General features: G+C 44.5%; 1 protein-coding gene across 1 annotated transcript; it reads left to right on the top strand.

Moving 5' to 3' along the window:
- Positions 1–22,152: 22,152 nt before the first annotated feature.
- SLC39A5 (solute carrier family 39 member 5) lies at positions 22,153–102,283 on the top strand. The gene is made up of 12 exons (XM_044287979.1): positions 22,153–22,263; positions 46,193–46,489; positions 53,744–53,895; positions 54,058–54,256; positions 58,461–58,641; positions 63,615–63,784; positions 79,149–79,301; positions 79,373–79,448; positions 87,271–87,477; positions 94,661–94,741; positions 96,530–96,720; positions 101,914–102,283. Exons 2-12 carry the CDS (start codon positions 46,193–46,195, stop codon positions 102,055–102,057), a joined length of 1,851 nt encoding a protein of 616 aa, XP_044143914.1. The 5' UTR covers positions 22,153–22,263; the 3' UTR covers positions 102,058–102,283.
- Positions 102,284–130,180: the final 27,897 nt, after the last annotated feature.

The following is a 130,180-nucleotide window of genomic DNA, read 5'->3' on the forward strand; positions in this document are numbered from 1 at the left end:
TATTAAAGAAATAACTTTACTTTTGGAAAAGCATGTTTCTTCTTGTGTGTAGCCATGGGGGAAAGCATGAAGCATGGTTTGTCTTGTGTGCAGCCATGGTGGAAAGCATGTGGTCAGTTGATTGACAGGAACACATGATAACATTTGTGTTGTCTAAGAAAAGGTTAATGGTATGGAAATGCCAAAATTCTAGACATTCAAGGTTCTTAAGTTTATGCAAAATATTAAATTGATTGTTTATTTGTGGTCCACAAATGAAGTATTTCAGGTTTATAACTGAAATTTCTTTTATAATGCGCATTACAAAATATACATACGTATGGGTTCTATTACATCATTTTATTAATTGAAGTTAATTGGCTATATGATCATGTTATGATGTAAGAGTGATGTGAGCAGCTGCTGTGTTATGAGAGTACGTATGAATGCTATTCTAAGACTGAGCATACAATACGAGTTAGAAATTAATAAACAATTATTAGCTAAAAGATGGTCATATTATTTATAATGATTTGTCAGATATATTGTAGGATTATACAACATATTCCATTATTTGTGTTGACAATTATATATCTAACATTTATACTAATAAATCAAGGAATGTGGGCAGCACCACTATCAGAATAGTACTGGCGGAGTGCCAGCGGCTGAGTCGGCGATCCACCTCCAAACGGTATAAAAAAATGAACTCCGCGGCACATCCAAGTCGTGAAAAAGTAAAAGAAATTTTAATCACCAAACATGCGACGTTTCAATCCTCTCAATGGGATTTTTCTCAAGCAATGCTTGAGAAAAATCCCATTGAGAGGATTGAAACGTCGCATGTTTGGTGATTAAAATTTCTTTTACTTTTTCACGACTTGGATGTGCCGCGGAGTTCATTTTTTTATAACATTTATACTAGAAATGAGATAAAGGAAATTTGTCTAAATTGTGTTAAGAATAAGGATAATTTTGAGGCCTTTTAATAGCAATGTGACACATACGTCCAAGAAAACGGACCTGAACCCAATCGAGATGGTTTGGGGTGAGCTGGACCGCAGAGTGAAGGCAAAAGTGCCGACAAGTGCTAAGCATCTCTGGAAACTCCTTCAAGACTGTTGGAAGACCATTTCAGGGGACTACCTCTTGAAGCTCATCAAGAGAATGCCAAGAGTGTGCAAAGCAGTAATCAAAGCAAAAGGTGGCTACTTTGAAGAACCTAGAATATGACATATTATCAGTTGTTTCACACTTGTTTGTTATGTAAATAATTCCACATGTGTTAATTCATAGTTTTGATGCCTTCATAGTCATGAAAATAAAGAAAACTCTTTGAATGAGAAGGTGTGTCCAAACTTTTGGTCTGTACTGTATCTATATATATATATATATATATATATATATCCTCAAACTGAACATTTGTAAGGTTTTCAAGATTCGTACTTTATGGTAAAGCACTCATGTTTTGTTTATACAGGAGTGATGGTCACAGATGGTTAAGGCAGACTCATGTCTCTCAAGAGTTAAAGTCTAAGGATAATAGTCAAATTGAGTTAATTTGAGTCAATAAGTATTGGTATATGGAAGAAAGTATGCAAATACAAGGGTATAATGAGATATTATGTAGATATCTATTGCGCAATTGTATGAATCATCTAATCAGGATATGAGTGTATGACAGATGAACTACATGGTGATCATGGAGTTACTGTAATTGCTATTAGGGATATTGTATTCTAGAGAGGTTACAAATATAAAAGGAGTTAATCCTGGATCAGTGATAGGAATTGAAACTCATTAATGGTCATTTTAATATAAGGGTCAACTATATTGGAAAGCATTCCAGCTATAAGAATTATGTTAATACATATTTGTTGCTTTTCTAAACAAATGTATAATGTGGAGAGAGAATCTGAATCGCACCTCCTCATTCCTATACTAATGACTACTGTACATATTTTGCAGCATTTCTATTGATAAACATGGCTATACAGCACAAGTATCAAACGTTTGCTGTGCCCTAAAAGAGGCATTAGTATACAGTTTGATCAAAGAGCATAGGCTTTTCTAAACAAAGGTTTATATTTAGTTATATTTTAATGAAGAAGAAGAATACAATGATATTTAATAGAGTAATATATCATATCTCATGCAGAATATTACTTTATTAAAAAAGGTAAAGATTTGGTTTGAAAGAAATATTTTGTGTGATCAATTAAATTAATCAATCAATGTAATTTTTATTTATAGAAATTCCACAAACATACACAAAGATATATGACTGTAGGAATAAAGATAAGGCTACACTTACATAAAAGGGTTTTGTATTATGATAATATTCTCAATAATATATAAACATCCATATTATGTTGAAATATAATATAATAATAATACAATGTATTTATATAACACCACCATATTCTGCAGCGCTTTACAAATTCATAGGGTTCATGTATGAAACAAAACTAACTGGCTAATATACAACTGAAACACTAGGAGTCAGGGCCCTGCTCGCAAGACCTCACAATCTATGAGGAATTGGGGGTGACACATAAGGTAGTTGATTGTAATAAGTAGGATTTGAGCGATTATTGAACTGACAGGAGTGGTGCCAGACGATCTGCTTCGGGTTTGGGACTACTAGAGGATCGAGTTCAGGCCATAGGAGTTGGTGGGGGAGGTTTAGTCAGGGAATAGTCAGTTTAGGTAGCTTGATAAGCCTGCCTGAAAATATGTGTTTTTAAGGCACGTTTGAAGGTGGAGAAGTTGTGAATTGACCTAGTATTCTGGGGGGAGAGTATTCCAGAGAGTAGGTGCAGCTCGAGAAAAGTCATGAATACAGGAGTGAGAGGTACGAATCATGGAGGATGTTAATCTTATGTCGCTAACAGAACGGAGAGCACCAGTAGGGTGGTAGATGGAGATGAGGGAGGAGATGTATGGAGGTGAAGCACTGTGGAGAGCTTTGTGGGTGAGGGTGAGAAGTTTGAACTGTATTCTGTGGTGGATGGGCAACCAGTGAAGTGACTGGCGCAGGCTAGTAGCATCAATGTAGCGGTTGGATGGATAGATGAGCCTGGCTGCAGCATTTAGGACAGACTGAAGGGGGGAGAGTTTAGTGAGAGGGAGACCGATTAGTAATGCGTAGCAGTAGTCAAGACAAGAATAAATCAAGGCAACAACAAGACTTTTTGCCGTTTCCAGGGCGGATTCTGGTGATATTCTTGAGGTGCTGATGACAAAAGCATGTAAGTGATTGAATATGGGGAGCAAAGGAAAGGTCAGAGTCAAATGTGGCCCCAAGACAGCGGGCATGTTGCACAGGAGTTATGATAGTCCTGCAGACCGAAATTGAAATATCAAGTTTAGGTGAGTTAGTAGATGGGGGAAAGACAAGAAGTTCAGTTTTGGATACAGAGAGGACATGATGTTAGAGACAGCTGACAGACAATTACTGGTGTTTTGGAGTAAAGCAGGGGTGATGTCAGGGGATGAAGTGTATAGTTGGGTGTCGTCAGCATAGAGGTGGTATCGAAAGCCAAATCTACTGATAGTCTGTCCGATGGGGGCTGTATAGAGGGAGAAGAGTAGAGGACCTAGTACTGAGCCCTGAGGAACGCCGACATCAAGAGGAAGAGGAGAAGAAGAAGAGCTTGCTACGATTTTCACTCAACGCACAAGTAATGCGTGAAAATCACTAATTATGTACACAGCCCCATTGAAGTGAATGGGTCCGGATTCAGTGTGGTTGCAATGCGTTCACCTCACGCATGGCACCCGCGTGGAATTCTCGCCCGTGTGAAAGGGCCCTTAGGCTTGTGGAAAGCTGGGTGGTGCAATATTGTCCAAATGCAAAGCAAACATACCAGGAAAGATGAAAGCTGCACTATTAGGCTTGTGGCAAGCTGGGTGAAGCAATATTGTCCAAATGCAAAGCAGACATACCAGGGGAGATAAAAGCTGCACTAAATAGGCTTGTGGAAAGCTGGGTGAAGCAATATTGTCCAAATGCAAAGCAGACACCTGTGTGAAGAGAGTAGAGAAGCATGTTATATAACTGCCATGCGCTTAGGCTAAATGGCGCTTTGGCAAAGATGGTGCTTTTGGCTCGTGCTGACCCCTGCGAGATATGGTAATAAATGAATGGTATGGTACACTGTGATAATATAGGTTAGCTATAATCACCAACTTTGGTGTAGTAAGATATCTTCAATCAAGAATAAAGTCAACAGGAAATGTAATGTTTTCTAGAGACTGTGATATTCATTAAGTCTATCAAAATAAAGACTGATGTGCACAGAGTCCCAGGAAAAGACTTGGAGGTAAACAAATCTGTGTTATATTTTGGGAAAGGTGTGAAGATAAGGGGCACTGGAAAGTGACCCAAGACAAGGGTGAAGAGCATCTGAAGCACACCTGTCCATAGACAACTCCAGAGGTAAAGTTCATAGAAAGAAAGTTCTGTCCACACAGAAAGGAGGTCTGTGACAGAAGGACTGGCATCCAAGATGGAGAATTGAGGTCAAGAAGAGCGAGTGCTAAAGAGCTTCAGTAAGTGATTTAGATTGATAATAGTTAGGGTTTCCAGAAGTGAGATATTTAGTGCCTATGTATGGCCTAGGGTGTTTGTTTTTTTCTGAAAAAGCTATTCCATTGGATTGCCATTAACACCTCTGTGACGTTCAGGAATCTGCTACTTGTGATACTAAAGTTAAAAGCTTTTTTAAAGGACTACATTAATTTTACTTGATTGTCAACAATCATGCTGAGAGCGTGAAATTCTTCATATGGGGCTTATTGGACAGTTACTTAAAATTCCTTATAATGTTCTACCAAATTATAACTGGTAAAAAAGAAAGGGGAATGACAAAGAAGTCACAGCTGTTCACAGATGCTTCTGAAGAAGAACAAGGAATTCCTGATATAAGTTAAAATCTGTGTCCAGGAAAGCTGTGTCACCACAAATAGTAAAAGGTGATAAATCTTGTACATGAACATCATTGAACAATATGATACAATTCAATTTAAGGACTGCACATCATCCATATACAGTTCTATCAATCTTATCATAGACTTTATGTAATTCAAATTTAAGATGAATAACTGAAATTACAGTATCAAAATCATGACGAAACCGTAGGAAAATGGAGAAAAAGATGCCTAATAGATATTAGATTAGTTCCTAAATTTATTTCATTGGTAGTCAATCACAGTTTGCCATATGTTTAGCAAATATTATTATTTTGTCAAATAAATAATTGATGGACAGTTAATTAATTTATAAAGAAGAAAGAAGAATGAAGAGTCCAAGATAATTGTAAAATTTGATGTTGTGGGTTCGAAAAGATTCTCACCCTCAAGAGGGGGAAATGTTAAATATGTGATATAATATTAATTGATATTTAATATAAAGTATTTATTACATTACACACCATTTATAGTAATACACTTGGCAATGGGAGGTCTGTATAGGAACGTCAAGACCCATATTTGAAGTCTACCACATATGACAATGTATAAGCCCATACATTAGTAAAGACTTGCCTGTATCTATGGTATAAATGACTGACAGGGACAGACAAGGGGGAAGGGGGGTCTTCTTACACTCACTCAAGTCTGTTTGGGGTTGGTATTACTGGAGAAGATGAAGAAAAGACACATGGAGCCTTAAGAGGATTCCTGACCTTCAACAATGATACTTCAAGGACTACCAACATTTACTCATGGACAATAGATTAAGACTTTTCCTAAACTATTACTGTAAGTAATAAACTCTTAATACTGTAAGTAATCGACTCAAAATAAATCGCATTATTCATTTTTTATATAACTCTTGTTGAACCCTGGTGATGAGTCCTCCGGGTGTTCTTTACTCCAAATAAGCATACACTAGATTTGGAGAGGATTACCAAATCAGGTTGATATATGTTTCATACATAAATATTTTACACTTGGAGACATATTACAGACATATAGGGCCAGATTTATCATGGCTCTGACAGCTCACTCCACTTTCACATATGGCTAAAGTCAGTTTTAGCTAAGTCAGATTTATGATCGGCCCTTTAAGACTGTAATAAATGTGGTTTGACGGTAGCAGTTTATCCGTCAGTAAGCAGCTTTACAAAAGTCGCACATCTTCACGAAAAAGTCGCACGTTATATTAAAAAGTCTCATAAGATAAGCATGGTCCTCACAGAGTGAAATTGCGACTTTTTAAATAGTCACAATAGTAAATCTGTCTAGAGATTTATTTACATAAGAAAACATGCCCACTTTCAGAAAACTGGCGAGCATAGTGCAGCGCATAAAAAAGTCGCAGATTTGTGCGCAGTTTTAGCGTTTGGGACTTTTTCACTCCATTATTCTGACCTGAGCTAATGATAAATCTGGCCCATAGTGTACTTTTTACGTAGACGCTTTGGACAGTGACATTACCGGTGGCACCTCTACTATATAAGGTTTCCTCATCCCAAATACCTATCACGACCGGCGTGCCGATCACATACGTGACGCAAAGGGAGGGAAAAGGAAGGCCCTGTCCAAGGGAGAGGGAAAGATGGTGACCCCTAACTCACCTAGAGGCTGGCATCTGACTGCCCTGACGTCCCTAGACGGGTTTCTCACCCGTACGCCGATCACGTTCCTAAAACCCTGGCTTTCCCTAAAATGAGCCCTACGTAGTGAATAGGGCTGTGGGAACACTAGTCCGCGCCACTAACACTAAAGGCAAAAACACTAGGGAGAAGACAGACAATACTGACAAAACAGAAGTCCAGGCAGGAAGCTCTATATCTGGCAACCAGAGAAGTGGGAGAGGGGAATATAAGGAGGTTGGGAGTGCTGGACAAGAAACAGGTGAGGAGAAGAAGCTACGGATCCCTGAGTGAGACAAAAAGGATTACAAGGCAAACCCAAAAAAGCTACCATTAAGAAACAGCACTATTTTTAGACATAGAACGCGGAGCCACCCGCTTCGACTTCCTGACCCCAGGTATCACGGAGTCAGACGTGGCTCTTGACACCCTCGTGACAGTACCCCCCTTTCCACGAGGGGCCTCTGGACACTCAGGACTAGGTCTCTCAGGATGAGAGGCATGAAAAGCCCGAACTAACCTGTCGGCGTTTACCTCAGACGCTGGAACCCACATTCTTTCCTCGGGACCGTAACCCCTCCAATGCACCAGATATTGAAGAGAGAGTGGCGGACCCGACGCAAATCAATAATTTTGGATATTTGAAACTCTAGATTACCATCCACAACAACAGGAGGGGGTGGCAGCGGTGACGGGTCTAGAGGTGAAACATACTTTTTGAGTAACGACTTATGGAAGACGTTATGGATTTTAAAAGTTTGAGGTAGCTCCAGGCGAAAAGCCACGGGGTTAATGATGGCTACCATTTTGTAACGACTAATGAACCTAGGACCCAGTTTCCAAGAGGGAACCTTTAACTTAATATTCCTAGTAGATAACCACACAGTCATTCACTCCTAGGTCCGGACCTGGCGACCGTTTCTTATCAGCCATGCATTTATATTTACCTCCCATATTTTTCAAGTTAGCTTGCACTTTCTGCCATACAGATGAAAGAGATGACGAAAACCGTTCCTCTTCGGGAACCCCAGAAGACTCTTTGAAAGTACAGAATTGGGGATGAAAACCATATGCACCAAGAAATGGTGACTTGCCAGTGGATTCCTGACGGCGATTATTTATAGCAAACTCTGCTAACGGTAAATATGATGACCACACCTCTTGGTTTTCAGACACAAAACACCTTAGATATGTCTCAAGGTTTTGGTTGGTACGCTCAGTCTGTCCATTCGACTGAGGATGGAAAGCTGAGGAAAAGGACAAGTGTACCCCCAAATGGGAACAAAAAGCTTTCCAAAACTTAGAAATAAACTGGGTTCCTCAATCCGAAACATCGGAAGGGACCCTGTGAAGCTTCACGATTTCACTGATGAATACCTGAGCAAGAGTCTTCGCATTAGGTAGTGCAGGTAACGCAATGAAGTGTACCATTTTGCTAAACCTGTCTACTACTACCAAAATAACTGTTTTACCCGCAGACAAAGGTAAGTCAGTGATGAAATCCATTGACAGATGTGTCCATGGCCTATTGGGAATGACAAGTGGCAATAAAGACCCTGCAGGACGTGTATGAGAGACTTTAGCGCGTGCACAAGTAGAACAAGTAGACACAAAATCCATTACATCCCGATGCAACCTTGGCCACCAAAAACGACGAAACAATAGCTCCAAGGTTGCTTTACAACCCGGGTGCCCAGCAAGTGCCGAATTATGATGTTCCTTTAATAATTCGAGATGCAGGTTTAACAGTACAAACAATTTCTCTGAGGGACAAGAGACCGGGGCGTCCCCCTGGGCCTCTAACACTTTCCCCTCCGGAACATAGTGTACAGCGGAGACAACCACTTCTCTTTGTAGAATGGGTACCGGATCACCCACATTACCCCCTCCAGGGAAACTACGAGATAATGCGTCTGCCTTGGCATTTTTTGCCCCAGGACGATAGGTGATGAAAAAGTTAAACCTGGTAAAAAATAGAGACCACCTAGCTTGTCTAGGGGTGAGACGCTTAGCCGATTCGAGGTACAGAAGGTTTTTGTGGTCTGTAATCACTGTGACGGGGTGGATTGCCCCCTCTAAAAAGTGACGCCATTCTTCAAATGCAAGTTTAATAGCTAATAGTTCCCTATTGCCAATATCATAGTTCTTCTCCGCTTCAGATAGTTTTTTAGAAAAGAAAGCACAAGGATGCCATTTGCCAGGAGACGGACCCTGAGACAGTACAGCCCCCACTCCAACCTCTGACGCATCTACTTCAACAATAAAAGGCTGGGAGGCATCGGGTTGGATCAGTACCGGTGCCGAGATAAACCTCTCTTTTAGAGAGGAAAATGCAATTTTGGCAGCGTCAGACCATTTAGAAAAATCAGTCCCCTTCCTAGTCATGTCAGTAAGGGGTTTGACAATCACAGAATAGTTTTTTATGAATTTTCTATAGAAATTTGCGAAACCTAAAAACCGTTGCAGTGCTTTTAGGTTCTCAGGAAGATCCCAATCTAGAATTGCCTGGACTTTCCTAGGATCCATACAGAAACCTGAAGCAGATAATAGATATCCCAGGAACTGTATCTCCTGAACGGCAAAAACACAATTCTCAATTTTCGCGTATAATTTATTCGTCCGTAGGACCTGCAGTACCTGTCTAACATGTACCTCGTGTGTCTTCAGATCAGACGAGCAAATTAAAATATCATCTAAGTTTATCACCACAAACCTGCCGATAAGATGACTAAAAATTTCATTAACGAAATGTTGGAAGACAGCAGGAGCATTGGTCAGACTGAAAGGCATGACTAGATTTTCATAATGCCCCTCCGGGGTGTTAAAGGCTGTCTTCCACTCATCCCCTTCCTTGATACTAATCAGATTGTAGGCCCCCCTAAGATCAAGTTTGGAGAACCACTTAGCACCCGCAATCTGATTAAACAGGTCAGGAATGAGAGGAAGAGGGTATGGGTCTCGGATGGTTATCTGGTTTAGTTCGCGGAAATCTAGGCAAGGACGCAGGCCCCCATCTTTCTTTTTAACAAAGAAAAACCCTGCAGCCACGGGTGATGAAGAGGGTCTGATGTGTCCCTTAGCCAGACTCTCAGAGATATAATCTTTCATGGCTTGTCTCTCGGGACCCGAAAGATTATATAACCTGGTCTTGGGTAATTTCGCACCGGGAATCAGGTTAACCGGGCAATCATAAGGACGGTGAGGTAGTAACTCCTGACACCCCTTTTCAGAGAACACGTCCTCAAAGTCTGAAACAAAAGTAGGTAGAGTAAGCAATTGCTATTTAAGCAATTTTCTCTGTAATGCTCACTCCACTCCAATATCTCCCTGGCCTGCCAATCCACCACCGGATTGTGCGCTACCAACCAGGGAAGACCCAATACCACAGGAGAGGGAAGGCCCTCCAGAACATAACATGATAGACACTCCTTATGGTGGTCCCCTACCCGAAGGTGTAAGTTATGAACAATGTGAGTAAGATTTCTCTGAGACAGAGGAGCAGAATCAATAGCGAATATGGGAATAGGTCTCTGTAGCGTACAGAGAGACAAACACATAGTGCGGGCAAAATGGGCATCTATCAAAATTTACCCCTGCTCCACTGTCTAGAAAGAAAGAAATTGTCTCCGTCTTAACACCAAAAACAACAACCGCTGGCAACACAAATTGAGATGTTCGTATGGAGGAAATGTATACGCCCCGGCTGACATCCTCCACACAGCCTGGGGTTAGTAGTTTTCTGACGGTCTTTTTGAGTAAGGAAGGACAGACATTAATGAAATGACCCCTCCCCCCACAGAAAAAACAAACCCCACCCCTACGGCGAGCCTCAGGAGGACGGACCTGACGAGTAGTTCCTCCTAGCTGCATAGGTTCTTCTAGGTCCGTACAGACTAAGGCCCCATGCACACGGCCGTGTTTCACAGCCGTGTGCGGGCCGTGGAACCGCGGCCTGGATCCCTCCTGAGAGCAGGTGCGCACGGCGTCACTGGTTGCTATGACGCCGTGCGCTCATATAGATCATACCAGTGTATTACTGTACTGTGCCGGCAGCAGGGAGCGCACGGCGTCATAGCAACCAGCGACGCCGTGCGCTCATGCTCTCAGGAGGGATCCAGGCCGCGGTTCCACGGCCCGCACACGGCTGTGAAACACGGCCGTGTGCATGGGGCCTAACTGCTGCTTTGGAGGGGTTACCAATTGCTCAGGATCTTTCAATCTGTCCCTAAGACGTCTATCTATTCTGATAGAAAGGGTCATAACCGCATCAAGGGAAAAGGGGATCTCATACAGCGCAAGCCCATCCTTAACCCTTTCGGATAACCCAGAGCAAAACTGACTCCTGAGAGCCGGATTGTTCCACTGGGTATCCGTAGCCCACCTACGAAACTCTGAGCAATACTCCTCTGCTGGCCGCTCTCCCTGTAGGAGTCTGCGTAATTTCGACTCAGCCAGGGCCATCATATATGAGACCCAAAGCCCCCAAAAATTCCTCCACAGACCGGAGAGCCGGAGAATCAGTGGGTAAAGAGAACGCCCAGGATTGCGGGTCCCCCTGAAGCAGGGAAATAACAATCCCCACCCGCTGTTCTTCATTACCAGAGGAGTAGGGGCGCAGCCTAAAATATAACTTTCCCCCAGAAAATATGTCAGGAAGAACAACCTTGGGTTCCGGAGCAACCTGGTTACCCATAGAAACTGCAGGACTTGCGGTCCTGCTGCAATTGCTGCTGTTGCTGGAGGACCGACGCCTTCAATCCTGCCACCTCCAAAGACAGGCCTTGGAGTTGCCCTGTTAAAGCAGCAATAGGATCCATGCTAGATTCTAAATAGGCAGAAGAGAAAAGAAAAAAAAAAAAATTGTTTAAAAAAAAAAGAAATTAAGGGCCAGATATAATATCACGAACGGCGTGCCGATCACATACGTGATGCAAAGGGAGGGAAAAGGAAGGCCCTGTCCAAGGGAGAGGGAAAGATGGTGACCCCCTAACTCACCTAGAGGCTCGAACCTGACTGCCCTGACGTCCCTAGACGGGTTTCTCACCCGTACACTGATCACGTTCCTAAAATCCTGGCTTTCCCTAAAATGAGCCCTACGTAGTGAATAGGGCGGTGGGAACACTAGTCCGCACCACTAACACTAAAGGGAAACACTAGGGAGAAGACAGACAATACTGACAAAACACATAATCCCAGGTGGGCGACAACAAACAACCAACAGGGATCCGGCGGGTAACGCTCTGGTACGACAACCAGGGATAACAGCAACTCAGCTCCAGTGGGTCAGTATAGAAGTCCAGGCAGGAAGCTCTATATCTGGCAACCAGAGAAGTGGGAGAGGGGAATATAAGGAGGTTGGGAGTGGCGGACAAGGAACAGCTGAGGAGAAGGAGCTACGGATCCCTGAGTGAGACAAAAAGGATTACAAGGCAAACCCAAAAAGCTACCATTAAGAAACAGCACTATTTTTAGACATTGAGCGTGCAGCCACCCGCTGCGTCTTCCTGACCCCGGGTATAACGGAGTCAGACGTGGCTCTTGACACCCTCGTGACAATACCTGTGACATTCCCTGTAATTTTTTATTAGCCGCTGGTGACAGCATTGACATTATCTGCGGGATATCACCTGTGTGACATTTCCACATCCCAAATAAATTTAATTTGTTTGCGCATACACTTCCAAATCCTACGCTACTGTACATGTGACAGACTTTCAAGCATATATAACATTTAATATGAAGAAGGCGATCAGTAAGGGACGGGAAAGTGGCCGTGATGCTGATGGGGCACGCTGAGGCCGTGGCCCTGGGTGCTTTGAAACTGTGCCTGCTGCCAGACCACAAGAAAGACAATCATCCACGATACTTAGCTTCATGTCCCAGTTTGCAGGGCGGCGCAGGACACCACTCTTGAGACCAGTGCAACCAGGTGGTCGGTTGGATTGCGGCAGATAATGCTACCAGTCGCTTAAGCACCACCCTGTCTTACACTAAGTGCAGTCTCGGTAGCCAAGAGTCTGCGCAACACAATCCTCACCCTGATCCTCCTTCCTCCAACGATGGAGAGTCTGGGCAAACAAGTGATCCCACACTCGGATATTCCGAGGAGCTATTTTCTGCGCCATTCCTTGATTTGACCCTCTCACCAAGCACGCTTGAAGAGGGACAGATCTTGTGCCCCGATTACCAAACTCTTGAGCATACCCAGTCACAAGAAGATGATGGTGGGGAACGGCAATTACTGTTTAGTCAGGTGGATGATGATGAGACACAGTTGCCAATAAGTCAACGGCAATTACTGTCTCAAGAGGTTGATGAAGAGGATGAGACACAGTTGTCAATCACTGAGGTTGTGGTTAGGTCAACAAGTCAGGAGGATGAGCAGAGTGAGGAAGTAGAAGAGGAGGTGGTGGACGATAAAGTCACTGACCCAACCTGGGAAGGTTGAAAGCCGAGCGATGACAGCAGTACAGAGGGGGAGGGATCTGCTGCACCGCAACAGGCTGTAAGAGGCAGTGGGGTGGCAAAAGGGAGAAGGCAGGCCACACCAAACAGGCCCGCAACTGTTCCACGGAGCACCGCATTGCGGAAATCTCCCTTGCCAAGGGGTAGGTGTTCCGCAGTATGGCGCTTTTTTTAAGGAAAGTGCGTACAACAAAAGAATAGCAGTTTGAAACCTGTGCCGTACCAAAAAGAGCCAGGGCGTGAACACTAGCAACCTCACCAGCATGATCCGCCACATGGCATCCAAGCACCGTAATAGGTGGGCCGAACGCCTGGGTCCACAGTCTGTGTCTGCGAGTCACACACTGCCTCCTCTTCCCCTGTGTTACGTGCTGGTCAATCCCCTGTCGAAAGCGCAGACGGATACCTCCAGCCCTGCACCTGGACCTTCGCAAGCACCATCAGCGACCACATCCACCTCCGTGTCCCAGCGCAGCATACAAATGTCCTTACCCCAGGCATTTGAAACCAGTTTGTCACAGTGTTTTTGCATTACCGTAACCCTAAAATTGCCAAACCTCTTTTCAATTATTGCCATAATACACCAGATTGTCACTAGCATGATCCTAAAAGAGCGTATCCATTCCTTGTAATCCATTTATAGTTTCACTCATCCCATTTATCTAGTTCCAACAGGAACCAAAGGGTCCTCACTAAATGTCGTATGATGTCATAAGCAACCATTAAACCATAAAAAAGACCAATACACATAATCAAAGTAAATCAATTTGAACTTTATTCATTTTTGGTACTTAAATGGCCGCGATGCTTATTACGTTTTCAAAATAAATATTAAAGTATTAACAAACAGAATACGAAAAACCTTTAACCAACCAAATCAATCAAATAAAACCGTCAGTCCACTCAGAGAGTGACTTAACCCCCCGTCAATAAGCAAGCGACTAAATAAAAAGAGGGAGGGATCTGAAAAATAAACTTACGTGAATGCGTCAGTGATGACGATTTCTTCTTTTATAGGTTCAAAGAGACCGTTGAGAGATTCTCCAATCAGCAGTCAGACGACCCCGAGATAAGCTGGTGCCTGGGATCAATCCAAACTCTTGTCAACAGGTAAGAATAATATAATGCCATAACTTGTAGGTTGCCATGACATCAAGGCTCCCCCCAAGTTATACACATGTGGTTCGCTCCATTCTAAGTGTCACGTGACACGATAACTATATAGACCCTAGTTCATACCTGTATGTACCTTTTCTCCCCTATTTAATGTCTATAAACACCCATGATCATATGTACCATCCCCCCATCTATTTTCCATGCATCTACACCTACTAAAATACCCCTGATATCATTATGATATCTACTGATATCTACTGTACATATATGTTATCCTGCTACTTATATTTTAGTTTTGTCCTCTCTATATGTACCTTTCAGGTATTTACAGTCCTGCTATGGTCTCCAGGGAATTTATCATTAGATGGTTGAATCTATAATACCCCCTTTAAGCCACCGGGTCACCAGGATATTTCAGCCAGGAACATAACCGCGTTCCTTGTTTCTTGGCAACCAGGTTACGTGATCGCATAACCAGCTACCACGTGACCGGGAGCCCTGTTCCGATCGTACCTCCTCCTGACTGAGCGTCCCTCGCTCTCTAGCAACTGCAGCCACCATGTGACCAGAAACCATGCTTTCATCCGGTGTTCTATCAGAAAACCTTACCTCATCAGATTCCCTTACCCCATGTGACTTACAGGGGTGTGCGCCTCTGCGCAAGCGCAGTACCACGGCACGGTGCCTCCGCGCAAGCGCAGTACCAGGGCATGGGTAAGGTAAAATTACAGTCAGCGTTGACTCATGCATGCACGGACACCCTTACACTGCGCACGCGCGGATTGTAAAATCTCCTTACCCTGTGTAGTGAGGGTAAGGAGATTTTACAATCCACGCATGTGCAGTGTGAGGGTAAGGAGATTTAACAAGACAAAAGACCATCAGATCTCCTTACCCCTGAGAGCACACACGCTGTGTCTATGCGCGCGTCCATGTCAACGCTCACTGGTACTGTGCTTGCGCGGAGGTGCCGTGCCATGGTACTGCACTTGCGCAGAGGCGTACAGCCCCGGCACACCCCCGGAAGTCACGTGGGGTAAGGGAATCTGACGATTTAAGGTTTTCTGACAGAACACCGGCCTCCAGCTGTGGCCAGAATGAGTGTCCCATGCTCCCTGGCAATAGGGTCACGTAGTCTCATTATCAATGACCACATGACTGGAAGAACTTCTCCCGTCCGGCCCTTCGGCGTTCGTGCTCCCATAACTATGAATATAGTGGCGTCAGCCGCTCCCTAGCGACAGGGGTCACATGACCACCCTATACTGGAACTGTACAATTCATTTTCTGTCATTGAATATTGTAAGGGATCGTCTCTTTTTAGGGGGTCACACTCACAGATATCTAACCAGACAATGGATTTTCATGTCCAAACTGTGCATTTATTTTGAGTCTTCTTATAAATGATAGTCCAGTTATAGATCACTGAGTGGGGTGAGGTTCCCGCACCGCCAACACTTAAAACACAAATAAACTCCTGCCCGTCTAGGCGCTACCTAAACACAATACGTCCCTACCTCACTCATAGAGCTCAGTTCACACATGGACATTATATGCGGCTTTCCTCAGCCAACATCAATACTGCTGCCTCAAGGCTGTGGCAACTCCAGTACCTTTTGTGGGAGTGTGGCCCAGTAGTCCTCCAAACCTCAGGCTATTCAAAGCCTTGTGGCCCCTCAGTCCTCCTGACTGAGACAACACACAGAGCCTCTGCTTCACTAAACAGTCTCGCTCTCCCTCCCCAGACTGAGCTACTCTGAGGCACTTTATGCCAGCATGATTACAGCAGGCCTCACCTGCGATCACCTCAGGTAGAAAGAAAACCCCATACTGGAAGGGTGTGGACTGGGAACTCCCTTTACCAAGCTTAGCCAGCAGTCCAAGTAAAATCCAGCCCAGAAAATGTATACAAAAGTGTCTCAGCAAACTATGCTTTGCTGAGACTACTGCCACTCTCTGGATTTTATCTGTCTCACATATCTGAGATACCTGAAGAGGGACAACACACCTTCCAGCACTGTTCACATTACCACAATATATAAATAAAAAGAGAAACTCTGTATTTATACCATATTTTAGCATTATGCATCTTAAACTACATATATATGTAGGTGATTATTTCTGATATCATATTTTTAATTATATGCAAATGAGAAAACACGCAGGGACAGCACCACTCCCACTGGACTGCCCAGGAATGCTCCTTTTGGCGTTTTTTTGGGTTTAAATACCTGTTGCAGTGGCGCAGCTATCAGGGAAGCAGGGGAAGCAAGTGCTTCAGGGCCCGAGCTCAGAAGGGGCCCGGGAGCAGTCACTGTACTTTGTGAAACCCGGGCCCCTGTCAGAGCAGCTGACTTCTCTTGTACCGGGTCCAGAGTCTTGCACCTACACCTCTGTCACTGACCTGACATCAGTGACATTGCTCCGCCTCTCACCCTCCTCAGTTCTGATGATGGACAGTGACCAACATCAGGACTGTCAAATGTGGGCGGAGCTAGCATATCCCCACCCCCTTTCCTACCCGCAAGTCCTGCTGCCTGAACCTTCCATGCCCAGCATGCTGAACATCATTTGGATTGCCACAACTGTACCAGTGATGTCAGTGGCAGTGGAACTGGGGTTATAGTCAGCTTTCCCAGACTGTGCACATGTGACCTGCAGTACAGTAGAGAAGCTGGGTGAATTATATCATGAGATGTCATCCAGCTTCCCTGCTATCCTGCATGGCACAAGTGCAGAGGCATTAGAGTATGGGGGAGAGGCACAGCAAGAAAGCTGGGTGTCTATATATGTGTTTTGTATATTTGTGCGTCTATGTATGTGGTGACTGTGTGTATGAATGCATCCATGGATGTGGAGAGTGTGTGTATGAGTGCATCTATGTATATGTTGAGTCCCTGTATCAGTGTGTCCATGTATGTGGAGAATGCATGAATGAGTGCATCCATGTGTGTGGTGAGTGCGTGTATGACTGCGTCCATGTATGTGGAGAGTGCATCTATGTATATGTTGAGTGCCTGTATGAGTGTGTCCATGTATGTGGAGAATGCATGAATGAGTGCATCCATGTGTGTGGTGAGTGCATGTATGAATGTGTCCATGTATGTGGGGAGTGCGTTCATATATGTGGAGAGTGTGTGTATGACTGCGTCCATGTATGTGGAGAGTGCGTCCATGTATGTGGAGAGTGCGTGTATGACTGCATACATGTATGTGGAGAGTGCGTCCATGTATGTGGAGAGTGAGTGCATGACTGCGTCCATGTATGTGGAGAGTGTGTCCATGTACGTGGAGAGTGCATGTATGACTGCGTCCATGTATGTGGAGAGTGCGTGTATGACTGCATCCATGTATGTGGAGAGTGCGTGTATGACTGCGTCCATGTATGTGGAGAGTGTGTGTATGACTGCGTCCATGTATGTGGAGAGTGTGTGTATGATTGCATCCATGTATGTCGAGAGTGCGTGTATGAGTGCGTCTATGTATGTGGAGAGTGCGTGTATGACTGCATACATGTATGTGGAGAGTGCGTCCATGTATGTGGAGAGTGAGTGCATGACTGCGTCCATGTATGTGGAGAGTGTGTCCATGTATGTAGAGAGTGCGTGTATGACTGCGTCCATGTATGTGGAGAGTGCGCCCATGTACTGTATGTGGAGAGTGCGTGTATGACTGCGTCCATGTATGTGGAGAGTGTGTGTATGACTGCGTCCATGTATGTGGAGAGTGTATGTATGAGTGCGTCTATGTATGTGCAGAGTGCGTGTATGACTGCGTCCATGTACGTGGAGAGTGCGTGTATGACTGCGTCCATGTATGTGGAGAGTGCATGTATGAGTGCGTCTATGTATGTGGAGAGTGCGTGTATGACTGCATCCATGTATGTGGAGAGTGCATGTATGAGTGCGTCTATGTATGTGGAGAGTGCATCCATGTATGTGGAGAGAGCGTGTATGACTGTGTCCATGGCTGCAGTATGAATGGTACAGAGTCTAAAATACTTGTGGATATGTAGAGGTACATCAGACATGTCTATTACTATTGCAGCGCAGGTTTTAAAGGGGTGAGCTGAATATAAACTCTGTCAGCAACTGTAAATGTTAAAAAAACAATAAAGTTGTGCTAAAAATTAGAGGCAAATAAATAAATACAGTAAATAAAAAGTCACAAAATAGCCATATGAGAGGGGTTTGCACAGGAGGAGGGGGTTTGTGAAGAAGTGTGTAAGTTTGTGTGGGGGGCCCCCACTGACTGGCAGTTCTAGCTATGCCTCTGACATGTTGTACATATTCTATTGTTTATTAAGCCTTTTAACCTGATGAAGGGGGCTCTAGACACCCGAAATGCGTTGTTTTTACCTGGCAAAAAGAATATGCAATAAAGAAGAAGATTTTCCATTCTTCATACAAGTGTCCTGGTAAGGTGTGTTTTGCACCAACCTGAGATCCAGTCATCTGTAAATTGGGACAGTTTCATAACACCCCGCCAGCACCCTCACCCTGATGCGTGGCCTACTGTGACACGGAGGGAAAAATTTTGGAAGATGGTGAAGGAGTACATAGCAGACAGTGTCAGCGTCCTCCTCAATGATCCCTCAGTGCCATACAACTACTGGGTGTCCAAGCTGGACACGTGGCACGAACTGGCGCTCTACGCCTTGGAGGTGCTGGCCTGCCCTGCCGCCAGCGTTTTGTCTGAGCAGGTATTTAGTGCTCCTGGTGGAATTATAACAGATAAGCGCATCCGCCTGAAAATGCTGACTGGTTGACCCTTATAAAAATGAACAAGGCCTGGATTGACCATGACTTCTCGACGACACCAGAGGAAAGCGGCTAAACGTAAAGGCACTTTAAATATGTTGTTTATAAAGTACTGAATACACTGTATTCCCATGCACCCCTTCCACCACAAACAAGGGTACATGATTGAATCTTCCTTTTCTTATCCTTCTCCTCCTCTTCCATCATATCAACATGCTTATTTGTCGCATATAATGCCTTCGCATATAATGTTTTACAGGGTCAGCTCACCTACAGGCCCTCGCATATAATTTTTTAGAGGGTCAGCTCATCTGCAGGCCCTCACATATAATTTTTTAGAGGGTCAGCTCACCAGCAGGCCCTCACATCTAATTTTTTTAGAGGGTCAGCTCACCAGCAGGCCTGCAACTAAAATCTTTTACAGGGTCAGCTCACCAGCAACTCGCACCTAAAATCTTTTACAGGGTCAGCTCACCTACAGGCCCTCGCATATAGTTTTTTTGAGGGTCAGCTCACCAGCAGACCTTCACCTACAATCTTTTACAGGGTCAGCTCAGCTGCAGGCCCTCGCATATAATTTTTTAGAGTGTCAGCTCACCAGCAGGCCTTCACCTACAATATTTAACAGGGTCAGCCCAGCTACAGGCCCTCGCATATAATTTTTTAGAGTGTCAGCTCACCAGCAGGCCTTCACCTACAATATTTAACAGGGTCAGCCCAGCTACAGGCCCTCGCATATAATTTTTTAGAGGGTCAGCTCACCAGCAGCCCTCACCTACAATCTTTTACAGGGTTAGCTCACCTGCAGGCCCTTGCATATAATGTTTTACAGGGTCAGCTCACCAGCATGCCCTCGCATATCATTTTTTAGAGGGTCAGATCACCAGCAGGCCTTCACCTACAATCTTTTACAGGGTCAGCCCAGCTGCAGACCCTTGCATATAATGTTTTAGAGGGTCAACTCACCAGCAGGCCTTCACCTACAATCTTTTACAGGGTAAGGCCAGCTGCAGGTCCTCACATATAATTTTTTAGAGGGTCAGCTCACCAGCAGGCCCTCGCATATAATTATTTAGAGGGTCAGCTCACCAGCAGGCCATCAATCATAATTTTTCAAGGGTGTATGATGCCCCCCTTTATGTGCAATAAAGGATGTTTTGGAGTGCCGGTTCCTTGTAATTTTTGGCAGCCCTTTCACTTAGTGCATAGGCTTTATGAGTGTAAGAGTCCCACTACCTGAACAATTGTACCACAATGTTAATGAGGCCCTTCTTTATGTGATATACAGTTTGTATCGGAGTGCCTATTCCTTGTTATTTTTGGCAGCACTTGCACTTTATATACAAGTAAATATACAGGAAAGAATGTTTGCTAACAATTTTTCCTCTAAAATCGATTTTATCTTCGGTTTGGCACGTATTATTGTCAGTATGTAAAAGTGGCGTACTACTCGGACAACATCGTTCCCAGCAGCGACCTGGAAGTCCAAGATGCATCCAGGCATCCTCCCCATGCTGTTCCGGAACCATTTCAGTGGTGTTTCCATCTATTTAGAAACTTTTTGTATGAACCAGACACCCTCCCCTCTTCAGAGCAGGGGGTGCCTGGTTTAATACTCGGGTTCTCCCATTGACTTCTATTGTGCTCGGGTGCTCGGTAGTTCAGCCCCAGCACCCAAGCACTATGGTGCTCGATCAACACTAATGTATAGTTTTCCTTGCATTGTGATAGTGATAAAAAAAAAAAAAAAAAAACTGGGGGGGAAAAAAACATTTTTATTTTTTTGTCGCCATATTTTTACCCCTATAACTTTTTTGTAATTATGTGTACGGAGCTGTATGGAGGCTCATTTTTTTGCAGGGAGATCTGAACTTTTCATTGATACCATTCTGGGGTGTATATAACTTTTTATTTAATTTTTTTGTAGAAAATGAAGAGACCAAAAATGGCGAATCGGCCATACAGCTTTATTAGGGTGAATTGGACAAGGGATGAAAAGATCCCATAGATATTAAAGGGACACTGACAGGCCCAATAACCATAATTAGCTGTACATATCCATGCACAGGTCTTCTAATGTGCATTTAAAACATATAAGTATCCCCCCTGTCCACATTATGAATACTGCAAACTCGTGTTTTATAACCTGAAGTAATCCCTGTTCTTTCTGCCCAAGGGGCGGGGTTTCAGCTTCTCTGGGCACAAGAGAAGCTGAAACCCCGCCCCTTGGGCAGAAAGAACAGGGATTAGTTCAGGTTATAAAACACGAGTTTGCAGTATTCATAATGTGGACAGGGGGGATACTTATATGTTTTAAATGCACATTAGAAGACCTGTGCATGGATATGTACAGCTAATTATGGTTATTGGGCCTGTCAGTGTCCCTTTAAATAAAAAGTAAAAAAAAAAAAAAAAACAATCACCAAAATATTAAATTTTAATCACCCCCTTTCCCAATTTTATATATAAAATATATAAACAATAAATAAATAAACATATTACATATCGCCACAGCCAAAAAAGTGTGAACTATTAAAATATAAAAAAAATCTCCTATGCAGTGAACGCTGTAACAGAAAAAAAAAAACGCGCGATTCAACATTTTTTTTTTCACCTCGTCCCCCCAAAAAATAGGATCGGATTGTTCTATTATGGTCCGGATGTTCAATAAAATGCTAAATGCATGCAGCTTTTTTGGTTTTTTATTTTTTTCGCGTGGTATCGAATGGTATCGAGTATCACAATACTTTTTTATGGTATCGAAATCAAATCAAAATTTTGGTATCGCAACAACCCTACTCCCACCGCCCTACTCACTACCTAGGGCTTAGTTCAGGTTAAGCCAGGGACGAGGAATGTGATCGGCGTACGGGTTAGCAGCTCGTCTAGGGACGTCAGGGCAGCAAGGTGCCAGTGCCAGGTGAGTTAGGGGTCACCACTCCTCCCTCTCCCTAGTGAAAGGGTACTCTCCTTCCCTCCCCTCTGCGCCACACATCTGTTGCCTGCCATATCAGACTGAAGACCTTTGTACCCAATAACCCTTGTACTCTTACCTAGAGAGTCCATGAGGTTTTATAAAGCTGGAAGGACTCTCATCCTCCTGCATGTGGCAGCAGTGGGTCACTGCTCTCCCTACTTACTGGCTGTGTCATTTCCTGGCTAGGAGACTGACCCTTTGAAATGTTGACGTTTCTTAACACCTGCACATGAGAAGGTTCTACGTAAAACCAGGTGGATGATGTCCTGCAACTCTCCATAATTCTAATTTGATGGGATTTGCCTGTGTAGGAAGCCAATGCAGCACAAGTGAAGAGGATTAGAGCAGATTCCTGCAATAACCAGAGGTAATTCACAGACTTTGCTCTTAATGTACAGTATGGAATTGGGGTTTCCTGGGCCCACTGGAGGAAACAATCTTTAGGGTATGGCCACATGGTCAGGTTTCTGCATGCGTCTTAGAAGCCAAAATCAGGAGTGGATCATTAAAGGAGAGAGAGTATAAGGAACAGATACGACTTCTGCTCTTTTGTTAATTCACTCCTGGTTTTGGCATCCAGAACTGCATTTGGAAACCTGACCGCATGGCCGTACCCTTATAGCCCACCCTTAATCTATTCAGAACATGTGCATGGTCTTAACTGTATAGCCAATATCTTATTCATGATTCAACCCATAGTGGCAAGTAATGTGTTTCTAAGAACTAATGCCTACGAACGTAAGGGCTCCGTGCCCGTATTGTGGACGGCACTGACTTGAATGGGTCTGCGATCCGCAAGATATGGCCAAAGATAGGACATGTATATATATCCAGCATGGTATTAATTAGACCCCTAAAATAATCTTTTATTTGGTATACGTTAAAAAAAATCCCTAAAGGATCCACTTATTTAAACTATAAGACATACATACAAAAAGTGACCATAAACCACATCCAAAGAAGATTGTTAAATGGGGTATGGGGAGACCACTGTCCCTAAATCTACCCCTGTCCTAGAGCCCTTTGCCCAGGGAGGGCTCCTGATGGTGGAGACCCCCTGTCCGCGTGCCTATGCTGCTAGCCCTTCCTGCTCCCTGTAAGAGGTAAAAAGAGGCATGTGGACTGGTTTTAAAGGTAAGGGATTAGGATATTATATTTGTCAGCTATATGAATAGACTGGATGGGAATTAAACGGATAGAGACACAACAGTGATACAGACAAACACAAAAAATACAAAAATACACAAACATACACTTATTCAGTGTTGGTATTATAACCATACACTGTCTAGGGTTGACGTTATAGTCAAACACCTCAATTGCCTCGACGCGTTTCACCCACGTGTAGATTGTGGGATCATCAGGAGGTGTAATTATATATTGCATGTGCAAGCCATTATATGTGACTAAAAAGTTGCCAGTATAGGGCTGGGTCACATGGAATCGGTGCTCAGAGATATATGCCGGCTTAGAAGCCTGAATGCACCAGTGAAAAGAAAACGCTCTACCAGGGGTGAGGACACAAAGATATATTCATATCGATAATAATACTTATGCCTGTTTAGGACTCCATCACGTGTAGATACTGATATCCACATCTATATCCACATCCTATATGGGACAGGAAACAGATGTATACCTCAGTCAATTTCAATGTATACACATCTAGATATAAACGCATTTACTGGTAAGTGTAAACTCACGGTTTGGTGGGTATAATTGACTTCTGTTGGTCCCCTGTCATGGTAGCTTGACAAGGCACACACTATAGATAAAGTGCATCATTAGTGGTAGGCATTGTTGCTAGTACTCACAGAATATATATAGAGTTCGTGAGTCCTCTAGTTACAGGTATATCCTACTTACATGGTGGAGTCTCTGCTGTGATCCATGTCCCCCCTGGTAGGCGAGTTACCACTGGTGCGTCGGCTGTATTTAAAAGAGCCGCCGCATCACGTCACTGGTAGCTAATTGGACGCAGGCTCTGCTCCATTTCCTGCTCATGGAACGCACATGCGTTCCAACTACCGGAAGTGCTCGCTCCTGTGGGCTGGTTTACTCGATCTCAGCCAGCATCTCCTTCCTGGATGCTGGAACGCACGTGCGTTCCAAGGGGCTACTTCCGGTCCTGCAATCTTGCGACCTAACTCCCTACAGTTTCTTTATATATAGATGGGTATGTGATCATACAAGATGCAGTACGTATCATATGATATTCACTCCCCGATAGCTCAGTCCCACCTAGTCCTTAATCCTGTTCAGGTATATGACTATTTAGCCTATCATGGCTCTGATGGGACTTGGCAGGTATAAACTGCTGTTTCATGCTGTCATTCACACATGCATGGCCATCATATATATATAATCATGGCCATGGTGTATGACCCCACAGCATATAGAAATTGTCAACAGTATCGGAGTAGGTGCATATATTGGGCACCCAAATCATATGATGCCTCATATTAACAGTATAGAGCTCGTGATGTAAACACTTAAAAATATGTATTCCGGCATATGGCACAGTAGATTTTAATATGTGCATCCTATAGAGAGGTAACCAGAGTGCGTGGCTAACCTATGGACAGTGACCCGATGTTGCGTCACTTATGTCCAATCTGATATGTTATTTTCATGCTTCACGCATGTGGTCTAATCTTCGGTACATTTCTTATCTTCACATGAAGCCAGGCTTTTTGGAACAGAAATAGGGATATTACGGGCACTGTCATATCTCATAGAAAACAGGAAAATGTCAACCTTTCATTAATGCCAGTGGGTGCCTGAGAGTGAAATCTGTGTATCCACACACATTCCTTCTGCAGGATTTTCTTATCCCAATTTCCACCTCTGGGTGAAGGTGGTATAAGCTCCAGAACGGAGAATTTTAGACAGAGAGGGTCCCCTCCATGTATATCATTAATGTGGGAAGCCACTGGAGTGACTTTTTTATTAATGACATCATTTATATGTTCACAGACCCTCCTGCGTAATTCCCGTATCGTTTTCCCTATGTAATCTTTCGGGCAGGGGCATTGGCAGATATAAATAGCCCCTTTGCTGCGACAGCTACAGAAGTCCCTGATGTCAATTGTCTGTCCTGTGGCACTGCAAGTTATGGCCTTAGCCGTGGATATGTACTGGCAGGCTTTACATGCGCCGCATCTGAACATCCCGAGGGGTTTACGTTCTAACCAAGTGCCCTCCCTGACAGGCGGAACGTAGTGGCTATGCACCAGGCGGTCTTTAAGGCTTTTGCCCCGTCTGTAACAGACACCCGGTTTTTGAGTTAGGACATCCGACAGGTCCTGGTCCATCCGTAAAATGGGCCAGTATCTGTCGAGTATCCTCCTCACCTCCTGATTCGCAGAGTGATAGGTGGAAACAATACGGGGTGGTTGCACTGTATCTCCATCTCTTAATTTTGGGACCAATAATTTACTACGATCCTGTGATACTGCATGTTTAAATGCCAGGTTCAAGGGTTGCTGTGGGTAACCTCTTTCTCTGAACCTGGATTGTAATTTCCTTGCTTCATTAAAGAAGGCTTGATTATCCGAACAATTCCTCCTTGCACGGAGATATTGTCCCCTCGGTATCCCTCGTTTGAGGGGAACCGGGTGGTGACTATCCCAGTGCAAGAGGGAATTGGTTGCGGTCGTCTTCCTAAACATGTTTGCAGTTAGCCTATCACCTTCGATCGTAATACGCACATCCAGGAAGGCAATTGACTTAGAGTCAATTTCTGACGTAAAATGGAGGCCCACATTATTAACATTAATGTCAGTGATGAACCTGCTGAATTCATCCGATCCACCTCTCCAGACCAGGAACACGTCATCGATATACCGTGTCCAGACCAATATCTTGTCTGTCCACCACATGTCCTGGTCTGGAAAGATATGGGTGTCCTCCCACCAGCCCAGGAAGAGATTGGCATATGAGGGGGCACAGGGACTCCCCATTGCCGTCCCCCTGAGCTGGTGGAAGAACCGCCCATTAAATAGAAAATAATTGTGGGTCAAGACGAACTCCAGGAGCTTGAGTACAAAGGCATTATGCTCCCTACAGAATATCCCCCTGGTCGCTAGGAAGTATTCCACGGCGTGGAGCCCTCTATCATGAGGTATTGAGCTATAGAGGGACTCCACGTCGATACTGGCGAGTAGGCATCCCTGGTCCAGGGTGATGGTGTCAATTTTATTGAGAAAGTCCATCGTGTCCCTAGTGTATGCCGGTAGGGACACGACGAACTGACTCAGGACACGATCAATGTAGATTCCACTATTTTGAGTGAGTGAGTCCACCCCTGAGATAATTGGTCTACCTTTTAATGGATTCGTGCCTTTATGGACCTTGGGGAGGCTATAGAAAGTCGCTGTACTTGGGAACATTGGGAGGAGAAAATCATATTCCGTAGGTGATATTACTTTATTACATATACCCTCATCCAGTATATTTTTTAATTCCATCCTAAAGCGTATAGTGGGATTAGATGTTAAGGTTCCGTATCCCCCTCTATCTTTAAGCAAATCCATGCACATCTGCACATATAGGGGCTGGTCCAGGATCACCAAATTTCCCCCTTTGTCAGAGGGCTTTATGATGATAGATTTATCCCGTTCCAGCGACTGTAATGCAGACATTTCCACCCGTGATAGATTGTATTCCCTGGGTCGTATCTTCTCGATTTTCTCTAGATCTGATATTACCATCTGTAAGAAGATATCTATGCATTCGTAGTTATGAGGGGGCGGCATCTTTTTACTTTTTGGCTTAAGGTCCGTATATGGTCCTTGTCCCGGGTTTCTTCTACTCTCCTCCCCAAGGTCCATCAATGTCTGGAAGTCCGCATAATCGGATATATCCAGACCCAGACTGTCGCACGTTTGTTTATTGGATTGTTTGAAGAACTTCTGCCACTTGAGTCGCCTGGCAAACAGATGTAGGTCCTTGGTCCAACTGAAGAGGCAGAAGTTCGTGGTTGGAACAAATGACAAACCCTTTTTCAATACCTGAGTTTCAACAACCGATAAATCACGAGAAGTGAGATTGATGATTTGTAGACCATCCACTATATTTTGTCTGTTAGCACCCGCCCCCGTAGATTGTAGGGAGCCTGGGCCTGTTCTAAAAAAGAGGGTCCAGGTTGAGAGGAGGATGGCGAACGAGAAGAGGGAGATAAATGTTGAGGCGGAGGCCCAGTTGGGTATTGAGACCCTCGTGATGCCCCTCGTCTCCCACCCCCTCCCCGTGGCCATCTCTTTCCACGTCTCCTGTTGCCAGAGAATCTTCCTCTGCCGTAGTTCTGATATTGGAGTTCGGTGTCAGATGATTCGACCTCAGAGGAAGAGATGTCTGACACAATAGGGGGATCTATGGGAGTGGGTTGTTTATACGCCCTATTTTCCCTGAATTCTGTGAGATCGCGTACAAATTGCCTATGTTTCCTGTCCTTCAATAGGCGCTGAAATCTCTCCACTAGAGTCTGTAGAGATGATTCGCGTCTATCGAAGTCCGGGTCCCATGTCCTATCTTTTGCGGAGGCACAGATCGGAAGCCCACAGGGGGTTTCTTTGATTCTATTGTATTTTATGTTGTGGGTGTGTCATATACTTGGATGTACTTTGTACCGCTGACCAGTATCTGTGTCATTTGGGCTGTATACGATGTCCATCCATCTACCCTAAGTTCGTAGGGGTGCATATGTGTAATGTATTGTGTATCTTTTGTCATCTACCATTAGGTGATTGTTCTACCCTTTATCATTATCCCGGTCATAGGGTGATATTAGGAATTTTTAGTCCAGGTTCGAGGACAGGGAGTCCCCACCATTAGGGGCCGTCCCTGGGCTGAGCATGAGATTAGGGTGAGGTTATAGGGACAGTTTCCCCACCCAATAGTAATTAGCTACGCCCTTGGTAGATGTACTTTAGTAATATGTGTTCCTGTTTGTCATGTATTTAAGTATAACATTAAAGTATATCATTTTAGAAGCCTATAGATAGACTGCACTTCCGTGGGCTTTCGGGTCTGTGCTGCCACACTGCAAAAGATACAACCTGTCCTAACTTTGGTCCTCTCTTGAAGATTGTTGACCCCTTCAAGTTAATGGGTCCACATCCTCAGCACAGTTTGCACACGGCCGATGCCCATGTACTGTGGACAGTTATTTGAGGTCCGCAGCATGGGCATGGACCCCTTACGTTCATCTGCAAGGGCCAAAATAAGAATGTTTTCTGCTGGACCTTTGGGACCATAATTAATCATATCAGAGTCTGGGCTTCTCTGTTGTTGTAGTTGGACTGTCTGTTACACTGAAGGACTTAGCTATGATCTGTTCTCTGTTAACGCCATTAATTAAAGCGTTAGTGTGCATGCTTGACCACCACTCCATTCAGCCTCCTCCAAAATGGGGCTTGGGACCCCCACTCTAGTGATTGGCGGGGGTCGCAGCAAAAAGTTTTCTTAATCCAGTACAAAGTAGAGGCCGAAGTGTATGTTCTCAAGACTATGGCCTCTTGCACATGAACGTTGTGTGGCCGCATGCGGCGGGTCTGCAATACACGGGCACCGGCCCGTGTGCACTTTGCATCACGGATGTGAACCCATTCACTTGAATGGGTCCGCAAACACGGAGATGCGGAACAGAAGCACAGATCGGAACCTCATTAAAGCACTACGGAGTGCCTCCGCACCGCCAAAAAATAGAACTTGTTCTATTTTTTTGCGGTGCGGACGGATCACGGAATCATTCAAATCGCGGTCCCCAATGCACGGAAAAGATGCACAACGTTCGTGTGCAAGAGAAGAGGACTATATAAAATGGACACATTGGGATTTACTTTGGTATAACGAACATCATGATAGATAACTGATCATCAGATGACCGTTTCCTAGGAGAAAATGTATTTTATAATGCTTGTAGTTTTAAGGGTGTATTCACATATTGCAGATTTTTGTGGCAAATTATACAATGCAATACAAGTAGATGGGGTTTTCAAAGATCTACATCTGCTCGAAGAAGAAAAGAAATCTGTGTGGAATTCAGGGCATGGGGGCACATTTCTCAAGCTCGCCTGTATTTAGGTCTAAAATTAGACAGTTGTATGCGTATTTCATTAGTCTGTCTTTCTTTTGCCAAATATTTATTAAAAGTTGCACAACAGTTCATGAATTAGAATTAGTGTATTTTATTAGTCTGACCTCTAGTGGTTAGTTTTCAGTTAGACAGGTTAATATGCACTTAGACTGGTCTAATTTATTTGCGCATGAAAAATAAATGTGAAACATATGGCCGGGATCTGTGTTGTGCGGACCGCAAAAACTGCTACGGATGTGTGCATGAGCCCTAAGGGCAATTCGCACATCATGTTTTTGGATTTGTGTAGATGCTGTTATCCACATTTGCTGATGAGAATAGCCATTTCAGTTGGTGGAAGTGATACAATTATGAATTGCACATAGAAGCTATCTATATTTAGATTTTTTATTTTATTTAGTTTTTTGTAGACCGAAGTATGGACAGCTGTTTGCATGGGGCCTAATATTCTAGAATCCAGATTCATTGATATAAAGCCATGTATATTCAAGGGGTTTCCCGGGCTCCTAAATACTGATGACTTATGCTCAGGGTAGGTCATCAATATCTGATCAGTGGGGGACTGACACCCGGCACCCCATCAATATAATGTTTCCTGGAGGTGCTGGAACAAGCACTTTGAATGGAGTCAGAAGCACAACTCTGTTGTCGATGTACTGGCTGTGCTGGGTTACTGCAGCTCAGCTCCTGTTCACTTGAATGGGATCCACATGAAGATTATCTGTTTGTCATTAACCCTTTGATGCATAATGCTGTACATGTACAGAATTATGTGCTCGCATTTGTATGGAGCGGGGTGCAGCTGTGAGCCCGCTCCATATGCAGTGGATGCCAGCTGTATCATATAGCAGACACCGAGCTGCAATGACGGGGAACGGCAACCCCGCCGAACGCCATCATTTAACCCTTCAGATGCTGCAATCACGGCATCTTTGGAGTTAGGCAGAGGCATGCGGCTCTTTCTGCCTTCCGATTGTAGCCCCTGCAGTAAAATCACGGGGCTCTGATCGGTTACCATGGCAGCCTGGACACAGCTGAAGCCTTACAGGCCAGCCATGGTAAGCAGTGATGGCCAGTTCGCAGTGTTCGCCCGCAAACACATGCGGGCTGCCATCTTAAGGCCCCTTTCACACGGGCGAGTATTCCGCGCGGGTGCAATGCGCACACGAGCAGTGATTTTCACGCATCACTTGTGCGTTGCGTAAAAACAGCAGCATGCTCTATATTGTGCGCTTTCCACGCAACGCAGGCCCCATAGAAGTGAATGGGGCTGCGTGAAAATCGCAAGCATCCGCAAGCAAGTGCGGGTGCGGTGCGATTTTCACTCACGGTTGCTAGGAGACGATCGGGATGGAGACCCGATCATTATTATTTTCCCTTATAACATGGTTATAAGGGCAAATAATAGCATTCTGAACACAGAATGCATAGTACAATAGCTCTGGAGGGGTTAAAAAAAATAAAAAAATAATTTAACTCACCTTAATCCACTTGATCCCGCAGCCCGGCTTCTCTTCTGTCTTCTTCTTTGCTGTGTGCAGGAAAAAGACCTGTGGTGACATCACTCCGGTCATCACATGATCCATCACCATGGTAAAAGATCATGTGACGGACCATGTGATGACCGGAGTGACGTCACAACAGGTCCTTTTCCTGCACATAGCAAAGAGGAAGACAGAAGAGAAGCCGGGCTGCGCGATCAAGTGGATTAAGGTGATTATTATTTTTTAACCCCTCCAGCGCTATTGTACTATGCATTCTGTATTCAGAATGCTATTAAGGGAAAATAATACAATCTACAGAACACCGATCCCAAGCCTGAACTTCTGTGAAGAAGTTCGGTTTTGGGTACCAAACATGCCGATTTTTCACACTCGCGTGCAAAACGCATTACAATGTTTTGCACTTGCACGGAAAAATCGCGCATGTTCCCGCAACGCACCCGCACCTTTTCCCGCACGCCCGTGTGAAAGAGGCCTAACTCACAAGTCCGGCGATGCACAGGTAAGCCATTACCTGTGCCTTTGCCGCGAGCCGATCTGAAACAAATGCAGTCACCGGGAGCAGGCAGTTCTAAAAACAGCCCGATGAAGGCCCCGTGGTAGCGGAATCCATAACGCGATTCTTCGATAACCCGAACCCAAACTTTAGACACCGAACTTAAAACACAAGTTCGCTCAACACTAATGGTAAGCTCCCTGCTGCTCTGTGCATGAGGCGTGGACAGTGTAAAAATCCTATTCACTCTAATAGATCTCTAGAGGCTCCACTTCCTTTTGCAGTTTTAGAGAAGTCATTGCCCGACATGATAACATTTACAAAGTCTGGCCAAAAGTTTAGAGGGCGCAGCAGTTGCAGAGAGAGCTATGCCTTTAGGAGTAAAGGCAACGCCCCCATTGCTCCTAGATGCTCATTTGCATATAGTAAAACTGCCTTTTTCTCAGCAATGCGGACACGTATGAACATGGGACCTAGTTAGGCATTATTAGGACCAAATATATTTAGATTATTGTGAATGAGAATAGCCAGTTGTTCAGGGCTACAGGACGTTACATGTCAAGTGTTTTACAACAGTACACAACCAAGTGCTGTATGTCAAGCACTGTATATGATATTCCATAACGGCCCTTTTCTAACAACCTTTCACTGAGGCCTCCCATTTTTTGTATGCAGGGCGAGCAGCTATCTGCCAGTCATCCTTCCAAACACCAAAATGTCATCCTTTGTTCCCCCTGCTCTGCTGGAGGATTAGCCTAGTTTATGACAAGGTGTGCGTCTCATCATATACTAGACGCACCTCCAGCAGTCCATGTGCCTGGCGTAAAAACCAATCCAGCACCTGACTGGAGTAGTTTTATGCCAACATCTACACCTGTTTAGAGGCGTAAATGTTAGTAAATTTGCCGGGACCAATGGCCCTGGCCCGGCCCCTGCCACTCCTATGGCACAAAATCACCCCTGCAACAGAATTTTGTCACATGAGCATAAAGTTGCAAAAAGGGTGTCTTGCAACTATTTTTGCACCAAAAACTGGCATAAAAATGTTCATAAATGACCCCCACTGTGTACAATTTAGATTGTCTCCAGTAACGGATTGGGCTAAAACTGGAAAACCTTTTAAATGCAATCATTAAATATTAACTTTTCCTAGGTAAGTAAGAGTGAGGATACTTGCCCCTTCCCCCATCCAAGGCTAAATCTGTATTCTATGGCCGTGTGTAGGAGTGGAAAAACAAACAGGACGGGCCCACACGGCTTTTCTGTGGGCTAAATTGGGATGTGTAGAAGCATTTGTCTGCGACCAAGAAGAGAGTCAGCACCAAGTACAGGACTCCTAACTGGTAAGTGGCACACAGCATTCTGGTGCACCTACATGCTTGGATTGCTTGTTGCCTACCACGGATCCAGGTACATGGTCACACTACTGCAGGACAAGGGGACGGTAATTCCTGATCTAGCTCGTAGTTCCATAAAATGCCTTCTGAGGGGACTTTTAGATATTTATTGTTCAGCAATTGTGTAAGGCTTATCCATACTTTGCATTACATATCTGGAGTAAAAAACATTTATATCTGGATACATTTTAAAAACTACAAAAAACACAGGATGTTGTAAAACCAAACCCACAAAATAATAAAAAATTTAAAGTATATGCCTTTTTTAATGGAAGTCATTAGACGTAGGCAAATAATTGCATACATCTGCATCCAAATAAAAGCCAAAACATGATTTGGCAAAATGCAATTTTTTCTTTTTTAGAATACTACGCTATTATCTATTTTTTAGGGTGAATTTTTTTTATGTGTGAACAGTCAATTTTGAAAGTTAGATTAAAGTATGTGTCATGTCATATATTTGTTTCCACTGTGTGCTGGAAGCTGGGAAAGGACTGATTGGAGTCTATGGGCCTGGCTGCCAGGAGGTTGGCTCATCCTCTCCACAAACATAAAGCCATGGCATATTGTTCTGATATGCTATCAGTACACAAGATTGGAATACCCATTTAACCCCTTCGTAACCAGCTTACTTTGAGTCTTAATGATTAAGCTTTTATTTATTTTTTGCCAAATACCATAAGCCACAGCTTTTTATTTTATCGACATATCCATGTAACAAGGTTTTGGGGTTTATTTGTGGGACATATTTTTTATGCCACCATTTGTGTGGAGAAATGAAAAAAAAACCTGCAATTCTAACTTTTTATGGATTTCAAATGTACACCGTTTACTGTGAAGTATAGATAACATGATAACTTTTTTCTTTGGGTCAGTACAATTACAGTAGTACCAAATTTATATATATATATATATACATATATATATATATATATATACTTTTTCCTTTACTACTTTTGCATGTTTTTTGTTTGTTTTTTCAGGACAACTTTTAGCTTTCATTAGTACATTTTTACATGCACACACAATTACTTTTTATTAAATTTTTTTGAGTTAAGAAGAACAAAAAAAAGCAATTCTGTCATAGGTCTGTTTCCCCCCCCCCCCACCTTGCAGGATAAAGAACATGAGGTTACATGCACACAAATGTATTTTGTTTCCGTGTCCGTTTATTTTTTTATGCGGATAGAATGTGGACCCATTCATTTCAATAACCCATTCATTTTAAAAACCCACGCATCCGTAGCCCTGCAAAAAAAAAAAAACTAGAGCGTGTCCTATTCTAGTCAGTTTAGCAGACAAGTATAGGCATTGTTAAAATGGATCCGCCAAAAAAAAACGGATGCAATATGGATGCCAAAAGGTTGTCATCTGTATTTTTTGCTGATCAGTGTTTTGCAGACTGCAAAGCACATATGGTCATGTGAATGTAGCCTAAGGGCTCATGGACACGAACGTATTTTCTTTCTGTGTCCATTCTGTTTTTTTTTGCGGACCGTATGTGGAACCATTCATTTCAATGGGTCCGCAAAAAAAGCAAGTTAGTCCGTGTGCTTTCCGTTTCCGTATTTCCATTCCGCGAAAAAATAGAACATGTCCTATTATTGTCCGCATCACTGACAAGGACAGTACTCTTCTATTAGGGGCCAGCTGTTCCGTTCCGCAAAATATGGAATGCACACGGACGACATCCGTATTTTTTGCGGATCCGTTTTTGGGGACTGCAAAATACATACAGTCATGTTCATGAGTCCTAAGGCTACGTTCACATCACCATGTGGCTTTCCATTCTTCTGATTCAGAAGAACAGAAAAAAAAACTAAATGATCCATTAGTTTGAGCCTCAGTTATGCTCAGTAAGTACTTAAAATAACTGATCCAACTTTTTTTGAGAATTAGTTTGCGTCACTTCCGTCAGAGATCAGTTATTTTTGACGGTGGAGAAAAAGTGCTGCATGCAAATTGATCATAACTGAGCTTATAATAATGGATCCGTTTTTTTCTTTTTTTGTGTTCTTCTGACGGATCAGAAGAACGGAAAGCTAAACGGTGATGTGATTCATTTGGATTGTTACTGATGCAACTATGTGTGTGTGGGGGGGGGGTCCCCATAATAAAGCATTGTGTAAGGGAATTTTTATTTATATATTACTGTTGCAAATATTGACATTAATTGGGTCCAGCTCCCACCCTCCCCCTCCTATGGTGAGTCCTGTATACATGTGTGTTTGTGTTGTGTGTATTTCATGTCTGCTAGGGTCTTTGAAGTTGCTAGTCACACCTCAAGCAACCAGATAAGACAGGGCCAGTGACATCTGTAGACATTCCCCTCCCCACAATGGCTTCAGAGGGGGGAGGGGAAGTACAGAAAGAAATAGTTGAAAAGGTATGAAGAACCAGGGCTGGGTGTCATTTCTTGGTGCTCACATAACTAGTAAAGATTTGTCCTGGTTTTCCACCTGCCTCGGCACCAAATCCTATGCCTATAGGTTTCTTTTATTTTAAGAAATTGTTGTACATTTTATTACTGTCTTTTGGTTCTACCTTTTTTTTTTTTTTTGTGTGTGACGTGGATTCTTTGATGCTTTTCAAGGTTGTATACACTGTCACACATTTATAATAATATAATATATATATATATATATATATGTATGTGACTCTTTAAACTCCCTTTCAGGCCTCTTTCAGACAAGCAAGCTTTCCTTCTGGATGCAATGCATGAAGTGAACGCACAGCATCCGGACTGAATCCTGCCCCATTCATTTCAATGGGTCTGTGCACGGGCGGCATTTTTCACGCCTCATTAAAATCACAGAATGTTCTATATTGTGTGTTTTTCACGCATCTCTGGCTTCATAGAAGTGAGTGGGGCTTCTATGTAAAACAGGATGCTATTCATTTTTTACTGGTGGTTGCTAGGAGATGATGAGTGTTATCCTTCAGTTTTTCTTCACACTCTAGAAAAACTCATGCAATCTGGATTTTTAAACCTGCTGAAAGACTGTGATTACCCAATAAGCGAGCATTTGCTTGTTCATCAGGTAATAGGCGGCAGTTTTATACAAGCAGATCATCGCTAACGGGCGTTTCGGCGAATGCAATCACCTGGTGTAACAGAGGCTTAACTAAAGACTACTTGTAAGAGTGTGAGCTCTTGAAACAAACCTTAGTGGTGCCAGTGTCGAGGTATTAGGGGAATATTAATAATTTAGACCCAGCTACACCCACTCATCACGTGACAACTACTTGAAATTGTTTTGTATACATTTTTTATAATTATACAAAGATAGGGATATAAAATGATAGCTCTGAAGCCTTCTTCAGGATCCTAGCTGTAATGCCAATACATAGGTATCACGTGATCACCTTACACTGTACACACATATACGGTAAGTCTTTGCATGCAGTTCATCTGGTCTATAGAGGACGGGGCCATACCCTATCTCATCCTAGAGCTATGCATCAGCTTTTTAAGGTATGGTAGAAGTAGCTATTCTGTAGAAAACAATTGAGTTTCTTATTTCGGATGGTCAACATTAAAATTTTTGATGTGAATGTAGTCTGCTATGTTGAGCATTGTCCAACTATGCATATATGGCATCAACAGCCAATTACAGCCACATGGTGACTTCTTTATCATTGGTTATTTATATTTTTTATTTATTTTATTTATTTACTTTAGATTTTTAGTTTTCCAACTGTTTATATTTCTGTGCAGCTATTTATTACCTTTGAAGTCTCACTTTTCTACTTACTGCCTTTTTTGTTATGTATCTTGTATCTGAGGTTCATTGGTGTAGTTGAAGAGTATTGTATTGGGGTGGGGGTTGTGGAGATGTTGGTTTATAATGGCCTCCTGTTGGTGTGATTATTTTATGTACTTTTTTCATTGTTTTTAGATTGTGCTTCTTATGTATCATAAAACCTTTGCATTTTTCAAACATATTTTGGAGTGCTCGCATCCTATTCCACCCTTATGTTTTGGTTATAATCACATGAAGTTCCCAGATGACAATGCTGAATACTGGGACATCTTGTTGCCAGGGACATTGGGTTGTGAGGATTTAGGAATGCAGGACAGCAGGGGGAGGGGAATCTTAATTCAGTTATTAATTGCTGCTCTTACTCCTGTAAACAGAATGAGTAATAGCAATGGCTGAGTATCCCAATCACTATTCATTCTACATGGACCAGAGAAGTGGCATGTAGTCATGATATCCACTCTTTATATGCGGGTCTAATAAAGGTGATCATCTCTAAAGATTTTGTTGTGTCCAATCCAATTCTATTACAGCAGTTTTCGGATGTCATGGTTCTAGTAGACAGTACTATTAGTGCCTAAATAATTGTCATATATATAATAAAGCTTGAGCAAACTCTACACACTTTTTACAATATCTGTAGATTTGCAGTAACTTTTGCAGAATAATACAAATTTATTTTTTCGCTCAATAACCTCAGCATCTGCAGAAACTTTTTGTTGTCTGCTCAATTATTGCAATATGTATTAGACTTACAGTTTTGTCATGAATAACCTGGCATAAATGTTAGGAAAAGGCCATACATGGTAGAATTTTTCAGACTCGGATATCACAGTGGATCCAAAAAGTTAGAGGGTCTTTATAAAGAGTACTCATGGATTCTGGATTGTCCAAGAAATTCATTGGATGTAGCAGCACGGGCATGACTTTTATGTTTCAATGGGGTATTTATTGATGAAAGCATAAAAAAATATATCAATTCAATACAGAATAAGTCAGGTATTATACTTGAATATACTTCATATGAAATAAAAGTACATGTTGACATTTCTATTGCAGTACACAATTTTAGCGTAGTCAGTGCAATATCTGTAGCTAATAGTGTAAAGACAGAGTACAAGCACAGAAGGTGAACTAGTGATATACAATTCATCATGCCACCATCAATCACAAAGTAATACAGTAACGTATGTCTGAGGAGTGAGAGGAGGACAGCCAAGGTTCCCAGAATACGGGCATGACTTTTAATAGTATGATGTGTGTAACATATCATAAATGTTTCACTTGAGACTTTAAAGAGGACCTGTCACCACCCCTGACACGTCTTGCATCCCCGTTACAAAATCTATTGTGGAGCATGTATTCTTATGACTATTTTGTGCCATTCTTTTACTTTCCTGTTATGAATGAATTACAAGCAGTTTGCAGTGAAGGTCCAATCAGTGCTGCAACTGTCACATTGTGCAGGTACATATGTCAAACTAGTAACACCCATCTGGGCCTTTGTTGCTAGTAATTAATACATAACTTCTAACAGCAAAATAGACACAAAATAAAGTCGTAAGAATACATGCTCCAGAATAGTTTTACAAGTGGAGGAGGGGGGGGGGGGTGCAAGTAATTGTTAAAACAAACTAGTCAGGAGAGGTTAAGTGCACAGTGATTGTTAGCAAAACTGCCACCGCAGAAACCGCCTGCAATGGGATAGTTTTAGCAGCAGCCTCGCTGTCGGGATCACATGCAGGCGGCATTGCAAAGGTTGCAAGCTGCAGGTAAATTGGCATGCTGTAGAAACTCGTAACAGTTATAAGTGGGGTACCCCAAGATTTATTGCTGGATCCGCTATTACTTAAGTTATTTATTAATAATACAGGATGGGATTAATAGCATGTTTCTATGTTTGCAGATGACACTAAGCTATGTAGTACAGAATATAGGATGGGATTAATAGCATGTTTCTATGTTTGCAGATGACACTAAGCTATGTAGTACAGTGCAGTCTATGGAAGATATCCATAAACTATACGCAGACTTGGACTCTTTGAGTGTTTCGGCATCCACTTGGCAAATGAGGTTCAATGTCAATGAGTGTAAAGTTACACATCAAGGTAGTAATAATTAGTGATGAGCAGCATAGGCAATATTCGTTTACACGATATTTCAAAAATTTTTTGACTAATATTCGCTATAAATTAGCAAATTCTAGAATTCATGATCTCCAGTTATTATTTTCTTGATTGCGCAAATCGGCAATGTAATATGTGCGTATTGCTGTGCACAATACAGGCGTGGCTCACTTTTGCTACATTTTTTAGCACAGTAATCCTTATCACAGCACAGAAAAACAGACAGCAAATTACATATTTTTTTCAAAGACGAAAGACAAAGACACTAATAACTATTACAGCACAGTAATTCCTATCACACTACCTAACACCCTGCACTGCAACCTATCAGCTACACTATATAATTATCTAACCTACACTACCTATCTCCCACTACTATCTGCATTATATATAAATATGAGCTAACTATCTAATGTCATTGAATAAGGATCCAGATGACTCAGCAAAGCACAGTGCACAACAATGTCACTGCTTTCTCTCTCAGAACTGCAAAAAACAGCAGAAAATGGCTGCTAGGAAGTTTCCTATATAGTAAGGGGTAGGCAACTTTCCTATTGGTTGCTAGGGATGTTGCTAAGCTCAGACAAAGATATTGCAGCCTTCTCATTGGCCCACAAGCAAGAAGCAGTGAGGGTACTGATGAAAAAATATATAGAATATTTCCGAAGATATAGCACTATATTCTAGATCTTCGTGAATTCTTGAAGTGCCGATATTCGAGGTAAAAATTCACGATTAGAATATTCGTGAACACTAGTAATATACAATGCAACATGCAACATATGTCCTGGGGGGTAATACTGGGAGAGTCACTTATAGAGAAGGATTTGGGTGTCCTTGTAGATCATTAACATTGTATGCTGTTATTTAATCAATCAGTTGCGTTTAAGACTAGCAGAATATTGTCATGTGTTAAGAGGGGCATAGACCCATAGCATAGGGATGTAATATTACCATTATTAAGCTTTGGTGCAGCTTCATCTGGAATATGCAGTACAGTTTTGGGCACCAGTAAGAATGCCCTGGAGCTGGGAAAAGTGCAAAGAAGAGCTACTAAACTGATAAGGGGCATGGAGGGTGTTAAGTCTGTACTAGACTGGCAGATTATCTTCCAGATCATCGTTAACAAGCGTTTGTATGAATGCTCATTAGACTTGATATGGCAGTGTAATACTGCCACCGATTACCTCATGCTCGTTCATCGAGCAATTGGAATCTTTCAACAGGTTTGAAATTCCGTTGCCGGTGGCAGATCGTGCTGTCTAATCACAGTCTGTTACCGGCAAACAACTAGTCAGTATGGGGGCGAGCGATTGTATAACGATCGCTCCTCCGCATACTCTGGAGGAGATCGCTGCATGTAATATCTGTGTTCCCCTCCTCTAAGGGGCTAGCGATTGTCACGAGGGAAGTGTTCCTTCCCGGCAATCGCCTGCAGGACAGCCTTTAGTTATGAGGGAAGATTAAAAGAATAACATTTATTTAGTCTTGAGAAGAGACGTCTAAGGGGGGAAATGATTAAATGTGGTAAACTGTTCCAGGGCACTTATGCCCTGGAGAATAAAAAGTTGAGTCTCAAGACGTGACAAGGCTTCTTCATCATAAGAGCTATGAATCCTTGGAATAGCCTACCTCAGGACCTCAGCAGGAACAGTGGCCAGTGAAAAAAAAAGGCTTAGATGAATTCTTAAAATTAACATTAATGCTTATGAAAATGGGTAGAATTATGGCTTCTCACTCCCCTTCCTTTAATTCACATCCCATCCCCTGGGTGAACTTCGTCCTTTTTCAACCGTACTATGTAACTGTATGCAAATCAGTTAACACTGCAGGATTTCTCCGCAGCATGTGGATGAGATTTCTAAAATTCCATCCACTTTACTTGTACTGCAAATGCTGCAGATTTTTTGCACAACATTTTGCAGCAGAGAATCCGCAGCAATTGTCATGTATGAACTTAGAGGACCTGTCACCAAAAATGCAATTAAATCTGACAGCACCATGTTATTCAGCAGGAGGAGCTGAGCAGATATATATATATATATATATATATATACAGTACAGACCAAAAGTTTGGACACACCTTCTCATTCAAAGAGTTTTCTTTATTTTCATGAATATGAAAATTGTAGATTCACACTGAAGGCATCAAAACTATGAATTAACACGTGGAATTATATACATAACAAAAAAGTGTGAAACAACTGAAAATATGTCGGATTCTAGGTTCTTCAAAGTAGCCACCTTTGATTACTGCGTTGCACACTCTTGGCATTCTCTTAATGAGCTTCAAGAGGTAGTCACCTGAAATGGTCTTCCAACAGTCTTGAAGGAGTTCCCAGAGATGCTAAGCACTTGTTGGCCCTTTTGCCTTCACTCTGCGGTCCAGCTCACCCCAAACCATCTCCATTGGGTTCAGGTCCGGTGACTGTGGAGGCCAGGTCATCTGGCGCAGCACCCCATCACTCTCCTTCATGGTCAAATAGCCCTTACACAGCCTGGAGGTGTGTTTGGGGTCATTGTCCTGTTGAAAAATAAATGATGGTCCAACTGAACGCAAACCGGATGGAATAGCATGCCGCTGCAAGATGCTGTGGTAGCCATGCTGGTTCCGTATGCCTTCAATTTTGAATAAATCCCCAACAATGTCACCAGCAAAGCACCCCCACACCATCACACCTCCTCCTCCATGCTTCACGGTGGGAACCAGGCATGTAGAGTCCATCCGTTCATCTTTTCTGCGTCGCACAAAGACACTGTGGTTGGAACCAAAGATCTCAAATTTGGACTCATCAGACCAAAGCACAGATTTCCACTGGTCTAATGTCCATTCCTTGTGTTCTTTAGCCCAAACAAGTCTCTTCTGCTTGTTGCCTGTCCTTAGCAGTGGTTTCCTAGCAGATATTCTACCATGAAGGCCTGATTCACACAGTCTTCTCTTAACAGTTGTTCTAGAGATGTGTCTGCTGCTAGAACTCTGTGTGGCATTGACCTGGTCTCTAATCTGAGCTGCTGTTAACCTGCGATTTCTGAGGCTGGTGACTCGGATGAACTTATCCTCCACAGCAGAGGTGACTCTTGGTCTTCCTTTCCTGGGTCGGTCCGCATGTGAACCAGTTTCTTTGTAGCGCTTGATGGTTTTTGTGACTGCACTTGGGGACACTTTCAAAGTTTTCCCAATTTTTCGGACTGACTGACCTTCATTTCTTAAAGTAATGATGGCCACTCGTTTTCTTTACTTAGCTGCTTTTTTCCTGCCATAATACAAATTCTAACAGTCTATTCAGTAGGACTATCAGCTGTGTATCCACCTGACTTCTCCACAACGCAACTGATGGTCCCAACCCCATTTATAAGGCAAGAAATCCCACTTATTAAACCTGACAGGGCACACCTGTGAAGTGAAAACCATTTCAGGTGACTACCTCTTGAAGCTCATCAAGAGAATGCCAAGAGTGTGCAAAGCAGTAATCAAAGCAAAAGGTGGCTACTTTGAAGAACCTAGAATATGACATATTTTCAGTTGTTTCACATTTTTTTGTTATGTATATAATACCACATGTGTTAATTCATAGTTTTGATGCCTTCAGTGTGAATCTACAATTTTCATAGTCATGAAAATAAAGAAAACTCTTTAAATGAGAAGGTGTGTCCAAACTTTTGGTCTGTGCTGTATATATATTTTGTAGGAAAAGAATCAGCAAAACCTGTAATTTATATGTTTAGATCTTTTTTTACTGCATGTGAATACCTGTCGGTACAAGAGGGAGGGGTTATCAGTGATTGATAGCATTGTGTGTGTATATGATGTGCATACAAAGGTAGCTGTCAGTCACTCATTACCCCTCCCTCCTGTACTGTTAGGTATTCACAGGGCTGCAGATATAATTTTAAAATAAAAAGTTTTACTGAATCTTAGCTATATATCAATCTGCTCAGCTATATATCAATCTGCAGAACTCTCCCTAATCTATAACATGGTGCTGTCTGATAGCGTAGCATGTTTTGGTGTCAGGTCCTAAATACTATTTGGTTTTGGTCCGGCATTGTGCTCCTTTAAGTTTAGTCATATGGTAATATGTTCTCTTTATGTACCCATAAACTCAAGGATCGTTTATAAAAATAGAGAACTTTTATCCTGTGTCTGTAATAAAAATAGATGGTAGAAGATACAGTTGCAAGAAAAAGTATGTGAACCCTTTGGAATGATAAGGATTTCTGCACAAATTGGTCATAAAATGTGATCTGATCTTCATCAAAGTCACAACAACAGACAACCACAGTCTGCTTATACTAATAACACACAAAGAATTAAATGTTACCATGTTTTTATTGAACACATCATGTAAACGCCTCACAGTGCAGGTGAAAAAAGTATGTGAACCCTTGGATTTAATAACTGCTTGAACCTCCTTTGGCAGCAATAACTTCAACCAAACGTTTCCTGTAGTTGCAGATCAGTCGTACACAACGGTCAGGAGTAATTCTTGACCATTCCTCTTAACAGAACTGTTTCAGTTCAGCAATATTCTTGAGATGTCTGCTGTGAATCGCTTTCTTGAGGTCATGCCACAGAATGTCAATCGGGTTGAGGTCAGGACTCTGACTGGGTCACTCCAGAAGGCGTATTTTCTTTTGTTTAAGCCATTCTGTTGTTGATTTACTTCTATGCTTTGGGTCGTTGTCCTGTTGCAATACCCATCTTCTGTTGAGCTTCAGCTGGTGGACAGATGGCCTTAAGTTCTCTTGCAAAATGTCTTGTAAACTTGGGAATTCATTTTTCCTTTGATGATAGCAATCCGTCCAGGCCCTGACGCACCAAATCAGCCCCAAACCATGATGCCCCCACCACCATACTTCACAGTTGGGATGAGGATTTGATGTTGGTGTGCTGTGCCTCTTTTTCTCCACGCATAGTATTGTGTGTTTCTTCCAGACAACTCAACTTTGGTTTCATCTGTCCACAGAATATTTTGCTGTGGAACATCCAGGTGCTCTTGTGCAAACTGTAAACGTGCAGCAATGTTTTTTTTTGACAGCAGTGGCTTCCTCTGTGGTATCCTCCCATGAAATCCATTCTTGTTTAGTGTTTTACGTATCGTAGATTCGCTAACAGGGATGTTAGCATATGCCAGAGACTTTTGGAAGTCTTTAGCTGACACTCTAGGATTCTTCTTCACCTCATTGAGCAATCTGCGCTGTGCTCTTGCAGTCATCATTACAGGATGGCCACTCCTAGGGAGAGTAGCAGCAGTGCTGAATTTTCTCCATTTATAGACAATTTGTCTTACAGTGGACTGATGAACAGCAAGGCTTTTGGGGATACTTTTATAACCCTTTCCAGCTTTATGCAAGTCAACAATTCTCAATCGTAGGTCTTCTGAGAGCTCGTTTGTGCGAGGCATCATTACCATCAGGCAATGCTTCTTGTGAAAAGCAAACCCAGAACTGGTGTGTGTTTTTTATAGGGCAGAACAGCTGTAACCAACACCTCCAGTCTCATCTCATTGATTGGACTCTAGTTGGCTGACACCTCACTCCAATTAGCTCTTGTAGATCTCATTAGTCTAGGGGTTCACATACTTTTTATACCTGCACTGTGAATGTTTACATGGTGTGTTCAATAAAAACATGGTAACATTAAATTATTTGTGTGTTATTAGTTTAAGCAGACTGTGATTGTCTATTGTTGTGACTTACATGAAGATCAGATCACATTTTATGACCAATTTGTGCAGAAATCCATATCATTCCAAAGGGTTCACATACTTTTTCTTGCAACTGTAAATGTGATGTCTTTGAAGCTGATCATTTTGTGCATGTTATTCTTTTAGTAATTATCATTTTTATGCACTTCGTAGTAAATTCTACTAATGCCTTTTCATATTACTATTATGAACTATAGACATATATATTACTTATACGTTATCAATTTTGGCATTCATTTTTGGCTAACCAGTCTATCCATAAAATTTTGGCACTGATTTTATACAAACCGGATTCCAAAAAAGTTGGGACACTATACAAATCGTGAATAAAAACTGAATGAAATGATGCGGAGGTGCCAACTTCTAATATTTTATTCAGAATAGAACATAAATCACGGAACAAAAGTTTTAACTGAGAAAATGTACCATTTTAAGGGAAAAATATGTTGAATCAGAATTTCATGGTGTCAACAAATCCCCAAAAAGTTGGGACAAGGCCATTTTCACCACTGTGTGGCATCTCCCCTTCTTCTTACAACACTCAACAGACGTCTGGGGACCGAGCAGACCAGTTTCTCAAGTTTAAAAATAGGAATGCTCTCCCATTCTTGTCTAATACAGGCCTCTAACTGTTCAATCGTCTTGGGCCTTCTTTGTTGCACCTTCCTCTTTATGATGCGCCAAATGTTCTCTATAGGTGAAAGATCTGGACTGCAGACTGGCCATTTCAGTACCCGGATCCTTCTCCTACGCAGCCATGATGTTGTGGTTGATGCAGAATGTGGTCTGGCATTATCTTGTTGAAAAATGCAGGGTCTTCCCTGAAAGAGATGACGTAGCATTCCTGTTTGTGGTGCAGTGTCGTTTAAGGGCCTGGAGATCACGGGCATCCAGTATGGTTTTATGGCCTTGACCCTTACGCACAGAGATTGTTCCAGATTCTCTGAATCTTCGGATGATGTTATGCACAGTTGATGATGATAGATGCAAAGTCTTTGCAATTTTTCGCTGGGTAACACCTTTCTGATATTGCTCCACTATCTTTCTGCGCAACATTGTGGGAATTGGTGATCCTCTACCCATCTTGGCTTCTGAGAGACACTGCCACTCTGAGAAGCTCTTTTTATACCCAATCGTGTTGCCAATTGACCTAATTAGTGTTAATTGGTCTTCCAGCTCTTCGTTATGCTCAAATTTACTTTTTCCAGCCACTTATTGCTACTTGTCCCAACTTTTTTGGTATTTGTTGACACCGTGAAAATTTGAATCAACGTATTTTTCCTTTAAAATGATACATTTACTCGGATTAAACGTTTGATCTGTCATCTACGTTCTATTACAAATAAAATATTGACATTTGCCATCTCCACATCATTGCATTCAGTTTTTATTCACAATTTGTTTAGTGTCCCAACTTTTGGGGAATCCGGTTTGTGTATATATATATATATATATATATATATATATGTAAATATATATAAACAATATTAAATATAGAAAAACATAAATACATAATCAATCAAGCAAACTGAACTTGGCATCCTTGGTGAGTGCCTAGACCCCACGAATCATAGCTTTTCTGTCTATAATTGGAATTACTGCAGTTTCTCCAAGACACACATTATGTTTGTGAGTCTGATGTTTTATATACAGGTAAAACTCGAAAAATTTGAATATTGTGCAAAGTTCATTAATTTCAGTAATGCAACGTAAAAGGTGAAACTAACATATGAGAGACTCGTTACATGCAAAGCGAGATATTTCAAGCCTTTATTTGCTATAATTTGGATGAGTATGGCTTACAGCTTATGAAACCCCAAAGTCACAATTTTGAGGTCCCCTTTGCTCAGGGGGTATGGATTAATTAGCTGACTAAAGTGTGACACTTTGAGCCTAGAATATTGAACCTTTTCACAAGATTCTAATTTTAAGCTGCATTAATGCAATTCCTTTTAAGTTGCATTACTGAAATAAATGGAGTTTTCAACGATATTCTAATTTTTCGAGTTTCACCTGTATTCTTAAAAAGGAAGAGGGTTGGGAGTTTAAACAAATAAGGCAATTAAGTAATTCCTGGACATATTAAGATAGGAAACATCTGCCCCAAAGTCCCCCTCCATTTGGTCAACACGTTATAGTAATAGTGATGTTTAGAGCGGAGCCTTGTCTGTATTTTCTTCCAGATTAACATGTTTGTATCGTAACAGATGCTGCTCCCTAAAGCCTGGCTCCTGCTATTCAGCCTGGGCGTTTCGTGTCCTGTATTTGCACGCCTAGAGAAAGAGAATATTGAAAATGTCACTTTAAGTGGAAACCAAACGAGAGACAAGACTGCACGGGTCAGAAGAACTGAATTCAAGCAGAATGTGTCTTATTTGGAAGAGGCTGAGGAAGAACAAGAATATTATCTTCAGCAGCTGTTTCATCTGTATGGCGAGAATGATACCTTATCTTATGAAGGACTCACTTTACTGCTGAAAAACCTGGGGCTTGGTGAAGTGCAGGTGAATGGTTAAATGATGGTTTAGGCCAGATTCACACAGGGTGTATATGATGTTAATTTGCTGTGATGCGTTCAAGGATAGGGGTAACAATTTGTGTCTTACTGCAGACATGGATGAGAGGGGAGGGTTCTGCTGCAGTTACCTTACAGCCACACATAAGACAGTAAGGAGGAGGGGGTGCTTGATCTACTGGAAAACAGAATATTTATTTATATATTTCTCAGGCCTCCTGTACACAAACGTTCTTTTTTGTTGTTGTTCTGTATACGGACTGTATATGGAACCATTCATTTTAATGGATCCGCAAAAAAACGTATGCCGTTCAAACATAGAACTTGTCCTATTATTGCCTGCAAATAACGATCCGTGGCTCCATTCAAGTCAATGGGTCCGCAAAAAAATAACAGAATAAATATGGAATGCGTCCGTATGTCTTCCGTATCCGTTCTGTTTTTGTGGAACTATCTATTGAAAATGTTATGCCCAGCCCAATTTTTTATTGGGATCACAATCACAAATCACGGATCGCAAACTAAAACCAAATGAAAAAACGGAACAGAAGCGGAAACACTACTGAAACAAAAAGTGGAAAAACGGATCTCAAAATACTGAAAAAGCCATACGGTCGTGTGCAGGAGGCCTAAGGCTACTTTCACACTTGCGTTCAGAGCGGACCCGTCTGGGGTCTGCCCAGACGGATCCGCTCATATAATGCAGACGATGGGATCCGTTCAGAATGGATCCGTCTGCATTATATTGTAGAAAAAATTCTAAGTGTGAAAGTAGCTTCAGACGGATTTGTCCAGACTTTACATTGAAAGTCAATGGGGGACGGATCCGTTTGAAAATTGAGCCATATAGTGTCAAATTCAAACGGATCCGTCCCCATTGACTTACATTGTAACTCTGGACGGATCCGTTTGCCTCCGCACGGCCAGGCGGACATCCGAACGCTGCAAGCAGCGTTCAGGTGTCCGCCTGCTGAGCGGAGCGGAGGACAAACGCTGCCAGACTGATGCATTCTGAGCGGATCCGCATCCACTCAGAATGCATTAGGGCTGGACGGATGCGTTCGGGGTAGCTTGTGAGAGCCTTTAAACGGAACTCACAAGCGGAGCCCCGAACGCTAATGTGAAAGTAGCCTTAAGTGCAACATATGACACAGGAATTGCTGAAATATATTTTCATTTGTGTGTGATTTGTCTGTGTTTAGTGTTCTTTGAAAGTACCACACCAGTAAGATGTTACATGTGAATGTATTAGAATTTTTGGATACCCAATTAAATACTAAACTTGGCAAATGGCAAGTTTTTGGGGGCTTATAGACAAAGCCAAGAGTGTACCCTAAGTAGAATAATATAAAATAAGCTTTCTGCATCTCATATGATCTTGATCCTTTGGCTTAGAGGGGTTGTCCCATCTGAATATTTTGTGGCATATCAATTGATATAATATTGAAAAAAAAAATTTTTTTTTTCACAATGCTTATCACTCCACATCACCTTTCGGCCCTCATCTATCACCGGCAGCGCTGTCAGACCAGGTACAGTGTTCCCCGCCCACTTTGCCCTGAACGCTGCTGGATTGGGGTTTTGCCAAGGGGAGATCATTTAAACTGATCAGAGCGGTGCACGTGTCACAGCCAAACCAGAGCCGGACGCGCAATGTCACAACACCATGTGAGACCGCTCTGCTGTATCTTATCTGATCGTTTTTACTGTTATTCCCCCTGGCGGTCACACACCATCAGTTGTGACCGCACCAGGCTTTTAGGCTGGGTTCACACCGGATTTCTTTGGGGTTGTGTCTTAACATATAGGGCAAGCACCCTTCTTTTTTTTCCAGTATTTTACAAATATCTTGAATAAAGGTGTTATTATTTTGTTTTAGTAACCTTTCCAGGCAGTGAATTGCATATCAATTGATATGCCACAAATGTGACATAGACGTGGGTCCCACCTCTGAGGCCGGCTCCTAATACCCCCCCCCCCTCCCATCCCAAGTGAAAAAGAGTGCACTGTCCATATGCTGGGTCCTCTACATTTTTGGGACTTCTAAAAATAGTCAAGCGAGTGTGCTTAGATATCTTGGGAAGTCCCAAAGCAGTGAATGGAAAGCAAGCTGTGCAAGTGCAGCCACCTCTCCATTCCCCACTACGGAACTGCTGAAAATGGCTGAGCGCTTGGCTATGTTTGGAGTTCCCATAATGGTGAATGGAGGGTGGCTACACATCTGCGGCTGCTCTCTTCACTTTGGGGGGCCCATTTCTGGAGATACAGTACAGACCAAAAGTTTGGACACACCTTCTCATTCAAAGAGTTTTCTTTATTTTCATGGCTATGAAAATTGTAGATTCACACTGAAGGCATCAAAACTATGAATCAACCCATGTGGAATTATATACATAACAAAAAAGTGTGAAACAACTGAAAATATGTCATATTCTAGGTTCTTCAAAGTAGCCACCTTTTACTGCTTTGCACACTCTTGGCATTCTCTTGATGAGCTTCAAGAGGTAGTCACCTGAAATGGTCTTCCAACAGTCTTGAAGGAGTTTCCAGAGATGCTTAGCACTTGTTGGCCCTTTTGCCTTCACTCTGCGGTCCAGCTCACCCCAAACCATCTCCATTGGGTTCAGGTCCGGTGACTGTGGAGGGCAGGTCATCTGGTGCAGCACCCCATCACCCTCCTTCATGGTCAAATAGCCCTTACACAGCCTGGAGGTGTGTTTGGGGTCATTGTCCTGTTGAAAAATAAATGATGGTCCAACTAAACGCAAACCGGATGGAATAGCATGCCGCTGCAAGATGCTGTGGTAGCCATGCTGGTTCAGTATGCCTTTAATTTTGAATAAATCCCCAACAGTGTCACCAGCAAAGCACCCCCACACCATCACACCTCCTCCTCCATGCTTCACTGTGGGAACCAGGCATGTAGAGTCCATCCGTTCACCTTTTATGCGTCGCACAAAGACACGGTGGTTGGAACCAAAGATCTCAAATTTGGACTCATCAGACCAAAGCACAGATTTCCACTGGTCTAATGTCCATTCCTTGTGTTCTTTAGCCCAAACAAGTCTCTTCTGCTTGTTGCCTGTCCTTAGCAGTGGTTTCCTAGCAGATATTCTACCATGAAGGCCTGATTCACACAGTCTCCTCTTAACAGTTGTTCTAGAGATGTGTCTGCTGCTGGAACTCTGTGTGGCATTGACCTGGTCTCTAATCTGAGCTGCTGTTAACCTGCGATTTCTGAGGCTGGTGACTCAGATGAACTTCCGCATGTGAGCCAGTTTCTTTGTAGCGCTTGATGATTTTTGTGACTGCACTTGGGGACACTTTCAAAGTTTTCCCAATTTTTCGGACTGACTGACCTTAATTTCTTAAAGTAATGATGGCCACTCGTTTTTCTTTACTTAGCTCCTTTTTTCTTGCCATAATACAAATTCTAACAGTCTATTCAGTAGGACTATCAGCTGTGTATCCACCTGACTTCTCCACAACGCAACTAATAGTCCCAACCCCATTTATAAGGCAAGAAATCCCACTTATTAAACCTGATAGGGCACACCTATGAAGTAAAAACCATTTCAGGTGACTACCTCTTGAAGCTCGTCAAGAGAATGCCAAGAGTGTGCAAAGCAGTAATCAAAGCAAAAGGTGGCTACTTTGAAGAACCTAGAATATTACATATTTTCAGTTGTTTCACGCTTTTTTGTTATGTATATAATTCCACATGTGTTCATTCATAGTTTTGATGCCTTCAGTGTGAATCTACAATTTTCATAGTCATGAAAATAAAGAAAACTCTTTGAATGAGAAGGTGTGTCCAAACTTTTGGTCTGTACTGTAGGTGACTGCAACTTTTAGGGCATATCCTATTGATATGCCATAAATGTTGAGATTGGACAACCCCTTTCACTACTTCTCATTGCAACTGACAAGTCATGCCCTAATAGACTGACACTTTTTTGCAATAACTTGACCATGTTTCTCCTCTCACAGCATTGCAGCTCCTCTATTTATCAGTCTAGCATGTAATGGTATATACTTGTGCAACAATTGTCAATCATTTTTTTGTCCTTGTGTATGTTTTAAGTGTATTTTTTGAGTTTTTATTAGATTGAAGTAACGCTTAAAGGGGTTGTCTGACAGTTTTGAAATTTCTCATGGGAGCAGATGGAAGAAAGAAAGCAAAAGCTTAACTCGCCTGCTAAACTTCTTTCCTTCCATCACTGCGGGTTTGGTTCTTGGGGCATCTAGTTCCCATCAGACCAGAAGTGAACATTAAAGCACTGGACTCAGCAGTCATGTGCCACTCATGCACATGTGATCTCTGAGGCCAATGATGGGCTGAGCGTCCATGTGAATGTTAGTCATAAAATGGCAAAATACGCATTTGAGCAGTAATAAGTCAGAATAACTGGACTTGTATTTTATCTTGAAGACATTTCGTTAGTCAGCAGACTGGCTTTCTCAGTTAAAATGGCTTCTATGAAAATGTGGCTGTATTAAATGCCGGTGACTCGTGCTTCAGTCATGAAGGTAATGGAATGCATTTGCATGCTTGAAGCTATTAAGTATGGTTAAACTGTCTCAGGAGAGGTGTTAGAGTCCCATTGTAAGTAGCAGACAAAGTCAATCGGATGACTAGAGAAACACCTTCAACAGTCCAGTTGCTCTGACTTATTACTACTGATATACCGTGACCTGGATGAATGAAAACGTTCAGATATATAGCAAAAGAAGCAATACTTAGGATTTTTCTCCCCTGATACTCCCAGGACAGTGACACCACATTCATCGGTCACACGGCCTAGCTGGCACAGATCAGTGCTAGACAATGGGGCTGAGCTGCAATACCAGGCACAGCTGCTATCCGATGGACGGCACTGTGCTTGTTAAGCTATGAGCACTGCGGCCTCCTCAAACAACTGAAGGGTGAGGGTTCCAGGTGTTGGACTCCCGCCGATCTGATATTGATGACCTGTCCTGAGAATAGGCAGTCAAAATCGAAGGCCACAGCAGTATGTCCAACCAAATCTTCTTTATTGTACAAAACTCCAAAGCACAGTGTACAAAGGTAGCAACGTTTCGGCTCAGTGTAGCCTTTGTCAAGCAAACGTTGCTACCTTTGTACACTGTGCTTTGGAGTTTTGTACAATAAAGAAGATTTGGTTGGACATGCTGCTGTGGCCTTAGATTTTTACTGCCTATTTTTGGACCGCCTTGGATCTGGGGTCCCTTGCCCAGCTGCTGCATTACACCACCACAGCTCTGCACAAGCCGAATGTAGTGCTGCTCCTGACTCCCTTTTTTTCTACTATCCTGAGAATAGGTCAGTATCAGAATCTCAGAAAAATGCCTTTTTTTTCTTTCTTTTATAAGTACAGTGGATATAAAAAGTCTACAGACCCCTGTTAAAATGTCAGGTTTCTGTGATGTAAAAAAATGATACAAAGATAAATCATTTCAGAACTTTTTCCACCTATAATGTGACCTATAAACTGTACAACTCAATTGAAAAACAAACTGAAATATTTTAGGTAGAGGAAAGAAAAAATATAAAAATAATATGGTTGCATAAGTGTGCACACCCTTAAACTAATTTTTTTGTTGAATCACCTTTTGATTTTATTACAGCACTCAGTCTTTTTGGGTATGAGTCTATCAGAATGGCACATTTTGACTTGGCAAGATTTGCCCACTCTTCTTTGCAAAAACACTCCAAATCTGTCAGATTGCAAGGGCATCTCCTGTGCACAGCCCTCTTCAGATCACCCCACAGATTTTCAATCAGATTCAGGTCTGGGCTCTGGTTGGGCCATTCCATTCTTATTCTGGTGAAGCCATTCCTTTGTAGATATGGATGTATGCTTTGGGTCGTTGTCATGCTCAAAGATGAAGTCTGAAGGTTTTGTGCCAATATTGACTGGTATTTGGAACTGTTCATATTTCCCTCTAGCTTAAGTAAGGCCCCAGTTCCAGCTGAAGAAAAACAGCCCCAAAGCATGATGCTGCCACCATGCTTCACTGTGGGTATGGTGTTCTTTTGGTGATGTGCAGTGTTGTTTTTGCGCCAAACATATCTTTTGGAATTATGGCCAAAAAGTTCATCAGACCATAGCACCTTTTCCCACATGCTTTTGGGAGACTTCAGATGTGTTTTTGCAAAATGTAGCCTGGCTTGGATGTTTTTCTTCGTAAGAAAAGGCTTTTGTCTTGCCACTCTACCCCATAGCCCAGACATATGAAGAATGTGGGAGATTGTTGTCACATGTACCACACAGCCAGTACTTGCCAGATATTCCTGCAGCTCCTTTAATGTTGCTGTAGGCCTCTTGGTAGCCTCGCAGACCAGTTTTCTTCTCATCTTTTCATCAATTTTGGAGGTACGTCCAGTTCTTGGTAATGTCACTGTTGTGCCATATTTTCTCCACTTCACGATGACCGTTTTCACTGTGTTCCATGGTATATCTGATGCCTTGGAAATTCTTTTGTACCCTTCTCCTGACTGATACCTTTTAACAATGAGATCCCTCTGATGCTTTGGAAGCTCTCTGTGGACCATGGCTTTTGCTGTGGGATGCAACTAAGAACATTTCAGGAAAGACCAACTAGAGCAGCTGAACTTTATTTGGGGTTAATCAGAAGCACTTTAAATGATGGCAGGTGTGTGCTGACTCCTATTTAACATGGTTTTAAATGTGATTGCTTAATTCTGAACACAGCTACAGCCTCAGTTATAATATATATTTTTTTCTTCCATCCACCTAAAAGAGTTCAGTTTATTTTTCAATTGAGTGGTACAGTTTATAGGTCACATTAAAGGTGGAAAAAGTTCTGAAATGATTTATCTTTGTCTCATTTTTATATCCACTGTATATCTGTTCCCCTGAGAATTTAAAGAAGAATGATAATCCCTCTAAGTTTTATTAGAGGTACTATCTCTAAGCTTAGTTTCCTTGTGCTTTCATTTCTCCCTATTTGCCCGCAGCCTGGCTTGTTTGACAGCATAATATTTATATGTTGTGTACACCTGGCTTTAAGCCTTTCCGTTTATTAAAATACAGGGAAATCTTGTTTTTCTTGCGGTGTGTTAAAATGACAAGAATGAGGCCATACAGGTTTTTGATCTTTTCCTTCAGAGAGAATAAAAAAGGTAAACTCGTGTTTTACTGACTGAGACTAAAATGAAGTGTGAAGATAAACTAATAGAAACCAATGAACCATTTCTGCTTTCATTCCATACCCCTAGGTTATACAGATACAGCACGGGGAACTGGGACATGATCCAGTCTCTCATCTGGATATCATTGATGTTCAAGAAAACAAACACAGCCATGTGCACTCCACCAGGGAACATCTCTCTGTCCTCTCAAGCCCTGAGGAAACCAAGCTTAATAACAGGTTTGTCTTACATCACTCAGTAACACTTATTCATCAAGGAAATCCAAAAACTGGAACAGCCAGCACAGTTGAATGAGATAATCGTATTTTAGGGAATTTCCTGTGGACTGTTATAATAAACACAATTATTTTTTATTTGTTTGCGCTTCTCTCGGAGGATAGTCCAAATAACAGCTTAGATAGATCACCAAAGACCAGAGGACCACATCCAGTCACAAGAGAGCCAGAATCTAGAAAAAGCACAGTGCATAACGGGAAAAAAGTAAATGTGAACCACCTGCAAACGAAATGGCAACCCACGGACATCCTGCAACACTTGCTAAAACTCCACCATACCGAGAACGCCCATCAGCATGAAGACGTAAGTCTGTTGTCTGTTTTGCAAGAATCTTGTAACACTTCTAAAATACCACAGCTCCTAAAATTTGTGTTTATAGGTACCAAGCTAAAAAAAAAGAAAAGGGAATTTTCAGGGACAGGTTAAGGTAGTACTTTTTGGTAGGGGTCTCCAGCCCACGACTTAGACGACTTATGATCTCTTATCACAACCTCATGTAGAAGAGATGGCAGCACATGCATGTGGTCCTCTTCCATGAAGTTTATGGTAGTTATAGAGACAGCCAGGCGACCCTTCAATGGGGAGAGTGACATGCATGTCTACCAACCTGTACACCTCTTCTTTGCTCAATGGGACAACCAGCTTATACAGAAAGAGGACACATGGTAGCCTGCAGCTAGAATTGGCCTGCAACCTACAACATGGCAGGGAGCCCAAGGATTCACTGCAACCACTAAACAATCGTTTCTCCTGATCCGCATGCAGCCTACGAGGCCATTTTGTGTGGCCCCCAGCCATCTAGTCAGACATGCTTGTCTATGTCTCGTGACGGCTCACATGTATTTTCTCTTCATCGTAGTTTATTGGAGTAGTGAAAACCAGGCTGTTTCAGCCAATTGTAGATAGGACAAAGTCCAGCTCTCAAGTAGTAAAGTTGCTCTGACCTGCTCTGCACGGACCCGGGCTGTGTTCACACCCAACGTAGATGCAGACAAAAAGTCCAAATGCATCCAGCGAGTGAAATCAATGATTCTTTATTTCTTCATTTAATAAAAGGTACAAACAAGTAATCCTCCTGCATAAAATCAACGCGTTTCCGTCTTCTTCATGGATTCATAGTATAAAGTATTCAGATACAGGCATGTAACTGCTTTTTAAGCAAAAAGGGAGGAATGAAATCAATTGAAAATGTTAAGGAACGCCACAGTGCAGGTGTAGGGTAAAATGTAGATATTATTAACTCTTGATGTACATGCTTGTGGCTGAAGACTGACTTGCACTTTTTGCTTAAAAAGCAGTTACATGCCTGTATCTGAATACTTTATACTATGAATCCATGAAGAAGACCTGTCTTATGGTTAAAACGCGTTGATTTTATGCAGCAGGATTACTTGTTTGTACATTTTTTAAATGAAGAAGTAAATCATCATTGATTTCACTCGTTGGATCCATTTGGACCTTTTTGCTGTTTCAGTAACCAATCCCATCTAAATTACAATGGAGAGAGAGAGCATAGCCTGCATGGTCTCTTCTTTTCTTCTATTTTCCTGATAGGTGCAAGTCCAGGAAGTGGAGCTCACACCTATTAGACAATTATATCACATATGTTTGATATGCCATAAATGTTTCAAATGGTAATTTCCCTTTAAGTTTTATTGCCACTCATTTGATTGGTTCAGCGTGACACTGTGGCCCCTGGAAGAGAAGAGTTTGTGCATTTATGGCACAGTGAACCGTAAGTGTCTTTGATCATTGGAGTTACTTGTGTGATTTCTTATCAGAACTTAGAACTCTTTTCTATTGGCTTTCTGCATAGTACAATTGTGCATGTATCCGGTGACAACAGTTCTCCATTATCCTATATCCTGCATGAGCATAATTTTCACAGAAAAATACTTAGAGGGGATATCGGGCCATAGATCATTATGACCTGTACTCAGGATAAGTAATCAATATCAGATCTCGAGGGTCCAGCACCCAACACCTCCACTTATCAGCTGTATGGAGTGTACAGTTTACGGAGCTGGAAACTGATAGCTTTGTACACTATGCAGAGGCTGTGAACGGGAGCTGAGCGGCAGTACCGGTGCCAGAATCTACACAGTACACAGAGTCTTTTGCTTCTGTCCTGTCCACTTTATAGTTTTTGGCATTCCGGTTGCCCGAAAACAGCTGATCATGGGGGTGTCATGTGTAAGACCACCACCAACCTGATATTTATTACCTATCATGAGGATAGATCATCAATATCTGTAGCCAGGGCAACCCCTTTAAGGATTTCTCTGTGACAATTATGATCACGCTGGATAATGGAGAACTGCTGTCACCGGATAATACATGCACAATCTAACTATGGAGAAAACCAATAGATAAGAGCTCAGTGCTAACACTTAATTGAACAAGTAACATACAAAACATAACCAACACCTACTGCACATGTCTCTAGCTCGTGTGCGGCTGGTAATCATGCCATAGCTACAATTAAGAACTATTCGTAGGCTCAGTAGTAAGGATTAATAAAGCATTTAGGTTTCATCCAACCAATGCTGGAATTGTCCACTTATTTCTAACATATTGCCATACAGTCATGTGTCAAGTCCCGAGTAGGCAATATGGTGGATAGAAACTTGCTTATAATAATCAAATATATAGGGTCAATTTAATTTTGGGGGGATGGGGTCTTTTCCATTATGGAGAATACCCCACAAGTTGGTTGCTAGAATTTTAAGGGGTTGGCCAGTTTCTGGCTACTGTTACTCAATATGTATATAAGATGATTATATGGCACTTACTAAGGCTTTCACACTGGCGCTAGACTTATCCGGCAGGCTGTTCCGGCCGCACACCTGTGCGGATGTTAGTATGGATATGGCAGGCTGTTCCCCTGCTGGAACAGCCTACTGGACAAGCCTAACACCAATGTGAAAGAAGCCTAATATAGTTTTTGTTGATATTATGTACTGCTTGCAGGACTTTTTAGGCTACTTTTACACTAGTGTTTTTACTGGATCCGGCAGGGTTCAGCAAAAACACTTCCGTTACTGATGATACAACCATCTGCATCCTTTATGAACGAATACGGTTGTATTATCTTTAACATAGCCAAGGAGGATCTATCATGAACTCCATTGAAAGTCAATGGGGGACGGATCCGTTTTCTATTGTCATAGAAAACAGATCCGTCCACATCGACTTGCCTTGCGGGTCATGACGGATTTGTCTTGCGCCGTATCCCAGGACGGAAAGAAAACTGCAGCATGCTGCAGTTTGCTCTCCAGTATGAGAACGGAATGCATTTTGGAGCATTCCGTTCAGTTCAGTTACGTTTTATCCCCATTGACAATGAATGGGGACAAAACTGAAGCGTTTTTTTTTTTCTGGTAGTGAGACTACGGATGAGCGAATCAACTTCGGATGAAACATCCGAAGAAGATTCTCATAAAACTTTATTCGAATATTGTACAGAGCAGGAACTTCATACAGTATTACAATGTATTGGCTCTGATGAGCCGAAGTTATTGCTTCGTGAAGTTGTACCTTGGGACCGAACCCGAGTTCGGGAAATGGTTTTTACAGTCATAAGAAAAGACGCTCCAGAATTGTTATTACATGGGGAATGGCTGTCATTATTAATGGAGTAAGTTGTGTAATAGATGTGCTTACATGGCAATCATATGAAGGCCTAATCAATATCTGTACAGCAAATTAGTAAAGATTAATAGCCGAGCTGTAATAAATCTTAAACTTTTACTGTAGTTATAAAACTATGACTTTGAGTTTCAATAAATGACTTTATGACTTTATAGCACTAATCCCTGTGCAGTGGATTACTTAATATACCGCCAGCATTAGACTTATTTCTGTTACACCTGCTCGATTATTATGGGCAGTATTTCAATGTCCATGGGTTCAATGTAACCACACAGGTCACAGAAATGATTCAAATTGCTTTGAACTTGACGATATGAGATATTTGATTTGTAGAAATCCACTGGATGACTGCAATGACTGGTTCTTGTGATCTGTATACATTCTGGTGGGGCCTCTTTTAGGGGTGCTATGTAGTATTGTAGTGCTATGTAGTATTGTTATTTAGGTAAATATATGTAGTGTTATTTGGTCAATGTATTACTTCTGCATAAAATAAGTGCATTTTATGTCCCGCAGTGGTATGAGTGTATTATCTTAAAGGGATATTTCTGTCAGGGTTATTTTTTTTAACTCCATATTCATACAAAAAGTTTTTGAAGAATTTTTGACTCCCCCCCTCGGCAGTACTTTGTCCTTGAACTGTAGTAGTACTAGTCAGCACAGAGAGATCTGCTAAACTGCTAAACAGGATAAGTAATCCATTTTCTGTAATGACTCTATAGAATGAGTTTCACTTTTTGAATTGAACTACTGAAATGAATTAACTTTAGAGCCAAATTAATGGAACTGAAGCAGAAAGGAGTCTGTTAATCTCTGCCGATCCCCTTACATCTCTCGTCTTGTTTCTACTCTGCAGTGCCTCAACGTGACACAGTTGCTCCTGAACTATGGGCTTTCCTGGGTCTCAGAGATCACCCCTCAGCAATTCACCTTACTGTGCCCAGCGCTGCTCTACCAGATTGACAGCCGTGTGTGCATTCATCACAGTGATCAGCTGTCCTCTGAATCCGCAAACTCCCAGCAGTCATTGCTAAAAGGTTTGTATGCAAAGAGTACAATGTTTCCGGCATAACTGCTGACCGTTCTTCCTTTACCACTGTTGGTTCATGAAAAGTGACTGTAACTCAGGAGATTTAAAATCTTTATATAATTTATTAATGTAAATATACAGTAATTTATAATCCTGTCCTTCATATGAAACTGCTGCAGTAATACCAGGATCTTGCTTCCTCCAGGATAACATCAACAGGCTCTTCTGCAGGACTTCCTGTCATTTGACCTCCACTAATAGATGTTCTAAAGGCCACCATATATTTTAGTATATTGTCAGCCCAACCTGCCAAAACCAGGGAGTTCGACAGACAGTCTAATGTGTGTGGGGAGCTCCAAACTCTTCCTCGACAGATGATGTTGGGGAGGAGAACAATCCTCATGACCCAGAGACAATGTCAGAAATGTCTTACCTGGGCTAAGGAGAAAAAGGACTGTTCCTCAGTGGTCCAAAGTCCTGTTTTTAGATGAAAGTAGATTTAGCATTTCATTTGGAAATCAAGGTCCCAGAGTCTGGAGGAAAAGTGGAGAGACAACAATCCACACTGCTTGAGGTCCAGTGTGAAGTTTCCACAGTCAGTGCTAGTTAGAGAATCTATACGGTATTGTCAAGAGAAAGATGGATCGGGCAAACTGAATATTTTTGCCTGATCCTTTTGTTCTCTTAGGAGATAAGCCAGAAGTGTCTGACAGCTCGTTCTCCTCTCTCCCTATTGAGGGCACATACACTCTCAGTCAAAATGAAAGTGTACGTCTGTGGGGGAGGCGGGAGAGATAACTTTCAGAACGATTGTTCAGCCCATAGCTATTGAATACGTACGGCCAGCTTTAGCTTTGCTGACCAGCAGGAAGAGGATGGTAGACAGGACTGTTGTCACAATGCCCCCCAAATGTCTTTAATGCAACACAGTTTACAACCTCTCATGACAGTGGCTCCTTAAAGGAACATCCAGTCAAAGTAGACCAGCCTTGTGGCTTTTGGAAAATGTGGCCAGGAGGTAAGCATGATTTTTCCTCATGTACCTGCCACTTAATATAGTAATTGCAATTACATACCCCCACTAGTGATGCCATGGAAAAATATTAAGCTGGCTATACACATTAAATTAATGTCAGTTAAATCTGCCAATATCTGCTTGACTGTCCGATCATCTAATGTGTGTGTGTGTGTGGGGGGGGGGGGGGTTGTCCTGATTTTTCCCCAATTGCAGATATTGAAGGCAAGATTGAGCTATTGGATTTGAACATGCCCCATCTTATTGTTTTCAGGAACAATAGGCTGCCTTCAGAGGTGTCAGCGGTTTATTTCTCTCTCTCTATACAGAACACAAGCCCGCATGAGTATGAGGGAAGATGGGTCGGGAGGGATGGCTGTCAGCCAAACAAGTGTTTGTCCCACTTCTGTCTAAGGTGTATGATCAGTGGTAGTGGTCCAGTAACTAGGTTGTCACCAGTCTTGAGATTCTGTGCCCCATTTCTAGCACCAAGAAATGTCTGTGAATGCAGAGCTAGTCTAAATGTAACTCAAGTTATTGAAATCCCTGCATGGAAACGCTGCACCAGGGCCAACTCAGTATTGACATTGGTAGGGATCACAACAGTTAGAGCTCTACTACTGTAATCTGACTTTTGTGATATGTCTGATGGCCTGCATCAACACTCACTGTATGCATCATAAAATGTAATAATGCATTTATGTGAACAGAGTGACAGTGCCCGAACTCTAACTCTAAGGCTGAAATTAAAAATGTCCCGTGTTAATGAAAATTTACATTTATTGGCTGCCTTCCCAGAATTTGGGGGGGGAACCTTCATTCTGGAGATAGGTATGGGTCCCAGAGGTGGCACCCACAACTATCCTGTGGATATGCCATAAGTGTCTAATTTGGGAATGCCTAAACAGACATTTCTACATTGTCAAATGTAACATATATTATCAATCATTTCTGTGTCGTTATAATGGGTCTGAGAGCAGTGGCGCTCATAGAAGAGAGAGAGGGCCCCACATCAAAGATTGACCCGCTCTCATTATGGGGCTGGTTTTACCACCTAGGAAGAACCTGGTGTTTGTCCCCATGCCCCCCCCCCCCCCCCTGGTGTTCTCTCCTTGATCCTTGGGATATTTAACCACCCCTTTGTTTGCTAACACTTAAGTTCCTCAGGAGAAGGGAATTCCTGCACAGGGATAGGAAAGAGATAATTGCATTAACCACAGTTGCCCCCACTTCAAGAGTTGGGTGGTCTACTTTGATGGTACATATAACATACCTCCTTGACTGAAAAAATTGCTATCCTATGCAACACATCTTCTGCAATAGACAGCTGGTGTACTAGTAGAGCAAGCATGTTGTATTCTGTTTAGTAGATGGCAAGAACAAAGGGGGAAATTTATCATGAGGTTAATATTTGAAGTCCGTCACACTTGAGTCTGCTTTGGCACATTGCATGTTGTGTGTTAAACTTTTAAAACTAAATTTAAACCTTTTGTCTAGGAATGCCAGTCCCATTTTTCTAAACTTCTTTTGTGACTTTAAAAAAAGTTGCAGTGGTAAAACTTATTACTGTAACTAACCACACCTATTTTCCCACCAATGTTTCAAAACTGGAGTGTGTTTTTTTTTTTTTTTTTTTTTACATAAGCCTTAATTTGCATCTTTTTAAAGTCAGAATTCTGGAGTGCAGGGTTTGATAAATTCACCCCAAAGTCTGTATTTTTATGTTCCTCTTGTTACGTACAACAATGGCTTCCTGTCATATACTGGACAATCATATACAATATTAGATGACATAGCCCAAACGTATCTTATTTCAAAGCAGTCATGCTTCATAAATAAATAAATAAAAAAAAATTAAAGAAACACTCCGGGATTTGTGAACTCATGAGGGATAGGGTACAGCAGTCATTTTATTGCAAAATAACAAGCTCCCCTAAGGTCCGTGGCTGTTTCATGTGACCATAGTCCAAGTGTCAGAGTCCTACAGTATAAGTATGCAAGTCTCTATTCAAATGTATTTTGAAGGCTCCTATACACTTTATTGTCGGCTGAACCTGGCGAGAACGGTGTGTTGGGAGTTCCTCATTCTCCTCCAACAGATGTCGGAGAAAGAAGGATCAGCTGAAATTAAAGGGGTTGTTTCATCATGAACAATGGGGGCATATCGCTAGGATATTCCACCATTATCTTATAGGTGCAGGTCCCACCGCAGGGACCCGCACCTATATCGAGAACTGAGCCCCGCAAGGTGGTGGCTGTAGGACTCCGGCCCGGGCACCACAAAGCCGGTCCGCAGAAAAGTGAATGGGAGGGTACTGCGCATGCGCAACCTCCGCTTCCATTAATTTCAATGGGGCTGACCAATATAGCTGGGCCAGTGCTCGGCTATTTTCGCCGGCTCTTTAGAAAATGAATAGAGGGCGGCTGCGCATGCGCCGTGCGCCTCCTTCACTTGCGGGGCTCCGTTCTCGATGTAGGTGTGGGTCCCAGCGGTGGAACTAGCACGTATAAGACAATGAGGGCATATCCTAGCGATATGCCCCCATTGTTCATGATGAGACAACAACTTTAATGTTTTCACCTAATCCTTTTCTTCTCTTGGGAGATAAGCTACTGCCAGAGGTGTCCGGCAGAGTCTTTTTGTAATGTAATACACTTATGCAGTGCCTCAGCACAGAAGGTATCTGCAAATTGTTTATTATACTGTTATGTAATGTGCATTGTAATGTTATGTTTTTTAACCAGTATAGCTATGTATGATGACACAACCAGGGTTAATAATCCTGGCTCAGCCCTTGTAGGAAGCTAGGTGGTGGCTGGCTCCACTCCTAGTTGGAGTCAGTCTAGACAGGAGTTCAGTGAGAGAGGAAGCTGTTGCCTCATGGGTCTTCTCCTTGGGCCCAGAAAGCTTCAGAGACCAACAGATCTCTAAAAGATCTACAGAAAGAGAAACACAAAAAGATAAAGGAGAGCTTAGAATATGCATGGTAAAGCAACCTGCTACTGCAGTCAGTCTGACTTTGTTGCTGTGAGGGATACTGTTAAGACACCCTTCACACTTGTACACTGTCCTGGTCAGACATGCCTTCAAGACCCTGTATCCTGCAGTGGACACTACAGCCATTATTGAAAAGTTATGGTTTCCAGCCATAGATTCTACTGAGATAGACTTTAGCAAGAAGGTGTACAAAGAGGGCCATAACTCCTACCCTTGCCTAAATGCACACACCGCTATCTGGGAGAGAATTGTACTGTGTACAGTGGGAACTGTGTCTGTCTGATTTACGGGAGATGTACTATAACTCCCGTTTTGCACTACATTACAGAGACATTTATTTTTGTGTTACTAGCCTGGTTACTGACTCCTATACCATATGCTGGCCTTTGCACTCCACACGCCCTGCTTTGCTCCTTTACAGACACTTAACATCACGGGCATCCCAACTACTATCAGGCTGGAACCCTATAACCAGTGTGTGCTCCGAGGGAAGAAAGAGTGCGCCCTCGTTTCACTGTATGGCCCTAGGGAGCAACAATGTGAGAAATGCTACAATGATTGACTGTGACAGCCGGAGCCACTACTACTCCCAGTCCTCAACTCCGGCAACTCCCGGGCTGCTGCACTTACAAGTTCAGCCGAGCCGAACATGTATGTGTATGGAGGAATTGTTAGGGAGTCGGGAGAGATAGCTGTTGGATGAACAATCATTCGGCAGTCAGCTATTGAATGTATAGGCCTGCATTACTTCCAGCTTGTTATTCTGCAACACAGTGGCCGGTATGAGGACCGACTATTGCCCTATCCCACATGCAGTGTACAAAAGTGAACAACCATAAAAACTAATAGCAGAGTGCTTTTAAGTATAATTGATTATTTTTATGTGTGCAATAACGATATTGCAATATTTGCATGCAGTTTAACAACTTTGTAATTTTTTGCTTATCCTTTTTGTTCTGTTCTGCAGTGCTTGGTTGGGGGGCCCTTGCCGTCACTGTGATCAGTGCCCCTTCACTCCTGGCCGTAGCATTTGTTCCACTTCTCAGACGTCCTTTGTTCCGCTACCTACTCAGGTTCCTGGTGGCCTTAGCTGTGGGGACTCTCTGCGGTGATGCTTTACTGCATCTGCTACCACACGTATGTCACAAACTTCATTACTGTGTGAATATCTCTATAACATTTTGCTTTGAATAGGATAAAATTAAAACTAATATTGGTCATTTACAAGCTGAGAGGGTTGCAAATGAGCTGTTATCAAGCTCTGCCTCTAATATCACTAGATGTAAGGCAGCTATCCTATAAATCATCCCTTTCTTCCCAGAATTTCAGAGGAGCATGTATGGCCTATAAGTGTCCTCACGCCGACTTAGGCTACATTCACATCTGCGCTTTCCCTTTCCGGTATTGAGATGTGTCATAGGATCTCAATAGCGGGAGAAAAACGCTTCTGTTTTGCCCCCATTCATTGCCAATAGGGACAAAACTGAACGAAATGGAGTGCACCAGAATGCATTCTGCTCCATTCTCATGACGCACACAAAAGCACTGCAAGCAGAGTTTTTGAGTGCGTCCTGGGATGTGGAGCAAGAGGGATCCGTCATGACTCACAATGTAAGTGAATCGTGACGGATCCGTTTTCTGTGACTCAAAAGAAACAGATCCGTCCCCCGTTGACTTTCAACGGAGTTCATGACAGATCCGTATTGGCTATATTAAAGATAATACAACCGGAATCGTTCATAACGGAGGAAGATGGTTGTATTATCATGACGGAAGCGTTATTGCTGATCCATGACGGAAGCTGGTGAAAAAGTAGCCTTAGGCCTTAGTCCCACATCTACATCTTTTACAAGCAGGAAATAATAATGATTTTTATGAGCTATTTGTGTAAGGCCTCATGCACACAACCGTTTTTTTTAAAACAGGGACTGTAGGTCCGTGATCCGTGACCCGTGACCATTTTTTTTGTCCGTGGGTCTTCCTTGATTTTTTGAAGGATCCACGGACATGAAAAAAAAAGTCGTTTTGGTGTCCGCCTGGCCGTGCGGGGCCAAACGGATCCATCCTGAATTACAATGCAAGTCAATGGGGACGGATCCGTTTGATGTTGACACAATATGGTGCAATTGCAAACGGATCCGTCCCCCATTGACTTTCAATGTAAAGTCAGGAGTCCCTTTTATACCATCGGATCGGAGTTTTCTCCAATCCGATGGTATATTTTAACTTGAAGCGTCCCCATCACCATGGGAATGCCTCTATGTTAGAATATACCATCGGATTTGAGTTAGATCGTGAAACTCAGATCCGACAGTATATTCTAACACAGAGGCGTTCCCATGGTGATGGGGACGCTTCAGGTTAGAATATACTCAAAGAACTGTGTACATAACTGCCCCCTGCTGCCTGGCAGGTGCTGCCAGGCAGCAGGGGGCAGACCCCCCTCCCCCCCCCTGTATTTAACACATTGGTGGCCAGTGCGGCCGGCCCCCCCTCCCTCCCCTGTAGTTAACACATTGGTGGCCAGTGCGGCCGCCCCCCCTCCCTCCCCTGTAGTACTGTAGATTCATTGGTGGCCAGTGGGCCCCCCTCCCACCCCTGTAGTACTGTAGATTCATTGGTGGCCAGTGGGCCCTCCCCCTCCCTCCCCTGTAGTACTGTAGATTCATTGGTGGCCAGTGGGCCCTCCCCCCTCCCTCCCCTGTAGTACTGTAGATTCATTGGTGGCCAGTGGGCCCCCCCTCCCTCCCCTGTAGTACTGTAGATTAATTGGTGGCCAGTGGGCCCTCCCCCCTCCCTCCCCTGTAGTACTGTAGATTCATTGGTGGCCAGTGGGCCCTCCCCCCTCCCTCCCCTGTAGTACTGTAGATTCATTGGTGGCCAGTGGGCCCTCCCCCCTCCCTCCCCTGTAGTACTGTAGATTCATTGGTGGCCAGTGGGCCCTCCCCCCTCCCTCCCCTGTAGTACTGTAGATTCATTGGTGGCCAGTGGGCCCCCCTCCCACCCCTGTAGTACTGTAGATTCATTGGTGGCCAGTGCCCCCCCCTCCCTCCCCCTCCTAATTAAATCTCCCCCCTATCATTGGTGGCAGCGGAGAGTACCGATCGGAGTCCCAGTTTAATCACTGGGGCTCCGATCGGTAACCATGGCAACCAGGATGCTACTGCAGTCGTGGTTGCCATGGTTACTTAGCAATTTGTAGAAGCATTATACTTACCTGCGAGCTGCGATGTCTGTGACTGGCCGGGAGCTCCTTCTACTGGTAAGTGACAGATCATTAAGCAATGCGCCGCACAGACCTGTCACTTACCAGTAGGAGGAGCGCCCGGCCGGACACAGACATCGCAGTACTACAGGGGAGGGAGGGCCCACTGGCCACCAATGAATCTACAGTACTACAGGGGAGGGAGAGGGGAGCCCACGGGCCACCAATGAATCTACAGTACTACAGGGGAGGGAGAGGGGGGCCCACTGGCCACCAATGAATCTACAGTACTACAGGGGAGGGAGAGGGGGGCCCACTGGCCACCAATGAATCTACAGTACTACAGGGGTGGGAGGGGGGCCCACTGGCCATCAATGAATCTACAGTACTACAGGGGAGGGAGGGGGGGGGCCGGCCGCACTGGCCACCAATGTGTTAACTACAGGGGAGGGAGGGGGGGCCGGATATTCTAACCTGAAGCGTCCCCATCACCACGGGAACGCCTCTGTGTTAGAATATACTGTCGGATCTGAGTTTTCACGAAGTGAAAACCCAGCTCTGAAAAAGCTTTTATGCAGACGGATCTGCGGATCCGTCTGTGTAAAAGTAGCCTACGGCCACGGACCACGGATGCCAATCTTGTGTGCATCCGTGTTTTTTTCACGGACCCATTGACTTGAATGGGTCCGTAAACTGTTGTCCGTCAAAAAAATAGGACAGGTCCTATTTTTTTGACGGACAGGAAACACGGATCACGGATGCGGCTGCAAAACGGTGCATTTTCAGATGTTTCCAAGGACCCATTGCAAGTCAATGGGTCCACGAAAAAAACGCAAAACGGCTGCACACAACGGTCGTGTGCATGAGGCCTAAGCCTTTTTCCATACAATACCCAGTTTCAAAGATTGGGGCAAGAGATGTGCGAGAGGAGTTATGTCCAGTTTAAAGGAAACCTGTCATCACTTTCTAAGCCTATTTATCCACTCATTTTTCTATAAATACTTTTTAATGCGTTAATAATGATATTAAAATCAATTCTGAACGAACAATCAGTTCAGAGAAAAACCTAAAATAAATGTTCCCGACATGTATGTAAATGAGCCTTAGATGAGTCCTCTCTCCTCCATGCTTCAGAGATGAGTCCAGGGTTCTCTGACTCTTGGAGTGCAGCCACGCCCACTGTGAAGGAGCCCAGCACCGCCCCACATCCTCCGAATCTCCTCCTTGCTCCCCGACGTCACAAAGCTAGAGCGCCGTAATCTCGCGATGCGCGAGCTAGCGCATGCGCAGTGTCGGCATAGTGTTCCTTCCCTGTGCTGGCACTAGCCTCAGGGAACGAACTGCGCATGCGCTAGCTCGCGCATCGCGAGATTACGGCGCTCTAGCTTTGTGACGTTGGGGAGCAAGGAGGAGGTTTGGAGGATGTGGGGCAGTGCTGGGCTCCGGAAACGTTAGTAACAGCTCCTTGGGCTTCTTACATGCCTCATTTACATATATATATCAAATCGTTTTTTTGACACAATAAAAGCACAGAGAGCTATGGGGAATAGATATTGCGGATGTGCTAGCGGCCATCTAGCAGCCAATGGCCTCAGCTCTATACCCAAAATCCAGGTGACAGGTTCCCTTTAAGCAAAGTAAAGGTTTTCCAGACTAGAGAGTGTTGAGGAGCCCTGTGCCTTTAAGGGGTTGTCTGCTTTGGACAAACCATTTTTGTTAAAAAAAAATCCCCTCACATAAGCTGATAACAGGGTTTGCTGTTGCTAGGATGGAGGAATCAGGCAGCGTGTAAGAGGGTCAGGAATGTTTGGTAGAGAATAGTGCTGTGACTATGGATATGACAAGGTTAAATGTGTATTCTGGGGCATAGTTTAAATAAAAAAATGGGATCTGAGTGGAAAAAAATAACAAACCGGTACTTTACTGTCACGTGTAGAGTCACGGGAATCAAGATAGAGCGGAGGTGCACCCCCTGAGCTGCCACCCGGTCCCCTGTCCCTGCCTACTTGCACCACCCGCCCTAGGTGACAGAGCGCAACTGGGCGACAGTCCCTAACCAACTAAGTGCAAGCAGAGAGAAAGAGACAGCAGGGAAGAGGACAGCCACTGAGAAGTTACAATAAGCGGAAAAGAGGTAGAACAAAAACGGAAGGCAAGGCGGGTAAACTAGCTGAGGTCACTCCAGGAGGTCACGTCAGAACAAGTGAAGAGGCAAAGACAAATCCGTAAACAAGCCGAGGTCAAAATCCGAGGATAGCGTCAAGGTACAGGGAGCAGGCAGAAGACGTGTCAAGAGGTGGATCGAGGTTCAATTCCAGAGGTAGCTTAATAACAATAAAGTACACAGCCTATAGGACGAAAATCACAGGCAACCTGTAGCCAGCAGGCCGCCTGTATTTATAGTGGGGAGCAGGGGCGTAGCTAGAAATGCATGGGCCCCATAGCAAAAAAAAATTATGGGCCCCCCCAGCCCTCACATATCTATCGTGCCTCCCACCACCCCTTCCAGAGCTCCCACCCAAACACCCATCCTAGATCTCCCACCGCTCAATGGGGACGGAGCAGCGGTCCAGCGAAATAGCGGCAGGACGGATCCGACAGGCTGAATAGCCTGCCGGATCCGTCCTGCCACAAGTGTAAAAGTACCCTTAGTCTGTCATATAAGGGGGGGGGGGGGGGAAGAAACCCCAGAACTAGAGATTGCCACCCAAAAGAAGGAAGGGGCCCCCTCCTTATCACTGCTGGCATCTCTTTTTAACTTCAGATCATCAGACTCTCACTTACTAATTACAGCACACACCCCTGTAGTGTCCACCATGTGGGCACACTCTAGTTCTAGGGTTTCTTCCCTCCCCTGTCTGATGGTGTACAGTCGTGGCCAAAAGTTTTGAGAAAGACACAAATATTAGTTTTCGCAAAGTTTGCTGCTAAACTGCTTTTAGATCTTTGTTTCAGTTGTTTCTGTGATGTAGTGAAATATAATTACACGCACTTCATAAGTTTCAAAGGCTTTTATCGACAATTACATGAAATGTATGCAAAGAGTCAGTATTTGCAGTGTTGGTCCTTCTTTTTCAGGACCTCTGCAATTCGACTGGGCATGCTCTCAATCAACTTCTGGGCCAATTCCTGACTGATAGCAACCCATTCTTTCATAATCACTTCTTGGAGTTTGTCAGAATTAGTGGGTTTTTGTTTGTCCACCCGCCTCTTGAGGATTGACCACAAGTTCTCAATGGGATTAAGATCTGGGGAGTTTCCAGGCCATGGACCCAAAATGTCAACGTTTTGGTCCCCGAGCCACTTAGTTATCACTTTTGCCTTATGGCACGGTGCTCCATCGTGCTGGAAAATGCATTGTTCTTCACCAAACTGTTGTTGGATTGTTGGAAGAAGTTGCTGTTGGAGGGTGTTTTGGTACCATTCTTTATTCATGGCTGTGTTTTTGGGCAAAATTGTGAGTGAGCCCACTCCCTTGGATGAGAAGCAACCCCACACATGAATGGTCTCAGGATGCTTTACTGTTGGCATGACACAGGACTGATGGTAGCGCTCACCTTTTCTTCTCTGGACAAGCCTTTTTCCTGATGCCCCAAACAATCGGAAAGAGGCTTCATCGGAGAATATGACTTTGCCCCAGTCCTCAGCAGTCCATTCACCATGTTTTCTGCAGAAGATCGATCTGTCCCTGATGTTTTTTTTGGAGAGAAATGGCTTATTTGCTGCCCTTCTTGACACCAGGCCATCTTCCAAAAGTATTCGCCTCACTGTGCGTGCAGATGCGCTCACACCTGCCTGCTGCCATTCCTGAGCAAGCTCTGCACTGGTGGCACTCCGATCCCCCAGCAGAATCCTCTTTCTTGGACGCCCTGAAGCCTTCTTAACAAGAATTGAACCTCTTTCCTTAAAGTTCTGGATGATCCTATAAATTGTTGATTGAGGTGCAATCTTAGTAGCCACAATATCCTTGCCTGTAAAGCCATTTTTATGCAACACGCCTTTCTTTGCAGGTCACCATGGTTAACAATGGAAGAACAATGATTTCAAGCATCACCCTCCTTTTAACAGGTCAAGTCTGCCATTTTAACCCAATCAGCCTGACATAATGATCTCCAGCCTTGTGCTCGTCAACATTCTCATCTGAGTTAACAAGATGATTACTGAAATGATCTCAGCAGGTCCTTTAATGACAGCAATGAAATGCAGTGGAAATTTTTTTGGGGGATTAAGTTAATTTTAATGGCAAAGAAGGACTATGCAATTCATCTGATCACTCTTCATAACATTCTGGAGTATATGCAAATTGCTATTATAAAAACTTAAGCAGCAACTTTTCCAATTGCCAATATTTATGTAATTCTCTAAATTTTTGGCCACGACTGTACACTAGAGGGTGCGTGTGCTGTAAATTTGTAATTAGTGAGAGTCTTATGATCTGAATTCTGAAGTTAAAAAGAGCTGCCTGCAATGATGAGGAGGGAGCCTCTTGCTTCTCTTGGGGGCCCCACTGCAGGCAGCTCTTTTTAACTTCAGAATTCAGATCAAGTATCTCATAAATTATAAGTTCTCACTTTCTTTCACTTACTTTTATTAAGAGCACACTAGTCACAGCAGGCACAGACTGGCAGGACTGGAGACTGGAGTGGAGACCAGTTGAGGAGGAGGCAGGAGCACCAAGCAGAGAGAGGAGGACCGGTCCAGTACAGCGCAGGCAGGCACAGGCTGGCAGCAGTAGCAGTGCGAGACTGTGACACTCTCACTCAGTCAATCTCAGTCAGACACTGCTGAGCTGCTCAGACTGGTTTCCGGCAGTCAGAGAGCGGGAATCTGACTGGCGCCAGTGTGGCCGGAGGGACCACTCCCTCCCTAGTCCCTCCACTCCAGGTACACCCCCGGCCCGGCCCCCTCCACCGCCTTAGTCCGCCTCCCTCTGCTGCTTCTCTAACCTGGTGGCTGGCTGGCTGGCTCCAGTCCCTCCTCCCTCCATCCACTCAGGTACGCCCCCGGTCCGGCCCCCTCCACTGCCTACCTCTATCTGTGCTGCTCGCCTGCTCTGACTGCTCCTGACTCCTCCCCAGCCAGGCCGGAGCCAGCCTGGGCCACGGACGGACCGCCCACAAATTGTGCCTGCCCTCGGCCCTCCCCTAGCCTGCCTTGCAGCTCACAATGGCGCTGCAAGTCGCCAGCAGCGGCGGGTGTGTGTAGGGGGGTGGGGCCTGCGACCGCCGCTGCTGGCGACTTGCAGCGCCATTGTGAGCTGCAAGGCAGGCTAGGGGAGGGCCGAGGGCAGGCACAATTTGTGGGCGGTCCGTCCGTGGCCCAGGCTGGCTCCGGCCTGGCTGGGGAGGAGTCAGGAGCAGTCAGAGCAGGCGAGCATCACAGATAGCGGCTTTAACTGAAGATCCGGAACTTAGGAATCCTGCACTGCGGGCATGCAGAGCTGATGGCTGGCTCCGTCCCTCAGGTACGCCCCCGTCCTGGCCCCCTCCACCGCCTACCTCATCTGCTGCGTGTGCGCCCTGCTCCAGTCCTGACTTCTTCTCCCCAGCCAGGCCCGAGTCGCGGCTAGTCTAGTGTAGTGGGCGGGCGGTCTGCGGCTCGGGCCTGGCTGCCTGTGTGTGTGTAAATAAATCAACACAATGCGGCCCTAACGGGCCCCCAGGGGCGTAGGGCCCCATAGCCACTGCTATGGTTGCTATGGCGATCCCTACGCCACTGGTGGGGAGTGAGGGTCATGTGACGTGGCCAGCGTCACATGACCGACAGACAAACAAGTTGAGCACCGAGTGATCAGCTCGGCGCTCAAGGCAGACCTAGGAGCAGGGAGCCTCCCAGCTAGCAAGGCCACCCTGGGAACGAGGCCAAACACAGATCCTCGCTCCCGAAGCTAAGTAGCAGGTCTGTGGCTGATGGGAGACCGAGTGCGCCTTCGGCACCCGTTACATTTACCTTACTGATCCCCCACCACTGTGTCGGCTGTTGCTCCAGTTCTAACTTCTCTCCACGTCCTGTTCTCGGGCTCAACACAGCCAAAATGTGTCAGCTGTAGCTCCAGTGATTGGCTGAGCAGGTAGTCCAAGCTGTTTCCAAGATGAGGGGAGATGAAAGCAGCAGCTGAACAGCAGTGCTAACAGGTGATGTTAACAGACACAACTCCAATTTTAATTAAATTATGCCCCTGGAACACCCCTCAGCCTGAGTAAAACACTATTTGAGGCAAAGAGCATATGGTTTCAGTCTCTAGGAGAGAACTCAAGCTTGTTGGTTACACACACGTACTGTCACTGTGAGGCACAAGGACTTGACAGTTATTCATAGCAACAGAGCAGTCTCAATGCGCGGTTTGTTAAGTTTATCCACTGACGGTTGCCACTGGTATCAGGACAACCTCTATGCTCCACACACACGGTTCTTGCACCAGGCAGTTCCCCCTAGCAACAGGAAAAAACTCTTTCCACATTCACATGGGGAGATTTATCAAAAGTGGTTTAAAGGAAAATTGGCTTTACTGCGCATGACAACCAATCAGCTTCCCCCGTTCATTTCTCAAAGCTCCTTTGGAAAATGAAAGGTGAAATCTGATTGGTTGTTAGGTGCAACTAAGCCAATTTTCCTTTACACCAGTTTTGATAAATCTCCCCCACAGTGTACTGTCACTCCTAGCCAGTCTTAGACCACAGTGTCTCTCACAGTACACATTCAATGGGCAATTATGAAAATACTTAAATATTACTTTATTATAAATATATTCTTAAACACCTTTCATTATTTATAATGGCTCTTTTTGTCTGGGGAGAAATCATCAGGGGAAACAAAATGGTCGCTGTCCCATTAGTTCACACAAAACCTGTCCTAATCACACATGAGGACAAGTTACTTTACAACACTGAGGTAAAGAGCTGCCTCATCCTCCTCCTCTCTACTTGTCAGGGATTATGATCCTGAATACAGATAATTAGCTGAATCTCTGGGGAATTTAGTTCATGAGAAGATATGAAGTACAGAGAGGACGGGCAGGACAGACTGTGGTAATGTGTTGCTGTAGTAATGGAGACTGTAAACAAGTGCGACTGCTCATTAGCCACACTTCACCCTCCTCTCATATGTCCTCATCATTTCCATTCCCACAGAGATTCACCTGTATTCAGGATCATGATTCCTGACAAGCAGAGCAGAGAGGAGGATGATGCAGCACTATATGGCTCATTGTGGTGAAGTAACTTGTCCTCCTGTGTGATTAGGACAGGTTTTGTATGTACTGATAGAACGGTGGCCATTTTATTTCTCCTAATGATTGCTCCCTAGACAAAACGAGCCATTATAAATAAAGGTATTTGTTAATATATTTATTATAAAATAATTTAAGTATTTTAATTTTTTTAATTCCTGAAGAACCCCTTTAACCACTTCAGCCCCGCTAGCTGAAACCCCCTTCATGACCAGAGCACTTTTTACACTTCGGCACTACACTACTTTCACCGTTTATCGCTCGGTCATGCAACTTACCACCCACATGAATTTTACCTCCTTTTCTTCTCACTAATAGAGCTTTCATTTGCTGGTATTTTATTGCTGCTGACATTTTTACTTTTTTTGTTATTAATCGAAATGTAACGATTTTTTTGCAAAAAAATGAAATTTTTCACTTTCAGCTGTAAAATTTTGCAAAAAAAACGACATCCATATATAAATTTTTCGCTAAATTTATAGTTCTACATGTCTTTGATTTAAAAAAAATGTTTGGGCAAAAAAAAATGGTTTGGGTAAAAGTTATAGCGTTTACAAACTATGGTACAAAAATGTGAATTTCCGCTTTTTGAAGGAGCTCTGACTTTCTGAGCACCTGTCATGATTCCTGAGGTTCTACAATGCCCAGACAGTAGAAAAACCCCACAAATGACCCCATTTCGGAAAGTAGACACCCTAAGGTATTCGCTGATGGGCATAGTGAGTTCATAGAACTTTTTATTTTTGTGTCACAAGTTAGCGGAAAATGATGATGATTTTATATTTTTATTTTTTTCTTACAAAGTCTCATATTCCACTAACTTGCGACAAAAAATAAAAAATTCTAGGAACTCGCCATGCCCCTCACGGAATACCTTGGGGTGTCTTCTTTCCAAAATGGGGTCACTTGTGGGGTAGTTATACTGCCCTGGCAATTTAGGGGCCCAAATGTGTGAGAAATATCTTGGCAAAAGACAACTTTTCCAATTTTTTTATACAAAGTTGGCATTTGACCAAGATATTTTTCTCACCCAGCATGGGTATATGTAAAATGACACCCCAAAACACATTCCCTAACTTCTCCTGAGTACGGCGATACCAGATGTGTGACACTTTTTTGCAGCCAAGGTGGGCAAAGGGGCACATATTCCAAAGTGCACCTTTCGGATTTCGCAGGCCATTTTTTACACATTTTGATTGCAAGGTACTTCTTACACATTTGGGCCCCTAAATTGCCAGGGCAGTATAACTACGCCACAAGTGACCCCATTTTGGAAAGAAGACACCCCAAGGTATTCCGTGAGGGGCACGGCGAGTTCCTAGAATTTTTTATTTTTTGTCGCAAGTTAGTGGAATATGAGACTTTGTAAGGAAAAAAGAAAAAAAAAGAAAAATCATCATTTTCCGCTAACTTGTGACAAAAAATAAAAAATTCTAGGAATCCAAATGCGTAAATGCGTAAACATTTTTAGACATTTATATTCCAGACTTCTTCTCACGCTTTAGGGCCCCTAAAAAGCCAGGGCAGTATAAATACCCCACATGTAACCCCACTTTGGAAAGAAGACACCCCAAGGTATTCAATGAGGGGCCTGGCGAGTTCCTAGAATTTTTTATTTTTTTTGCATAAGTTAGCGGATATTGATTTTTTTTTGTTTTTTTCTCACAAAGTCTCACTTTCCGCTAACTTGGGACAAAAATTTCAATCTTTCATGGACTCGCCATGCCCCTCACGGAATACCTTGGGGTGTCTTCTTTCCGAAATGGGGTCACATGTGGGGTATTTATACTGCACTGGCTTTTTAGGGGCCCTAAAGCGTGAGAAGAAGTCTGGAATATAAATGTCTAAAAATGTTTACGCATTTGGATTCCGTGAGGGGTACGGTGAGTTCATGTGAGATTTTATTTTTTGACACAAGTTAGTGGAATATGAGACTTAGTAAGAAAAAACAAAAACAAACAAAAAATTTCCGCTTACTTGTGCCAAAAAAATGTCTGAATGGAGCCTTACAGGGGGGGGTGATCAATGACAGCGGGGTGATCAATGACAGGGGGGTGATCACCCATATAGACTCCCGGATCACCCCCCCTGTCATTGATCACCCCCCTGGTAAGGCTCCATTCAGACGTCCGTATAATTTTTACGGATCCATGGATCGGATCCGCAAAACACATGCGGACGTCTGAATGGAGCCTTACAGGGGGGTGATCAATGACAGGGGGGTGATCAATGACAGGGGGGTGATCACCCATATAGACTCCCGGATCACCCCCCTGTCATTGATCACTCCCCTGGTAAGGCTCCATTCAGACGTCCGTATAATTTTTACGGATCCATGGATCGGATCCGCAAAACACATGCGGACGTCTGAATGGAGCCTTACAGGGGGGTGATCAATGACAGGGGGTGATCACCCATATAGACTCCCTGATCACCCCCCTGTCATTGATCACCCCCCTGTAAGGCTCCATTCAGACGTCCGTATGATTTTTACGGATACATGGATCGGATCCGCAAAACACATGCGGACGTCTGAATGGAGCCTTACAGGGGGGTTATCAATGACAGGGGGTGATCAGGGTGATCACCCCCCTGTCACTGATCACCCCCCCTGTAAGGCTCCATTCAGACGTCCGTATGATTTTTACGGATCCATGGATACATGGATCGGATCCGCAAAACACATGCGGACGTCTGAATGGAGCCTTACAGGGGGGTTATCAATGACAGGGGGTGATCAGGGTGATCACCCCCCTGTCACTGATCACCCCCCCTGTAAGGCTCCATTCAGACGTCCGTATGATTTTTACGGATCCATGGATACATGGATCGGATCCGCAAAACACATGCGGACGTCTGAATGGAGCCTTACAGGGGGGTGATCAATGACAGGGGGGTGATCAATGACAGGGGGTGATCAGGGAGTGTATATGGGTGATCACCCGCCTGTCATTGATCACCCCCCTGTAAGGCTCCATTCAGACGTCCGCATGTGTTTTGCGGATCCGATCCATGTATCCATGGATCTGTAAAAATCATGCGGACGTCTGAATGGAGCCTTACAGTGGGGTGATCAATGACAGGGGGTGATCAATGACAGGGGGTGATCAGGGAGTGTATATGGGTGATCACCCGCCTGTCATTGATCACCCCCCTGTAAGGCTCCATTCAGACGTCCGCATGTGTTTTGCGGATCCGATCCATGTATCCATGGATCCGTAAAAATCATGCGGACGTCTGAATGGAGCCTTACAGGGGGGTGATCAATGACAGGGGGGTGATCAATGACAGGGGGTGATCAGGGAGTGTATATGGGTGATCACCCGCCTGTCATTGATCACCCCCCTGTAAGGCTCCATTCAGACGTCCGCATGTGTTTTGCGGATCCGATCCATGTATCCGTAAAAATCATGCGGACGTCTGAATGGAGCCTTACAGGGGGGTGATCAATGACAGGGGGGTGATCAATGACAGGGGGTGATCAGGGAGTGTATATGGGTGATCACCCGCCTGTCATTGATCACCCCCCTGTAAGGCTCCATTCAGACGTCCGCATGTGTTTTGCGGATCCGATCCATGTATCCATGGATCCGTAAAAATCATACGGACGTCTGAATGGAGCCTTACAGGGGGGTGATCAATGACAGGGGGGTGATCAATGACAGGGGGTGATCAGGGAGTGTATATGGGTGATCACCCGCCTGTCATTGATCACCCCCCTGTAAGGCTCCATTCAGACGTCCGCATGTGTTTTGCGGATCCGATCCATGTATCCGTGGATCCGTAAAAATCATACGGACGTCTGAACGGAGCCTGACAGGGGGGTGATCAATGACAGGGGGGTGATCAGGGAGTTTATATGGGGTGATCATGGGTGATCAGGGGTTCATAAAGGGTTAATAAGTGACGGGGGGGAATGTAGTGTAGTGTAGTGTTTGGTGCGACTTTACTGACCTACCTGTGTCCTCTGGTGGTCGATCCTAACAAAAGGGACCACCAGAGGACCAGGTAGGAGGTATATTAGACGCTGTTATCAAAACAGCGTCTAATATACCTGTTAGGGGTTAAAAAATTCGGATCTCCAGCCTGCCAGCGAGCGATCGCCGCTGGCAGGCTGGAGATCCACTCGCTTACCTTCCGTTCCTGTGAGCGCGCGCGCCTGTGTGCGCGCGTTCACAGGAAATCCCGGCCCTCGCGAGATGACGCATATATGCGTGATTCTGCGCAGGGCTGCCACCTCCGGACCGCACATCTGCGTTAGGCGGTCCGGAGGTGGTTAAAGGACATCTCTCAGCAGATTTGTACCTATGAAACTGGCTGAGCTTCTGAGCAGGCCCCATAGCTACCTGGTGCCTGCTGTTTTACACAAGACACCCAGAGGCATCTGTAATGTCTATAATCATTGATAATGCTGATCACAGACGTTTAACCCATTAGATGCTGTGACCAATTGCGACCGCAGCACCTGAGAGGTCTTTACCTAGAAGCACTGCGTTCCCATGGCCCAAACAGCTTCCCCTCGCTGAAATTGTGGGAGCCTTTTGGTTGCTGTGGCAGCCTCGGAGCCTCTGAAGGATCTGTGGCCTGCCACAGTTATGTTCCTATTGCTTTATAGGTGTATAATTAATGGTAATTCATTGTAGTCTATGGAAGCAGCAATCACATGTTAAATAGCTGATTCAGCGTTTCTTCATTGCCTTAGGCCAGGGATGGGCAAACTCGGCCCCCTGCAGCTGTTGCAAAACTACAAATCCCATCATTCCCAGTCTGCCTACATCTATCAGACTACAGCAGGGCATGATGGGATTTGTAGTTTTAAAACAGCTGGAGGGCCGAGTTTGCCCATCCCTGCCTTAGGCCTCATGCATATTTTTGTGGTCCGCATCCGAGCCGCATTTTTTGCGGCTCTGGTGCAGATCCATTCACTTCAATGGGGCCGCAAAAGATGCGGACAGCACTCCGTGTGCTTTCCACATCCGTTGCGCCGTTCTGTGGCCAAAAAAATATAGCATGTCCTATTCTTGTCCGTTTTGCAGACAAGAATAGGCATTTCTACAATGGGCCGCAAATTGGAGAAGGCACACGGGCGGCTTCCGTTTTTTTTTTGCGGATCCGTGGTTTGTGGACCGCAAAAAAACAAAACGATCGTGTGCATGAGGCCTTACCTCTCCAAAATTTTTTTTAAAAAGGGGCGGGGGCGATCAAAAAGTCACACCTCCCAAAAAGGTATCAATAAAAAGTACAGATCGCCTTTCTATAAATGAGCCCTCACACAGCTCTGTAGATGGAAATAGAGAAAAAAATGATGGGGGGGGTCAGAATTTGGGGATGCAAAGAAAAAAATTAATTTGCCTGCCTCAGAGCTCACCTGTACTCACTGGAATGAAGGACCAGACACACACTGGAAAGTGTTTGCTAATGACACACCTGCCCCACAGCAGCATATGTGTTGGGTTTTTCATTTCACAGGTGAGCTCTGAGGCGGGCACAGATGACTGTGTTCTGTAGATGATATCGTTTTACAGGGCTGATATAGCAGAGATCAGAGCTTCCATACAGCTCCTGCTCTCTGCTCTGCATTCTAAATCAAGCGTCCTGCCATCATTAGGACGGATTCCATGTGAAGGAATCTGACAGTGGCCATTTTAATTTCTCTACTGATCGCCACCTACACCTAAAACGAGCCATTAAAAAATTAAAGGCATTTAGGAACTTATTCCTACTAAGATGTTTTTTTTTCAATATTTTCAGTTTTTTGTATTTTTTGTTTCCCCTTTTAAGTAACTAAACATAAAAATATATAGAGTTTGCTATCTGTGAATATAGCACATCTTGATCCACTTGAGGAATCACCACGTCAGGAATAAGGAATCACCAAAGACCTTCTTTGTGCCAAAGAACTAGGAATATTGTCCTGTGTGTACTGCATGCCATTATTAGCCATACATTGGACATATTCTACACTATATATTGTCCATAATAACCATGTCATACTTGCTTGTTACATTCTGCATTAATACGGGTACTGAGAAGATTTTTTACACTTAGATAAAATCTTTTTGTTGCAGGCACAGGAAGATCCTTCAGAAGAAAAACATCACAATGGATCCCACTCATTGGATCCTGTTTTGAAAGGGCTGTGCGTACTTGGTGGTATCTATTTGCTCTTCCTTCTTGAAACTCTGGTGGGTTTACTGAGACAGAAGAGAAAAAGGAAGAAGGTGACTATTCTTGGATCATTAGAATTACGTCAGTGTTTTACACAGTATACTAACAAAATTTTCATGCGTAGAAACATCCTCAAGATAAAAACACAGCCAAGGATGAAGATTGCACTACTGTCCTTCGGGAACTTGGACACTCTGTTGGTGAGTCCACAATTTTATATGTAGGGCTCTCAGATTAATTATATATCTAAATTATTAACACTGAATGCAATTTGGGGTGTATTTTTACAGTTAATTTTCTTATTTCCACTTTTTATATACTTCTTTTGTGCATATTATATGGAAATAAATAACAAACCTTTCCTATATTGATCGAAAATTGGGAGAATCCAGCATCCAAAAATAAATTACACAACTTATATAACATTCCACTGCTGTGCTAATATTTTGAGTGTGCTGTAGCAAATATCCTATCAGTATGGATTCTTTCATATATAAATATAATTTTCCTATTGGCTTCTGTGTAGCTGCTGGGTTGTAATAAAAGTAACCTGCCTATACTTGATGTGATGAATATACAACAGTAAATAGCAATCAACCCGCGCTTACTAGTAGGCACCTATCACTTCTTGTGGGGTATTGGTGGTGATACGAGTTGGATGCTAGTTTTAATATTTATATTCCAAACCCACCGATACCTATTGAGCCAACTGCAATATAAATAGAAAGAAGACTCCCACAAAGAAACTTCTGTGCCTTATTTCGATACATACAATTTAGTACAATGTTCTAAAGTGCTAAAAAATTGTCTACTATAGTCACTTGCCTTGTTTGTATTTATATTTGTAGCGATCCTGTAGTTTAGTCCTGCCAATGAGCTCCGATGCTTAATCCTGCTTGCTTGTGTCTTCGGTATCCGCACGTGACGATGCCCCGGAAGGCGGCGTTCGCTTTGCGTCTTAGAAGTCAGAACGGGCTTCCCGAAGTGTTGGTGTGACGTCACACATGTACAGCAGCCTCTGGGAACCAGAAAAAGCCAACGCGTTTCAGAGAACTCGGTCTCCGTCAGGGATACCGGTCCTTCCCTGCACTTCGGGAAGCCTGTTCTGACTTCTAAGACACAAGCTAACCCTGACGACCAGGGCCTCGCCACGTGCAGAAGCTGAAGACGCAAGCAAGCAGGATTAAGCATCGGAGCTCATTGGCAGGACTAAACTACAGGATCGTTACAAATATAAATACAAACAAGGCAAGTGACTATAGTAGACTATTTTTGAGCACTTTGGAACATTGTACTAAATTGAATGTATCGAAATAAGGCACAGAAGTTTCTTTGTGGGAGTTTTAGGCTACGTTCACACTCGTGTTTTGGCTTTCTGTTTGTGAGATCCATTCAGGACTCTCACAAGCGGTACAAAACGGATCAGTTTTGCCCTAATGCATTCTCAATGGAAAAGGATCCGCTCAGAATTCATCAGTTTGCCTCCGATCAGTCACCATTCCGCTATGGAGGCAGACACAAAAACACGTTTGCTGTCCATCCTGGGATGCGGAGATCCATCCTGGCACACAATGTAAGTCAATGGGGACGGATCAGTTTTCTCTGACACAATACAAAACAGATCTGTCCCCCATTGACTTTCAATGGAGTTCATGACGGATCCGTCTTGGCTATAGAAGACATAATACAACCGGATCCGTTCATGGCGGATGCATGCGGTTGTATTATTGTAACGGAAGCATTTTTGCAGATCCATGACGGATCCGCAAAAAACACTAGTGTGAAAGTAGCCAAATTTCTATTTATATTGCAGTTGGCGCAATACAGATGAAACTCGAAAAATTTGAATATCGTGAAAAGTTCATTTATTTCAGTAATGCAACTTGAAAGGTGAAACTAATGTATCAGATAGACTTAATACATGCAAAGCGAGATATTTCAAGCCTTTATTTGTTATAATTTGGATGATGACTAGAGTGTGACACTTTGAGCCTAGAATATTGAACCTTTTCACAAAATTCTAATTTTAAGCTGCATTAATGCAATTCCTTTTAATTTGCATTACTGAAATAAATGGACTTTTGCACGATATTCTAATTTTCGAGTTTTACCTGTAGGTATCGGTGGGTCTGCAATATTAATATTAAAACTAGCATCCAACTGATATCAGCACCAATACCCCACAAGAACTGATAGGTGCCTACTAGTAAGCACAGGTTGATTGCTATTTATTGCTGCATATTCAAAAATATATTATACTAAAAACACATCCTTTATTTCTCCTTATTAGAAATTGTCAGACAATCGCTTACACATTTCAGATAGATGCTGCCCTTACAAATAGCTAAATGTGAAAGCTGCCCATACAACTTATAAAACAAAACAAAAAGAAAACCTTAAAGAGGACCTGTCACCACTCCTGACATGTCTGCTTTAGGTGTTCCCCGTGTAATAACAATTCTGGAGCATCTATTTGTATGGCTCTATGTTCTGCTGTTCCTTTATTATTATTCCTTTATTATTACTTCCTACTAGAAGTTATGAATGAATTGCTAGCAGTCTGCAGTAAGGGTACAGAGGGGCGGTAACCACTTGGGGAGGGGGGGGGGGTGTACCTGCACAGTCTGAAAATGGCAGCACTGATTGGTTAGAGTGAGACTGTGCAGGTACACGCCCCCAACTGGTTACCTCCCCTCTGTACCCTTACTGCAGACTGCTAGCAATTCATTCATAACTTCTAGCAAGAATAATAAAGGAATGGCACAACATAGAGCCATAAGGATAGATGCTCCAGAATTGTTATCACATGGGGAAAGCATGTAACTATTAAAACAGACATGTCAGGAGTGGTGAAAGGTCCTCTTTAAAGGGGTTATCAGGAATTGATAATGATTACCTATTGTAAGGATAGGTCATCTTTATGATGTCTGAGTCCTGGCACCCCCACGATCAGCTGTTTCAGGAAACCGCCGCGTTCACCGGAGCTCTGGTGGCTCCCAGCAGTTTTCCAAGAAGAGTGCTGTACATTGTATAGCGGCTGTGCTTAGTATTACACCTCAACCCCATTGACTTGACCTTGTTACCGATGTACACTAATGTAACATGGCCCAAGAAGAGGCGGAGGCGCCAAGGAACAGTGGCCTATTCTAACACAATGGGGTTCCCGGGTGTCGGACCCCCACCAATCTGATATTGGTGGTCATTAATAAAAATTCCCAGATAATCCCTTTAATTTTGTTTTATAATCCAGTTGTTGCTTGGTGGCTTTAGATTCTATAAATTGTACGGGCAGGTTTAATCTATTATTGGATGCTGGATCCTCCCTGGCTTCCATGTATGCAGTATGTTGCCGGTTTGTGAGCCATGAAGATAATATGTGCGCCCTTGCCATGAACATACCTGGAGGAGCTGTAAAGTTGAATTTATATACAGGTCCTTCTAAAAAAATTAGCATATTGTGATAAAGTTCATTATTTTCTGTAATGTACTGATAAACATTAGACTTTCATATATTTTAGATTCATTACACACCAACTGAAGTAGTTCAAGCCTTTTATTGTTTTAATATTGATGATTTTGGCATACAGCTCATGAAAACCCAAAATTCCTATCTCAAAATATTAGCATATCATGAAAAGGTTCTCTAAACGAGCTATTAACCTAATCATCTGAATCAACTAATTAACTCTAAACACCTGCAAAAGATTCCTGAGGCTTTTAAAAACTCCCAGCCTGGTTCATTACTCAAAACCGCAATCATGGGTAAGACTGCCGACCTGACTGCTGTCCAGAAGGCCATCATTGACACCCTCAAGCAAGAGGGTAAGACACAGAAAGAAATTTCTGAAGGAATAGGCTGTTCACAGAGTGCTGTATCAAGGCACCTCAGTGGGAAGTCTGTGGGAAGGAAAAAGTGTGGCAGAAAACGCTGCACAACGAGAAGAGGTGACTGGACCCTGAGGAAGATTGTGGAGAAGGACCGATTCCAGACCTTGGGGGACCTGCAGAAGCAGTGGACTGAGTCTGGAGTAGAAACATCCAGAGCCACCGTGTACAGGCGTGTGCAGGAAATGGGCTACAGGTGCCGCATTCCCCAGGTCAAGCCACTTTTGAACCAGAAACAGCGGCAGAAGCGCCTGACCTGGGCTACAGAGAAGCAGCACTGGACTGTTGCTCAGTGGTCCAAAGTACTTTTTTCGGATGAAAGCAAATTTTGCATGTCGGAAATCAAGGTGCCAGAGTCTGGAGGAAGACTGGGGAGAGGGAAATGCCAAAATGCCTGAAGTCCAGTGTCAAGTACCCACAGTCAGTGATGGTCTGGGGTGCCATGTCAGCTGCTGGTGTTGGTCCACTGTGTTTTATCAAGGGCAGGGTCAATGCAGCTAGCTATCAGGAGATTTTGGAGCACTTCATGCTTCCATCTGCTGAAAAGCTTTATGGAGATGAAGATTTCATTTTTCAGCACGACCTGGCACCTGCTCACAGTGCCAAAACCACTGGTAAATGGTTTACTGACCATGGTATTACTGTGCTCAATTGGCCTGCCAACTCTCCTGACCTGAACCCCATAGAGAATCTGTGGGATATTGGGAAGAGAAAGTTGAGAGACGCAAGACCCAACACTCTGGATGAGCTTAAGGCCGCTATCGAAGCATCCTGGGCCTCCATAACACCTCAGCAGTGCCACAGGCTGATTGCCTCCATGCCACGCCGCATTGAAGCAGTCATTTCTGCAAAAGGATTCCCGACCAAGTATTGAGTGCATAACTGAACATAATTATTTGAAGGCTGACTTTTTTTGTATTAAAAACACTTTTCTTTTATTGGTCGGATGAAATATGCTAATTTTTTGAGATAGGAAATTTGGGTTTTCATGAGCTGTATGCCAAAATCATCAATATTAAAACAATAAAAGGCTTGAACTACTTCAGTTGTGTGTAATGAATCTAAAATATATGAAAGTCTAATGTTTATCAGTACATTACAGAAAATAATGAACTTTATCACAATATGCTAATTTTTTTAGAAGGACCTGTACAACACTTCCTTCCCTGTAATGATGTCTGACTTGTCTTTCCTACACACATAAAGAATGTCCCCTTGCCCTTCGTACAATTCTTGAGATTAAAGGGGTTGTCCGGGTTCAGAGCTGAACCCGGACATACCCTTATTTTCACCCCGGCAGCCCCCCTGAGCCTAGCATCGGAGCATCTCATGCTCCGATGCGCTCCCGTGCCCTGCGCTAGATCGCGCAGGGCACGGGCTCTTTTGTTTTTAATAACACACTGCCGGGCGGTAACTTCCGCCCAGCAGTGTGTTCGGTGACGTCACGGCTCTGAGGGGCGGGCTTTAGCTCTGCCCTAGCCGTTTTACTGGCTAGGGCAGAGCCAAATCCCGCCCATCAGTGCCGGTGACATCACCGGGGTTCCTGTCAGCCCCATGGAGAGCCCGGTACGTCACCGGAATTCTGAAAAATGCCTTTGCCCTGCGCGATTTAGCGCAGGGCAAAGGAGAGTATCGGAGCATGAACTGCTCCGATGCTCATGTCAGGGGGGCTGCCGGGGTGAAAATGGAGGGCTGTCCAGGTTCAGCTCTGAACCTGGACAACCCCTTTAATAAATCATGTGCTGCTTCTTTGTATCCACCACACATATGTTTATATGTGAAATAAAGGCATCTTTATGCCAAGCTGAACAAGTGACCCTCTCTAGCTTTCCTATATCACATGTGGAGCCCAAAACTAAGCTGAATGTCCTTTTGAGAAGTGGTCTTCCCATGGAATTATAGAGGATTAACATTACAGTTGGATTGCAATTTATTATCTATCTTCATACACCTTAAAGAGGAGCTTTAATCAGTTTTGACATAGGCTAATTATGGTAACGATTCGTTACGTTCGTCCGATGTGGCCCCTTGATGATTTGGCGCGCTGTATTATAATGAGCATTAAACTCGCAACGGGGAGGAGACGCAGTTTTCTCCATAGTCTCACTGCTCTTACCGTGAAGAATCCTCTTCTATGTTTGTGCTTTCCTCCAGACGCAGAGGATGTCCCCTTATCACAGTCACAGTCCTGGGGATAAATAGATGATGGGAGAGATCTCTGTACTGACTCCTGATATATTTATACATATAGTTATTAGATCTCCACCTAGTCGCTATTTTTCTAGAGTGAATAAACCGAATTTTGATAATCTTTCTGGGTACTGTAGTCCCGCCATTCCAGTTATTACTTTAGTTGCCCTCCTCTGAACCCTCTCCAGCTCTGCTATGGCTACTTTAAAAATCAGCGTTTTGGCATTCTGGTTTTGAGATCCAGAAGAGGATCTCAAAACCGGCCAAAACGGTTCAGTTTAGGGCCAATACATTGTGAATGAGGTATGCTCCATTCAGCATGCATCAGTATGCATTCCATTGTGGTAGCATTATTGTTTGTGACTGGACACAAAACCACTGCAAGCTGTGGTTTTATGTCCGGTCATCGAAACTAAACAAACCAGATCGTCACTAAAAACAATGTAAGCCAATTGTGCCGGATCTGTTTTAATCAGATAAAAAAAAATAAGAATTAGTCACTAGTGTTGAGCGAACTTGTGTTTTAAGTTCAAAGTTCGGGTTATCGAAGAATCCCGTTATGGATTCTGAGTTCTGTTATGGTCCGTGGTAGAGGAATCCATAACAGGATCTTTGATAACACAAACCTGAACTTTGGACGCTGAAACAATACAAGTTCGCTCAACACTATCCGTCACCCATTGACTTACATAGTTTTTTAGCGACGGATCCGGTTTGTTCCATTTTGATTTGGCACAAACGCATCCTAACAGAAGGGATGCATTCTGATGTGTTAAACCAACGTTTGGGTCCGGTTTAGAGATCCTCTGACAGATCTCAAAACCGGTAACAAAAGAGCAGATGTGAAAGTAGCCTATGTCTGTCTTGTTCACAGGAGCCCAGAACTGTACACAGTACTCCAGGTGTGGTCGGACTAGTGATTTGTAAAGTGGCAGGACTATGTTCTCATCACAGGCAGCTATGCCCCTTTTGATGCAAACTGTTATCTTACTGGCCTTGGCAGCAGCTGCCTGACACTGGCATCTATAGTTTAGTTTGATGTCCACTAAAATTCCTAACTCCTTTTTTCATGTCAGTGTAAGGGCTCATGCACATGACCGTTTTTGTTTTGCAGTCCGCAAATTACCCATAATAGAACAGTCCTATACTTGTCCATATTGCGGAAAATAATAGAACATGTTCTATTCTGTCAATTCCATTTTTTTACGGCCCCATTGAAGTGAATGGTTCCGCATAAGGGCCACAAAAAAAAAAACGGAACGGACATGGATCAAAAATTAATTCATGTACATGAGCCCTTACCCAGTGTTTTACCACTTAGTATGTACGGGTGACTTGCATTATTCCTTCCCATGTGCATAACCTTACATTTTTCAGTGTTGAACCTCATCTGCCACTTATCTGCCCAAGCCTGCAATCTATCCAGATCCCTCTGTAGCAGTATACTGTCCTCTTCGGTGTTAATTACTTTACACAGTTTAGTGTTATCTGCAAAAATTTATATTTTACTATGCAAGCCTTCTACAAGATCATTAATAAATATAGTAAAGAGAATAGGTCCCAATACCCCTGTGGTAATGGCTATTGGCACTTTAAAATTATTATTATTAGTGTTCATTATTATTTAGAGGGTACTGTGTACTATAGTATTTAATGGGTGGCCGTATATTATATTCTTTATTTCAGGTAGTGTAGTTTATTATGTTATCTCATGAGGACATACCCTCATCATTGTTCATTTCATAATGGGAACTGACTTGCCAATTGGGTTATTTGATTTATTATGGTAGTAATAATTTTCCATGGCTGGTGGGTGGGCCCTCAGAGTCAATTCTGCTGGTGAGCCCTATGTGCTTTGTCCAACATTGGTGCAATCGATATCATGCATGTAAAATGTTATATGCTGTCTAATATATATGACAGGTTAATATACGATGTTTCTTGCAGATCCAGAGTTTTGTGAGGCAAAAAGACCAGTTGATGGCTGTAAACAAAGTCATGAGGAGCAAGCTGAGGTACCAGAGAGCGGTGGTCAGACTGCACATTCACACCATGGGCATTCACACAGTGCATCAGGTGGAGGCATATCAGAGTTTGTCTGGATGGTTCTTCTTGGTGATGGAATTCATAATTTCACAGATGGCCTGGCTATAGGTAAGACACCATCTGTGGCTTTATCTATTAGTCTATACAGGTATATACACATTCCAACGACTTTCCCTCAGTTCACTGGAATGGACAAAACTATTGGAGGATTATAGATTACTAAGGAAAGTAACTGAGCTGAACACAACAGATTTCAGCAGCAGGTTCCCCAAAACTGTCTAAAAAAACCTGCATTAGACACCCTTGCACATGACCGTATGTATTTTGCGGTCTGAAAAAAATGGATGACATCCGTGTGTGGAACGGAACAGCTGGCCCCTAATAGAACAGTACTATCCTTGTTAGTAATGCGGACAATAATAGGACATATCCTATTTTTTTGTGGAACGGAAATACAGAAACGGAATGCACACGGAGTACCTTCCGTTTTTGCGGACCCATTGAAATGGATGGTTCCATATATGGTCCGCAAAAAAAAATGGAACGGACACAGACTGAAAATATGTTCGTGTGAAAGAGGCCTTAGGCTAGGTCTACACGACAACATTTGTCACGTGACATTTTGTTGCACCAATTTTGCACGACAATTTTTATAATGGCAGTCTATGGTGTCGCACTGCAACATGTAACATACTGCGACGCAATAGACGAGATGGATTTTTCTGCGAGTGTCACGTCGCAGTCGCAGCATGTTGCAGTGCGACACCATAGACTGCGATATTGGTGCAACAAAATGTTGCAGTGTAGTTGTGCCCTATCTGTCGCGCAGACCTAGCCTTAGGTTACATTCACACAAACGTATTTTGTTTCAGTGTCCTTTCCGTGTTTTTTTTTTTTTTTGCAGATTGGATGAGGACCCATTCATTTCAATGGGTCTGCAAAAGTTGCCCCGCAAAAAAGAAATAGAACATGACCTATTCTTTTCCGTTTTGCGGACAAGGATAGGCATTGTTTCAATGGATCCGCAAAATACATGAATCTAGTCTTAGTTGCACATTGTAACCAATCACAGCACAGCTTTCATTTTTCAAGAGAAGAGTATGCAGAGAATATGCAGAGAATGCTGCGCTGTGATTGGTTGCAATAGCAACAAAGATTTTTTATTTTTTTTATTTTTAGACCGTTTCCTAAATTGATGTAAAACTGTCCTTTATGAAAATGCTTCATTACTTGTGACTACCTACAATAAAGTGATATAAGAGTATAACCAGTGAATATTACATTCCTTGATCCACTGATTGAAAGAAAAAAAAAACCATTCATTTGCTGGTGTCTTTAGTCAGTTCTGTCAATAACCAGAGCTTCTAACGTCCTAAAAAAAAAAATATGACATTTACAAAATGATGCCAACATAAAGCAGACATATGGGGAATGATGACTGATAACTATTTTATGAGGCATTACTATTCGTCTTAAAAGTAGAGAAATTCAAATTTAGAAAATTGTGAATTTTTCAAAATTTTGGGTAAATTTGGGATTTTTTTAATAAATAAAGGAAAAATATATTGACTCAAATTTAGTACTGTCGTGAAGTACAATGTGTCACAATAAAACAGTCTCGGAAGGTCCTGAATAAGTAAGTGTTCCAAAGTTATTACCACATAAAGTGATACATGGGCAGGAAGGTGAAAACTGGGCCGGGGTAGAAAGGGTTAATGACATACACTTTTTTTCCTTTGGAAGCAAAGTCCTTATAATGTGACTGTACTGGATGGCCTTTTAAAGCTATTAAATGGTTAATCATTGTCCTATTCCTCGGGAGTGTCTAGGGTTGCACAACCTACAGCCCGGGGGCCACATGCAGTCTACACAGCTCCAGTTTGCAGCCCCAGTCCTGCTGGACAGAAACACCGCCATACAGAGCTGGATTAACCCTAAGTTCACACCTGAGCGTTTTACAGCGCTTTCCTACGCGCTGTAAAACGCTCAACAAGGAGAAACCAATGCTTCCCTATGGGAATGGTTCTCACCTGGGCGTTTTACAGCACGTACGATCGCGCTGTAAAACGCCCGACGCTCAAACAAGTTCTTGAGCTTTTTTTGGGCGTTTGTCGCGCGTTCCTGTACATAGACTTTCGGGAACGTGCGACAATGGGCATTCGCTTATCTCTGTATGCGCGATTTTAAACGCCCGTACAATCGCGCATACAGAGCGCTCGTTTCAGAACGCTCAGGTCTGAACCCAGGGTAACCCTAAGTTCACACCTGAGCGTTTTACAGCGCGTTCAAACGCGCTGTAAAACGCTCAACACGTGAAAACCAATGCTTCCCTATGGCCCTGGTTCACACTTGAGCGTTTTACAGCGCGTTTGAACGTGCTGTAAAACGCCCGACGCATAAACAAGTTCTTGAGCTTTTTCTTGGGCGTTTGTCGCGCGTTTTGGCCCATAGACTCATTGGACAACACTGCAGTCAATCACACAAACGCGCGTCAAACGGGCGTTTACTATTGCAAAAACGCGCATAAAAACGCGCAACAAATACGCGCGTAAAACACGCGTCTCAAACGCTCAGGTCTGAACCCAGGGTAAAGCTCCTACACTCTGGCTGGAGCAGGTCGGGTCCCCTTCCTGGCTGCCAGTGACAGCTGAGGACCCCGAGGAGAAGACAGAACTGGTTTAGCACTGTAATATAGGGGAAATTTATAAAAACTGGTATAAAGGGAAAACTGGCTAAGTTGCCCATAGCAACCAATCAGATTCCATCTTTCATTTTCCAAAGGAGCTCTGAAAGATGGAAGCTGATTGGTTGCTATGGGCAACTAAGCCAATTTTCTTTTACACCAGTTTTGATAAATCTCCCCCAATGAGTGCTATGCAGTGGGCCCCTTCCTCTACCACACCCGGCAATCACCCTGATGAGTCTGCCTGAGCAATGCCCCCACTGGGAAGGCTGTTTTCCCTGTAATGAGCTCCTTTGGATGCCCCAGTTACATTGGAAATAGTGCAAAATATAAAAGAAAAAACACCCATGCCAACCAAAACTATTGCCATAGTCGCCCCATTCACACAAAAATATACATACAGTAGTTTGCATAACATATAACTTTATTGATCCCCAAGAAAATTTAAAGAATACGGAGCTATAGTTGAAAAAAATATAAACTTTTTGGAAGTTTTCCCCAATCAAACAAAAAAAGAAAAAGCTAGAAAAAAACATATTAAAAGGTTATGTGTCATATAAAAACGTCTAAAGTTATTTTGGTAGTAATAAATAAAGTTACAACAGCGAAAGCATCACGTGTGTGAAATCACAAAAAAAAGTGTCTGGTTATTGACGTTTTTCAGGCCCTGTCGTTAAAGGGTTAACCAATGAGCGCTTTACCTGCTAATAAGGGAATGGGCTTACTGGTTATTGCTTGGCGCCTGTCACACAGATATCACCGATAACTGAGGGTCAGGAAGCTGTAATAACCAATGAGTGCCGTCTTCTGCAGTGAAGATAATTCATGAATAGGAGGTGGGATGGCAAAGAAGGAAATGTCGCCACATAAGCCCCTAAGGCCTCTTTCACACGGGCGTCATATTTTTGGCCCGGATAAGAAGCGGGTGCGTTGCGGGAACACCCGCGATTTTTCTGCGCAAGTGTAAAACATAGTATTGCGTTTTGCACTTGCGTGAAAAAAATCGCGCATGTTTGGCTTCACAGAAGTTCGGGATCAGTGTTCTGTAGATTGTATTATTTTCCCTTATAACATGGTTATAAGGGAAAATAATAGCATTCTGAATACAGAATGCATAGTAAAACAGAGCTGGAGGGGTTAAAAAAAATAAAAAATAATTTAACTCACCTTAGTCCACTTGATCGCGAAGCCTGGCATCTCCTTCTGTCTCTTTTGTTGAATAGGACCTGTGGTGAGCATTAAATACAGGTAAAGGACCTTTGATGACGTCACTCCGGTCATCATATGGTACGTCACATGATCTTTTACCATGGTGATCAAGTGGACTAAGGTGAGTTAAATAATTTTTTTTTTTTTAACCCCTCCAGCGCTGGTTTACTATGCATTCTGTATTCAGAATGCTATTATTTTTCCTTATAACCGTGTTATAAGGGAAAATAATAATGATCGGGTCTCCATCCCGATCGTCTCCTAGCAACCGTGCGTGAAAATCGCACCGCATCCGCACTTGCTTGCGGATGCTATGCGATTTTCACGCACCCCATTCACTTCTATGGGGCCTGCGTCGGGTGAAAATCGCACAATATAGAGCGTGCTGCGATTTTCACTCAACGCACAAGTGATGCGTGAAAATCACCGCTCATGTGCACAGCCCCATAGAAATGAATGGGTCCGGATTCAGTGCGGGTGCAATGCGTTCAACTCACGCATCGCATCCGCACGGAATACTCGCCCGTGTGAAAGGAGCCTAATACACTGCACGATATTCGGCCAATCAGGAACAAGCGTTCACAGAAATGCTCGTTCCTGATAATCCGACCTGTACAATTGTGCCGCTGATCTGCCAATTTACGTTTTTGTCGGCCGATTTGCGTCTTTCATTAGAATGAAAAATGCCCGATTATCTGCTACTGCGGTAGCAATCGCTCCTCCCCTATTCACTTTGCATCAGCCTGTGTAATTGGCCAAAGCAAACGACTGCTAATGAACAATTTTTTTTTTTTTTTTTTTTTTGCGGCCCCCTTGAAATAGATTAATGTGACAATGTGGTCCCTAAACCAAAAAGGTTGCGCAACCCTGGTCTAGATCTAGTTAGGGTACAGCCAGATGGCGTGGCTAGCTGCACTTAGCACAAAATTGGGAAGTCGTTGGCTGCCATGGATGGGTGCATCTTGGCTAACATTTTGCATCCATTGACTCCCATGGGTGCATGTGTCTGGGCCGCATGCAGCCAGCTGTGCCATCTGTCTTTACCCGGGGCAAACTGGGAACTAAAAGTAGCCCCATGTGGTAGGCGAGTCCAAATTGACAGAATGACACAATTGACACAAGCCACAAGTAGGCAAGGACAACAGAAGAAGGCAGGGGCCAGCAATACCGTAGTGCAGCACAAAGTACTGCCCAGCAAAACCAAACACCACAGTGCAGCATACAATAGTGCCCTATCACCATACTGAGGACAGTGATGCAGTTGAATTCAGCAGGCTCCTGTGACTCCTGGCCATGTGCATAAGTACCTGATGCTCCTAGAATTAAGGCCCCCTGGACACGAACATGTGCACCCCGTTGCCGTATTGCGGATCCGCAATACACGGGTGCCGCTCCGTGGGCATTCCGCATCACGGATGATGAGGAATAGTGCGGAACGGAAGCACGGAACGGAACCCTACGGAGTGCTTCTGTGGGGTTTTGTCCCGTACTTCTGTTCCGCAAAAAGATAGAACATGTCCTATCTTTTTGCGGAACGCCCGGATCGCGGACCCATTCAAGTGAATGGGTCCGCGATCCGCTGCGGCTGCCCCACTGACTGTGTTCCTGCATTGCGGCCCGCATTTTGCGTGCCGCAGCATGACCACGGGCTGCACAAGTGGGGCCTAATGCTGAGAGCACCAGACTATTATGTACCTGGCCGGCAGCCGTGCTCGGGCAGCCCCCTGGGCATCGGCTCGCAAATAAATTTTTGCTGCTCGTATGCGGATTTATTCACTTCAAAGGGTCCGCATAAAAAACTGAATTTACTCCATGTGCATTCCATTTCAATATCTCCACATGGCCATTCAGTAAAAAATAGAACATGTCCTATTATTGTCCATATTACGGACAAGGATAGTACTGTTCTATTGGGGGCCGGACATTATGTTCTGCAGAATGCACATGGCTAGTATCCATGTTTTGTGGATCTGCAATTTGCGGACAGCAAAACAGGCAACGGTCGTGTGCATGATCCCTTACCCTTTAAGTGACTGGAAGAAAGCAATGTAGATCTCTTTTTTGCATAATGAACTCTATTTTTTATTGGTACCATTTTTGTGGTATGTAAAATCAAGTTCTACTTTTTTTCATATTCAAATTTCTTATGCTTACATTATTTCGAGTGTATAAAATGTGGGCCCATGCACAAAGCAGTGTCTTGTGCCCTCCTTAGCCACATCAGTTGGTTTTCTTTTACATATAAGAATGTTTAGGTGACCGCTATCTCTCCAGCGTAGACATTTGGTTTGGCTGTGTATGTTTTGACAATGGGGAGGGAAGAAAAAGTCGCTGCCAGACACTTTTGACAAGGGCTTACCTAGCAGGAGAATAAAAGATTTGGGCAATAAAATTCTGTTATTCTGATCCTTCTCTCACCCAGCATCACTTTTGTTGGGATAGAGTAGGGAGCTCCACATACATATTAGTGCTTGTTCACACGACCATTGCCCCTCCATGTCCTTGCTGTGGACCGCAAATTCACTCGAATGGGTCCGCGATCCGTCCGTTCCGCAAAAAGATAGAACTTGCTCTATCTTTTTGCGGTGTGGAGGCATGGAACGGAACCCCTGGAAGCACTCCGTAGTGCTTCCGTGGGGTTCCGTTCCGTGCTTCCATTCCATTCTGCATCTCCGGATTTGCCCCATGTATTGCGGACCTTCCGTATGCGGTCCGCAATACGACAACGGAGGGGCAACGGCTGTGTGAATGAGCCCTTAGACTGTTGACCAAACCTAATGTGCATGGGGTCCTTAAAGGGAACCTGTCATCAACTTTATGCTGCCCATACTAATGACAGAATAAAGTAGAGACAGGTGAGTTGATTTCGTCGGTCTGTCATTTATAAGTAAAAAGTAAATGGTTGCCGAGAACCAACATCACAATCAATGCAGACTAGAAAAGAGTCCCGGCCACCTGAGAAGAGTCCTGGTTATTCATGAATTCCTGCCCATCTGCTGCTGATTGACAGTCTTCTACCTAGTTTTCTCCCTTTTTCTCTAGTAGAGAACTGCCAGTCATCAGCAGATGGGCGAGAGGGCAGGAGATTATGAATAACCAGGACTCTTCTCAGGTAGATTTGACTCTTTTCAGGGCCCGGGCTGCAATGATTATGATGCTGGTTCTCAGCAACAACTTACTATAAGCTCATGAGTGACACACCGCTGACATCAGCATTTCTGTCACTAATTTATGCTGCCTCAGTGAGGTCAGCATAACGTTGATGACAGGTTCCCTTTTAGCCCAAAGGATCTATTCTCGGTCTATTACCAATCATGTGTATAGGCTCCGTTAGTGTACTCAGGTATGTAGGTGATTAGATATTCTGTTAACGGACATAATGTCTGGTGCTCCCTATAGGTGCTGCCTTTTCTGCTGGTTTCTCTGGTGGCCTCAGCACCACAGTTGCTGTATTCTGCCACGAACTACCTCATGAGCTTGGTGAGTGACAAACTATACTAAAACACACAGTGAAGTCAGTATTTCATGAACAATGTTTTGTAATCAAATCTAGTACATTTCATGATATATTCACACGTTGCAAATTTTCATGCCCTAACTCTGTACTGTCCTTTTCTCCACTGTCTGTGTGTAAGGGGGTGCCTCCATGAGGATTGTTGGAGCACCATTAAGCACCCCTCCAGCAAACCATATCACTGAACTGTATCTGCCAGTGAAATAAGCAGTGACCGCCATATTATGATCTGCCATGTTACGTACAACATGAGGTCTTTTTATACAGGTTGTACTGGACAGAGGATTGTATGTGAAGCCTAATATGCATTTCATTGTAGGCCCAGTATGCAGCTAGGCTGAGATCAGGGATGGCATGTGCAGATGCCTTACCATTGCACTGCACAGGTTGTGTCCTAAGTAGGACCAGGTCATAAATATGAGAACCTATCATTTGTCAGCTAGTGTGTGTATGGCAGAGTGCTGCCGAGCACTAGTCAGTGTGCAGTGATGAGGATACATGTTGGAACTGGGTTTGCTGAGAGAGGTAGAGACCCTAACATCCAAGGAGTTGGTTATACAGGTAAAACTCGAAAAATTCGAATATCGTGCAAAAGTCCATTTATTTCAGTAATGCAAATTGAAAGGAATTGCATTAATGCAGCTTAAAATTAGAATATTGTGAAAAGGTTCAATATTCTAGGGTCAAAGTGTCACACTCTAGTCAGCTAATTAATCCATACCCCCTGAGCAAAGGGGACCTGAAATTGTGACTTTGGGGTTTTTATAAGCGGTAAGCCATATTAATCCAAATTATAACAAATAAAGGCTTGAAATATCTCGCTTTGCATGTAATGAGTCTCTCTCATATATTAGTTTCATCCTTTTAAGTTGCATTACTGAAATAAATACATTTTGCACGATATTCTCATTTTTCAAGTTTCACCTGTAGGCTAGTTTCACCTGCTCTAGATTGCTGCCACCGACTGGACCGCCTAAATGAGTGCTTGCCCCCAGGAGCGGAGAACCACATGAGTGATAAAAGTTGTTATGAACAACTTTCAACCTGGAGACTATAACACGATAGGCCCAACCTGATACTCTGGAGGAAGTAGAGACCAGAGATTGTGATCCCATGACTGTGCCCTGCAATCTCCCATTGAGTATATAGTGTAGACTGAATCGTGCCCTGTGTAAAGAGACTGTCCTCTGGCTAGTGGCGACCACCTGTAAAGCATGTTGTGAGTACCCCGTGCAATTGACAACTGCCTGGCACAGGTACCCTGTATGTGGAGAATAGAGATTGTCCTGCCTAGTGGCAACCTCCGGTAGAGAGACAACAGGTACAAGCAGCATCAAACACCATCAGGGGCCCTTATTAGAATTCACTCTCAAATGATATGGTGCCTGTAAACGTCCAGACAGGGTCACATACCGCTGCTGTGGCCAATTAATGACCTCAGCGGTGACGAGTCCCCAAGCAACACGTGACCCAGCAGTGATGTCCCGCTTGGCAACAAGTCACTGTGTACAAGGTGTGCACATGGTTACGTTTTTTTACATTGAAGTCAATGGAAGCTGTTGATGGCCTTTTGATGTGGATTATACAGTGGAAAATGCCAGTTTTCCACTACCGAATCAGCAGCAGATTTTAAGCGCGGCCTAATACTGTTCTAGCATCTACACAGATATATTAGAAATTGTAATGGACATTTTATCAGAAACGAAACATTAGACAGATGCTAAATTTGCCTTGTAAAAACTTCTCCTTCTCAGGCGATTTCGCAGTCTTGCTTCAGACTGGTGTCCGGGTGAGGAGAGTCTTATGTTTCAGCCTGATCTCAGCATTTCTCTCATATCTGGGCATGCTGGTTGGAGCACTCGCCAGCCAAACTTCATACCAAGTAACTCCCTGGATATTTGCAGCTACTGCTGGAATCTTTCTGTACGTGGCACTTGTAGATATGGTATGTCAACATTTACATCTCTCATGATGACATCTTTTGTGGGAATATTACTTAAGTTTCCATATGTTTCAGTCCTCCTCCAGTTCTGTTTTCATTTACACTGTGAGCTGAGACCCTGGCGCTTGAACTGAAGGAGAGAGCTGCGCCTGGCTCTGGTAGTTAGCCAGCATATTGCTACTATAACTAAAAAATAATGTGCCCAATTCCAAACATTTAAAGGGTTTCTACCACCAGAAATACTGTTATGTAGCTGACTGATATAGCGATGCGCTAATGTCAGCACTACATAACAGTATTGCTTTTACCTTTCTCCCTGCAGCCGTTTTGGTAAAAAAAAGCACTTTTATAATATGCTAATGAGCCTCTAGGTGCTATGTGGAGTAAAAGCAGCACCTAGAGGCTCCGTCTACTCACCCTTTATCCCGCCCAGGTCCCCTGTTCTGCCCCGCCCCGCTCCTCTTGATGTGACGGTTCGCAGCAGCGTTGAAGAAATTCCGCGCCTGCGCCGTTCACGTCTGTCTTCGGTGCAGGAGCAGTGAGTGAAGGTCGCTCTCCTGGTGCCGGCTTCCTCACTGTGACGTAGTCGGCGCAGGCACAGTGAGGAAACCGGCACCAGGAGCGCATCATTCACTCACTGCGCCTACGCCGAAGATATAGTGAACGGCGCAGGTGCGGTATTTCGTCAACGCTGCTGCGAACCGTCACATCAATCAAGAGGAGCGGGGCGGGCAGAACAGGGGACCTGGGCGGGATAAAGGGTGAGTAGACGGAGCCTCTAGGTGCTGATTTTACGCCCACATAGCACCTAGAGGCTCATTAGCATATTATAAAAGTGCTTTTTTTTTATACCAAAACGGCTGCAGGGAGAAAGGTAAAAAGCATTCTGTTATGTAGTGCTGACATTATCGCATCGCTACTGTCAGTCAGCTACATAACAGTATTTCTGGTGGTAGAAACCCTTTAAATGAGCCCAAGATCAAGCAAAAAAATAATACTAATACTACAGACCCCAGACCAGACCTTAAAATTAATTCAGACCCCAAAAATAAGTGACCTAAGGCCCCCTTCACACGAGCGAGTATTCCGCACGGGTGCAATGCGTGATGTGAACGCATTGCACCCACACGGAATCCGGACCCATTCATTTCAATGGGTCTGTGTACATGAGCGTTCGTTTTCACACATTACCTGTGCGTTGCGTAGAAATCGCAGCATGTTCTATATTCTATTTTCACGCAACGCTGGCCCCAAAGAAGTGAATGGGGCTGCGTGAAAATCTCACTTTCTTGCGGATGCGAAGCGTTTTTCACGGATGGTTGCTAAGAGATGTTGTTTGTAAACATTCTGTTTTTTATCACGCGCGTGCAAAACGCATTTAATGGCATTGCACCCGCGCGATAAAAACTGAACGTGATCGCAGACAAAACTGAATGAACTTACTTGCGAAATCGCGCATTTTTCACTAAAAGCATCCGCAATACTTTCGGACCTAATCTGCTCACGCTCGTCTGCAAGGGGCCTAAGAGCTTTTGTCTCCTAAACTGAAAAATTTAGGAACCAAATAATTTTTTAGTTGTTGAATGAAAAAAAAATAATTAAATTATATATAAATATATATTAGTATTTTCGGCGTTCAGCTGTCCGCCTGGCCGTGCGGAGGCGAGCGGATCCGTTCAGACTTACAATGTAAGTCAATGGGAACGGATCCGCTTGAAGATGTCACCATATGGCTCAATCTTCAAGCGGATCCGTCCCCCATTCACTTTACATTGAAAGTCTGAACGGATCCACTCAGGCTACTTTCACACTTAGAATTTTTTTCTAAGTTATTAATGCAGACGGATCCGTACTGAACGGAGCCTCCGTCTGCATTAATATGATCGGATCCGTTCAGAACGGATCCGATCGAACGCTAGTGTGAAAGTAGCCTAAGGGTACTTACACACTAGCGTTTTTCTTTACCGGCACTGAGTTCCGTCAAAAGGGCTCAATGCCAGAAAAGAACTGATCAGGTATATCCCCATGCATTCTGAATGGAGAGCATTCCGTTCAGGATGTCTTTAGTTCAGTCTTTTTGACTGATCAGGCAAAAGATAAAACCGCAGCATGCTACCGTTTTATCTCCAACTTGCCTGAATGCCGGATCTGGCATTTTTTCCCATAGGATTGTATTAATGCCAGATCCGGCATTCAAAATACCAAATCCGTTGCGCAGACCGAAAAAAATTAATGCCGGATCAGTTTTGCCGGATGACACCGGAAAGACTATTCCGGCATTTCAATGCATTTTTCTGACTGATCTGGCATTTTTATGACTGATAAGGATCCTGACCAGTCTTACAAATGCCATAAGTTGGCATACGTTTGGCGACGGAACTGCTTGCCGGATCACTGTGCCGCAAGTGTGAAAGTAGCGTAAATCTGTGTTAGTGAGCACTTCTCTTTTGCCGAGATAATCCATCCCACCTCACAGGTGTGGCAGAGTTGATCAGGTTGTTGATTGTGGAATGTTGGTCCACTCTTCTTCAATAGCTGTACGAAGTTTCAGAATATTGGCAGGAACTGGAACACGCTGTCGTTTACGCCGATCCAGAGCGTCCAAGACATGCTCAATGGGTGACATGTGTGGGGAGTATGCTGGCCATGCAAGAACTGGGATGTTTTCAGCTTCCAGGAATTGTGTACAGATCCTTGCAATATGGGGCCGTGCATTAACATGCTGCAACATGAGGTGATGGCCGTGGATGAATGGCACAACAATGGGCCTCAGGATCTCGTCACGGTATCTCTGTGCATTCAAAATGCCATCAATAAAATGCACCTGTGTTCATTGTCCAATACATACGCCTGCCCATACCATAACCTCACCGCCACCATGGGTCGCTCGATCCACAACGTTGACGTCAGCAAACCGCTCACCCACACGACGCCACACACGCTGTCTGCCATCTGCCCTGAACAGTGAAAACCGGGACTCATCTGTGAACAGAATGCCTCTCCAACATGCCAGACGCCGTCGAATGGGAGCATTTGCTCACTCAAGTCGGTTACGACGGCGAACTGCAGACAGGTCCAGACCCCGATGAGGATGATGAGCATGTAGATGAGCTTCCATGAGACGATTTCTAAAAGTTTGTGCAGAAATTCTTTGGTTATGCAAACCGACTGTTGCTGTAGCTGTACTGGTGGACGATCATGGAGGTGAAGATGCTCGATGTGGAGATCCTGGGCTGGTGTGGTTACACGTGGTCTGCGGTTGTGAGGCCGGTTGGATGTACTGCTTAATTCTCTGAAACGCCTTTGGAGACGGCTTATAGTATAGAAATGAACATTCACTGCACGGGCAACAGCTCTGGTAGACATTCCTGCAGTCAGCATGTCAATTGCACACACCCTCAAACGTTGCGACATCTGTGGCATTGTGCTGTGTGATCAAACTGCACATTTCAGAGTGGTCTTTTATTGTGAGCAGTCTAAGGCACACCTATGCAATATTCATGCTGTCTAATCAGCACCTTGATATGCCACACCTGTGAGGTTGAATGGATTATCTCGGCAAAGGAGAAGTGCTCACAAAGGCTACTTTCACACTTGCAGCAGAGTTATCCGGCAAGCAGTTCCGTCGCCAGAACTGCCTGCCGGATCCGACAAAACGTATGGCAACTGACCAGGATCCTGATTAGTCAGAAAAATGCATTGAAATGCCAGATCTGTCTTTCCGGTGTCATCCGGAAGGATGGATCCGGTGTTCCAGTATTTTGAATGCCGAATCTGGCATTAATACATTCCTATGGCAAGTCTTCAGGGTTTTTTGGGCCGGAGATAAAACCGTAGCATGCTGCGGTTTTATCTTTTTCCTGATCAGTCAAAAAGACTGAACTGAAGACATCCTGAACAGAATGCATGGAGGTAAAACTGATCAGTTATTTCCGGTATTGAGCGCCTAGGATGGAACTTTATGCTGGAAAAGAAAAACGCAAGTGTGAAAGTACCCTAACACAGATTTAGACAGATTTGTGAGCAATGGGTCTTTTGTGTATGTAGAAAATGCTTCCGATTTTTTTAGTTCAGCTCACGCAAAATGGGAGCAAAACCGAAAGTGTTGCATTTTATATTTTTGGTCAGTGTATAGTTGGTGTCCATGGTGGTTTTTACACAACCTTTTCTGGTTGGGTGCCACATTGTCAGACTGCACCAATCCTAAGTGCTGAAAATAAAACTTAAAAGGTGTTTACCAACCGAAAAACTGTATATATGATATTGAACATACAACATATACCATAAATGTCTGGTTACACTTCCAGGACTCCCTTCTAATGGTAGAATACATAAAAAAAATACGGTGCCCTCAGTACTTCTTGTTATGTGCTACATTTTAGCAGCCACAACATGTAGACATACATGACTGTTAGGCTACTTTCACAGTTGCGTTTTAGTTTTCGGGTATTGAGATCCGTCATAGGGGCTCAATACCGGAAAATAAATGCTTTTTTTCATTAGCAATGGGGACAAAACTGAACTGAACAGAATGGAATGCTCCAAAATGCATTCCGTTTAGTTGCATTTCCATACCGGAGAGCAAACCGTAACATGTTGTAGTTTGCTTTCTGTCCTGGGATGCGGAGCAAGACGGGTCCGGCGTGACCCCCCAATGCAAGTCAATGGGGATGGATCCGTTTTCTCTGCCACAATAGAAAACAGATCCGTCCTCCATTGACTTTCAATGGAGTTCATGACGGATCAGTCTTGGCAATGTTAAAGATAATACAACCAGATCCGTTCATAACGGATGCAGAAGGTTGTCTTATCAGTAACAGAAGTGTTTTTTGCTGAACCCTGCCGGATCCAGCAAAAACGCTAGTGTGAAAGTAGCCTTACCAGATGATTGAGGGACCCAACAAAGAATGGCATCGATGGCTGAATGTGGCCCCTAGGCCACAGGTTGTGCACCCATGCACATAGACCTTATGTCTGTGTTTTTATTATTTTATTTAGTTTGACTTTTTTTGTTTTGCACATCATTTTTTAAATCATTGAAATAAATATAATCATAATCACTGAAATAAATAGGATTCATTACAATGTCTGAAATAATATCCCTTGCCCTCTTCCCACAGAGATACCCAATGTCTTTTTATTTAAACCTGACTTAACCAGTGCACTAACTCTATTATTATATTATTCTGCCTTCAGCTTCCCCAAATGCTGCATCGTGAGGCCTCAGACCATTGCCAAGGAACGGACTGCATTCTTCACAGCTCTGGTTTCCTGCTTGGATGTGGCATAATGCTGTGCATCGCCCTGTTCCAGGATCAGATGGTGTTTCAACACAGATAGGAAATTAATGAAGATACTGTCATTATTGATCCTGTAGTAACCGCTGGTGGATTCGGAAGACGTTAAGATATTGATATAGGAGAAATACCCGATCCCCTATTTTTACAGCAAAAATATTATGTGTTGTGAACTCTAAAAACACACCAACAGTTATCCTAAGACAGGCTAAGCGGGCTGTGTGTTTTCAGCACTGTGGCGACAGTCCACTTACCACGTTTATATTGTAGAACTGTGTTGTACAGTCTCAGCATAAAAAAACCTATACTTCACCTTATGTAAAAATAAAACCTCTATATTTCCTTACTAGCAGTATGAACTTCTAGCACTTTGAGCAAAATGGACCTAGATCTCATGCACACCAAGGAGTTTTGGTTGGAAAACTGCACCTGTTTTTTTTTTTTGTTTTTTTTTTTTGTTTTGTTTTTTAAACCAAAATCATTAGGAGATGGGGAATAACAGATGTATGGGAGAATTCACATGTGGTCCTGTTCAGAATGGGGCTTGCAACAAATCTGACAACAGTTTCTTACAATAGTTTATTCACCAAAACTGTTCATCTGTTTTCCCTTAGTCCTAACAGCAGCACAATAATGGTCGTATTTCTGTCAGCTATTCCCATTGGCCCCATAGAAATGACAAGAAGTATCCCTATAGGGAGGGCCCTCTTGTGTGGTGGAACTCAAAATCGACCATCTGAGATCCATCTTCTTAGAGAACAATAAATTTAACATAAAGTGCAAGCTCCACCAAGCTGCACATCAAATCTTATCCAGCAGGATCAGACTTTAATCAGCCCAAGAGGTGGACACTGGTCTTTTCGAAAGTGGCTATAACAAAAATTAGACAGATTAGAGTCCTGAGCAAAGTAAGCCAGTTTAATGACAACTATAAACTACATACTCAGTGTAGGTATAATGGCTTCTAAGCTCTTTGTTTCTTCTGGAAATTAAGGCCTCATGCACGCGACCGTTGTTTTATTCCGTGTCCGTTGTTCCGTTTTTCATGATTTTCTGCGGACCCATTGACTTTCAATGGGTCCGTTGAAAACTCGGCTAATGCACCGTTTGTCATCCGCGTCCGTGATCCGTGGTTCCAGTCCGTCAAAAAAAATATAACCTGTCCTATTTTTTTCACAGAAAACGGGTTTGCGGACCCATTTAAGTCAATGGATCCATGAAAAATCGTGGAGGCACACAAGATTGTCATCCGCGTCCGCTTTTTTCCTATCATTTGAATGGCAAACTTGACTTTTTTTACTTTCCTTCATGTCTGGTGATCCTCCAAAAATAAAGGAAGACACACGGAAACAAAAACGGAGCAACGGAACCCCATTTTGCGGAACGGAACACAACAACTGTTGTGTGCATGAGGCCTAAGTAATACATTCTCAACCTTCCTTTGTGTTTACTTCAGTCTACTCTAGACAGATGTCAGGACATCAGAAAGATCTAGGGAAGGCCAGGTTCACAGCTATGTTGTGAACTTCGGCACTTTGATCTCGTCACTGCATCCAGCATATGTCGGCTTTCGGGCGAAAAAAAAGAGGAAAAAATAAGCCAGATCAGATTACAGTGAATAGGGATCTGGTAGCCCGCAGTAGTATCTGGCTATGCTGGATACAGTAAAATCCATCAGTCTGTTCCTCTGCCAGAAAAGACTGTTGGAGTTCACAGCACATATGTGAACATAGCTGAATCGCGTTCACATTACTAACTAGAGGAAAGCTCAAGACAGACACTAAAAGGAGATCATCTGATTACAATTTACTAAAGAACAAATCTTTGGAGTAAAGCCTGGCAAAAAAAAAAAAAAAAAAACGTCAAGAAGGAATGTGTAGATCCATTTATGACAAGGCTAGGATCTTCCCCCTTCTCATGGCAGAGGTCATGGCCAGGAGGTATTTATGTGGATCCTCTTCCAGAGGTTCGAAGGGAGAGGAGAGTAACCTTTTAGGAGTAAGGCGAAGCCCCATTTTGACACAGAATTTAATATGGAAGGCCGCATTTTAGCAAACATTTCAGGAACCTTTTTATAAAAGACTTTTGTGACAAGAATAAACCTGAAAGGTAGTATAATGCCCAAAATTTGGACATTTTGGGTCGATATACTCGTGTTTTTTTCAACTCCTTATTACAGGAAGTCTAAGAAGATTATTCATATGTGGTTTGGAAATATCCACTCCTTGAGTAGAATTCAAGCTGAATAGATTCACTTGGCCTTTGTGTAAGCCTTTTAGGTGGATTGAGACCTGTTTGTGACAAGGTCTTTATGTCTATTTCTGATAGTCCTCTATGTCGTTTTGGCAGTGCTCTAGCCAAACAATCTGCACTGGGGAAAGACTCCAAGTACACCCTTAACTCAATTGAAAACCAGTGTGTGACAAGGTCTTCGCAACTGTATCAGATAGACCTCTAAATAGTATCAGAGGCTGGTAAACCTTCAGGCTGTCAGAATGAACCTCTACAAGTCTTGTCACAGTTGAGTGCCCTAGACACACACAATTTGCACTAGAAGTCTCCAGTTAAATCCTTGACTCATCTGAATGAGATGGGAAACATGACCTTTTAGTGAATTGAGACCAAGGGTGTGGCAAGACCTTCATGACTGCAAAGCAGCCAATCAACAAGCGTCATACTACTTGTCCCAAGAGGCCGTCACAGCCATGCCTACTATAGGCATGGCTGTGATTGGCCAGAGCACCATGTGACCCAGCCTCTATTAAACTGGAGTCACATAGCGCCGCCCGTCACTCTTCTCTGATTAGCGTAGGGAGAGGTTGCAGCTGCGACAGTAGGGCGAGATTAGGCTGATTAACTCCTCCAAAAGACTCCATCCAGTGATCGATCTGCAGCTGTGGATGATTGAACTGCTGCTATTGAATTGCTCACTGTTTTTAGGCTGCCCAGAGCGTTTTTCAGACACTTTTTTCTGGGGTGATCGGCGGCCATTTTGTGTCTTGTGTTGCGCCAGCTAAAGCCTACATCAGGGTCAAGCTGTCACACCAAGTGCATTTAACCAGCAATAGTCTGTTTATTTTTTGGCCATATACTACCTCAGGGGCAAGCTGCGCCTGTCACCAAGTGCATTTAACCCTCAGTAATGTGGTTGGTCAAGCTATCACACCGAATGCATTTAACCATCAATAGTGTGGTTATTTTTTGGCCATATCCCAGTCTAATTCTGTCAGTAAACCTATACCTGTCACCCAGCGCCTAAATACTAGGCCTCAAATTTATATCCAGCTAAATCTGTTGTTACTGCTGTACTGTTCTGGCTGGGCAAGTTATTTAGTGTCCGTCAAAGCACATTTTTTGTTCTGGGTTGAAATACAATTCCCAATTTAGCAATTTCCTAATTTAGTGGTTTCTGCTGTATCAGAGCCATTTGAAATCTATCCCTAAAAGGGTATATAATATTCAAGGTGCACATAGGGTCATTCTGAATAACTTCACACACACGCTACTGTGCATTTCCAAGTCTAATTCTGTCAGTAAATCTATACCTGTCACCCAGCGCCTAAATACTAGGCCTCAAATTTATATTCAGCTAAATCTGTCGTTACTACTGTACTGTTGTGGCTGGGCAAGTTATTTAGTGTCCGTCAAAGCACATTTTTTGTTCTGGGTTGAAATACAATTCCCAATTTAGCAATTTCCTAATTTAGTGGTTTCTGCTGTATCAGAGCTATTTTAAATCTATCCCTAAAAGGGTATATCAGATTCAAGGTGCACATAGGGTCATTCTGAATAACTTCACACACACGCTACTGTGCATTTCCAAGTCTAATTCTGTCAGTAAACCTATACCTGTCACCCAGCGCCTAAATACTAGGCCTCAAATTTATATTCAGCTAAATCTGTCGTTACTGCTGTACTGTTGTGGCTGGGCAAGTTATTTAGTGTCCGTCAAAGCACATTTTTTGTTCTGGGTTGAAATACAATTCCCAATTTAGCAATTTCCTAATTTAGTGGTTTCTGCTGTATCAGAGCTATTTGAAATCTATCCCTAAAAGGGTATATAATATTCAAGGTGCACATAGGGTCATTCTGAATAACTTCACACACACGCTACTGTGCATTTCCAAGTCTAATTCTGTCAGTAAATCTATACCTGTCACCCAGCGCCTAAATACTAGGCCTCAAATTTATATTCAGCTAAATCTGTCGTTACTGCTGTACTGTTGTGGCTGGGCAAGTTATTTAGTGTCCGTCAAAGCACATTTTTTGTTCTGGGTTGAAATACAATTCCCAATTTAGCAATTTCCTAATTTAGTGGTTTCTGCTGTATCAGGCCTACTTTAAATACATCCCTAAAAGGGTGTATCAGAATCAAGGTGCTGATAGGGTCATTCTCAATAACTTCACACACACGCTACTGTGCATATCCCAGTCTAATTCTGTCCGTAAAACGTATACCTGTCACCCAGCGCCTAAATACTAGGCCTCAAATTTATATCCTGCTAAATCTGTCATTACTGCTGTACTGTTGTGGCTGGGCAAGTTATTTAGTGTCCGTCAAAGCACAGTTTTTGTTCTGGGTTGAAATACAATTCCCAATTTAGCAATTTCCTAATTTAGTGGTTTCTGCTGTATCAGGCCTACTTTAAATACATCCCTAAAAGGGTATATCAGAATCAAGGTGCTGATAGGGTCATTCTCAATAACTTCACACACACGGTACTGTGCATATCCCAGCCTAATTCTGTCCGTAAAACGTATACCTGTCACCCAGCGCCTAAATACTAGGCCTCAAATTCATAGTCAGCTAAATCTGTGGTTACTGCTGTGCCTGTATTAGTGTAAGGCCCCATGCACACTGCCGTGTTTCACGGCCGTGTGCGGACCGTGGAACCGCGGCCTGGATCTCTCCTGAGAGCAGGAGCGCACGGCGTCACTGGTTGCTATGACGCCGTGCGCTCCCTGCTGCCGGCACAGTACAGTAATACACTGGTATAGATCATACCAGTGTATTACTGTATTGCGGAGGCAGCAGGGAGCGCACGGCGTCATAGCAACCAGTGACGCCGTGCGCTCCTGCTCTCAGGAGAGATCCAGGCCGCGGTTCCACGGTCCGCACACGGCCGTGAAACACGGCAGTGTGCATGGGGCCTAATACAGTACCTAAATAGATAGCCAGATAGTGTTAGGTGTCTGTAAAAAAAGGCCTGAATTTGAATTCAATTCATTGGGCCAAATAATATTTTTGTTGTTGTGGTGAACGATAACAATGAGGAAAACATCTAGTAAGGGACGCGGACGTGGACATGGTCGTGGTGGTGTTAGTGGACCCTCTGGTGCTGGGAGAGGACGTGGCCGTTCTGCCACATCCACACGTCCTAGTGTACCAACTACCTCAGGTCCCAGTAGCCGCCAGAATTTACAGCGATATATGGTGGGGCCCAATGTCGTTCTAAGGATGGTAAGGCCTGAGCAGGTACAGGCATTAGTCAATTGGGTGGCCGACAGTGGATCCAGCACGTTCACATTATCTCCCACCCAGTCTTCTGCAGAAAGCGCACAGATGTCGCCTGAAAACCAACCCCATCAGTCTGTCACATCACCCCCATGCATATCAGGGAAACTGTCTGAGCCTCAAGTTATGCAGCAGTCTCTTATGCTGTTTGAAGACTCTGCTGGCAGGGTTTCCCAAGGGCATCCACCTAGCCCTTCCCCAGCGGTGGAAGACATAGAATGCACTGACGCACAACCACTTATGTTTCCTGATGATGAGGACATGGGAATACCACCTCAGCATGTCTCTGATGATGACGAAACACAGGTGCCAACTGCTGCGTCTTTCTGCAGTGTGCAGACTGAACAGGAGGTCAGGGATCAAGACTGGGTGGAAGACGATGCAGGGGACGATGAGGTCCTAGACCCCACATGGAATGAAGGTCGTGCCACTGACTTTCACATTTCGGAGGAAGAGGCAGTGGTGAGACCGAGCCAACAGCGTAGCAAAAGAGGGAGCAGTGGGCAAAAGCAGAACACCCGCCGCCAAGAGACTCCGCCTGCTACTGACTGCCGCCACCTGGGACCGAGCACCCCAAAGGCAGCTTCAAGGAGTTCCCTGGCATGGCACTTCTTCAAACAATGTGCTGACGACAAGACCCGAGTGGTTTGCACGCTGTGCCATCAGAGCCTGAAGCGAGGCATTAACGTTCTGAACCTTAGCACAACCTGCATGACCAGGCACCTGCATGCAAAGCATGAACTGCAGTGGAGTAAACACCTTAAAAACAAGGAAGTCACTCAGGCTCCCCCTGCTACCTCTTCTGCTGCTGCCGCCTCGGCCTCTTCTGCTGCTGCCGCCTCGGCCTCTTCCTCCGCCTCTGGAGGAACGTTGGCACCTGCCGCCCAGTAAACAGGGGATGTACCACCAACACCACCACCACCTCCGTCACCAAGCATCTCAACCATGTCACACGGCAGCGTTCAGCTCTCCATCTCACAAACATTTGAGAGAAAGCGTAAATTCCCACCTAGCCACCCTCGATCCCTGGCCCTGAATGCCAGCATTTCTAAACTACTGGCCTATGAAATGCTGTCATTTAGGCTGGTGGACACAGACAGCTTCAAACAGCTCACGTCGCTTGCTGTCCCACAGTATGTTGTTCCCAGCCGGCACTACTTCTCCAAGAGAGCAGTGCCGTCCCTGCACAACCAAGTATCCGATAAAATCAAGTGTGCACTGCGCAACGCCATCTGTAGCAAGGTCCACCTAACCACAGATACGTGGACCAGTAAGCACGGCCAGGGACGCTATATCTCCCTAACTGCACACTGGGTAAATGTAGTGGCAGCTGGGCCCCAGGCGGAGAGCTGTTTGGCGCACGTCCTTCCGCCGCCAAGGATCGCAGGGCAACATTCTTTGCCTCCTGTTGCCACCTCCTCCTTCTCGGCTTCCTCCTCCTCTTCTTCCACCTGCTCATCCAGTCAGCCACACACCTTCACCACCAACTTCAGCACAGCCCGGGGTAAACGTCAGCAGGCCATTCTGAAACTCATATGTTTGGGGGACAGGCCCCACACCGCACAGGAGTTGTGGCGTGGTATAGAACAACAGACCGACGAGTGGTTGCTGCCGGTGAGCCTCAAGCCCGGCCTGGTGGTGTGCGATAATGGGCGAAATCTCGTTGCAGCTCTGGGACTAGCCGGTTTGACGCACATCCCTTGCCTGGCGCATGTGCTGAATTTGGTGGTGCAGAAGTTCATTCACAACTACCCCGACATGTCAGAGCTGCTGCATAAAGTGCGGGCCATCTGTTCGCGCTTCCGGCGTTCACATCCTGCCGCTGCTCGCCTGTCTGCGCTACAGCGTAACTTCGGCCTTCCCGCTCACCGCCTCATATGCGACGTGCCCACCAGGTGGAACTCCACCTTGCACATGCTGGACAGACTGTGCGAGCAGCAGCAGGCCATAGTGGAGTTTCAGCTGCAGCACGCACGGGTCAGTCGCACTGCGGAACAGCACCACTTCACCACCAATGACTGGGCCTCCATGCGAGACCTGTGTGCCCTGTTGCGCTGTTTCGAGTACTCCACCAACATGGCCAGTGGCGATGACGCCGTTATCAGCGTTACAATACCACTTCTATGTCTCCTTGAGAAAACACTTAGGGCGATGATGGAAGAGGAGGTGGTCCAGGAGGAGGAGGAGGAGGAGGAGGAAGAGGGGTCATTTTTAGCACTTTCAGGCCAGTCTCTTCGAAGTTACTCAGAGGGAGGTTTTTTGCAACAGCAGAGGCCAGGTACAAATGTGGCCAGCCAGGGCCCACTACTGGAGGACGAGGATGAGGAGGAGGTGGAGGAGGATGAGGATGAAGCATGGTCACAGCGGGGTGGCACCCAACGCAGCTCGGGTCCCATCACTGGTGCGTGGCTGGGGGGAAAGGCAGGACGATGACGATACACCTCCCACAGAGGACAGCTTGTCCTTACCTCTGGGCAGCCTGGCACACATGAGCGACTACATGCTGCAGTGCCTGCGCAACGACAGCAGAGTTGCCCACATTTTAACGTGTGTGGACTACTGGGTTGCCACCCTGCTGGATCCACGGTACAAAGACACATGTGCCCACCTTACTTCCTGCACTGGAGCGTGATAGGAAGATGCGCGAGTACAAGCGCACGTTGGTAGACGCGCTACTGAGAGCATTCCCAAATGTCACAGGGGAACAAGTGGAAGCCCAAAGCCAAGGCAGAGGAGGAGCAAGAGGTCGCCAAGGCAGCTGTGTCACGGCCAGCTCCTCTGAGGGCAGGGTTAGCATGGCAGAGATGTGGAAAAGTTTTGTCAACACGCCACAGCTAACTGCACCACCACCTGATACGGAACGTGTTAGCAGGAGGCAACATTTCACTAACATGGTGGAACAGTACGTGTGCACACCCCTCCACGTACTGACTGATGGTTGGGCCCCATTCAACTTCTAGGTCTCTAAATTGTCCATGTGGCCAGAGCTAGCCTTTTATGCCTTGGAGGTGCTGGCCTGCCCGGCGGCCAGCGTTTTGTCTGAACGTGTATTCAGCACGGCAGGGGGCGTCATTACAGACAAACGCAGCCGCCTGTCTACAGACAATGTGGACAAGCTGACGTTCATAAAAATGAACCAGGCATGGATCCCACAGGAACTGTCCGTCCCTTGTGCAGATTAGACATTAACTACCTCCCCTTAACCATATATTATTGTACTCCAGGGCACTTCCTCATTCAATCCTATTTTTATTTTCATTTTACCATTATATTGCGAGGCTACCCAAAGTTGAATGAACCTCTCCTCTGTCTGGGTGCCGGGGCCTAAATATATGCCAATGGACTGTCCCAATGTTGGGTGACGTGAAGCCAGATTCTCTGTTACGGGACCTCTCTCCTCTGCCTGGGTGCTGGGCCTAAATATATGCCAATGGACTGTTGCAGTGGTGGCTGACGTGAAGCCTGATTCTCTGCTATGACATGCAAACTGATTCTCTGCTGACATGAAGACAGATTCTCTGTTACGGGACCTCTCTCCTCTGCCTGGGTGCCTGGGCCTAAATATATGCCAATGGACTGTTCCAATGTTGGGTGACGTGAAGCCTGATTCTCTGCTCTGACATGCAGACTGATTCTCTGCTGACATGAAGACAGATTCTGTGTTACGGGACCTCTCTCCTCTGCCTGGGTGCTGGGCCTAAATATCTGACAATGGACTGTTGCAGTGGTGGCTGACGCGAAGCCTGATTCTCTGCTATGACATGCAGACTAATTCTCTGCTGACATGAAGACAGATTCTCTGTTACGGGACCTCTCTCCTCTGCCTGTGTGCTGGGCCTAAATATATGACAATGGACTGTTGCAGTGGTGGCTGACGTGAAGCCTGATTCTCTGCTATGACATGCAGACTGATTCTCCGCTGACATGAAGCCAGATCCTCTGTTACGGGACCTCTCTCTTCTGCCTGGGTGCTGGGCCTAAATATATGCCAATGGACTGTTGCAGTGGTGGCTGACATGAAGCCTGATTCTCTGCTATGAAATGCAGACTGATTCTCTGCTGACATGAAGCCAGATTCTCTGTTACGGGACCTCTCTCCTCTGCCTGGGTGCTGGGCCTAAATATATGACAATGGACTGTTGCAGTGGTGGCTGACGTGAAGCCTGATTCTCTGCTATGACATGCAGACTGATTCTCTGCTGACATGAAGCCAGATTCTCTGTTACGGGACCTCTCTCCTCTGCCTGGGTGCCGGGGCCTAAATATCTGAGAATGGACTGTTCCAGTGGTGGGTGACGTGAAGCCAGATTCTCTGCTATGAGACCTCTCTCCAATTGATATTGGTTAATTTCTATTTATTTTATTTTTATTTTTATTCATTTCCCTATCCACATTTGTTTGCATGGGATTTACCTACATGTTGCTGCCTTTTGCAGCCCTCTAGATCTTTCCTGGGCTGTTTTACAGCCTTTTTAGTGCCGAAAAGTTCGGGTCCCCATTGACTTCAATGGGGTTTGGGTTCAAGTTCGGATCGGGTTCGGATCCCGAACCCGAACATTTCCGGGAAGTTCGACCGAACTTCTCGAACCCGAACATCCAGGTGTCCGCTCAACTCTAGTAGTGACTAGAGTTGAGCGGACACCTGGATGTTTGGGTTCGAGAAGTTCGGCCGAACTTCCCGGAAATGTTCGGGTTCGGGATCCAAACCCGATCCGAACTTCGTCCCGAACCCGAACCCCATTGAAGTCAATGGGGACCCGAACTTTTCGGCACTAAAAAGGCTGTAAAACAGCCCAGGAAAGGGCTAGAGGGCTGCAAAAGGCAGCAACATGTAGGTAAATCCCATAAAATAAATAGAAATTAACCAATATCAATTGGAGAGAGGTCCCATAGCAGAGAATCTGGCTTCACGTCACCCACCACTGGAACAGTCCATTCTCAGATATTTAGGCCCCGGCACCCAGGCAGAGGAGAGAGGTCCCGTAACAGAGAATCTGGCTTCATGTCAGCAGAGAATCAGTCTGCATGTCATAGCAGAGAATCAGGCTTCACGTCAGCCACCACTGCAACAGTCCATTGTCATATATTTAGGCCCAGCACCCAGGCAGAGGAGAGAGGTCCCGTAACAGAGAATCTGTCTTCATGTCAGCAGAGAATCAGTCTGCATGTCATAGCAGAGAATCAGGCTTCACGTCAGCCACCACTGCAACAGTCCATTGTCATATATTTAGGCCCAGCACACAGGCAGAGGAGAGAGGTCCCGTAACAGAGGATCTGGCTTCATGTCAGCAGAGAATCAGTCTGCATGTCATAGCAGAGAATCAGGCTTCACGTCAGCCACCACTGCAACTGTCCATTGGCATATATTTAGGCCCAGCACCCAGGCAGAGGAGAGAGGTCCCGTAACAGAGAATCTGTCTTCATGTCAGCAGAGAATCAGTCTGCATGTCATAGCAGAGACTCAGGCTTCACGTCAGCCACCACTGCAACAGTCCATTGTCAGATATTTAGGCCCAGCACCCAGGCAGAGGAGAGAGGTCCCGTAAAAGAGGATCTGGCTTCATGTCAGCAGAGAATCAGTCTGCATGTCATAGCAGAGAATCAGGCTTCACGTCAGCCACCACTGCAACAGTCCATTGGCATATATTTAGGCCCAGCACCCAGGCAGAGGAGAGAGGTCCCGTAACAGAGAATCTGTCTTCATGTCAGCAGAGAATCAGTCTGCATGTCATAGCAGAGAATCAGGCTTCACGTCAGCCACCACTGCAACAGTCCATTGTCAGATATTTAGGCCCAGCACCCAGGCAGAGCAGAGAGGTCCCGTAACAGAGAATCTGGCTTCATGTCAGCAGAGAATCAGTCTGCATGTCATAGCAGAGAATCAGGCTTCACGTCAGCCAACATTGGAACAGTCCATTGTCATATATTTAGGCCCAGCACCCAGGCAGAGGAGAAAGGTCCCGTAACAGAGAATCTGGCTTCATGTCAGCAGAGAATTAGTCTGCATGTCATAGCAGAGAATCAGGCTTCACGTCAGCCAACATTGGAACAGTCCATTGGCATATATTTAGGCCCCCCCACCCAGACAGAGGAGAGGTTCATTCAACTTTGGGTAGCCTCGCAATATAATGGTAAAATGAAAATAAAAATAGGATTGAATGAGGAAGTGCCCTGGAGTACAATAATATATGGTTAAGGGGAGGTAGTTAATGTCTAATCTGCACAAGGGATGGACAGGTCCTGTGGGATCCATGCCTGGTTCATTTTTATGAACGTCAGCTTGTCCACATTGGCTGTAGACAGGCGGCTGCGTTTGTCTGTAATGAAGCCCCCTGCCGTGCGGAATACACGTTCAGACAAAACGCTGGCTGCCGGGCAGGCCAGCACCTCCAAGGCATAAAAGGCTAGCTCTGGCCACGTGGACAATTTAGAGACCCAGAAGTTGAATGGGGCCGAACCATCAGTCAGTACGTGGAGGGGTGTGCACACGTACTGTTCCACCATGTTAGTGAAATGTTGCCTCCTGCTAACACGTTCCGTATCAGGTGGTGGTGCAGTTAGCTGTGGCGTGTTGACAAAACTTTTCCACATCTCTGCCATGCTAACCCTGCCCTCAGAGGAGCTGGCTGTGACACAGCTGCCTTGGCGACCTCTTGCTCCTCCTCTGCCTTGGCCTTGGGCTTCCACTTGTTCCCCTGTGACATTTGGGAATGCTCTAAGTAGCGCGTCTACCAACGTGCGCTTGTACTCGCGCATCTTCCTATCACGCTCCAGTGCAGGAAGTAAGGTGGGCACATTGTCTTTGTACCGTGGATCCAGCAGGGTGGCATCCCAGTAGTCCGCACACGTTAAAATGTGGGCAACTCTGCTGTCGTTGCGCAGGCACTGCAGCATGTAGTCGCTCATGTGTGCCAGGCTGCCCAGGGGTAAGGACAAGCTGTCCTCTGTGGGAGGCGTATCGTCATCGTCCTGCCTTTCCCCCCAGCCACGCACCAGTGATGGGCCCGAGCTGCGTTGGGTGCCACCCCGCTGTGACCATGCTTCATCCTCATCCTCCTCCTCATCCTCGTCCTCCAGTAGTGGGCCCTGGCTGGCCACATTTGTACCTGGCCTCTGCTGTTGCAAAAAACCTCCCTCTGAGTAACTTCGAAGAGACTGGCCTGAAAGTGCTAAAAATGACCCCTCTTCCTCCTCCTCCTCCTCCTGGGCCACCTCCTCTTCCATCATCGCCCTAAGTGTTTTCTCAAGGAGACATAGAAGTGGTATTGTAACGCTGATAACGGCGTCATCGCCACTGGCCATGTTGGTGGAGTACTCGAAACAGCGCAACAGGGTACACAGGTCTCGCATGGAGGCCCAGTCATTGGTGGTGAAGTGGTGCTGTTCCGCAGTGCGACTGACCCGTGCGTGCTGCAGCTGAAACTCCACTATGGCCTGCTGCTGCTCGCACAGTCTGTCCAGCATGTGCAAGGTGGAGTTCCACCTGGTGGGCACGTCGCATATGAGGCGGTGAGCGGGAAGGCCGAAGTTACGCTGTAGCGCAGACAGGCGAGCAGCGGCAGGATGTGAACGCCGGAAGCACTTTATGCAGCAGCTCTGACATGTCGGGGTAGTTGTGAATGAACTTCTGCACCATCAAATTCAGCACATGCGCCAAGCAAGGGATGTGCGTCAAACCGGCTAGTCCCAGAGCTGCAACGAGATTTCGCCCATTATCGCACACCACCAGGCCGGGCTTGAGGCTCACCGGCAGCAACCACGCGTCGGTCTGTTGTTCTATACCACGCCACAACTCCTGTGCGGTGTGGGGCCTGTCCCCCAAACATATGAGTTTCAGAATGGCCTGCTGACGTTTACCCCGGGCTGTGCTGAAGTTGGTGGTGACGGTGTGTGGCTGACTGGATGAGCAGGTGGAAGAAGAGGAGGAGGAAGCTGAGTAGGAGGAGGTGGCAACAGGAGGCAAAGAATGTTGCCCTGCGGAAGGACGTGCGCCAAACAGCTCTCCGCCTGGGGCCCAGCTGCCACTGCATTTACCCAGTGTGCAGTTAGGGAGATATAGCGTCCCTGGCCGTGCTTACTGGTCCACGTATCTGTGGTTAGGTGGACCTTGCCACAGATGGCGTTGCGCAGTGCACACTTGATTTTATCGGATACTTGGCTGTGCAGGGAAGGCACGGCTCTCTTGGAGAAGTAGTGCCGGCTAGGAACAACATACTGTGGGACAGCAAGCGACATGAGCTGTTTGAAGCTGTCTGTGTCCACCAGCCTAAATGACAGCATTTCATAGGCCAGAAGTTTAGAAATGCTGGCATTCAGGGCCAGGGATCGAGGGTGGCTAGGTGGGAATTTACGCTTTCTCTCAAATGTTTGAGATGGAGAGCTGAATGCTGCCGTGTGACATGGTTGAGATGCTTGGTGACGGAGGTGGTGGTGGTGTTGGTGGTACATCCCCTTTTTGCTGGGCGGCAGGTGCCAACGTTCCTCCAGAGGCGGAGGAAGAGGCCGAGGCGGCAGCAGCAGAAGAGGCCGAGGCGGCAGCAGCAGAAGAGGTAGCAGGGGGAGCCTGAGTGACTTCCTTGTTTTTAAGGTGTTTACTCCACTGCAGTTCATGCTTTGCATGCAGGTGCCTGGTCATGCAGGTTGTGCTAAGGTTCAGAACGTTAATGCCTCGCTTCAGGCTCTGATGGCACAGCGTGCAAACCACTCGGGTCTTGTCGTCAGCACATTGTTTGAAGAAGTGCCATGCCAGGGAACTCCTTGAAGCTGCCTTTGGGGTGCTCGGTCCCAGATGGCGGCGGTCAGTAGCAGGCGGAGTCTCTTGGCGGCGGGTGTTCTGCTTTTGCCCACTGCTTTCTCTTTTGCTACGCTGTTGGCTCGGTCTCACCACTGCCTCTTCCTCCGAAATGTGAAAGTCAGTGGCACGACCTTCATTCCATGTGGGGTCTAGGACCTCATCGTCCCCTGCATCTTCTTCCATCCAGTCTTGATCCCTGACCTCCTGTTCAGTCTGCACACTGCAGAAAGACGCAGCAGTTGGCACCTGTGTTTCGTCATCATCAGAGACATGCTGAGGTGGTATTCCCATGTCCTCATCATCAGGAAACATAAGTGGTTGTGCGTCAGTGCATTCTATGTCTTTCACCGCTGGGGAAGGGCTGGGTGGATGCAGGGCCGGTGCAAGGATTTTTGCCAACACAAGCGAAGCTATATTTTGGCGCCCCCCCCCCCCCCCCCATGCTTCTCCTCTCTGTGGTCCTGGTATCTTCTCTCTGCTTCAGTCAATGGCTGGTTTATGGACCATATTTTTTCGCCCTCTAAGACACACTTAGGTTTTAGAGGAGGATAATAAGAAAAAAATTTTTTCCATTACACCTCAGGTCAGACCAGCAATCAGACCCCCAATGTTAATCAGACCTCAGCTCACAGCCCCAATCAGACCCCCAATGTTAATCAGACCTCGGATCAGAACCCCATGTCAGACATCATCCCCCAGCCATCAGACCCCAATGTCAGCCATCAGCCCCCCATGTCACATTTCTCCCCCTCCATGTCACATTTTTCCGCCCTCCCCCAGGGTGCGCCCTAAGGCGACCGCTTGGTCTGCCTTATGGTAGCACCGGCCCTGGGTGGATGCCCTTGGGAAACCCTGCCAGCGGAGTCTTCAAACAGCATAAGAGACTGCTGCATAACTTGAGGCTCAGACAGTTTCCCTGATATGCATGGGGGGTGATGTGACAGACTGATGGGGTTGGTTTTCAGGCACCATCTGTGCGCTTTCTGCAGAAGACTGGGTGGGAGATAATGTGAACGTGCTGGATCCACTGTCGGCCACCCAATTGACTAATGCCTGTACCTGCTCAGGCCTTACCATCCTTAGAACGGCATTGGGCCCCACCATATATCGCTGTAAACTCTGGCGGCTACTGGGACCTGAGGTAGTTGGTACACTAGGACGTGTGGATGTGGCAGAACGGCCATGTCCTCTCCCAGCACCAGAGGGTCCACTAACACCACCACGACCATGTCCACGTCCGCGTCCCTTACTAGATGTTTTCCTCATTGTTATCGTTCACCACAACAACAAAAATATTATTTGGCCCAATGTATTTAATTCAAATTCAGGCCTTTTTTTTACAGACACCTAACACTATCTGGCTATCTATTTAGGTACCGTATTACACTAATACAGGCACAGCAGTAACCACAGATTTAGCTGACTATGAATTTGAGGCCTAGTATTTAGGCGCTGGGTGACAGGTATAGGTTTACTGACAGAATTAGACTGGGATATGCACAGTAGCGTGTGTGTGAAGTTATTGAGAATGACCCTGTCAGCACCTTGATTCTGATATACCCTTTTAGGGATGTTTTAAAAGTAGGCCTGATACAGCAGAAACCACTAAATTCGGAAATTGCTAAATTGGGAATTGTATTTCAACCCAGAACAAAAAATGTGCTTTGACAGACACTAAATAACTTGCCCAGCCACAACAGTACAGCAGTAACGACAGATTTAGCTGGATATAAATTTGAGGCCTAGTATTTAGGCGCTGGGTGACGGGTATAGGTTTACTGACAGAATTAGACTTGGAAATGCACAGTAGCGTGTGTGTGAAGTTATTCAGAATGACCCTATGTGCACCTTGAATATTATATACCCTTTTAGGGATAGATTTCAAATAGCTCTGATACAGCAGAAACCACTAAATTAGGAAATTGCTAAATTGGGAATTGTATTTCAACCCAGAACAAAAAATGTGCTTTGACGGACACTAAATAACTTGACCAGCCACACCAGTAACGACAGGTTTAGCTGGATATAAACTTGAGGCCTAGTATTTAGGCGCTGGGTGACAGGTATACGTTTACTGACAGAATTAGACTGGGATATGGCCAAAAAATAACCACACTATTGATGGTTAAATGCACTTGGTGTGGGGCGTGGCTTGGCTGCTGACCGGGATGGCTGCTTGAACCTGGAGCTCCTGCACCGCAGCGACGATTAATCAGCAAGCCCTGCTCTACGATCGCCTGGGTGGCAATTCCCTGCGCCCTCTACACCCCTCACCGTCCCTCACCACAATGGGGAAGTCTAAAAGATCCCTACCCAAGCTGCAGTACGGCTCGGTGGACGCTTTCTTCACCAGAGGCAAGGGGAAAGATGGCGCCGACCACATGACTGACTCCCCGCCGGCATCTCCTCTCAGCGTTCCGTCGCCTGCGCCTGTGGCCCGCTCTCCGTCTCCTCCAGATGACTTGGGGCTTGCTCACCTCCTCCAGGGACCGCTGCCATCTCTTCCTCCGACTCCAGCTGAGGACACAGATCCCGCACGTGCGGGCCAAGATGGCGCCCGATCCCCCGCAGACAGCGCTGATCTGCAAGCATAGCCGCTACTCAGATCCTCTCACCTCATATGCCCAGATGGATCCACCTCCATTGAACATCAGGTCAGTGCCTTTTCTAACAAAACCTGTGCTGTGGACCAGCCTGATGATCCTTTTCACAGGCTTCCCACGTCTGATAAGCTAGTCACTGAGGACTCTCTCAAGATAATGCTGCTAGCCCTGAAATGTTCTCTCAGTACTGATATGGAGAAAATACTAAACCCAGTTCTTTCAAGACTGAAGTCAGCTGAATGTAAAATCAGCCATATTGAGACAAAAATGGGGGAATTTGCGGCATCCCAGAATGAGATTATTGACGCTCACAATGACGTGGCTGACCAGATCGAGGCCATTAACGTGAAATTGGCAGATATGGAGGATCGATCTAGGCGCAACAACATAAAGTTTAGAGGCATCCCTGAGGAGGTGACCCCTGAGGAACTGCAACCATATATGAAGGGCCTTATGAAGTTACTTCTACCTCAGATCCCAGCGCCCGACATGATTATTGACAGAGCTCACAGAATACTGAAACCCTCTCATTTAGGGTCGCACATCCCCCGTGATGCCCTTGCACGCATACATTTTTTTCATACCAAAGAAGCCTTGTCCGTAGAAATGGGCAAATGCACGCGATTAAAAATCTTGATGAGGGAAAGCAACTTCTCCGGCTTTGGTGTATTCCTCTCTCCTTAGAGCCCACTGGAAATGACCCCACCGATATACGTTCGTCTCATCCATCCTCTTCAGGGACCTGAACTAATGTCGTCTCTTGTCTACAGTACTCCTAAGGAGGCGAACATGCTGAAGCTATTACGCTCCACCTGAGGCTCACATTACTACAACCCATAGATCCTAATAGTGGGCTACCTTTCTGCTGCTAATGAAGGATCGGTGTGGCCTCTAGCCTACTTCCGCTTGTCCTTCTTTCTTGTCAGCCCTGGCGTTGGACTTTCGCCCCTAATACCAGTGGTGATGAGATTGGTCGCCCTATACTCTGTCCTTTCTCTTTCTTACTTTCTCTTTTCTCCTTTGCTTAACCCTTATCCTTCCCTCCCTCCCTGATTAGTTGCCTGATCTGGTATACTTGTATATCTGTAATATATTGCTTTAGCGTTGCATCTCTGTTGTTCTCTTGATATATAGGTTACTTACTGCACATAGGGATGGGTCTCAGGATAATGAGCTTCAATGTTAAGGGCCTCAATTGCCCCCAGAAGCGAGCTTATCTTTGGTCTGAAGCTTTGACCTCCCAAGCTGATGTGTTGTGTGTACAGGAGTCCCATCTACTCCAGGCCGACGCTTTCCGGATACATCACCGCCTCTTCTCCAACATTTTCCACTCGCACTTCTCCAGGAAAAAACTAGGTACTTTTATTGCTGTTAAAAACTCAGTAGCGTTCACCTTAATTGCCTCCAAATTAGCCCCCTCTGGCCGCTATGTCATATTAGTATGCTCCATAAATAATGTAGTGTACACTATTGTCAACATATATGCCCCTAATTCGCATCAATTAGCATTTTTACGTAAAGTAATGAGGCAGGTTAACTCACTTAAACAAGGTAAATTGATTCTTTGCGGAGACTTCAATTCAGTCCTTCATTCTGCCCTCGACTCCTCTACCCCTTCCCGTAGAACGGATACGGGAGTGGCCTCTTTCTTACAGAATGAGGGACTGACTGATGTGTGGAGAGCCCAACATAGTCTGGAAAGGGACTATACCTTTTTTTTCTGCTCCACATCTCTCCTATTCTCGTATAGATTTATTCATGGTTGACCATACTTCCCTGCTCCATACCCTTTCCACAGAAATAGGCCTGATAAAATGGTCAGATCATGCCCCCATCACAATCACCCTTGAGGAACAGTTTCAATCCCACAGAGCTCCAGTCTGGAGAAACAACACTTTCTTGTTTAACAACTCTAAACATACAGAGCAGCTATCTGCCCACCTCCGTGAGTTCTTTCAATTCAACGTTGGCTCCGTCTCGAGCAATTTTGTATTGTGGCAAGCCCATAAGGCATTTATGAGGGGGTCACTGATTAAATTGAATATCAATTTAAAGAAACAAAGAGAAAGGGAGATAACGTTGACTTTGAAGGAGATAGCTGATCTGGAAACTGTGAATAAAACCTCCCCTACAACACGAGGTTCTGACTCCCTCCGGGTCGCACGAAACAAACTAAGTGCTCTTTTACTGCAAAAATTACCATAAGTCCTTCCTTAGAATGAAAGCCAAATTCTATTCCCAAGGAAACAAAGCGGGTCGTCTCTTGGCCCAACAGCTTAAAAAGCAGCAGTCCAAATCCAGGATCCCATATATATTACACCCACATACGAAAGCTAGGTTATTGGACCCAAGAGACATTGCCGACCAATTTAAGCTATATTATCAGTCCCTATATAATCTAAAAGATCAGACCGTACTCCCGCAGGACTACCCAGCCCTAGTAGAAGATTTTCTCTCTAAAGCTGCTATGCCCACCCTTACTGAATCCCAACTCCGGTCCCTTAATGCCCCTGTTTCCTCTCAGGAACTAACTAAGATTGCTTTGTCGTTACCTTTGGGGAAGTCCCCAGGCCCTGATGGTCTATCAAACGAGTACTACCGTCATTTTTTGCCTGACCTCCTCCCTCATCTACTTGCTCTTTTCACTCAGGTTATGGAGGGAGACCCCTTCCCCAGGGAAATGCTTGAAGCATTAGTAGTTACGATTCCTAAACCTGGTAAAACACCCGACATACCCCAAAATTTTAGGCCAATCTCTTTATTGAATTCCGATATAAAACTCTTTGCCAAGCTCATTGCAAGCAGGCTCTCTTCAGTAATTCCTTCCCTAGTCCATTCCGACCAGACTGGCTTCGTGGCAGGTAGACAAGCCTCTGACAATACTAGGCGCATTGTAGACCTGGTTAACTTTGCAGAGGTGAACTCTCTTCCAATGCTTGCAGTAACCCTGGACGCTGAAAAAGCGTTTGATCGCTTACACTGGGACTTCGCTTTTTCCACTCTTAAATGGATGGGTTTTTCGGGACAAATAATTAATGCCATTAGCAGCTTATACTCCCATCCCTCGGCGAGAGTTTGGATTAATGGTATCCTCTCGGACCCCTTCGGGATAACTAATGGATCGAGACAGGGTTGCCCTATATCCCCGCTCCTGTTTATCCTTGCGTTGGAACCGTTGGCTCAACATATTAGAGCCTTACCCACCATATCTGGGATTGTGGTGGGTGATAGATCCCACACAATTACCCTGTACACGGACGATATTATACTCACTCTTACAAATCCCTTGCAATCCCTTACAGCCACTCTCGATCTAATCTCCCATTATGGTTCCCTCTCATATTACAAGATTAACAATTCAAAATCGCAGGCCCTTCCTATCAACATTTCATCCTCCGATCTAGCCTCCTTAAAAGCTTCACATGATCTTGACTGGCAGTGCTCAGAAGTTTCCTATTTGGGAATCAAGATTACTTCACCCTGTTCTCTACTCTACTCACGGAATTACATACCTCTTCTTTCCACCATTTCTTCGGATTTCGCGAGCTTCTCTATGCAGATGGTTTCTTGGGTGGGTAGGATAGCTTCTTTTCAGATGATGACCCAATTCCAGTTCCCGCTGCATTCTTTCAAAAAGCCCAAGCCCTACTGGGGAAATATATTTGGGGAAATACCAAGCCTAGAGTGGCTCGTGAACTTCTGACTAAAAGGAAACGCGCTGGAGGTGCGGGCCTTCCTGATATCAAAAATTATTTTATTGCAATAGGTCTTTCATTCACTAGGGAATGGTGGGCGTCCAATAATGGAAAGGCATGGCAGCAAATTGAATCTTATACACTGAAGCAGGCTCCGATTAGGGATTACTTGATACATCTGCTGTGGGGCCCTTCCCCCCCACACATCCCTTCCTTACAATATCACATGCTTGTGCCCTTTGGACCAAAGTTCACAACGCATCGAAGGGTACCTCTACCCGCTTATTTACAATTGCTTCCACACGCGCTATTGAACTGACCATACCTTATATAAACTTAGCGACATGGCGAGATGGTGGTGTTGCCACCATCTCCCAATTAATAGTAGATAACTCTCTTCTCCCCTTTTCCGCTATTCAAAGTACCTTTGGTATTCGTCACTCAGAACTCTATACCTATTTAAGACTTAGTCATTTCCTCTCAAAAGTTTTAGTCTCCTCCCCAGATTAATTCGTCTATCCTGAGATTATTCAAATTCCCCTCCCTCTTTAAGAGGCATTCTACGAGGCAATTCTATGACTTACTAGGAGATAAGGCTACTTTTGTCAAGTCCCCTCCGGTCCGTAGGTGGGAAAGAGACTTAAACAAGACATTCCCTGATGACGTCTGGATAGACGCCATGGGGTTTATGGTATCAAATTTTAAGTGTGTCACTCATTATGAGGCAGGATTAAAAACGATCCTTCACTGGTACTTTAACCCCCAGAGACTTCATAAAATCTATCCTACTACTGCGCCCTGTTGCTGGAGAGGTTGTGGAGGTGGGGGTTCTCTGCTCCATATTCTATGGTCCTGTCCTGTCCTTATTGAATATTGGAGGAAAGTCTTCCGACTTATTTCCATTCTAGTAGGTCATGGAATTAACCCTTGTCCAGAGTTAGCCTTGCTGTTTCTCGGCATTAAGGAAATCCCTCCCCTGCAGAGACGCATCACCGGACATATTTTACTTAGCGCTAAACTAGTTGTCACCAGACACTGGAAACAATTGACCCCTCCTTCGCTTTCCGAAGTCATACAAGAGGTCAATCAAACATGCAGATATGAACGCTCTCTACCCTTCTCGGTTATTCCTATCAAATTGAGGCAGGCGGCCTGGAGTGGATGGGCATCTAGCGCTTTTTACTCCCCCTGAGTATGGACCATGATTCTGTACTGTGGCAACGGGGAAACAACTAGTAAGCCCCCCTTTACCCTGATTCTTCCCTTTTCTTCTTTCTGCTTCTCCTCCTCATCCTTTGTGTCTATACACCTTATCTTGTTCTGTGGATCACCACAGCTCTTTGTTTAACTAAACTGTTTGTCGGTCACCACATTAGTGACTGCTTTGTTTACTTTTACTTTGTTTGACTTTATTGTTTGATAATGCCTGGTGATATTATGGGGTGTGCACTGTCGGTGCATTTGCTTTGGAGATATATGTGCAGAGATATAGGCATGTATTGCAAGTAGTTCCACCCTGTATGATGTATCCTATCATTTGAATGCTTGTTGTCATAACAGCTCGGATGTCTTTATTCCTGTGTAATCACCTGGCTACAGTGGCTGCGTCCACGCTTGTTTACTTCTTTCTATACTGATTTATGGTGCTGATAAAATAAAAAATTATTGACACTAAATGCACTTGGTGTGACAGCTTGACCAACCACACTACTGAGGGTTAAATGCACTTGGTGACAGGCGCAGCTTGCCCCTGATGTAGTATATGGCCAAAAAATAAACAGACTATTGCTGGTTAAATGCACTTGGTGTGACAGCTTCACCCTGATGTAGGGTTTAGCCAAAAAAACAACCACACCATTGAGGGTTAAATGCACTTGGTGACAGCTTGCCCCTGATGTAGTATATGGCCAAAAAATAAACAGACTATTGCTGGTTAAATGCACTTGGTGTGACAGCTTGACCCTGATGTAGGCTTTAGCCAAAAAACAACCACACCATTGAGGGTTAAATGCACTTGGTGACGGGCGCAGCTTGCCCCTGAGGTAGTATATGGCCAAAAAATAAACAGACTATTGCTGGTTAAATGCACTTGGTGTGACAGCTTGACCCTGATGTAGGCTTTAGCCAAAAAACAACCACACCATTGAGGGTTAAATGCACTTGGTGGCAGCTTGTGCTGGCGCAACACAAGACACAAAATGGCCACCGGTCACCCCAGAAAAAAGTGACTGAAAAACACTCTGGGCAGCCTAAAAACAGTGAGCAATTCCATAGCAGCAGTTCAATCATCCACAGCTGCAGATCGATCACTGGATGGAGTCTTTTGGAGGAGTTAATCAGCCTAATCTCGCCCTACTGTCGCAGCTGCAACCTCTCCCTACGCTAATCAGAGCAGAGTGACGGGCGGCGCTATGTGACTTCAGCTTAAATAGAGGCTGGGTCACATGGTGTTCTGGCCAATCACAGCCATGCCAATAGTAGGCATGGCTGTGACGGCCTCTTGGGGCAAGTAGTATGACGCTTGTTGATTGGCTGCTTTGCAGCCTTTCAAAAAGCGCCAAGAAAGCGACGAACACCGAACCCGAACTTTTACGAAAATGTCCGGGTTCGGGTCCGTGTCACGGACACCCCATAATTCGGTACAAACCTGAACTATACAGTTCGGGTTCGCTCATCCCTAGTAGTGACTGTACCATGGCCTCGTCTTGCCCGATTTTCATCAATACCCTAGGTATCAAGGAAACTAGAGGCCAGTCTGAACCTCCAGAGAATAGACAAGGTAGCCACTGCCAAGGGATTGTCCTCTTGATAAAGGGAAAAGAATGTTTCCATCTTGGCAATGGACTTGGTCACTATGAGACCAATCTCTGGTACTTCCCCCATCTTGGTCATCAGCGTGAAGATGTCTGGATTCAGAGACCGTTCTCCTAGAATTGCCAGACTCACTCGGTCAGCAATGTTGAGGGAGCCTCAAATAAGTATAGCAAACAGATGTGTCACATTCAATTCTGTCCAAGTCATGATCTTTCCAGTTCCCTGAGAAGAAGTTCTGATCTGGTGCCCCCCTGCTTGTTGATATAGAGCACTGATATCATGTTGTCCAGCCTTACACAGACTACTTCCCCCTGGTCTGCGGGGTGCATGAGACAGTGTATTCTATAACTTCAGGGGTCCGACACCCCCGCCGGTCAGCTATGAGGAGACGGCACGTTCAGTCTCCCTTCCGATTCACCGCTGCTGCCTATAACAAAGGCTATAGACCGCAGTGCACATCTGATCATCAGATGTGCTGTGTGTCAGACCACCGCTAATCTGATATTGAAGGCCTATGCCGAGGAAGATTAGTATGATCCATTGATGTTTATTGCAGCAATCCTCAGTCATCCCCACTTCTGCTCTTTCGTTGAACTAAGCCTATTGAGCCAAGATCGCATGCAATGAAAATTGAGGGTTTTAATATTATTTTTTTAAAATAATCTTTATTTCTTAAGTCTTTCCAGGGAGTTAGAATTTTTTCATTGTAGTTTGGATGAAAATTTTATTAGGGTATGCCATGTGAAAATTGCACAGAACTTAGTGTACCAAAGAACTATTACACAATATCGGCACATAATTCACCTTGCAGTGCAGATATTAAACCAACAGCATGTCAATTTATATTGCAGATTTCACCTTTTGCAATGCAGCCAAAGCATTGAGTTTCATTGGAAAGTGTTCTAGACAAGCTCTGTGGACTTTGCAGATGGCAATGTGTAGAGAGGAGGCGCGCTGTGACCATCACCTACTCCATACTGTGACCTTCCTTGTTGCAAGTATCTTCTCATTTGCATTTCTCAAGAAAAAGGGGCTCATGCACAGAAACATGTGCCGCCCGCAGTATGTATTAGGGACCACAAATTGCACTCCTAAATCTACAGGCACCATCTGTGTGGCTGTCACAGACAGATGCAGTGGGGTCTGTGATTCGTTCGCACCGCAAAAAACAAACGTTCTATTTATTTTTTATTTTTTTCAGTGCAGAGGCACGAACAGAAAACCACGGAAGCACTATATAGTGCTTCTATTCCACAAAACAGACCTATTCAAGTGACTGGGTCTGCATCCATGATGCAGTGCACAAACGGCTGGTGCCCATAAATAGCAGACCGCAATAGGGGCTCAGGTGGCACACGTTCATGTGCATGAGCCCTAAAGCAATAGACCTCCAAGTCAAAATGTCATTATTTCTGGCTCCGCTGAATTTAACGTGTCAAGGGTCATTTACTAAACGTGTCATAATAAAACCTCTAGAGGAAGATCTGACCAATTTAAGAGAAACTTGTTGCATCTGCTGTCCGTGAGCCAGACCGGAAGTAAATTTCCAGTGTAACGGGCACCAGTTCTCTGGGGCATGTTATTAAATGAATTGGGTCACAGAGGTTTTACCTACTACCAACCACTTTTTGTAAAAGTAACAAGGGCGTCTTAGGCTACTTTCACACTAGCGTTCGGGCGGATCCGTTCTGAACGGATCCGCTCATAATAATGCAGACGGAGGCTCCGTTCAGAACGGATCCGTCTGCATTATATTAGCAAAAAAAAAAGCTAAGTGTGAAAATAGCCTGGGACGGATCCGTCCAGACTTTCAATGTAAAGTCAATGGGGGACGGATCCGCTTGAAGATTGAGCCACATTGTGGCATCTTCAAACGGATCCGTCCCCATTGACTTACATTGTAAGCCTGGACGGATCCGCACGCCTCCGCACGGCCAGGCGGACACCCGAACGCTGCAAGCCGCGTTCAGCTGTCCAACTGTCCGTGCGGAGGCGAGCGGAGCGGAGGCTGAACGCCGCCAGACTGATGCAGTCTGAGCGGATCCGCTCCATTCAGACTGCATCAGGGCTGGACGGCTGCGTTCGGGTCCGCTCGTGAGCCCCTTCAAACGGAGCTCACGAGCGGACACCCGAACGCTAGTGTGAAAGCAGCCTTAGAAAGCTAGAAAGTTGCAAACACTGGCACTTGAAACAATTAAAGGGAGTCTGTCACCTCCATATGGCCATATATAGTGCTTACATTGCCCTATAGCACACCTATACATGAATTTTATGGTACCTTTGTCTTTACACTTGCAGAAGCTGGAAAAACTAACTTTGATTGATATGCAAATGAGCACTCTCAAGTGCCCAGGGGTGGCGTTCACTGTGTTCGTGCCCAGGCTGCCCTGCCTTTTTTCATTGTTCCCCCGCCTCTGCATATGCCCGCCCTCCTATTCCCTTGCGTCATCCTAAGGTCTGGCCGAGATCCCTCGACAGTGCACTGCCTGGGCACCAATACAGTGAACGCTGCCCCTGGGCACTTACAAGTGCTCATTTGCATATCACCATAAAACAAACACTAGTGGGCAAACACACTGAAAAAAAATAATACTTTTTTTATTTAAACTCCCACAAACGCAGGTTTAAGGAGGGAAAAAAAAACCATGGTCATTCTGGTGTTTTTACGACCTCCCCCCTTCAATAAAAAAATTTTAATACCAGTGCAAATTTGTGTGTAAGGGACCCTTAACTGTTTGACAGGAGCGCTTTTTTTTTTTTCTCTTCTACTGCCCTAATATATGGGTAGAGATCGGGGAAGTTTAGAAGAAAATTATATATATATATATATATATATATATATATATATATATATATATATATATAAATAGCTCTCCACTTCAACAAACACAGCTCCTCTCATTCATTAGCTGTGCCTGGTAAGTAATCCCAGATAGTCTATGGACACAATTGGTGCAGCTTTTGGAAGTAGGCAGCCATCTTGTTGTGATCCACTGATGTCTTAAGGCTCCATTTGGGGCTGCTGGATTTTTGTCTGATTAAAAAATAAAAGGAAACTGAGCAAACTACAGTCGTGGCCAAAAGTTTTGAGAATTACATAAATATTGGAAATTGGAAAAGTTGCTGCTTAAGTTTTTATAATAGTAATTTGCATATACTCCAGAATGTTATGCAGAGTGATCAGATGAATTGCATAGTCCTCCTTTGCCGTGAAAATTAACAAGCAGAGCTTGCTCAGGAATGGCAGCAGGCAGGTATGAGCGCATCTGCACGCACTGTGAGGAAAGACTTTTGGAAGATGGCCTGGTGTCAAGAAGGGCAGCAAAGAAGCCACTTCTCTCCCAAAAAACCCCATCAGGGACAGATTGATCTTCTGCAGAAAATATGGTAATTGGACTGCTGAGGACTGGGGCAAAGTCATATTCTCCAATGAAGCCTCTTTCCGATTGCGGCATCAGGGAAAAGGCTTGTCCGGAGAAGAAAAGGTGAACGCTACCATCAGTCCTGTGTCATGCCAGCAGTAAAGCATCCTGAGACCATTCATGTGTGGGGTTGCTTCTCATCCAAGGGAGTGGGCTCACTCACAATTTTGCCCCCAAACACAGCCATGAATAAAGAATGGTACCAAAACACCCTCCAACAGCAACTTCTTCCAACAATAGTTTGGTGAAGAACAATGCATTTTCCAGCACGATGGAGCACCGTGTCATAAGGCAAAAGTGATAACCAAGTGGCTCAGGGACCAAAATGTTGACATTTTGGGTCCATGGCCTGGAAACTCCCCAGATCTTAATCCAGGCATCCTCAAACTGCGGCTCTCCAGCTGTTGCAAAACTACAACTCCCAGTATGCCCGAACAGCCTACAGGTAGCCTACAGCAGGGCATTGTGGGAGTTGTAGTTTTACAACAGCTTGAGGGGCGCAGTTTGAGGATGCCTGTCTTAATCCCATTGAGAACTTGTGGTCAACATTAAGAGGCGGGTGGACAAACAAAAACCCACTAATTCTGACAAACTCCAAGAAGGGATTATGAAAGAATGGGTTGCTATCAGTCAGGAATTGGCCCAGAAGTTGATTGAGAGCATGCCCAGTCGAATTGCAGAGGTCCTGAAAAAGAAGGGCCAACACTGCAAATACTGACTCTTTGCATAAATGTCATGTAATTGTCGATAAAAGCCTTTGAAAACGTATGAAGTGCGTGTAATTATATTTCACTACATCACAGAAACAACTGAAACAAAAAGATCTAAAAGCAGTTTAGCAGCAAACTTTATGAAAACTAATATTTATGTCTCAAAATATTTGGCCACGACTGTACATTCAAGTCAATGGAGTCTGTTTAAGGTAAGTTACGTGCCCTAGCCGGCACTTCTGTTGTTCTGTTCCTCAGGTAGAACGGAAAAGAATAGTGGTGATGTGTCCCTGGCCTTATTCACACATCAGTGTTTGGTCAGTGATTTCCATCAGTGATTTTAAGCCAAAACCAGGTGCTTCTCTAAAACACAGAACAGGTGAAGTTCTTTCCCTTATACATTATGTTTGAGGAGGCTCCACTCCTGGTTTTGCCTCAATCGCTGATGGAAATCATTGACCAAAGCACTGACGTGTGAATGAGGGTTAGGGCTCATGCACACAGCCGTTGCCCCGCAATACACAGGGCACCGGCCATGTGCACCCCGCAACACGGATGTGGACCCATTCACTTGAATGGGTCTGCAAATCCGGAGATGTGGTGGAAGCACGGA

Source organism: Bufo gargarizans, chromosome 3, assembly GCF_014858855.1.
Source record: "Bufo gargarizans isolate SCDJY-AF-19 chromosome 3, ASM1485885v1, whole genome shotgun sequence".
Classification (NCBI taxonomy): domain Eukaryota; kingdom Metazoa; phylum Chordata; class Amphibia; order Anura; family Bufonidae; genus Bufo; species Bufo gargarizans.

What these genes read in the sequence shown, in the direction of transcription:
- SLC39A5 (XM_044287979.1), top strand. Translation starts at nt 46,193, where the DNA reads ATGCTGCTCCCTAAAGCCTGGCTCCTGCTATTCAGCCTGGGCGTTTCG. An exon ending in CACAGATGGCCTGGCTATAG is followed by an intron (nt 87,478 to 94,660) that starts GTAAGACACCAT and finishes TGCTCCCTATAG; the next exon opens with GTGCTGCCTTTTCTGCTGGT. An exon ending in CGAACTACCTCATGAGCTTG is followed by an intron (nt 94,742 to 96,529) that starts GTGAGTGACAAA and finishes TCTCCTTCTCAG; the next exon opens with GCGATTTCGCAGTCTTGCTT.